Source organism: Malania oleifera, chromosome 5 (assembly GCF_029873635.1).
Source record: "Malania oleifera isolate guangnan ecotype guangnan chromosome 5, ASM2987363v1, whole genome shotgun sequence".
NCBI classification, from domain to species: Eukaryota; Viridiplantae; Streptophyta; class Magnoliopsida; order Santalales; family Ximeniaceae; genus Malania; species Malania oleifera.
Window position 1 is genome coordinate 30,973,701 of NC_080421.1, and position 144,179 is coordinate 31,117,879.

The window sequence follows — 144,179 nt, forward strand, 5'->3', positions numbered from 1 at the left end:
ATGTCGTACCTCATAGAGAAATTAGAGCCTATCTTTGGTGGACTGGCCAGAACGCATTTGTTCAGTCACCAAGTAGTTGACTATGTCAGAAAACCATGGAGTTTTTTGAACCACAAATAGCTGCTCATTTGGAAAACTATCATCAAGAGGAGGGCTGACGTTTGCAAAAAAGGGGTGGCAATCTAGAGAGGTGGTCAGCCACCACATTCTCAACTCCTTTCTTTTCCTTGATGGTGATGTTAAACACTTAAAGTAGTAAGATCCAATGGATAAGCGTGGTTTTGCATCTTTCTTAGCCAACAAATACTTCAAGGCAAAATGGTTAGTGAAAATAACAATAGGAGAACCAAGAATGTAAGCCCGAAATTTATCAAGTGCAAAAACCACAACAAGCCATTCTTTTTCAATAGTGGTGTAATTTTTTTGGGCATCATTTAAGGTCCTACTGGCATAGTAAATCACAGAAGGCACATTATTCACACACTAGACCAAAATAGCCCCTAAATCATGGTCTCTTGCATCAGTCATGATTTCAAAAGAAAGGTCCCACCGTGGGGGGTGCAAGATGGGGGCGGTGATAAGTGATTCCTTAAGGGTATCAAAGCTCTTTAGTCCAAACAAATTCAGCATTATTTTGTAAAAGAGTGCACAAAGGTTTTGCAATATAAATAAACCCCTTAATAAATCGCTTATAAAAGCCAGCATGGCAAAGAAAAGAACAAATATCTTTTAACTGTTCTAGGGCTAGAGAATTTAGATATTAGTTCAATTTTTTCCTTGTCGACCTTTATACCTTCAAAAGAAACTATATGGCCTAAAACAGTGTCATGAGTGACCATAAACTGGCATTTCTCCCAATTAAGCAAAAGATTTTCTTTTCTTCACATCTCTGCAAAACACAAGCCAGATTATGTAAATAATTCTCAAAAGATTTTCCAAAAATAGAGAAATCATCCATGAATATTTCACAAATATCCTCAATTATATAAGAAAAAAAATACTCATCATGCATCTATGAAAAGTAGTTGGAGCATTAAACAAACCAAAAGGCGTTCTGGTGAAAGCAAAGGTGCTAAAAGGACAAATGAAGGTGGTCTTCTCCTGATCCTTAGATGCTACACTGTAATGACTCCAAAAATAATATATGTAAGTGAAATCCTAAAAGAAATAATAATAATAATAATAATAATAATAATAATAATTAAGTAAATTAAAATTAATTAATAAGACAGGTAGGTGCACACACAAAAAATTTTCGATCCACGAGGAGGGTGAGAAGAATGAAGAATACAAAAGATCACAATGTAATAATAACTCAATATTCTTTAAAATTTTTTACCAATGTAGATGCATGCATATATCAGATCCTCTCAATGTCTAGCGTGTGATGTGAGAACTTTCATGATTTGTTAATTTTTTTTAAGACAGGTAGGTGCACACACAAAAAGTAACTTTATGAGATAATGGTTGATAAGATGTATACTTATAAGTATCAAAATATCATCATTACAATTTTGCTAGGTTGAGTTTGCCACATTATCTACAGATTATACCTATTCTATTACATCTTTATGTAATTAGAAAAATTATAGAAAATACGATAATATTTCAAAGGACTTTTTACTCTCTAATCAAGAGGTTTCTTAGCTTCAATTTTAAGAATTTTTGTGTGAGTGTGCATAATATTCATAAGCATTCAATTTTTTTTTTTTATACACAATCATATAGTTAATATTAATTTATAATCAAATTGAGCTTAATCAAGTTGGACTGAATTTTTAAGAACTTGTAGTCAAATCGAATTTGTGTTTCTAGATTTTAGACCTTTGTTTGCAGAGTGTCCAGATGGTGCACATTCACATATCAGATTAAAAGATTTGGTTATCAATAATGCGTGGGATGTAGAAAATTTGCAGAGGATTCTGGGGTATAATAAAGTGAAAGAAGTGATGGAAAATGTGGGAAATCTTAGAAACTCTTCGGACATACTGTTATGGCTCCCGAAAAAGTATGGTTGCTTTAATACAAAGTCTGCATGGGATGTTATCAGAGTTAGAACTCCAAAGTTTGAGTGAGCAAAGTGTGTTTGGAATAAATGGTTACCAAAGAAAATTGTTATCTGCATGTGGAAGACCGCTTTTGAGTACTTAAATGTTGAAAAGGTGAGAAGGGTGGGGGTTTTGCTTGCTTCGGCGTGTAATTGTTGTGAGATGAGACAGCCATAAGATATGGAGCATGTGTTAAATAAGGGAGACCTTGCTACTGAGGTTTGGAGGAAGGTTTCGGTGGAGGTTGGTATTCCTTTCCTTAGACAACAAAGTTGGAAAGAAAGAGTCCAAATATGGTTTAATAGGGCTTCCAGATTTTCTCAATTGGGATCATTGATGGGTTTGATTCCTTATTTAGTAGTTTGGAGGCTGTGGAGAATGAGATGTATGGCTAGAATGAAGGGGAAATTGGAGAGTAGTATAGATGTGTGGCTGTCCATTAAGTATTGGGTGAAGGTTTTGAGCAGGAACATGACAGGAATAACTCAGTTAAAGGATGCTGATTTTCGGATATTGCAGAATCTGGAAATGCAAATTGTGAATAAAAGAATTAAAATCTACGCAATGTGTGAGATGGCTAAAACCTGGGCAAGGGAAGTTGAAATTAAATTTGGACAGGAGCAGTTTGGGGAACCTAGGTCTGGCGGGTGGTGGTGGCATCCTTAGAGACCATACATGTTCTTTTATGTTTGGTTTTTCAAAATATTTTGATTCTTGTTCAAATAATAAAACTGAATTGAGAGCTATGTTGGAAGGAATAAAGATTTGCAAACATTTGGGTCATACTACTATTGATATTGAATGCGATTCGAATATTGTTGTAAATTGGATTAGATCAAGTAGGTGCTCCTTGTGGTATTTATAGGATTTTTGGGAGCAGCTGATCGGTTTATTGGAAGGAATAGACTTTTCGATAAAGCATTGGTATAGAGAAGGAAATAAAGTGACAGATGCCTTAACTCGTTAAGGTGCTAGGGGGAGGAATAATTTGTTTACAAATAGTAGTCAACTCCCTAGAGTTATCAATGGGTTGTATAAATTGGAGAAGATGGGTACTCCTTATATGAGATATGTTTAGTTGATTTCCTATTGGTTTTGGTCTATGATTTATGTTGTTTATCTTTTGTTTGTTTTGTTGTGTGATATTTGTGTTATAGGTCCTTGTTTTGTTTTGTTTTGAATGGATTTGTAATCCTGTTTTGAGTGGATGTTGGTGTTGGTATTTAGGAAGCCTTTAAAGTTTTGTCTTTTGTTTCCTCCTTTGATTATCTTGTAACTACGTTATTCCTCCACCAAAAGTGAGGGTTTATCAATAAATAAATGGAGGTGCCGCCCTTCTTTAAAAACAAAAAAAAAACAAGAAACAAAAATTAAATACTAGACAAACCATCAACGGTTTCAGCAGGGCACGATTTGGCAAGATCAAACCGTTGACGGTTTTGGGAATTTTAGGAAAACTATTGACGGTTTCAACTACCGAGAGGTGCTATGAAAGAAATAAGGAGAAAATGGTTTGGTTAAAGGTCAAACCTTAGACAATTTCAGGCTGAAACCATCGACGGTTTTGTACGAACCAGCTCATCTATAAATAGAACTTAAGTTGTTTTAAATTCATTTCATGATATTTCTCTCCTCTCCCAAATCTCTCTCTGCTAGGGTTTCATTCTCCCGTGCATCTCTCTCTTTTATAAGGTCTCCCGACCCTCCTTCTCACTCTCTGATCGTCTCTTTCTCCTTTCGGCTTGCAGCAGCTCTTCATCAGCCATGTTAAAAGGGGAGCTAGGATTTCGATTCAAGAACCTTTTAGGCATATTTTTTAGGAACAAGTGAGGAGAATAAATTATGTAAGTTTGTTTTCTAAATTGAACCGATTGAATTGAGAATATGGATACGGAATTACTAGTTATGATTTTCTGAATTATTCAGGCATATGGAAACAATGGGTTTTGGTTATCATATATATATATATATATATATATATATATATATATATATATATATATATATATATATATATTTGGGGAAAACCAAAGTGAGTACGGTTGATCGTCTCCTTTTTCTTATTAAACTGGTATTTTGAGTTGAATAAAAACTATGGAGATGGTCAGACCTAGTTTTCAACGAAAAGATATTTTTCACGGGCAGTTTAGTATATTTTGATTTATTAGTCAAAAATTGTGTGGCATGAGATTTATTTATATTTTACTGCACAATTGAATTTGAGTATTTTTATGATATTATACACCAGAAATGTGATTTGTATTGATTGATGGAAATACTGGAAATGTGGTGGAAATTGTGAAATTTGATATGAAGACTAAGTGTCGGGTTTGATATAACAGCTGAATGTCAGGTTTGATATGACGGCTGAATGCCCAGTTTTGACATGATGGCCGAATGCCAGGTTTTGATATGACATGTTTTATATTGAATTATGAAAATGAGATTATATTACAGTTGTTATTACTTAAATTGCATCATATGCTTTAAGAACTCTGAGGACCATATGTGATGAGAGCACGGTACAGTTGCTAGTGAATGAGTTAGTGTAGCCACATGGTAGTGAGACGTGTACACCTTCAAACAATCAATTTGGCCGCAAAGAGTTGTTGTACCCCTCTAGAGTCCGAACCAGACTAGGTAGGCAAATCGGACTGACAGATAGGATTCTCTGATTTTGCGGCCAATCATGACTAAGTTCAGTCTTCAGACCACACAAGCCGATCATGGGGGTTTATACATGATGATGTTGTTTGTCCAAGAGGGGGTTTCTTCTACGCATATACGTGAATTTATGCAAATGATATTATTTACTGAGCTAATTATATTGTGAAGAAAATGTATATTTTCAACTGTATAGGTGTGAGTTATAATATACAAATGTTATATTTGTCAACTAAAGTAAATTAAAGAATGTGTTTGATTTCACTGAAACTCATGTTAACCACACACTGATAATAATTTATTCCGTCTTATTGAAAAGTGTCTCACTCCAGTAAATATATCAACTTTTCAAGGCTTACAAAAAACTGAGTCTAGGACCTCTAGGGTGGGACCTAGACGAGCTAATTGAGAGTGAGTGTTGGTAGGACCTTATTTTGTTATATTTAGTTGCTTTTGGTCATTTTGGGTTGTAATATATTTTGAAAGAACTTGATGCAGAGGTTGAGGGCTAGTACTCTGGCGTGTATGATATTAGAAGAGCATTTTGCTTCCATTGTTTGTCTGTTTAAATTAATTATGGGATGGTATTATCCTGAACACCACTGGGTCCGTGAATGTTGCATTGTGGTATCAGAGGTATCATATGATGATATTATTTTATGTTTATTACGGAATATTTTTGGGGTCGTTACAACGCCCCTAGTCTTAGTTAATAATTTTACCATGTTTGAGTGTTAGCATTTTTACAAAATAGTATAATATTTGATTTTTTTTTCAATAAAAAATCTAATAGATTTAAAGATTGTATTTATTTCTTAAATCTTATTTTAGAAGGCATATCAATTTTACTTTTATAAGGTTAAACTAAAATTAAATTTGGAATGAGGTGAAATGGAATAATTAAGTTGTATTTAGATTTATTGGGTTAATGCTTTTACATAAATTTGTCTCATTTATAATCTAATTAGGTTTAAATTGATTCAAAATCATGTTATAATATATATATATATATATATATATATATATATATATGTATATATATTTATTTGCTAGACATGCTTAAGGATAGAATGGAACTTGACTTAATAAGGTCTTTCCTAATAGAAGAGAGGATTAGTCTTAGAGGAAAATTCAAATCCACCTATTCAACCAATAGGAATAGCAGAAAATCTATGTATAAGCAATTGAAAAATTAAATAGTGTAGCATACTCCATTAAACAATTTGAAAGTCAAACAAAGTCACCTGTAGAAATCAATTTTATATGCAAGTGAGTTTCAAAAAGAGAGAGTAAGGAATAAAGGGGAGAGGGTGGAAGGGAAGATACTTAGTGGTGTCGTAGTAGTGTGTTAAAGGTTGATATACATTGTCGTCCACAACCTAACAATTTAAGTTTTTAGGCAAAGTGATAATCTAACTTGGTATCAGAACTGACCCTATAATGAGTGTTATTTATCGTGTATTTATCTTTTCATATGCTATCGGAGAGAGAGAGAGAGGTTATAAGATCTCACTGGTTTTAAATTTCTTGCATAGTAGGAATCCAAAATCAATTTGAAAGCCTTATTTTGAAAAAAAAAAAAAAAAAATTAGTTTTCATTCACAGTTGGTGAAAGACCAGTTCTAACGTCCCACATAAACACATCTCTTTGAATATTTTTGTGCATTATATTAGATTAACAACATTTCTCATGAATCAAAATTGGGCAGCAAACTTCTTAAATTGAGCAAATCTCTTAGATATGAAATTAACTATGTCTAATGGTAATAGTAAAAAAAATAATAATAAGTCTACTAATAAAATTATATTAATTATTAAATTATAATGGAAATGTAGTTACATTAAAAAAGGAATTATTTTTGGTTCGCAATGTAGCTATTCTTTAAAATAAGATAAAATCTATTTTAAAAATTGTGAACGGAAGCAATAATTATTCTATATATATTCCTTATTATTTTATTCAACATCTAATAAGAAAAAAATAGATATTTGTATCATAAAATTTAGAAATATTTATTTCTTATCTATTTCTTGTTATCAGTTGATAAAATATTTCACATTGCTATTTCTATTATAGTAGCAAGATTTTTTTTTTTTTTTTGTGTAATCGATAGTAATTAACTTATTGTAACTAATATATTCCTAATAATAGATATTTGTGACCAAATGTAACCTTAATGCAAGAGCTCTTCGTTGAATATATATATATTTTTCAAAACACATGTAACAAAGAGTTGCCAATAAGATGCAGTAATAAAAATTTCAACTAATAAAAATTTAGCATAAGAATTTAAAATGTCTAAAATTTATGATTGGTAGTATGGAGTCTTCTCATGACTCAGTTGTACATATAGTACAAATATAGTATGAATCAAACTATTTACGTGTATAGTAGAATTTGTAGACAGCTATCATAACAAATGATGGAATATGCTCAGAGTATATTCAACACATGACCAATTTTGATCAAGAGAAGAGGAAAGAAAGAATTCTAAGATGCACAGTACAGTAATAATTTAGTTCTTTCGAGAAAAGTAAATCACAAAACTTGACAAATGCACTGACATGCATACAACATATAGAAGGATTCGATGCATAACGTAAAAACTTTAATATTGATTATGATCTTAACTTTTTTATATACAAAAAATGCATACGCAAAAAGTAACTATGTAAAAATGGTTTAAATTATTGTAAAAATAAAAATTCAATTTTAATAATTTTTTATTTGAAAAATGAACGCTTAATGAGAATATCCCACAATCAAACTCTTGTAAAAAGGGCAAAAAATTAATTAGTAATTTGAAAAATAGTATAATATAAATAAAATGTTCTAAGAATATTACACTACTGATTATCAATATTTTGTCCACAGGCTGTATGATTGTCGTTTTTCACGGCTAAGGCAAGAGAGAGAAGATGAATAAAGCACTATAAAACGGCCAAACGCTGTGCGTTTTCCAAACCCATTCTCTTTATCTGTTTGTTTTCATTTATTTATCTTCTCTACACTGACCACAGCACTGTTCCTACCACCACCGCCTCCGCCTCATCCTCTCTGTTCTAACATCACAAGAACAGGATCAGGAGGATATCAAATTTGAAGAAGAAGGAGAAAGGGGGCACCGATTTTGATACGGAAAAATCAGAAATGTTGCATCAGAAGCTGCTTCTTCTTCCTCTTTTTGGCTGCTGTCGGGGAGAATGAATAATTAATTGAGGAAAAAAGACCACGGCGGAAGAAGGAAAGAAGAAGTTTTGGTACATATATGCCGTGGAATCTGCAGCGTCAATCGAGCTTTGCGTGTTGGCCCATAAATATCATGGATCTTGGGAATTCCTGCTTCGTATCCTTTAGTATATATAACCCTTCTTCTTGTTCATCTCGTCATTCTTGCGCTTTTCTCACATCAGCTTCGGCATCTGCATCTGCATCTGCATCTTCATCTTCATCCTTGTCATTTACGCTGTCGCCGTCTTCCTTCTTCGTTGGAACTGGGTATTCCTCCGAGCCCAAGTCTATGGCACCTCGCGCGAAGCCCTCTTGCTGCAAAGTGACCAAACCCTGTTTTTTTTCTAATGAATGTGCCGAGGAAGACGCTTGATGGTCGATGTCGATCGTCCTCGGTTCTTTGAACTTACTATTTGTCAATTGAAGTAAAACTATTCTTGTTGTTGTACTTTCTCATTGCTGAGAGCTATTTCCGGTCATCGTTGTCCTTTTCTTTTTTCTTTTTCTTTCTTTTTTGAGTTTTCTCCGTCGATTTTTTACAAGAAAAGAAGAAATTGCAGTGGGAATTGTTGAAAGAGAAGAAAGAATTACAGAGAAGGAGATGTTGTGCGCTTTGTTGGCCACCTTCTGTCATCCTGCGATGACTATGACGTCAGCCGCCAAGGCTTCTTGGGCAATTCCAATCTGCGGCGATCGTCACGTCGGGTATACTCATCCTTGTTGTTCCAGTAAGAATTGGAGTGGGAAAGGGAGGAAGAAAAATGCAAGGACAAGGAGCCTTTCCCCTCTCGCTTGTGCAACAGCTGCATCGGCATCCGCTTCAGCTTCTCCTGTTTTTCGCAGTCTAAACACGAGGGATCCCTCCCGTCCCATCTCTTACCAGGAGGTCTCTATGCTCTCTGCTCTCTCTCTCTCTCTCTCTCTCTCTCTCTCTCCCTGAGTGCGTGCGTGTGTGTACTGTGTGCCCAATTGCTGTGCTCACTAAGAGACCTTGGGGTTTTTCCGATTGTCTTTCTTTTCGTTGGGTTTATTATTAATATAATGATGGTGATATTCCCATTTGCTTTTTTCTGGTCCTGATGCTCCCTATTGATGCCTGCGGGCAATTACAACTTGCAGGTTCTTAAGGCCGCCAGAGAAAAGTTTACTCAAGAGATCTCCTTTCAGTCCAAGGACAGGAACATCTCTCTCGCCAAGGTTAGTTCTTTCCTTCTCTTGTCTAGAATATGTTCTTTCAAGATAATCAATAAATCATGTTTTAATCATAAGATCATCAATTAGGCATTCATGAGGTAACTAAAATCGTTCTTTCTTTTCTTCTGCATGACAATGCATGTATCCCTGCTGCTCTCAGATTAGATTTTGTACCATTCGTGATGGTGCAGGCTTTGCTGTACATTGCAGCTGAAGATGAGGCATTTTTGGCTTTTCACCGAGAGATGGATGCTTTTTCACTTCTTAACGAAAGGAGGGATGTTTCAAATCCGTCTGGTGCGCAAGAATGGGAATGTTTGGAGGCAATGCCTTTGGCTGGAAAGAGCATATTTGAATGGCTGATTGAGTTGGATACCATAGCCAAAGAAGTGGAAGCAGAGCTTGTCCCAAGGGACATTGGTTGCCATTTGGTTGAAGTTTTGGAGGCAGTAAATTTAGTTCTTTTCGAGGCAAGAGGCTTCAAAAGGTCGTCTGTGCTTGTTGATTCGAAGCATTCATATTTGCACTCAGTACTAAACTCGGGATGCGGCAGTGGTAACACTTCTTTTTGCCTCTTTTGTACATCTGTCATGTCGCATATTTGTTTTTTCCCCTTCTGTTGGACACTTGTGTGAGCTGACTATTTTCCCCTTCTGTTGGACACTTGTGTGAGCTGACTATGTGATTCCTTTGTTTACAGCAATTTTGCTAAGCATAATTTATATTGAGGTTTGTCGACGACTTGGAGTGACAATTGTGGGATCTCGAGTGGGAGAAGATTTTTTAATTTGGCCTCAAACAGAAAGCTTAGAGGTGTGTTGGATCTTGCAAAGTTCTACTTCCCATGATCTTGCTCTTGGGATGTGTTAATTTTGCTTGACATAATTTTTTAATTTCTCCTTATATGGTTGTATCAGTATCACCAATGTGCATCTTAGATGGACATGTTTTCTGCAAATAATTCAAGAGTCAAATCCTCAAATTTCACTTGTCTTGTAGGAGCTGTTCAAGGTAACATCTGGACACAGCCTATTTGCCATAGTTAATGGAAGATGTGTAGAGGACCCTCGATCAAGGGCCTCAGACTTAAGCAGCAGTTCATTGTTAGGGCTTGACGTTGCCTCGAACCGAGACATTATTGGGATTGCTTTGGCCAACCTGATTGTATGTTCTTTTCCTACTAATAATTCCTTACTTTTGAATAAATATACAGGGGAGAGCTTATTGTATCTGGTTTTTGTAATCTTTCCATTATTCTTATTTTTCATGCTTGAACTTCGCTCGCTTAACTCCCTTCCCCTTGAAAAATGAAATAAATGTAAGAAAAGATAAAATATTGCAGAGACTTCATTGGAAACGTGCTTCAAGAATGAATCATGGATTGATGTTGACTTCTCCACTTAGGCCTGCTCGTGATGCATATGGAAAGCTTAGCAAGATGGATGGTTCAAAAGTTCCCTTGTTGAGGCCTCGAGATCTAAGGTGATGATCTTATGTTTTATTTTCCCAATTATTTCATAGAATGTGTGATATGGCTCACTAGTATAGTTAAGATGGGTGTGTTTGTTCTAAACTTCAGCCAGTTGATTTAGGACAACTTGCCGACTTAGTGAACTAAAATGTTTAATTTTTTTTTCAAAAAAAAAAAAAGGTAATGGAGTAAAGATGGTGCATTTACATCCTAAATTCATTGTTTTAGTTGTTACCCTTCAGCACTTTTGAACTGCGTGATTTGTTTCCTCTTTCTGGACATTTTAAGTCCACATCCTGTAAGAGTATATGATGGTTGCAAGAAGCAGCATTGAAGATGAGTCAATGACTGTTCCATGTGATTACTTTTTGTAGTCAATGATTTATAAGCCATCTTTGTGTGACGTATACAGGGAAAGGCACATACTTTGACTCCAATCTTTGCGGTTTTTCTCACTGTTCCTTTCTGAAACTTGATGACATTTTAGGAAGTCAACATGGAACAAAATAACAATGCCCCCCAATTATTGAACTGTGACTTGGCACTGATTTAAGGCGGCCCTTTTAATTTTCTATTCAACATTTCCTGGTTGAACAATTGATTATCCAGTCTTATAGTGGATCTCGAATTTTAAATGCTATTTCAGCTAGAATTAGCTGTTGTCCAACTGTCCATCAGTGTATTTGTTGCCCACTTGCCGTTGAAAATTGAAATAAGACCATTATGAGAATAAATCTCCTGATCCATATTTGGACAATAAATCTCGTAATCCACTATTTAGAAAATTATCTCCTATTTTGTTCATTATATTCTGCATAGTTTTGTTGGCAAGTGTCAATGAGGCTTTTCAATGTTGAGTGGAGTGGACTGTTCAGTACACTGTTACAGGCGGTGTATTGATTTCCTATTGGATTAGCAGCCATGTAAGCTTCTAGTGTTTGGTTAAGCTGGCCTACTGATTGTGTCTGCATTTTCAGTGCAGTTTGAGCTTGAGAGGAAAATTTTAGATAAGCAGTTTTGTTGGTTATTTTAGGTAATCGTGGGAGGAAAATTATCTCCCAACTAGAAGTTCAAAGGGCCAAAAGCTCCTTTTAATTGCAGGTGTATGCTTTGGAGAAGCTATCACCAAAGCAGTCTTCTTTATTATTGAGAACATACTCTTTGCTAACTGAGCTGTTCTTATATGTACAAATGCACAATGATGAACATTGAACAGCCATGTATGATTCATCCTACAAATGCACAATGATGAACATTGAACATCCATGTATGATTCATCCTCTAATTTCTATTTTCCTCTGCTGCCACTGCAAGGTCTGAAATTTCTTTGAAGGTAGTTCTAAGAGGTGTACGAGGAACGATTAGAAAAGCAGTTTCGCACAACCTATACTTAGCCCCTTGTACCATCAGAGTTATTGAGTCATGTCGATATGTGGTCCTAACTTTTCCCCTCCCCATCTTACCCTTGGCCGAGAACGAAGGTTCCACACTTTTGTCTCCTAACTCTCGTCCACTTGTTGCATTTTCCTTTTATGCTCTCTGAACTAGCTGTTTTTCTGTCTGTTCTTATTCTTTCTAATCTCTCATGCTCTCTTGATTGCCATTTGTTTAACCTCTAATCAAAATTCCCCTCCCACAAACAATTTGTCAAGCCTGAAATGTTGCGATTTAAAATAAATAATAAATCTTTGTTCTTTTTCCTGGCTTGGGGCAGCTGAGTGATACTTTTGGCTGTCTAACGTTTTCATGGAACGGCATATGCATGATTTTGCACCCTGGAGCATATAAAAAATGCTGTACTTACAAATACTATTGTTGACATGCTTCTTGTTTTGGCACTACTGATAAAATTTTGCTTACTGGCAATGAATTTTGTACATTTTGTTATCTTTCCATCAGAGCAACTTTTTTGTGTGTAGCACACTAACCCTTTTTGACTTTTCCTTAGGTTGGCTATCATGGCTTCAGAAAGATTGTTGATTCTGCAGCCACATAATTGGGCTCTGAGGAGAGACCATGGCATGATGTTGTATTACAATAGGTGAGATCTCTATCATGTCTGAAATGGTTTTGTGTTTTTCAAGTTGATGGATTGGATGATTCCTTTCTAATTCTTTCTGTTCAACCGACTGTTATTTTATTAATGCTAGGGAGTATGGTGAGGCAGTGCAAGAGCTCAGCATTTGCATGGCCTTCGCCCCAGAAGAAGAGGCTGAGATTTTAGAACCCTTTGTTGAGAAATTGCATTTGTTGCGGCTTGAATCATCATGGAATTGTATGGGGCAGACGGGTCGATTGGCAGTGTCTTAACTTGTTTGTAGATAACCCTTTTTTCTTTAAATGCTCATCCCCATTTTGTACTCTCTCTCTCTCTCTCTCTCTGGGGTAAAATGTATTGAAGAAAGTTTTGTTTTTGACCTTGCAATGCTTCCAGTCTACCATGCAATTTGCTGTGACATTGTTTGAGCTTCAAAAAGTAATGTATAATGAAACGGCTTCAAAAATGAGTCCTCATTTCCATCATTTTTTACATTCTACTGCCTTGGTGGTGGTGAGTGGTGTGATTAATTGATTTCTCTTCACGAGAGCATGAATGTTTGACATTAAATTTGAATTTGTGTATTTTGCAAAATGTAACCATTTCAATTGAAGCTCTAGAATTAAAAAGCTGTTACACACTAGGTTAGTTCATTTTTAATGATTTCTAGGGTTGCAAATTTGATCATTTGAGGGTTGTGTAGGTAAATAGAATAATTTTAAAAACGTATTTAACTAAAGCTCAACTACTCGATTTTACTTGAATTTGAGTTGAATTTAACCTACTAGAATATTTTTAAAAATCGAGTTCAAGTTTGGTAATAGTTCTCGAGTTGAATTTCAAGTCTTATCAAGCTTCTTAATTTTATTATTTTTATATTGTACAAGGAAAAAATTAAGGAAGCAGTTGAATTTCTATATTGTTTTTTTTTTTAATTTTTATTTTAATCACAATTTTTATTAATGACGAAAATTTATAAACATAATAGAAGATTTTTTTTAAAAGCAAAAGTTAATGATATGTAAAATAAAAACTTTTGTTCATGAATCTATTATATATTCTATGTTATTTCTTGTTTCTCTAATAATCGAAAGGAAAAAGTAGATTTCATTATGAGTTTGTTCAAAATTTAGAAAATATGATGAAAAAGAAAAATTTAAAGAAAATCAGTTTTTAACATTTGGTCATCAAGGAAAGTAAAAAGAAAAATAATATATACATATACATACATACATATATATATATATATATATATAGCAAATTAATGAATAAAAATTTGATTTACACATGAATAACATTTAATTTTTTTAAAATTTTTAATCGTATTAGAAAAAAAAATTATTTCTATTATTATTTGATGTAGAGAGCATATATAATGGAATAGTATTTCTTTTTTATTTTACTTTCATTTTTTTAAAGATTTTTGGGGGACTTCACTTTATTAATTTGATTTTAATAATTATAATAAATAATTACATTTCTACAAAATGGTGCCAAAAATAATAAATTCCTACAACTCGCATTTAAATTCTCTTCCCATTATCACCCGCATACAATTTAATTTCGCAACAAACTCAAGTAAAGTCAACACCAAATTCAAAAATCAAATTCAATTAAAGGCATTCAAATGTAACAAATCTATCCTAGATTTAAATAGCACTTAAAGCCATTAAAATCAAATTCAAAATGAAATTTAGTGTCTAGGTTCTATGAATTTCCATATGAATTAACAAGCTCAAACCTTTTTAGAATGAATCAAAATTCACCATAAAATTCAAATTATGATTCTCTCTTTCCTCTCTTTGAATTAACCCCTTCCCTTTATAGGAGGTTCCAATATATGTAAGTCAAGGAGACATCAATTTATGGGAGAAATTATTAGGTGCATTAAGTGTATACACCAAACTAATCCTCTGTCTACATGGAGGAAGCTTTCTTGGCTTGGTATTAACCTTCCTAATAATTGACCCGCCTCTCACACAAGTGTTCAATTTTTATTCGCTTGGTTTACCAGTTAGCTAGTACACCTGGTACATGTAGAAATAAGATAGGAAATTGCTACAAAACAAAAAAAATGCTTCAAGGCACATTATAATGTCATTTTCCTTAAAATGTTATTTACCCCCAACAAATTGGTGTGTATTGAGTCAGCAAATACGTTTCAAAGATACAATGAAATCCAGAATATGATCTGATATCAGTTTGCGTTATACACAAACAAAAACTGATCACAAACACCCTCTGAGAAATCTAAATAAATTTTCTGGAATTCTATTTCTGTAGAAAATCGAATGCAGATTTGAAAAATATATAATTTATGGAAGCTTTTTGTAAGAAAGAGAAGGAGAGAATGATGAACTTTCTATATTTTTCGTGGATTTAATTTTGTCTTTATATAAACAAAATTATGTCTTTTTCAAAAGGTTGCATTTGTTCAAATCGTGAAGTAGATTCGACCTAGTCACACCCGACGTAGACCTGGTCAAGCCCTGGTTGCACCCCTGATCTCAAGAATTCATGTTCAGTCGATGGTACTGTCGACCAGGTCGCACCTAGTCTCCAGGTTGCCCCACCTAATCTTAAAAAAATATAAGATTAATTTTAAGTCATCTAATCATGATCAACGATTACGATCTCGCAACGATGCCAGTGTGCTAAGTGCTAAGTTCTTGTGCGCCAACTAAATGCGCCACTAGCGCCCTACAACCCACACCATGCCACCTGCATGCGCTTGAGCGCGAGTGTGTGTGCGTGTGTGGACAGTGATGCACTAGAGTACACACTAACACTATCTCTTAACTAACTATAAGAGATTATTCCACCTTATCATTTATTAATGACCTTTCCTTTTCAACTTTTTCTAATGTGGGACATACCCACATAACATTAAATACTCTTCATGAATGCTTTAGAAAATTCATCAGAGGAACACTTTGAAAACCTATAAAATCATATATTTTAGAAAATATTTCAACATTCTCCCACCATTTTCAAAATATAGATGAAAAATAATTTATTCGGATAAGAGATGATTTATGCATGAATGAAGGTGTTTTTAGAACTTGAACCTTCACTTAGTGAATACATATCAAAGTTAATTAGGATTACATAGTAGACAAACTTTGAACTAGCAATCCTCTTTTGATTAACCGGATACATATCATACACAAATTATTAAATCTTAGGGTGTTACCAAAAGCTGACGCGTGGATTAGCCTTGTGTCTATATCCCAGTTTGATGAGTGCTTAGAGATAAATCCATTTCTCAAAGGAAGCGGCACCACTTTCGACACTCATATAGGTAGGATTATCAAAAGTACCCATGTAATTAAAGTACCTCATAGAACCTGTTATAATCCTCACCACAATAAATAAGGTTATTAGTGATGGTTTTATATGATCACTAATAATCACAAAACCATCACTAATAATATTAGTCAAGGTTCGATTAGTATTAGTGATGATTTAAAATTAGTCACCATATATGTGGCGACAAATACTTATTAGTAATGAATGATAAAAAAAAATGTCACTAATAGTGGAGTATTAGTGATGGAAAAAAACCATCACTAATAGCCTACGACTGTCACTATAAATTATGCATATTCTCGACTTAAATTCGTCAATAAAGCCCAAGTATTAGTGATGCTTTTAATAACCGCCACTAATATGGTGCTATTAGTGACGGTTAATAATCGTCACTAATGTTATGCTTTTAGTGACGGTTATTATAATTGTCACTTAATTTTGTTCAAATAACGAGAAATACAGGAAAGGTCAAAAGTTGCGCGCATCCAACCCAATTGTAGTGCCTGACATCGTCGTAGTGTTCTGATAGCCGCAAATTCTATAAAATAATAATTATACAAGAAATTAGATATGCATATACTATAATTAAAAATGATTTCATAGCAAGATGATCGGACATTCAGACATAGTGTAAAAAAATGATAATTGTAACTAACTAAATTTGATTAGTCGGAATTCACCCCACTCGGTTCGGACCTCGTATGCTTGAATTGAAAGCTAAGTGTTTAAAATGAACTAAGTTTACTAAGTTGATTGTATTCTAACTTTGCTTTTAAGTGGAGAAAAAACTCTCGGGAAGGAGTTTTTAGGAACCGTCAACTTTGGCATGTCCACATCAATGTGACGGATGTGTCGAGACTGACCCCATTTAGTTTGGACCTCGTATGCCCAAATTGGACACTTGGGTGCTTAAAATGAACTAAGTTTACGATGTTTGTATTCTAACTTTACTTCTAAGTGGGAAAAAACTCCTAGGGAGGATTTTTTGGGCACCATCAGCTCCGACACGTCCAGGTCAATGTGACGAACGTGTCGGGACTAATCCCACTCAATTTGGACTTCGTATGCCCGAATTAGACACCTGGGTGCTTAAAATGAACTAAGTTTACTAAGTTCGCATTTAATCACATAATTTTCAATCGAGAAGGAGTTTTTGGGCACCATCACCTTTGGCAGGTCCATCTCAATGTGGCGGACGTGTTGAGATAGACCCCACTCGATTTGGACCTTATATACCCGAATTAGATACATGAGTGCTTAAAATGAACTAAATTTACTATGTTTGTATTCTAACTTTTCTTCTAAGTGGGGAAAAAGCTTCCGCGGAGGATTTTTTGGGTACTGTCAACTCCGGCACATCCACGTCAATGTGACGGATGTGTTAGGACTGGACCCACTCATTTTGAACCTCTTATGCCCAAATTGGACACTTGGGTGCTTAAAATGAACTAAGTTTACTAAGTTCGCCTTTGAGCGCATAATTTTCAATCGGATAGAGTTTTTAGGCACCATCAGCTCTGACACATCCAACTCAATGTGTTGGACATGTCGGTACTAACCCCACTCTGTTTGGCCCTCGTATACTCAAATTGGACACTTGGGTGCATTAAATCAACTAAGTTTACTAAGTTTGCCTATAAGCGCATAATTTTCAATCTGGGAGGAATTTTTTGGCACTGTCAGCTTTGGCATATCGAGCTCAATGTCACAGACATGTCAAGACTAACCCCACTCGTTTTGGACGTTGTATGCCCAAATTGGACACCTAAGTGCTTAAAATAAACTAAGTTTACTATGTTTGTATTCTTACTTTGCTTCCAAGTGGGCTAAAAGCTCTCAGGGAGGAGTGTTTGGGCATCGTTAGCTCCGACATGTCCAAGTCAATGTGACAGAGGTGTCGAGACTGATCCCATCTAGTTTGGACCTCGTATGCCCGAATTGGACACTTGGGTGCTTCAAATCAATTAAGTTTACTATGTTTGTATTCTAACTTTACTTCTAAGTGGGAAAAAGCTCTCAAGGAGGAGTTTTGGGCACCATCAGCTCCAACATGTCCAAGTCAATGTGACGGACATGTCGGGACTGACTTCATTCAGTTTGGACCTCATATGCCCGAATTGGACTCTTGGATGCTTAAAATGAACTAAGTTTACTATGTTTGTATTCTAACTTTTCTTCTAAGTGGGGAAAAAGGGGAAAAAGCTCTCGGAGAGGAGTTTTTAGGCACCATCAGCTCTAGCACATCCAAGTCAATGTGACGGAAGTGTTGAGACTGACCCCATCCATTTTGGACCTCGTATGCCTGAATTGGACACTTGGGTGCTTCAAAACAACTAAGTTTACTATATTTGTATTCTAACTTTACTTCTAAGTGGGGAAAAAGGTCCCAAGGAGGAGTTTTTGGGCACCGTCAGCTCCAGCACGTCCAAGTCAATGTGACAGACGTGTCAGGACCGACTTCATTCAGTTTGGACCTCGTATGCCCGAATTGGACACTTAGATGCTTAAAATGAACTAAGTTTATTATTTTTGTATTCTAACTTTGCTTCTAAATGGGGAAAAAGCTCCCGCGGAGGAGTTTTTGGGCATCGTCAGCTCCGGCACATCCAGGTCAATGTGATGGACGTGTCAGGACTGAATCTACTAAGTTTGGACCTCATATGGCTGAATTGGATACCTGGGTGCAAAATCGTGAACTAAGGTTACTTTGTTTATATTCTAACTTTACTTCTAAGTGGGGGAAAAGCTTATGGGGAGGAATTTTTAGGCACCGTCAGATCCGGCACGTCCAAGTCAATGTGACAAACGTGTTGGGACTGACCACACTTGGTTTGCAAAAATGAGACACAAAGTTTGATAACCTATATAGGAATATTCAACTTCTTGAAGATCATTGTGCGTGTTATGAACCAAAAATCATGTACAACAAGTACAAAACTATAGACAAAAATTGGAACATTGATCATTACTATAATATAGGTATAGATAACACATCGACAAGAACTTAGGACAGTCAATCATTTGCTTGAAACGGCGAAACTGGGTGAGACAGGTGCAAGATTTTTCTCTCTTCCAATATAAGCTTCTTGTGCAGTCACTTCTAATGATCTGCCAACTCCACGAATAAATCCCTTAGCTGCTTAACTATCCTATATTCTTCAGTTCCTAACTGACAGCGCTTTAATTCTTTGCCAATTCTAGCATTTGTGCTCTATAATTCCTTCTGCAAGATGAGAATCATAAAATCAATTATACAATTCCATAATAGTGCTTCAACACCAGCACAAAATCTCACTTTCCTACTTGATGACATTTCCTCAAAAAATAATAAAAATAAAAACGAAATATTTATTTAATAGACCTTACGAAAAGTTGTTTCGAGAAACACTAGAGTAATGCAGAAAATCAACAAAAAAACATGTCTTTATTTATGTCATGTCACGCCTCGAACTCGGAAATAAGCCCTAGGGTGTGATATAGTAACTTAACCTGTCCCCGTATTATACAATATCCATGATACTACAAAATATAAGGGTCCAACCCCTTAGGGTTCACGTATACCCTATCCATCATCACATACACAATATATACGCAACGGAAAATTCAACCTAATACATTTATAAAACCATACCAGAGTTTATACAAAACAGGATCTAGTTCCCCAAAATACATAACATACCTCGGGTGTCTACATAACCCAAAATGACAACCCGGCAAAGGACCAGTACTTACACAAGTACCTCTACACAGCTAACCAACCACCACGCTCCTGAACCGCTAGGACGCTAGTGTCGGCTACTCAAAGAACCTGAAAAATATTTGTATGATAGGGGTGAGACACCTCTCAATAAGGGAGAAACAAGTTATATCAGCATGTGGATACATGTGTGTTATTTCAACAGAAAACATACGTTTCACAATACCAGTATTTTCACAAATATAGTTCCAGTATACACATGATACAAAGCAATACTATCTAATGTCATCACACCCTTCAGCCTAACCCAGACTGTCTAGTGGTATTTCACACCCTTTGGCAAAAACCAGACTATCTGGTGGTCTTTCACACTGTTGAAATAGGTGTAATCCCAAGAGGGGGGTGAATTAGGTATTTTAAAAATCTTTGAATCTATTTACCACTTAATCCTTAATCCTTACTTGTATATTTAGAAAACCAATCTTAGGGATTTATAACTGAAGCAAATTCAATTTACTAAAGAGTTATTATTACCCAATTAATTGTGTGCAAAGTTATTCAACCTACATATGCAATATGAACAATTTAAATGTAGTGCTGAAAGTAAAGAGTAAAGGGAAGAGAGAAGATAAACGCAGTTTTTATGAGGTTCAGCCAACTTGGCCTACATCCTCGCCTTGAGCAACCACTCAAGGATTTCACTAAAATCCCTGCTCCTTAAATTGGGACGGAGCTTCCCTTACAATCCGCTACTTACAAGAGATACAGCTCCCTCCTACTCCACTGCTTACAAGAGGTACAACGCCCTCCTAATCCGCTGCTTACAAGAGATACAACTCTCTCCTCAAACCTGATTCACAAACCGAACCTTGAATACAATTTAATCTGCAAAACACTCAATATTATTTCTAACAAAGCTAGTGAGTACAATTCAAAGTCCTAGTACATAATCATATGATGAAACTTGAAGCTCAGTATGAATGAAATGATACAATCGTTTATGAATGATTATGCTTCAACACACAATACTCTTTTTATCAAATCTCCCAAATAAAGATATATTTAAGCACTTTGGATAATTTTTGGGTTCTAGTTCACTTGGTAAAAATGCACAAATATATCTAATGTGAACTTGTTAAAAGCTTTATCTTGAATATTTTATCAATCTACATCAAAAAGTTTTCTTTCAAATATTTAATCACAACCCGATCTTTGTAATATGCAAGTATATATATATATATATATATATATATATATATATATATATATATATATATATATACGATATGTATTCCAAAGATAAAAAACTAATGTAATCTATTTCAGAAAATATCCTTCACCAATATATATATTCATGAATTTCAAGGATATCTAATCAAGTGGATTTGTAATATTAAAAATATCAAGTCTTTGAATGGAAAAACACACTTGAACCAAAAGTATTTAATCAACAACTAGAGCTCTTCTCAAGCGATAAATTTCTCAAAAATGATTTACTATATGCACACTCAAGATCAACTCCTTAACAAATATTCAAAAGTAGTTTTTGCAATGATACACTCTATGAAAAATGGATATACTCTTGAATCAAAAAAATATTCAACCAATAGCTAAAAACTTTCTCAAGTCATAATCTTGTCAAAAGCAATCTTTATATGTATATGCACACTCAAGATCAAACTTTCTAATGATACTCAATAACAAGTGATGAGATGAGAAGCACTTGAAAATAATAACTTGAATCACCAAACCTCAATACTGGAATGAAAAACAAGATGAGTAAACAAGTTCCCTTCAAAATTTTGAGTTGATTTGCCCAAGTTCGATGAGTAGAAGCTGAAGTGTAGGCAATCGTATAGCAATAAGAGCAAGTTTCTTAATATTCTTTCAATAATATGTATTCTTCTCTTTTACGTTGATCTTCTCTTTTGTCTTAGCTCACACCAGGGCTTAGATGATGTATATATAGGTGCTTTACCCTTAGAATTGACCTCAACCGTTGGATCAAAGAAAAAGCTCGCGAGTTCTATTAATAAAAATCTAAATTTTAAACTTTCCTGCGACTTCAGGCAACCGAAGTGAAGTTCGGGCTCCTAAAGTGGTGATTTCAGGCGACCAAAGTTCTAGTTCAAGCAACCGAAGTACCTCAACCAGATTCTGTTTTTCCCATTAATTCTTTAGGCTACCGAAGAAATTTTTCAGGTGACTGAAGTTGAGTTTAGGCTACCGAAGTGCCCTTTTTCTTAATTTTTATTTTCTAATTTAAAAATATGTTTTGCTCTCTTTCTTAGGTCTTTTATAAAACAAATTTTCCATGATTTTAAAAATATTTCTAAGTCCATAAAAGTCCCCTAATGATATACATGAAATGCGTGAATCCTAAAGTCATTTTAAGTTATGTTGAGCCTCACATTAAATTATATGAAAATGTAAGTACATGAGTTCTAAATACCCATTCCCAAGATATTCTTGAACTTTGTCGCTTGCATCTTGATTGTCGTACTCTTTGAGTTCCATGGATCTTGCCAAGATATGTTAGCTTTACTTTATGGCTTCCATGACTCGTTATCTTTCCGTGCATGCTTAATATAGGTCATGTTCACAAACTCAATGTACAAATCAAATACCAAGTGATTTGTCATTATCAAAACCGGATTGGAGTCGTAGAGTCAACACACACCCTTCGGCAAAAGTCATTGCCCCCGATAACTTGGCATAGCATAAGGCCCCATAGCGTTGAACCGGTGCAGACATAATACCAAGGTATTATTTCAATTAGAAAGACACAATCCTCAAGACTTGAACCCTAACCATTAAGCAACTAATGGTTAAGCATGCATTAATCTAATAATAATATTAAGAATAAAAAAATAAAAATAGAGGACATAATGTATGACACCTCGATTTTTCATACCATTTTTTTCTAATATAAATAAAACATATTAGTCACATATCGGCCACGTCAATACCTCTAATACCATTTATACACAACCCGGCCCGAAGTGGGTACTGGGTACACAATCATTCTCATATATACAAACCTAATAGCGAAAGTCATTATATATATACATACCACAGCGAATACACATAACAGAGTACTAATTCATCTATAAATACATGTTTGATACATTCCCAAATAGAAACACAAAATGCTCTAGGGGAATCCTCCATCTCTAGCTCAAAACACTCACCATGTCTGCGTAGGGTATCAGTTATCCTCTATATTGGAGCTCTATCGCCTAATCTATCTTGATTCCCTGAAATATTTAAATGATTGGGTGAGATACATTTCAGTAAGACGAAATAAATTATCTACAGTGTGTGGCAGTATGAGTTTCATTATATCATAACATATATTCATTTCAGTTATAATATCTTCTGAGAAAATATACCATTTCTACTCATAGTCATATAAATAGAAAACACAAGCTTTTTACAAGCTTTTTATTTCATTTCCAAATCTATTCACACGCAACCCATATTTACCAGTGAAGTTCCTGAGAATAGGGGAGATTACATGCTCATACATGTAGCTCCCCTCTACTCTGATATCGTTTGTATCCTTGTCCGATTAACTTGGGTTTGGCTACAACTAATACTTATCAGGGCACTCACCTTACTCAGTAAACCCTCAGGCGGAGTATTTTATTTTGCTTTCATTAGTTATATTATTAACTCACTCTATTTCATTTCTCATTTCCATTCTCATTTTCATTTTCATTTCCCTTTCCATTCCATTTCATTCCCATTTCATTTCCATTTCACATCTAGCTCATGAGTGTCCTCAGTAACCAATACATCCGTGTTTGTAACTCATGGCTGCCCTGAGGATATTTTTCACACCATGCTTCACCCCATGGTCGCGGTCACTCTCCATATTACACACCATGCTTCCCCCATGGTCGAGGTTGTGCGGTCTGAAGGCTGGATCTAACTGTGGTTGGCCTACTCAATTTGATCAAAATAAACACACCATATACTCATCTGTAGTACGAATGGCCTACCATATACCCTGATCCGGACTCATGGGGCAAAACAACCCTTCTTATTGGCTCATTCAAACTGTCACGCCACACGCTCCACGAGTCCGTGTGATTGCACTAATCACCACTAGCAACGGTACCGTGCTCAATTCAACAATACATCCATCCATCAGGGTTTTATTTTCACATTTCGATATTTCATAATTGCAGTATTTCACAATGCAATTTTTCACATTTCTAGTATTCTCATTTCACATTCATATTGCAGTATTCACGTTACAAGATTCACATTCCTCATATTCACATTTCAATATCCATATTGCAGTATTCATATTGCAATATTCATATTTTCATATTCACATTCTAGTATTCACATTTCATCATTCACATTGCAACATTAACATTTCAATGTTCAAATTTTCAATAATCACATCTCAAGATTTACATTGTAGATTTCACATTGCAGTATTTTCATTTCCTGCATTCACAACTCATTTCATCATTTCAATGATATTTCATCAATTCAATACTCATTTCATCTCATAATAACATATACATATCTCATTTCACATTATTCAACATTTCTCAATAAAATATTTCCACAATTCATATTTCATCATTTCTCAGAATGTACTTTTTAGTACATATCACTTTTCATCATCTTTCACATTGCAATCTCATATTTCAATATACATTTCATAGCCTCATTATTCTCAATGTAAACCATTTAACTCAATTTCAAATACATTTAAGTATAAATCATATGCCACACAATTTTTATCTGATACTTATATCATAATAATTTTAGGTAAAATATCATATTTTCATTTCTCATATTTATCAACCAATAATTTTCGGAAAAGACTGCTATAATTTATTCCCCTTACATGACTTACTAAGAGGTCCACTAACACCATAAATCATACGCTCCTCGACATTCGTAGCTCAAAAGCCTAAAATTCATTTTTCCTCAAATTATTCAACGCAACCTCCACAATATTAACATTTAATATTCCCTAAGCTCTATATACTCCAAATTAATTTAAAACTCTAAAATACCCCACTTACCCTGGTTTTGGGATGGTACCCCAACCCCAAACTGAAAATCTGCTCCGCCTAAGTTGTAGAGAATCTTCCCAAGAACCTTGTGGTGGTTCCTGATCGTCAATCTAGACTTTAACGGAGCCGAAATCAAAGAGAGAAGGAAGAGGGTTTGTAGGGTTTTGGGAAGAGAGAGAGAGAGAGAGAGAGTATTTTATTTTGATATTAGAAAAATGACTCGCGGGATCCCTTATCAAGCTCACTGCAGAGAAAACCGTTGAAAACCATCAACGGTTTTCTCCAGCTCTCAAAAACCGTCGTCGGTTTTCTATTTAACCAGCTTAGTTTTACTGTTTGCCTATTACCGCTCCGCGGTAAATCCCCATAACTGTCAACGGTGTTCTACCCACTCCAGAAAACCACTGCTGGTTTTCTCCTCTCCCAGCCAAAAACCTTTTTTTCCCAATTTCTTTCATTATTTTATTTTTAGGGTATTTACAAAATGCATTAATGTAATAATAATGATATGGCGAATAAACAAACAAAAATAATGGACATGATATCACATGTATGCAAGTATTAAACTTTGGATATAAAAAAATATGTATCTTTTGAACAAACCTTTAAGAAATTATTATATTAAATTAATAATCATGTCACATTTTATACACATAGTCAAATCTTTGAACAAATTTTTGATGTTATGAAAAGTTTGACCAAAACAAATAATCATCAAACCAACATCACTCAAAATATAAAAATTTAATAGATAGTTAAAATGTGATGCTTTCAAGTAGCTTTTGTTGTAAAACATATATATTTATGTGGATGACTATCTAAATAATAGGTTACAACCTTTGGTATGCTCACATAATGATTCATTATGTGGTTAACCTTTGGGATGCCAATGTATTTTCCTATATAAGGACATGCTTTACAACAAAATGAAATAATAAGATGATTAGCAGCATTTAGTTCCTGAAGAACTAGACTGTTAAATTTCTATAACTCCAAACTTTTTTGTATTCCACTTTATTTCATTTACAACACATTATCAGCTCGATCAAGTCTCTAATGGTATAGCAATTTCATTGGTATTATTCTAAGGTAAGAATCTTGCTCCTTTAACATTTGTTATCTATATAACTTTAGTTTTTCGTCAAACTATATTTACATGTTAACTATATCTCTTATCTTGAGTACGTGTCCTTAAATATTTTTATGTTGGGATATATGTGAGAATAACATTTCCATTTAATATTTACCTAACTTTGAGTTTTTATTTGTTTTCAAAGTGACTTTATGATGTCAAATCTCACAAAACTTAAATTCGTTGTCCTTAATATTTATGGAAGAAATTATCTGCTATGGGTACTTGATGCTGAGATTCACCTTAATGATATGAATCTTGGTAGTACAATTGAAGAAGGAAATTAAGCATCCCTGCCGGATGGCGCAAAAATAATGATTTTCCTTCGACACCATTTACACGAAGAATTTAAAATTGAGTACCTTACTATTAAGGATCCATTAGTCCTTTGGAACAACTTAAAGGAGACATATATATGAACACCAAAAAATGGTAATTTTTCCAAAAGCTCTATATGATTGGATACACTTATGACTGTAAGATTTTAAAATTGTAAGTGAATATAATTCAGCCTTGTTCAAAATTAGCTCTTAATTGAAGTTATGTGGAGAAAAAATTACCGATGATGATATGTTAGAAGAAACATATTCGACTTTTCATGCTTCGAATGTGCTCTTGCAGCAGCAATATCAAGAGCGTAGATTTACAAAATAATCTGAGCTAATTTCTTATTTACTTGTGGCTGAACAAAATAGTGAGCTTTTGTTGAAAAATCATTAATCTCGTCCAATTGGCTCAACACCATTCCCTGAAGTGAATGTGACTTTTTCTCAAGGTAGTGAACGAGGTCATGGTGGTAAAAGGGGTCGTGGTAGGAAAAATTGTTGGACCCGTTATGATCATCCTTCAAAGTTTGAAAGCAAAGGTGCTAAAAAGATACAAAGGAAATGGATAAAGAATAAAGAAAACTCTTAACAAAATAACAAAGTGCAAAATAATGACAATATTTTCTATAGGTATGGAACAAAAGATCATTAGTCTCAAATATGTCGCACTCCTAAACACCTAGTTGATCTTTACAAGGCATTATTAAAAGAAAAAGGGAAAAATACTGAAGTGAATTTGTTTGAACCCATTGATGCTAAGTATAAGTCTCCTTTGGATGTTGATTTTGATGTTTTTGATTTTTTTTTTTTTTAGGATCCTAGTGGCAAACTGATCATTTGATTGGGGATGGAAATGTCTGCTATTAAATTATCTTCATATTTACGTTATTTTGAAAAAAATTAACTCACGTAATTTTTTTTATTAAAAGTTTTACATATAATATGCTTGGTAATATTTTGTTATCTTTTCTAATTCTTAAATTTTACTTTTCATTTATTAGATCAAACAAAATAAACTTGATAAAATGGAGGATGACATGCATTTGGTGGATAGTGGCACAACTCACACAATTCTTCATGTTAAAAAATATTTCTTGCAATTAACATTAGTTGAAATTAATGTTAATATAATATCTGACTTTGCAAATGTAATAGAGGGCTCTGGAAGAGTTCACATTATGTTTCCAATGGGACAAAATTGTATATTGATGATGCGTTGTATTCTAGTAGATCTCGAAGAAATCTACTAAGTTTTAAAGATATAAGTCGCAATGTATATCATGTTGAAACAAAAAATGAAGGAGATATGAAATTTCTTTTTATTACATGTACAATTTCAAACCAAAAGATTATATTAGAAAATTTTTCAAGTTTTTCATCTGGCCTATATTTGACAAAAATAAAGATGGTTGAATCAAACTTTATGCATCGGAAGTGCTCCAAGCCTAGAAGTTTTATACTTTGGCATGATCGTCTTGGCCATCCTGGTTCAACTATGATGTGACGAATCATTGAAAATACACAAGGACATCTATTAAAGGATCAGAAAGTTCTTTTACCTGGTGATTATTTTTGTACTTCTTGTGCTAAAAAAAAACTACTTGTTAAACTTTTTCCATCTAAATTAGCTTTAGAGTCTCCATCTTTTATGTAAAGAATACAATGAGATATTTGTGGTCCAATCCATCCATCTTGCGGACCATTTCGATATTTCATGGTTTTAATTAATGCTTGAACTCAATGGTCACATGTTTGTCTACTTTCAACTCGTAATATTGCTTTTGCTAAATTTATTGCTCAAATAATAAAGTTAAGATCAAGTTTTCCTGATCATCCCATTTAGACTGTCCGTTTAGATAATGCAGGTAAATTTTCTTCAAAAGAATTTTATGACTATTGCATGTTAATAGGGATAAGTGTTGAACATTTTATTGCACATGTTCATACACAAAATGGTTTAGCAGAATTCTTCATTAAGTGTTTACAATTTATTGCTAGACCTATGCTTATGCGTTCAAAGCTTCCTGCATTTGCTTGGGGTCATGCTATAGTGCATGCTGCATCTTTGATTAGAATTAAACCAACTGCATATCACAAGTTTTCACCTTCACAACTTGTGTTTAATCACCAACCTAATATATCTCATCTTAGAATTTTTGGTTGTGCTGTATTTGTTCCTATTGCACCTGCACAACGAAGTAATATGGGACCACAAGGTCGACTTGGTATTTGTGCTGGTTTTGATTCTCCTTCTATCATTAATATCTTGAACCACTAACAGGTGATCTTTTTAGAGAAAGATTTCTAGATTGTCAATTTGATGAATCAATTTTCTCATTATTAGGAGAAGGAAAAGGTAGAGGATTAAAAACACAAGAAATTTATTGGAAGACACCAACTCTGTCTAATCCTGATACACGTACAAATCAATGTGAACTTGAAGTTCAAAGAATAATTCATTTGCAGAATGCTTGTAGAGACCCGAAGGAATTATAATAACTAAATAATAAGGGAGAAGATAAAGAAGGAAATTGAACTTGGGATTTAAATAGGGTCTCGTCGACGAACGCAGCACGTTCATCGACAAAATGGCCTCTTAGGATTGTCAACGGGGATATGAGTTCGTTGATGAGGAGATACCGAGATGCTATTTTTAGCTCTGAATTTCATCGACAAGGAATAAGCATTCATCGATGAACTTCCTTCCCGGCCTCGTCAACGAAATGACATAGCTCGTCGACGAGTGCAGGTATATAAATGGTCTAAACTCGAATTTTTTGCAGAATCATGCGAAGAACTCTCTCTCTCCTGTTCGTCCCTTCCCCCTTCTCTATAAGATTCTGGGTCGGATTCTTACCGAGTCAACAATCCGAGGCCACCACGACACTCTTAGGAAAGTTCATTTCAAGTCTGCTAGAGTAGATTATTGGTGGGGCTGACTTGAACTCCATCCCAAATTCAAGGTAATACTTTTTAATTAGTATTTGTCTTTTCCACCATTGTAGGAAATGTAGTACTTGAAGAAATATTGAAATTTTGTTTAGGGAGATATTGTTTTCAGGATGTTGAACGGAGAACCTTATGGGTGTAGGACTAGACACCGTAAGGACTTTTCAGTAGTCAGGTAAGGGAAATATGTTATGCTAGGAATTTTAAAAAGTTGACGAGAAAATTTTGTATGAATTAGTATTATTATTTAATTTTCCATAATTTTATTAATATATCAGGGGATGCAAATTTTTAAGCATGGGATTTAATTACTCTATAGTGTGGCATGAGTTGATTACAATTTAGTATAATATTTATACAGTTTTACAAATATCATGTTTTACAGCTTATTAGTAGGAAAATATTGATATCAATTTTCAGAAAATATGATTTAAAGTATTATTTAGTATGCCATGACTTCAAATCCATAACATTTAGTTAATTAGTTTATTCAATTATTCAGTCAGAAATTCAAATTATGCAAATTAGTTTAAAGATGTTATGATTATTTCTATATCATGATAAAAATAGTAAGATAATTGAATATATATCAATACTAATTAGTATCAGACCTTGTGGAAATATTTAGTTAGATTCAGACAGCAAAGCACGGTACCGTTGCTATTTCAGATTAGAGTGCAACCACATATCTCAGATAGTGTGTGGATTTCGTCTAACCGCGCCAGGAGAGATTACAGTCTCCCCAGAAAGTTGGGTTGAGGTGGCCGGTTAGACGAGATAGAGTGGTAGTATGTCTAGAGAGACTGCAGTTGACCAAATTGTTGATTGATAGAGATATGGATCGACTTGCCTGGTAGGCCAACCAGAGTAAGTCCTACCTACGGGCCGCACAACTCTGTCATAAGGGGTTAAGTCATGACATTTAGTTCCCAAGGTATTATCACATATGTTTATATATATATATACACAAATATACAGTGCAACAGCAGTTTTATTATAATAATAGAATTTTGTGTGATTAGAAAACTCAGATATCTAGTTGTATTTTAAGCTATAATAAATGTGATTTGTACGGTATATTGGACTAGCAGTTTTACATATTCAAGTACTATATTAGCAGATTTAAATGTGTAACTTAGTTGCCACACACTAGTAACAACATATTTCCTCTTACTGAGTGTTGTCTCATCCTAGTAACTTACCATTTTTCAAGTGATCCAACTAGGCGAGTAGATTAGGCTCACAGGTAGAGGAGTTCTTGCGCTGCCCTTTCTAGAAGGGTAAGTGTTTTTGAGGTGTTAGTGGTCTGGGGGTAGATCCCAGGATTTTTGATGACGTCACTAGGTATTTTGTGATGTATATTTTGAGATTTTTGGAGTTCTGGTATTGTAAATATTGTTTATAGTTTTATGTTTACCACTGTTTAGGAATGTATTGTGTACTGAGTTTTCCTCAGTGCATCCTTGGGCCTGAGATGTTTTCAGCAGGTTATACAGAGAGATTGGCTATACATATTATATGTATATATGTATTTTTAAGAGAAAAAAAATGGCTTTTAAAAGCAGGTCGTTACAGTTTGGTATAAGAGCTTAGGTTGCTAGGTTTTGTAGACCCTAGAGTGCAGCGGAAACAATACGAGAATATAGGAAAAGGATTTGAGGTTTTGTTCTGTAGTCTGGTACCATATTTTCGTGGTGGTTTATGTGTCTTTCCTAGGGCGACGATTTCAAAAAAGCCATAGTAAACTATTGACGAGTTGTGTGTCTGGGTTGTAGGATTGGATTTTGAGTTAAGAACAGGGGGAATAGTTAATAGTAAATTTGAGTTTTTAGTTGAATGGAATAAATTAGATTTGTACAGGAGATAGGATCCTTAAATAGTGTTCTTTGTATTTTCAGGATGGATCTAGGGAGCAGTGGTATGAATGCTGGAGGTGATAGACCAGGACCCTCCAGTATGGGAGGTGAAGATACGGATGCAGTGTTGCGCAATGTCACCCAGCAGGTAATGGCTGAGATGGCTAGAAGCGCAGGAGAGCGTGACTACACTATCGAGCAGTTTATGTAGATGAAGCCTCCATCTTTTTTTGGAGGAGCAGACCCAGTTGTGGCTGAAAATTGGGTTTAGGATATTAAGGAGATTTTGGCAGTGCTTTCAGGTACAAACGAGCAGAAGGTGTCATTTGTGTCATTTAAACTAACAGAAGAAGTAAATCGCTATTGGAGATCAGCGCTATTGATTAAGGAACAAAGGTCTGATCCCATGCCAGTGATGTGGAATCAGTTCAAGGAGCTGTTCTTTGAGCGATATTTCATTGCTATCACTCAGAGTGCAAAGGCAGCGGAATTCCTGCATTTAGCTCAGGGGCAGCTGACAGTTCATAGTATGTAGGACGATTTATTGAGTTGTCTCGTTTTGCCCCCCACACTTGGCACCCGACAAGGAGAAGAAAGTAAGGAAATTTGAAGAACGCCTGAGGCAGAATTTGTTTGAGCAAGTCATCAATTTTCGGGCTCAGACGTTCGCGGAGGTAGTGGATAGAGCTGTCGTTATCGAGAGTGGTATTCAGAGAGGTGCTGCAGCTCAGAGGAAAAGGAAGAGGCCTATGCCTCAAGATTTTTAAGCGAGTTCCAGTCGGGGCCTATGGAGAGGGGACTGATATGGAGGTAGTCAGGCACAGGTGATGGGGCACAGTGGTCCTCAAGGTGGACATACTATTCCTACTTGTCCTAGATGTGACCGGAGGCATCCAAGTGAATGTAGAATGGGAGAGGATGTTTGCTATTGTTATGGGAGACCCGAACACAGTTTTGTTCATGTCAAGGATTGCCAGCATAGGGACCAGCTTTCAAACCATTCAAGGTGGTTATCAGGGGCCCCGTACAGGCCAGCAAAGGAACACTACACCGGTGAGGGTCTATGCATTGACGTCGAGTGATGCCGAGGCAACTGGAGACGTAGTTACAGGTACCCTTATTGCTTTTTTATATAAAACTATTGTTTTATTTGATACAGGTGCCACCCATTCTTTTATTTCGTCGGTGTATGCTAAATTGACGGGGTATGAGGCAAAGTTGTTAGATGTTGAGTTGGCTGTAGCTACGCCGATTGGATCAGTGGTGAGATGTAAGAGGATACTCAGGGACTTTCCAGTGACCATTCAAGAAAAAGTACTGCCAGCTAATCTTGTGATATTAGACATGCAGGGGTTTGATATAATTCTGGGTATGGATTGGTTGGCAATTAATCATGCTAGTATTGATTGTCATTTGAAAGAAATGGTTTTCAGACCTCCTGGTGAGCAAGAATACAAATTTCTTGGTTTATGTGTGCGCTCTTCGCCACAGCTTGCATAAGCTATTTAGGTGAGGAAACTAATTTAAGATGGTTGTGAGGGATTTGTTGCCTATATAAAAGAATTGCCAAAAGAAGAACCAAAACAAGTAGATGTTCCTGTGGTCAAAGAATTTTTAGACGTTTTCCCAAAAGAATTACCTGGTTTACCACCAGACCGTGAAGTTGAATTTACCATAGATCTTTTACCGAGATCACCATCAATATCTAAAGCACCTTACCGAATGGCTCTAGTCGAGTTAAAGGAACAGAAAGATCAATTGCAAGAATTGCTAAATAAAGGATTTATCAGACCCAATGTGTCTCCTTGGGGAGCACTAGTTTTGTTCGTGAAAAAGAAAGATGGGACCATGATGATGTGTATAGAATATAGATAAATAAATAAACTGACAGTTAAGAATAAATATCCTCTTCTTAGGATCGACGACTTGTTTGGTCAGCTCCAGGGGACCCAATTCTATTCTAAAATTGACCTTCGGTTGGGTTACCATCAGGTGAATGTCACGCCCTGAACCCGCAGGTGGGTACCAGGTGTGAATTTGAGTAACCTAACTTGTCTCAGTATCAATTTAAACGTACATGATACAATACAAATAGAGGGTCCGACCCCGTGGGGTGAACGAATGCCCACATACATACACACGAACATCCATACTCATCCAAAATATGCAGCACAATGCAGTTTTTTATACATAATCAGTATCATACCAGAGTCTATGCAAGCTAGGATATACATTCCCATAATACAAAACATACCCCAGGTATCTACAAAAACCATCCCAACAGCCTGGATACCAAAACTCGTACCTAATAAGTACTAGCAGTAGCTACAACACCCTTGCTTCCAGACGCTATGATGCTACTTACGGCTACCTGAAGCACCTGAAACATTGTACGTACATTCGGGGTAAGAGACCTCTCAGTAAGGAAGAAAGCAGATTATATCAGTGTGTGGCATACCAGTGTTATTTTACATTCTTCATAACATTTCCATACAGTTACATACAATTCCAGTATTTTCACAAAACTCATTCCAGTACATACGATACCGAAAACATACGGTTAGTTTCGTCACACTAGTTCACAACTATACAAGGTCACCTCATCTCACAGCGATTACATTGCTACACACGCAACTATGCTGCGACGACCGAGGCCCATAGTGATTACATTGCTCCATACGCAACTACACAAGGTCACCTAGTCTCACATCGATTACGTTGCTACATACACAACTACAATGTGATGATCGAGGCCCATAGTGATTACATTGTTACATACACAACTACACAAGGTCACCTAGTCTCACAATGATCACATTGCTACATACGCAACTACGATGCGACGACCGAGGCCCATAGTGATTACATTACTACATACGGTGTAGTCACACCCTTCAGTGACCAGCCGGAACATACTCGTGATATTTCATACCCCGGATATAGAGTCGGCCACTCTCGCCCACGGTATTTAACCGATACATGGCTGTTTTACAAATCCCTGGAATCATTTTGGAACTCACGTTCCTATACATTTCAACGTACGATAATTAGCCGCCACATAGCTGTTTACAAATACCTGGAACAATTACATATAACCATTCATACCACACTTATTTGGTTTACAGAAAATCATATCGTTTACAAATTCAAGTATACAGTTTATGCAAATATGGATTACGGTCACCTCAATAATACAATTTTAACAAAACCAACAGTTTTCCAAACACAGTAGAGATGATACCCAAAATTCCCAATTTTCCCGAAAACTGTAACCCAAAAGTCTTGCATTTTACCCGATACATTTCCCTAAATAAGTTACTAAAACATACATACGATCGCAGCCTACAAGCTTACCGATCCTGATTTCGAAAATAAACTGATATAAACAGAATCCCCTTACCTTAACCCGAATTCCAACTATGAATTCTACAGTCCTCAAAACTATGAATCGAGACTCCAAAACCTACAAACCACAGTACAATACATGCTTACAATCCGCACTACTACACACATACTGAATCAGAAACGAAAACTAAGCCTTACCTCGATTTTAGCCCGAAACCCAAAAACGCTCGAAATGAGATTCCGATCTGCTAGAAATGTAGAGAATCCTTCACTGATCCTCGCAGTAATTTTGGATTTACGAATCAGGCGACAAACGGCAAAGAAATCGAAGAGAAAGAGAGAGAGAGAGAGAGAGAGAGAGAGAGAGAGAGAGAGAGTTCCTTCGAGTTCTAGAGAGAGAGAGAGAGTTTAAGGAAACTTTGTCCCAAAGCAACCAAAAATATCATTTATAGGACCTTTTACATGAGTGGCTTCGTCGACGAATTGGTGTCCTCGTCGACGAATTCTCCACTAGCTTTGTCGACGAGTTGGTGGCCTCATCGACGAGCTAGATATTTCAATTTTTCCTAAACCTCTCGGCATTCACTCATCGACGAGCTTCTGAATTTCATCAATAAGAAGCCTTCAACCTTCGTCGATGAATGTTGGCCTCGTCGACGAAGTCTGTACAATTACCTTTTTACCCTTCTTTTACACAATTAACCCATATATCACGGGTCGGGTTCTTACAGTGAAAGTTAGGGCAAAAGACATTTCGAAGATGACATTTCGAACTAGATATGGGCATTACGAGTTTCTGGTGATGCCATTTGGGTTGACTAATGCGCCGGTAGTATTTATGGATTTAATGAATTAGGTGTTTCTTCAGTACTTGGACCAGTTTGTTGTAGTATTCATTGATGATATACTGGTCTACTCGAGGAGTTTAGAGGAGCACGAACATCATTTGAGACTAGTGTTACAAACATTAAGAGAGAGGAAGTTGTACGCAAAATTCAAGAAATGTGAATTCTGGTTGAGGCAGATTTTTTTTTCTCAACCATGTGATCTCTGAGGCAGGTGTATTATTTGACCTGAGTAAGATAGAAACAGTGGTGAATTGGGTGAGACTAGAGAATGTCCAAGAAGTCAGAAGTTTTATGGGTTTGGTAGGCTACTGCCAACACTTTGTTGACAGTTTCTACATATTATTAGGTCCGCTGATGCGACTCACAAGGAAAAATGTGAGGTTCGAATGGATCGATGATTTTGAATAGAGCTTTAAGGAATTGAAAAGGAGGTTGGTCACTGCCCCAGTGTAAACTATTCCATTAGGAGAGGACGGGTTCATGATATATAGTGATGTGTTATTGAAGGGACTTAGGTGTGTATTGCTGTAGCACGATAGGGTTGTCGCTTATGCTTTTAGACAGCTTAAAGAATACGAGAAAATCTATCCTGTGCATGATTTGGAATTGGCTGCAGTAGTGTACGCTCTTAAGATTTGGAGGCATTATCTGTATGGAGGAAAATGTGAAATTTTTATGGACCACAAAAGTTTAAAATATTTCTTCACTTAGAAAGACCTAAAATGAGGCAAAGAAGGTGGCTAGAACTTGTTAAAGATTATGACTGCACTATTGCCTACCATCCAGGGAAAACAAATGTGGTAGCTGATGCATTGAGCCGAAATTCAGTGGGAGTAATAGTATCAGTAGCAGAGATTCAACACCCTATTCTGATGGATTTGGAGAGATTAGGGGTGGAGCTGATAGAGGATGATCACCAATCATTCATTGCTAACTTGGTGATTCAGCCTACATTGCAAGAAAGAATTAAAGCTGACCAGAATTTTTATCCAGAGTTAGCGGAATTGATAGAGAAATTGCAAAACGGTCAAAAGGAGGATTTCAGCATATCGGATGACGGAACCCTATGATTTCATACTAGACTATGCGTTCATACAGATGCCAAAATCAGGAGAACTATATTGGAGGAGGCTCACAGGTCCCTATACACGATACATCCAGGTAGTACTAAGATGTATTGGGATCTATAGGAATTATTTTGGTGGAGCGGTATGAAGAAGAATATTGCTGAATTTGTAAAGTAGTACTTGACGTGCCAGCATATAAAGGCTGAGCACCAGAGACCCACGGGGCAGTTGCAGCCACTCTTCATTCCAAAGTAGAAATGGGACCATGTCTCTATGGATTTTGTTACTAGGCTATCACTAGTGCGATAGGGATTGAATGCAATTTGGGTGATCATTGATTGTCTGATGAAGACCGCTCATTTCATCCCTATTAAAGTTGGCTATTCCATGGACATATTGGCAGAAATATATGTTCAGGAAATAGTTTGTGTCCATGGTGTACCAGTATCCATAGTCTCAGACCGAGATCTTCAATTTACTTAACGATTTTGGAAAAGCTTTCAGGAGGCTATGGGCATACAGTTAGCATTCAGCACTGCTTTTCACCCTCAGAAGGATGATCAGACTAAGAGGACGATCTAGACATTAGAAGATATGTTTCGGGCATGTGTGCTAGATTTTGGGGGTAGCTGGACCTAGTTTATGTCGTTGGTTGAGTTTGCTTACAATAACAGCTACCAGGCCAATATCGGCATGACACCTTACGAAGCACTGTGTGGTAGGAGGTGTAGCTCTTCTCTTTTCTGAGATGAAGTAGGCGAGAGGCGAGTTTTGAGTTCAAAGATAGTACAACAGGCATATGATAAAGTCTGACTAATCAAAGAAAGAATCAGTACAACTAAGAGTCAGCAGAAAAGTTACGTAGATACTCGCCGTCGGGAGTTAGAATTTGATGTGGGGGAGCGGATATTCTTGAAGGTAGCTTCTCTAAGAGGGGTTGTGAGGTTTGGGAAGAAGGGCAAGCTAAGCCCTAGGTATATTGGCCCTTTTGAGATACTAGAGAGAGTGGCGTCAATTGCCTACAGGCTAGCTTTGCCAACAGTTTTGTCTAAAATACACAAGCCATGCTGAGGAAATATATCCCAAACCCGTCCCACATAATTAGTTATGCAGAAATAGAGCTTAAAGATTCATTAGCCTATGAGGGAGCACCAGTATAGATCTTAGACCGAAAGACACAAGAATTGCACACCAAGGAAATTCAGTTGGTGAAAGTTTTGTGGAGAAACTATGCTATAGAAGAAGCTTAGTGGGAACTTGAGGAAGAAATTAAATAGAAATATCCACATTTATTTAATGAATTATAGTGGTAGTCAGTGTTGTTTATGTCACACCCCGAACCCCGAAATGGGACCCAAGGGTGAAAAATGTAATCTAACCTATCCCTGTATTCAATAAAACATCCAAAGATACAGTACAATGGATGAGGGTCCGACCCCGTGGGGTTCCAAGGCACCCTAAACACATATAAACACAATCATGTATGCAATGGAAAAGTCATTCTATATATACATATACAGTACCATACCAGAGTCTATACAAGAGCAGAACATGACTCTATCAAAAGCGTACAAACGGGTGCCCTAATACATCTCACAATGGCAACCCACCAAAATACAATCCTAGCACTTACCCAAGTGCTAACTGCAGTACACCGGCCACTATGCTCCCTACACCAGGATTCTAGTTCCGGTTACTCGAAGGACCTGTAAAAATGTACGTACAGCAGGGGTGAGACACCTCTCAGTAAGGAAGAACACAGGCTATATCGGTGTGTGACATTTGAGTGTTATCATGATGCAACATACACGCAATTGAATGCAATCCAATACTAGTTCACACAGTGCATACATGCACACATACACATACACATGATCGGCAATCCTGGTGTCGTCACACCCTTTGGCCCGAAGCCGGTCCGCGACAATTCAGGGTTAGCCCGTTGCCAACCCACGAAGCACGGTGCCACTGGCACATGGCTAGTCCCTGACTCCCATGGCATCGTACCGATGCTAACTGGTGGATCCACACCCTTCAGCCTGATCTGCCGGAATAGACTCACGCCCTCAGATATAGAGCCGGACACTCTTGCCTACGTGGAAGGCGATAAACACACGCCCTTAGATATAGAGCCGGACACTCTTTCTCACATGGTAGGCGGTAAAATACACGCCCTCGGATATAGAGCCGGACACTCTCAGTACCTGGAATCATTTCGGAATCGTGTTCCTACTAGCATTTCAACATATCACACACACATGCATGCTCATATAACCAAACAAACCACACCCATTTGGTAATCTAAATCATGGTTTTTCAAACAAATACAGTTTAAACAAGTCAAGGCACGACCATCCCAATATCACAGTATAAATCACACATATACTCGGTTTTCAACAAAACCAGAGATGCAGCCCGTCGCCCCCTTTTCCCAAAACTGTAACAATGAAAAACCTATAGTTTTCCTCGTTAGATTCCCCCAAATGAGTAGTCAAAACACACACAGGACCATGAACCACAGTTCCACTGAGTCTGATTTCAAAAATAACCAATATAAACATAGTTCCCCTTACCTTTTCCCCGAATAGCAATCCCGAACTCCAAGGCCCCTAAATAGTGAACCGAGTTCTAAAACCTACAAATCACAGTACAAAAAATACTCACGAGACTGTTTCCTACAAAACTACCAGATCAGAATTGAAAACCGAGCCTTACCTCAATTTTACGCTGAAACCTGAAAATTTTCGAAACGAGATTCCGATCCGTAGAACTTGTAGAGAATCCTTCCACAATCCTCGTGGTAACTTCAGATTCCCAATTCCAGCGACGATTGGCGAAGAAATCTAGAGAGAAAGAGTGTAGGGAGAGTTCTAGAGAGAGAGAGATAGAATTGAGTTTTCTTAATGAAGAAGTAATGAAATTTTCTATTTATAGCCCTTTGACTCGGCCTAATTCATCAACGAAAAGGTGCCTTCGTCGACGAATCGGTGACCTCGTCGACGAATCTGAGATCACCGATTTTTCTGAGGCTCTTCGACTTCTCCTCATCGACGAGTCTCTGAATTTCATCGATGAGAAGAACAAAGGCTTCGTTGACGAAATATGCCAAATTCCCAATTTGCCCCTCTCTTATTTTGTTTAAACTCAGCTATCACGATTCGGGTTCTTATAGTTTAGATAAAGATAAATTTTGTTTAATGTAGAATAATATATATATATATATATATATATGGTTGTATTTTAGATTATATGATAGGTAATGTTTTGGTTTTGGGAGAATTTTCTTTATTTTTTTGAGTTTATTTGTAATCTCCCAGGACTTTGTAACCACGGTATCCCTCCACCATAAGTGAGGGTAAGTAATAAAATAAGTAGACAATTTTCTTCAGAGAGTGGTGTATGGTATGGATAGTAAATTTCGAGGATGAAATTTTTATAAGAAGGGGAGAATGTAGAGTCCCAAAGGAATTATAATAACTAAATAATAAGGGAGAGGAGAAAGAAGGAAATTGAACTTGGGATTTAAATAGGGTCTCATTGACGAACACAGCATGTTCGTCGACGAAATGGCCTCTTAGGATTGTAGACGAGGATATGAGTCTCGTCGACGAGGAGATACCAAGAGACTATTTTCAGCTCTGAATTTCTTCAACGAGGAATAAGCGTTAGTCGATGAACTTCCTTCGTGGCCTCGTCGATGAAATGACGTGGCTCGTTGATGAGCGCATGTGTATAAATGGCTTAAACTCGAATTTTCTACATAATCATGCGAAGAACTCTCTCTCTCCTACTCGTCCCTTCCCCCCTTCTCTATAAGATTCTGGGCTGGATTCTTGCTGATTCAACGATCCGAGGCCACCATGACACTCTTAGGAAAGTTCATTTCAAGTCTGCTAGAGTGGATCGTTGGTGGGGCTGATTTGAACTCCATCCCAAATTCAAGGTAAGAATTTTTAATTAGTATTTGGTTTTTCCACAGTTATAGGAAATGTAGTACTTGAAGAAATACTGAAATTTTGTTCAGGGAGATATTGTTTTCAGGATATTGAAAGGTGAACCTTGCGGGTGTAGGACTAGACACTGTAGGGGCTTTTTAGTAGTTAGGTAAGGGAAATATGCTATGCTAGGAATTTTAAAAAGTTGACCAAAAAATTTTGTATGTATTATTATTTAATTTTCCATAATTTTATTAATATATCAGGGAATGCAAATTTTTAAGCATGGGATTTAATTACTCTATAGTGTGACATGAGTTTATTACAGTTTAATAATATTTATACAGTTTTACAAATATCATGTTTTACAGCTTATTAGTAGGAAAATATTTATATCAATTTTCAGAAAATATGATTTAAAGTATTATTTAGTATGACATGACTTCAAATCCATAACATTCAGTTAATTAGTTTATTTAGTTATTCAGTCAAAAATTCAAATTATGCAGATTAGTTTAAAGAGTTATGGTTATTTCTATTTCATGGTAAAAATAGTAAGATAATTGTATATATATCAGTACTAATTAGTATTAGACCCTGTGGAAATATTTAGTTAAATTCAGACAGAAAAGCGCGGTACCGTTGCTATTTCAAATTAGAGTGCAACCACATATCTCAGATAGTGTGTGGATTCCGTCTAACCGCACCAAGAAAGATTGCAGTCTCCCTAGAAAGCTAGATTGAGGTGACCAGTTAGACGAGATAGAGTAGTAGTATGCCTGGAGAGACTGTAGTGGGTGTTGATTGATAGAGATATGGATTGACTTTCCTGGTAGGCCAACCAGAGTAAGTCCTGCTTACGGGCCGCATAACCCTGTCATGAGGGGTTAAATCATGACATTCAGGTCTTAAGGTATTATCCCAAATGCTTATATATATCTATATATATATATACAGATATACAGTGCAGTGTCAATTTTATCATAATAATAGAATTTTGTGTGATTAGAAAACTCAAATATCCAATTGTATTTTAAGTTATAATAAATGTGATCTATACAGTATACTAGACTAGCAGTTTTACAGATTCAAGTACTATATTAGTAGATTTAAATGTGTAACTCAATTGCCTCACACTAGTAATAACATATTTCCTCTTACTGAGTGTTGTCTCATCCTAGTGACTTACCATTTTTCAGGTGATCCAGTTAGGCGAGTAGATCAGGCTCGTGGGTAGAGGAGTTCTTGCACTGCCCTTTCTGGAAGGTAAGTGTTTTTTAGGTGTTAGTGGTCTAGGAGTAGATCCTAGGATTTTTGATGATGTCACTGGGTATTTTGTTATGTGTATTTTGAGATTTTTGGAGTTCTGTTATTGTAAATATTTTTTATAGTTTTATGTTTACCACTGCTTAGGAATGTATTGTGTACATAGTTTTCCTTAGTGCTCCCTTGGGCCTGAGATGTTTTCAGCAGGTTATATAGAGAGATTTGCTATACATATTATATGTATATATGTATTTTTAAAAGGAAAAAAAATAGCTTTTAAAAGCAGGTCGTTACAATGCTACAAATCAATTGCCAGATGTTTTTACAGACACCAAAAAGGTCACTCAATCACATGTTCCGACTGCAAATATTCCTGCTAGATTTATTGTTCCTGAAGAACACCCAATGGGAATAGCAGCTAATGAATCTAAAGTGCACCAAAAGCATGGTAGACCAATTGGTGCAAAGGATACTGTTCCTTGAAAGAAAAAGAAAATGAATAAAAGTGACACTCCAAAAGAGTTCATTAACACTCAAGAAGAGGTTAAAAGAAATATAAATCAACAGTCTCATATTTCCACAGAAGCAACATCAGAAGTGATTCTGGTACCGGAAAATTATGTGATCTCATTAAAATTTGGAAATATGCGGAGAAGAAATGAAGTTGTTGTTGACAATGTGTTTGCATATGCGATTGCTTCAGAAATTATTAATGATAATGAGACCGAGCCTCAAACTGTAGAAGAATGTCGATATCAAAATGATTGGCCAAAATAGAAAGAAGCAATACAAGCTGAGCTAGACTTATTAGCCAAACATATGGTATTGTAGTCCAAACACCTAAGAATGTCAAACCTGTTGGGTATAAATGGGTTTTTGTACGTAAAAGAAATGAAATAAATGAAATTGTGAGATACAAGACACGTCTTATAGCACAAGATTTCTCCCAAAGGCCTGGTATAGATTACAATAAGACCTATTCCCCTATTATGGATGCAGTTACTTTCAGATTTTTGATGAGTTTAACGGTTTCTGAAGGACTTGACATTCGCCTCATGGACGTAGTAACAAGTTACTTGTATGGCTCATTGGATAATGACATATATATGAAAATCCCTGAAGGATTTAAAATGCCTGAAGCATATAATCGAAAACAACGGCAAATGTATTCTGTTAAATTACAAAGATCCTTGTATGGATTGAAGCAATTTGGACAAATGTGGTACAATCGTCTAAGCGAATATTTGTTAAAAATTGGATATGAAAATAATCTTATATGTCCTTGTGTTTTTATCAAGAAGATAAATTCAGGATTTGCTATAGTCGTAGTTTATTTTGATGGCATAAACATAGTAGGAATTCTGGAAGAGATCTTAATGACTGCTGACTACTTAATGAAAGAATTTGAAATGAAGGATCTTGTGAAGATAAAATTTTGCCTTGGTTTTCAAGTTGAACATTTAACAAGTGGAATTCTTATTCATAAATCATCGTATATAGAAAAAATCTTGAAACTATTTTATATGAATAAATCTTATCCATTAAGCTCCCCAATGGTAGTTCGTTCACTTGATGTGAAAAAGGATCTTTTTCGTCCTCAAGAAGATGATGAAGAAATCCTTGGTACTAAAGTACCCTATCTTAGTACAAGAGGAGCATTCTTGTATCTTGCAAATTGCACTAGACTTGATATAGCTTTTGCGGTAAATTTGCTAGCAAGGTTTAGTTCTACACCAACTCAGAGACATTGGAATGAAGTAAAACATATTCTTCGTTTTCTTTGCGGCACATTTGATATGGGTTTGTTTTACCCAAAAAGAGTAAAATCTGTGTTGAAAGGATATGCTGATATTGGATATCTTTTTGATTCTCATAAAGCTCGATCACAAACAAGCTATATTTTTACATGTGGTGATACTGCTATCTCATGACGATTTGTAAAGCAAATGATCACTACTACCTCTTCAAACCATTCACAAATATTGGTAGTTCACGAAACAAGTCGTGAATGTGTATGGTTAAGAACTATAATCCAACACATTAAAGGGACAAGTGGATTATCACTGGAACATGACAAGCCAACAATATTGTACGAAGACAATGCAACATGTATTGCACAAATCAAAGGTGGGTACATAAAAGGTGATAGAACTAAACATATTTTACAAAAATTCTTTTATACTCAAGAACTTCTGAAGAAAGGAGATGTTGACATTTGCAAAATTTGTTCAAGTGACAACTCAGGAGATCTATTCACAAAAGCATTACCAACTTCAAATTTCAAAAGGCATGTACATAACATTGGAATGCGACAACTTAAGGATATTTCTTAATTGATTGTATTTTTTAGGGGAAGTATGAATATTGTATTCTTTTTCCTTCGTTAAGGTTTTGTCCCACAGGGTTTTCCTTAGTGAAGGTTTTAACGAGGCATATTCATAGTGTATAGTCATTCAAGGGGAAGTGTTGTAAAACATATATATTTATGTGGATGACTATCCAGATAATAGGTTATGTGATGCCCTGAACCCGCCAAGTGGGACTCGAGTGCTACGCTGTTCAATCCTCCATCTCTGATACCATAATTAACATACACGCAGTGAAATATAAATAAATAATCTCAAATAAATATCAAAGTTCTATATAACATTCCAAAAATGAACACTACAACATCTAGATATTTGTATCTACAACCAGCATTCAAAACATAACCTTGCACAAATATATAAGTATATTTACCAGTATCTCATAATACCCCAAAAAGAAAACTACAAAAAATAATCCCACCTCAGACCTTCAATCTCGATCTCCAGAAGAACCTGAAAAGTTGATAATCTACTAGGGTGAGACATTTCTCAATAAGGGTGGGATAAATTATAACAGTGTGTGGCAGATGAGTTTACATATATATATATATATATATATATATATATAAATAAACTGTTTCTCATATAATATCAATAACAGCTGAGAAAATGCATCGTTATTAACATCACCGATATCTAATATCATACACACATCCAATATACACAAGTATATAATTTTTATGCAAGTGAAAGTCCTCGAGGATAGGGAAGATTACCCGCCCATACAAGTAACTTCTCTCTGCTCTGGTATCTAAAAGATATTTACTAGAGCACTCAACTTACTCAGTAAGCCCTTAGGCGAAGAAATACCTCGCCGCCACTATACACATTTTAGTTTTTTAAAGGCAAAGGTTTCTGAGGATCGAGATGATTACCCGCCCATACAAGTAGCATCCCTTTGCATTGATATCAAGAAACTACCTATCAAAGCACTTGCCTTTTTCAGAAAACCCTTGGCGGTATATTTACCTCGCCGTATGCACACACATGCATTCACAACATGCTATACCATTATTATTATGCCATAATTAAATTCACATGCGCACAACACATTCACACAGAAATCATACATCTCATACTTCGCCTTCCAATGTCCTCAGTATGTGGCCCACATAGAGTAGCTGCGTACATATCAATATGTGGCCCACACATGCATTTACATACTTTTTATCTACACGTGGCCCACACAAGCACCACTATCCACATAGGGTACATAACATGGCCCACATAGATGCCATCATCCACATATGATACATAACATGGCCCACACAGGCACCATCATCCACACAGGATATAACATGGTGGTATCAGAGCCTAGTTCGAATTAGGCGAACCCTCTAAGTCCCAACATCTACATTTTCCGTCTTCCAAATTGATGTGCGATTTTCACTATCAAAACCTTACCATCTTCAAAAACCTTAAACACAAGAGTTTTGAAAAATTTTCTTAGCTTTCTTTTGACACCAAGATCGCCTTATTTGAAGTTCTATAGCAAAATTTATGCCCAAAATACCAAAAGGTGTTCGCAATAGGAAATCCTTTAGCAGCTCTCAGGTTTCCAAAAAAACGAGAGACGGTTTTGCTAAGAACAACCAACCTATACTCTGAATTTTGGGTATTTGGACCTCAGTTATGTTACGTTTACATTGACCTTACCTTGTGTAACCAAACACCATTCCAAAAGGCTGCTGTAGTGCTCTCCGAATCCTTTCCCAACTCCTAGGATGTCTACTCAAGTCGGGAATCCTTACCGAGGTCGTAGGATTCATGTTGAGAGAGAGCCACTTATGACTCCTAGAGAAAGACCTTCCCTCCCTCCACAAAGGCAAGTGAGTTGCCAATATGACATTGCTAGGATACCCCCACGTCATGAGCCCTATGCCCAAAATTGGGATGATGAGGACTATAACGTTGATGACCTTCATATTAGGAGACCTTGCCGTAGGGACCGTCGTGATCCTTACGATGATGAAATGAGGATAGAAGCCCCCACCTTTGATGGACAAAAGGATCCTAAAGTCTTCCAAGATTGGTTGATTGGAATGGATGCCTATTTTGAGTGGTGTAAGATGCATGACTCACACCAAGTGAGGTTTGCAAAAAGGAGACTAACCGGGCAAGCCAAACTCCATTGGATAAACGTTGAGAGGCAAGAAGCGAGGTTAAACCATAGACCCATTGAGCATTGAGATCTAATGAAGGACAGATTAAGGGAGAAGACTTGCGTCAAGGTAGCATGACTGTTCTAGAATATATGAATCAATTTGATAAGCTAACTGTAAGATGTGGTGTCTATAAGACTGGTAGTCAACAGGCCTCCCGATTTTGCCTAGGATTAAAGCCTAAACTGAGGAGAAAACTGTTCCCATATCACATTGAGTCCCTTGAACATGCCTATAGTTTAGCTTATGAATTTGAGCAAATGACTAAAGGGCACATGGGAAAACGGTTTGATACCTTTTCCAATGAATCATACTCTCACCAGATTCAGAGTTATGAAAAGTCCCGACCAACGCAATTAGGTCAAGTCACTTCTCGAGGGAGCAATTCCACAATCCAAAAACCTATGGACAAAGGGAAAGCACCCATAACTGGATCCTCTCACCAGAGTTCTAGTAGTGCAGTGTACTTCAGGTGCCATAAACAAGGACACTTTCCTAAACAATGTCCCACTAGGAACTTGGCACTTGATAAGGAAGATGGTGAGAAAAAGAAGAAGGAAAAGAAAAAAAACTAGTGGAGAAACCTTGAATATCATAAGTGAAAAGCCGTTTGAGCAAGAAAGTCAAGATACACAAGAAGTGTTGGTGGTTGTTACTAAGGAGACTGAAATGGCCCTTTTTGAGAAAGAAACACTTGTAGAAGTATCATCCCTACCTTCTGAATTTAAGGATGTCATCTTTGAGTCGCCTAGTGAGTCATCTCCCACGAGAGACAATCAACATATCACTGAACTTATTCCTTATTCATCTCTGCCTCATTTACCACATCATAGAGTGAACCCGATAGAACATGAGGAGCTGAAACAAGTGAATGAATTGAATGAACATGACTTTGTCCCTAATCCCAAGGAAGATAACACTTTGAACACATGCATCAATGATAGAGCAACCAACAAGATTCTCATCGAGCATAGGTTTCTCAAAACCATTGTTTCAAATAAAGATATACAACTCATAGGTTACTTCTTGAAAACCTTAAAGACCATGTTAGACACCGAACTTAAATGTTCTAGTGCTTACTACCCCCAAACTAATTGTCAAGTTGAACTAGTAAATAGGAGCCTTAGGGACCTATTGAGATGTAAGGTAGTTGAAAACATCATATCTTGGGATTTATGCCTTCATGCGGCCAATTTTGCATTTAGTAGTTCAGTGGATAGGACCGCAATACTCAGCTCATTTCAGGTTATTACAAGATATAGTCCTAGAAAGCCTGTAGATCTTATTCCACTACCACTTAAGTCTAGAGTGAGAGAGCCGACTAATGCTTTTGCAAAGCATATACACAATCTACACTCTAAAATAAGAATGAAGGTTAATTTGAATCATGAACATTATAAATCTACCGCTGACATACATTGCATGTTGAAAGAATTTTCAAAGGGTGATATGGTTATAGTCCATAGTCGTCCTGAGTAGGTTCCTGTAGGAAAGGTGAGGAAGTTGAAGTTGAATTTTGAAGAAGCATCTCTTTGTTTGAGCTTGTAAAGCTTGTTCCTCTCCTTGTGAGTGAGTAGTGTGAGGCTACGGCGTTCTCTCCGGAGATCAAGTGGTGAGAGACCACTAAACTATCCAATGACTCCATCAACCCCTCCTCCATCTAATACTCTCATGGCCCCCATCAACACCACATGGCCAACATCTTTATACACCCACACGACGATCATCATCTACACTTCATTGTTGCGTTCATCTTGTGATTCAAAGCTTGTACGAAGGAACTACGGTGTGATCTAGCTACTTGTGGAACAACGTCAAGTCATCCAAACCAATCTGTACTTATTTTTTGAATCCTTTGTTATATTTTGTGAACCCTTGTTAGTAGATTAAAATCACATCTTTGAATAACTCATTTGATCCATAGATTGCAATATTGGTACTTGCTAGTTAAAATCAATTGTATGAATATTAATTTGCTAACATAGAACTTTTATTCTTGAATCTTTGAAATAACAACTTTTAGCATATAACTTGATTCCTTTGTGAAAGAACCAATTGGGACTTAATTGTTGGATAAGTCACACACCTTTTCAAAATCCTTGAACATGTGAAATAAAGCATGATTTGTTGTGTTTATGTTCGGATAATTAAATTCTTAAATTAAAGTGTTTAAGTGTATGTGCTTGTGTGAGGGTTGAATCATAGGACATAGGTCGACCATTCCCGTCCTACATCACGTGGCCTACACGAGCACTACTATTCACCAGTATTCAATCCCCATGACCTACTCGTAATACATAAGTAGAACAAGCTCTTTAGGCCTGGTAATGTCCTACCCCATATAAATGACAACAAGACGAACTCTTCTGCCTATTAGCATCGTATTATGATTTATATCTAGGCAATATAACAACCTTCTTATGCCAACGTTATATTGTGATGCGTAAGAATAACCACACCAGGTAATTCACACAGATGCATTGATGCGTTTCCACACAGGAATTAAACATAACAATTCATTTATCATGCCATAATTATTACATACATCCTCATATGCAAGCCCAAATACCACAATAATTCATATTTAATTTATTAGGAAAAATTGTTCTCATGCTACACGGATTTCATATCATATGCAATTATCCCAAATATAAACCATAAACAAAATAATCATTTTGCAGTACTAAGTTTGTTTTGAAAATCATGTAGATACATACTAGGTTTCATATGCTCATAAATAATCGGTTCACTTTAATAAAATACTGATATAATTTTATTTCCCCTTACCTAATTTCCTGAACCACGCCTATAGGGTTCCCAAAACTGTGCTTACGGTGCTCACCCAAACCCTGTATTCCAAAAACTCTACTTACACAATTTAACCTCAGAATGTCCAATATTCTAACAATTCCAAATTTACAATAATTAAATAACAATTAATCTCTAAATAACCCTCTTATTTTAGTTTTGGGGTTATACCTACAACGACCCTACGAGAAATTCGCTCTACTAGACTTGTAGAAAATCATTCTTAAATTCTCGTATTGGTGTTTGATCGTCAATTTGACTTAAGATTTAAGAAAAATTAAGGTAAGAGTGAGAATTTACCTAACCTAGGAGATATGCCTACGCTGCTCTTACGATAAATCCATTCCAATAGAAATGTCGGTGACAGAGAATGGAGCCTATTGGTATTTCCTGATTTTGAATCAGCCGAGAATTAGAGAAGAAATTAAGGAGAGAAGGAGAGGAGTGAAGGAGAGAGAGACGAGCAAGCTGGAGAGAGAGGGAGAGCACATGCCAATTCAATGTCTTAGGAAGGATGTCTCGGGATCCTTCCCAAGACATTCCTTATATTTTACATATATTAAAATAATATTATAATATTAATTATGTTATATACTATATATCACTTATCCATATATATATTTATGAATATATATAACCATCATATTAGTTAACTTAATTAATTTAATTTAATAATAATTAATTATTTAATTAATTAAAAATAATTATAAATTTTTTTTAGGATTATAACTTTTGATATGTCCACATAATGATTTATTATGTGATTAACCTTTGAGATGTCAATGTATTTGTAATATGTTTTACAACAAAATAAAATAATTCTAAACTTTTTTGTATTTTTCTTTATTTCATTTACATTTATGAGGTTACGGCTTATTAATTTTGAAAACTAAATCTACATTAAATTTAATATAATTTTATTAAAATACTCACAAACTTGAATTCATTCCGAATCCCCCACACTAGACTACTCTAGATTTATCGGCGAAGATCATACCAGCTAGCGGCGAGTAACTGCTAGTTGCCCTCGCTTATTGAAGACGGGCGTATCGGTGAGAGAGAAGGGGGGAGAGAGAGAGAAAGAGAGAGAGAAAGAGAGAGAGACATGGGGTGTGCCTGCAGGCCCGTTTTCCTTTGGGGAAATTGTGAATTTACCCCTGCTGCGGCCATCTCTACAGCTTCCTGTTCCAGTGGTAAAACCCCTGCGACTAAACCCCTGCTGCACAGCCTGCACCACACCCTACTGTTCTCCCTGCATCGTCTCCGGGCTTCGTTTCCGCGCGCTGCAGCCGCCGCGGCCACCGCCGGCGGAACATTCCCCTTTTCTGTTATCATCAGAAACCCTACTATTTCTCCGCTTCATTTCCGTCTCCTTCGGCAGTTGGAGCAGTTCGACGGCGGCGGTGGAAACTGCAACAATGGCAACAACAACAAGATCAACGGCGGCAGTGGCGGCGGTTGGAATTCCTCCGGGGATTCCGAGGATGGGTCCTGGCGGGAGGACGGTTCTTCCTGTGCTTGCCATCCCTTTGACTTTTTCGTCTTCTTTTTGAACTGCTCCCGCGCGCTTGCATGCGATGGTGATTTAACACCGTCTTCGCACAAGTGGCCTTTCTTCTTCCTTTTGTCTGCATTAGGATGCTTCCTCTGTTGCTTGCTTATAGTCCCGGCTGCTGCGCTTGCAAGAGTTAGTTCTCCATGCGACGATAAAGAGAACCGGAAGGAGGAGGAGGAGGTTGTTTGGGAAGTGAGGGGAGGCAAGTGGACCAGGCTTATCCGTGATCCTTCGAAGGATGATGCATTTGTAGCTTCTGGGTCATCATTATCATTGTCGTCGCCTTCCACTACTTCTGAATCATTCTCATCATCCCTTGGCATAGAACCCAAGAACTTGTTGTTGCAGTGCAGGGATATCTTGGTGCGTTTGATGCTCCCGGAGGGTTTTCCTCATAGCGTCACCAGCGATTACCTGGATTACTCTCTGTGGAGAGGGGTCCAGGGTGTCGCCAGCCAAATCAGCGGTGTTCTTGCTACCCAGGTTGGTATCTAAGCCCTTCTCGTCTACGGAAAATTTTCTGTAGAGCCCCGGTGAAGTGCTTGAGATGTGCAAAAATCTTACCTTTGTTTTAGTACTCTCTGAACTTTGTGCCTATTCACTGATATACTCCCATAGAAATGCAGGCTTTGCTATTCGCAGTTGGTCTGGGAAAGGGGGCGATTCCGACTGCTGCAGCCGTTAATTGGGTTCTCAAGGATGGCATTGGGTATCTTAGCAAAATTCTTTTGTCAAAATATGGGCGACATTTTGATGTCAATCCCAAGGGATGGAGATTGTTTGCAGATTTTTTGGAAAATGCTGCCTATGGAATGGAGATCTTGACTCCTGCATTTCCTCAGTTCTTTGTTTTGATTGGTGCTGCAGCTGGGGCAGGACGGTCAGCTGCTGCGCTGATACAGGTAACTAGGAATAAGTCACTAGTGTGTTGCATTTGAGGGAATGGTGTTAATTTTGAGCCACTTGCTCGATTTCCAATATTAACATTGGGAGGTGTATTCACTTCAGTAATGATAAATTTTAATGTTAATTCTGCCACTGGATGAAGAAAATTGAATGAATTTGTAACCACTTAGAAGTAATATAAGAAGTGTATTGCATGTATCTAGTGCTGCATATATTGTGATGCTTCAATTCTAGACATTCAATACTTTTGGGTACTGGGGTCAAGCGTTGGCACACTTTCCTTCTCATAGCATAAAGACCTCCAAACATGCAGCTAAGGTTTTATTAGAAGAATGACGTTTTAAATGGCCTATTTATAGATTAGTGAGAGTTTATAGATTCATGGTTTAATGTGGATGCTGTGAGTTTTCTTAGCTTACCTTAACCCTTATTTTTATGGCAAAATATCTCCCATGTCATAGAGATTTCCAAGCATGAGGTTAATTGTTGTTAGAAGAAAGATGTTTAAATGATTTTTTGATAGGTTAGTGAGATTTTATTGATTTTCCATTTAGTATGGATGTTTTGAATACACATGTTAAACTTGAGTCCTGTTTTTTTGGGAAATGACATGGTTGCAGCATGTATATAATTTTTTAAGATAGATATAACTTGTTTATAATTTTTATATGTGCCCTTCTATTTTAATTGTTGCTAACAATTTTTTCTCTCTACAACAAAACTGATTTAAGAAGAATAGATTGAATAAAGTTTCAGGTTGTTGTCCAATTAGCTTAGTATCTAGTGTGTATTAGATGATAGCTAAAGTGCTGCTAATAATGTTGACTTTTGTGCTTAGTGATACTATTTGTCTTGTGCAAAGTGCTTTTATAGGAGGTGGCAGATTGTGGATGCTATGTTGGTTGCTAATGAGGTAGTGGAAGACATTCATTTTAGGAAGAAGAGTGGTATTGTTTTAAATTAGACTTGGAGGAGTGGGATCAGGAGCTGTTTGTCTAATGCTTATTTTTCTGTTATTATTGATGGCAGCCTAAAGAATGGTTTTCTTCTTCTAGGGGATTTAGGCAAATGATGTAGGAAGGTTCTAAGTAGCCCTAGTCCTACGATTGACCCTCTTTGCAGTACACACACAATATCACAATCTATGGGAAGAATTGAATACCAAGCATGAACATCACAAACATATTCTAATGATCACAAGTTGTTGAGATTTTGAAAACATATATGATTTGGTTTAAAAACCTTTAGTTGATCATTTCATTCAAGTAATAAAGTTCACTTTAAAAGATGTTATATTAGAAGTCTTAGAACACAAGTCCTAGCGTACAAATCAAATATCCCTAAGCATGGTACTAGCAAGGATGTTCATGTTGAAAATCTAGGAAGATTTAAAGAGAATGAACAAGGTTTTTCAATCAAGGATTCAGGTAGAGTTTCAAGGCTCACAAGGTACCTTTTGGGGCTGTTTTAGATTGTCACAAACATGGAATTGAAATGAGCTTACCAAAAGGTTCGGAATGACAAACACCAAGACACATGAGTACTCGATCACATCACGAACAAGCTTGTTGATCCTTAGGAATCTTGAGACAAGAATGAATCTTGAGGAAGGTTGTGGTTGTGAGCTAAGGAGTGGGTGTGTAGTGTTGATGATGACGTTGATGTTGTCATGGTCTCTCACCACCCAATCTCTGGGGAGACGGAACGTAGCCTCACGCTACTCACTCACAAGGAGAGGAATAAGATTCACAAGTTTAAGCAAAGCTTCCTTTTTAATTGATAATGCAAAGATACTTTTTACAACACAAGTGATGATATATTTATAGCCTTACATGAGCATGCACATGACTTGCACATGGCTTCTTAAGAGATTAAATAAAATACAAAAGTAAAATAAAATATTTTAAACATAGGTAATGAGGTTCCTAGGAAATAGTTTGTCATAGGAAATAGGTGCCTAGGAAGTAAAATAATTATGATAGTAGAGTTTAGGAACTTAAAATGAAATAAATGCTTCTTGAAAAAATAAGAATCTTTGACTTGCAAGTTGTCATGCTTATTGAAAAACCAAGACTCTTTGATTTGTAAGTTGTTATCCTCTTTCCAATCTAGCTTCCAAGTGAGGCTTCAATTGCCCCAAATAAAGTTCACATCCAATGGTGGACTTCGGATGGTCGTCCACGTGTCACAATATCCGCGAAAGATACTCGAGGTGCATGTTGATCCCCATTAGCAAAGGATTTGTTAACCCCTATTCCTTTTGGCCTAGATATGGATGTGTTGATTAGAATGATAGAGAGGACCATTGGTTGAGGGCTTTGAGGGGCATTAAGGTGGGTAAGGGGGAGGTTGTTGTGCCTCATTTGCACTAGGCACATGCAACCATTAAGGTGCATAAGGAGGAGGTCGTTGTGTCTCATTTGGTGTTTGCACATGACACCATTTTCTTATCAGATGACCATGTTGACTCTTCTGTTAACATTCTCACTATTTTGTATACTTCTAATGTACTGCTGCAATAGGGAACTCACATTCAATTCAATTCAAATTCATCAACAACTCCTACATCATGGTTTTCACACACTATTTATAAGAAAGCCTCTAAACACATGAAATTACACATAAACCCCTAAAACTAAATTACGTTACAAACATGCCCCAACATTTATACAAATATTACAAACAAGCCTCCAAAATACACATAATACTATACTAATTAAACTAAACACATAATAAAATACTAATTAAACCCAACAATTCTCAATAAAATTCTACTTAAGTAGTCTCCAACATGGATCTTCCCAAAGTCTTGCTTCTTGTCCTATATCAACTCTCCCCCAGTTAAAAAAAAAATTGGCCTCAAACTTGGAACTGTTGAGGATCAAAAGGGAGAAGCAAACTTGAACTCTTTGAATGCTAGCTTGAATGAGACAAGAAACCACATTCCATTGGTAGTACCATAAGCTTGACTTGAGATTTAGCATTAATGAACTCGTTGAGGATAACAAACTCTACAATAGAATGTTTGAAGGTCCTTAGATGTCTTCAAACACATTCATTGCCTTGCTTGTAGTGTTTTCAGGTTGAGTAACTTTGACATGATCAATAGTCTCAAATTCTTTGTCTTGGTTGATTGGTAGAGCAGGCTTCAAAATGATTTTCTTTCCATTATAAGCAGTACCCAAATCATCCAACCAAGGAGAACCAAGGTGTACATGACCAATCGTCATAGGTATGGTATCACACCAAACATGATCAAAATAGTCTCCCATTTGGATAGGAACCAAACATCTTTCATAAACATATATGTTAGTTTTACCAATCCAAGATATGTCATAAGGCTTTGGATGGGGTTCCGAATGAAGTTGCATACGAATAACACTGTTTCTAGAAATCACATTCATAAGGCATCTTCCATCAAAAATGAATTTGCATCCCCATACTTAAGAAAGGTATGGAATGGCTCAATATTATGCTTAAGAGTATGACAAAAGCCATTCATTTTTCTAGTAAGCTGTCACAATATTGGTGGATTTATTCATATATACTGCAACTATATATCACCAAAAGCCTTAAGACAATTTGCCCACAACCCTTGCTCTTAATTTCTCAAAACTGTCTTCAATTCACGTTTGATATTGATTGTCGTGCTGAAATGAAACAAATTCACAAAGAGAACTCACAAACACTGCTATGCAAACTGATTTTTAACTGCTAGTGATGACAACTCCATGCTCCAAAGTACTGATGGTAAAATAATTCTTCAATTTCTAGTGTTCCATGCCAAATTACCGCGCCTGCTTGCATTATGTTGCGTCGGTGATCAAAATACTATGCTGCATGCGAAAATATCATGGACTGGAGAAAACACCAATTTCTTGTAGCTGGGAACCAATTTCTCGTGATTCTGGCAGCAGGAGGGGAGTCTGGCAGGATCCCACTCACAATTGCCGGCATGTTGGGTGCGTGAGTTGGCGGTGGTGACTTTCCGGCATTAATTTCTGGGGCAAAGGAAGATCAATGAATGGGGAGTACAATGGTGTTGGTGGTGTGATGAGAAAAGCACAGGAGGATAGGGCTTTTGAAGAGCCAAGCCAACTGCTGGAGATGTTTTTGCCGGCACATGCAGTGTCCTCTGGTGGTCGGACAGCGATCAAAATTGGAGGGGAAGGGTTTCAGGGAGTTCTGTTTTTGGTGATGTGGGTGGTGTTGTAGAATCTAGGTTGTAAATTAGGGTTTCGAAGAATGGGACACGAATGGAATTTCAGAAAATGTTCAGAAACTGCAGAACTGCTTTTCTATTTAAAAAAAAAAAATGAAATTCAGAGAGAGAGAGAGAGAATTAAGAAACTGAAAGAGAGAAAAGAAGAAGATGGGAGGTTGGTGGAGCTGCTGGACAGAAACTGCTAAGAGACAGCAACAGAATTCAGAAATGAGAAGGAGAGTTGAGAGAGTTATGAGTGAGAATTAAAGAGAAGAAGAAGATAAGGTGAAGGGAGACCAAGAAGAAGAAAGAGGGCAGAAGGCTGCTGGGCAGCAGAGGATTAGGGACAGAGCAGGAGATCAGAACGGAGGAGAGAGAAAAAGAGGAGAAGAAATCAGAAATAGAGAAAATTGAGAGAATTAGAAGAAGAGAAGGGGAGAAGAACAGGGCATAAGAGAAGAGAGAAGGGGATGGTGTGGGGATTGAAATGGAAGAATGGAGAATGAAGTTGGGCGTTGATACCAAATGATGCAGGGGTAGCATCAAGGTTTTGCAGCCATAGAGAAATTAGAAGAGAGGAAGGGAAAGGGAGGAGAAAGGAGATAACAGGGGGAACTCACGTTCAATTCAATTCAAATTCATCAACAGCTCCTACATCATAGCTTTCACACAGTATTTATAAGAAAGCCTCTAAACACATGAAATTATGCATAAACCCTTAATTATATTACAAACATGCCCCAACATTACACAAATATTACAAACAAGCCCCCAAAATACACATAATACTACACTAATTAAACTAAACACATAATAAACTACTAACTAACCCAACAATTCTCAATACAATTCTTCTTAAGTAGTCTTCAACATGGATCTTCCCAAAGTCTTGCCTATTGTCCTACATCAAATTGTTTCCTTTGTCTTCAATTAATCTATTCTACACGATGGAGGAATTTGTTGCTACCATGGGATTCTTTCTACTACAATGAAATTAGTTTGAGAGAGAGCTCAATGTGATAATTGAACCAGAAACCACTACTATTTATGGCAGATTGCTTATCTTCTTTTATTAATCTAATTGGAATGAACATTAGCAACACACCGTGAGAAGTGTGTGAAACAAGAAGAGCAATGTATGAGCAGTATGTGAATAGAGTGACGAGAAGTGTGTAGACAGTAGCATTTGATGGTAACGATGTTAGACTCCATTGCCTCGTCATATTTCATCAAAGCACATATAAGAATTTTCCATTTTGCAAAATAAGATGGGTTAAAGCTAATCAAGGAGAAATCTAGAGGATCGTTGTCTCCCTTGGTTCTAAGGGTGTGTGAGTATTTTTGGGTAAGAGATCAACTTCAGCAATTTTGGTCAGAAGAATCAGTATATCCATTGTTTAAAAAGCTAAGATTTTAGAACCTACTAAGCCTTTTGGAGAATGAATTTTGGAAATTGGTTTCTATAAAAAAATTGTTTGATTCAGGCAAAAGAGCTTCCTTGGGAATCCTAAATGGAGATGAAGCTGCTAGGTGGTGGAAATTTTTTTAGATTATTGGATCAAATTACAAAAGGTCAAGGTTTGTTGACTCAATATGAGGGGAGACAAATTAAGTGTAGAGATTTTGGGTCTTTATATATATCATGGAAGGTCAAGAAGTTGTTTATTTTTATAGATTAAAGGAAAAACTGAGCTTTGTAGATATGATTGAATCTAGCGTTCAACTGGTGATGGATGGGAGCACTCATCTGAAAGTTTGACCAGAATTTGTAGGTTGGGGAAGAGAAGGGGGCTAGAGATTGTAGTTGGAACAAGAGAGTGGCAAGACAAGAACATTTGAAGATGTTCAATTTGAATTTTGCCTAAGTTTTGTTAAGGATGGGATAACAATTTGAGAGGGATGATGGATTGGGGCGTGGAAGGAATTTTAATGCGCCTTTTAGAATTTGGGCCTAGAGTTTGTGGTGGTTGCCCCATTATTTGAGAAGGAGAGCAGTGATATGGGTTGGAAGAGTTTGGGGTAGAAGGAGGTACAAGTAAGTAAGGCTTAAGTAAGACAGGATTTAGTAAGTCAGGCCCCAAAATGGGTGCTTGGGTTGGAGTTTAGAATTCCTTTTGGATTGCTAAATTGAAGCACAATTTTGAAGTCCCTTTTGTTGGGAAGGAAAAATGTATAGTGGAAGTTGAAGGTGATGAAGCTAGGTGGCAGAGGATTAGAAGGACCTGCAGAAGACATTTGAAGAAGTGTGGATGACATCAATATGATAAAGAGGGATTTGACAGACAACAATAGTTGACATGAAAAATAGTTATAACTTAAATGATTGTGGCTTTATTGAACAGTATGAACTTCCTTATGGCAGGCCAAAAGTAAGATTGTGACTAGGAGATTGTACAGGGAGAATATTTTATAATGGTGGAGGTTTTAATTTTTTTTTCTAAATTATTGCAAGAAACAAGGAAGATGAGGTGAGCGATTTTATGGAGAAGGATGTAGCAAAGGTGAATGTAATGGGAAAGGAGGTGATGTTTGGGGATGATAATTCGCCATTGTCGCAAGTGTTTGTGAGAAGGAGGAAGATGAGTATGGCATTTTAAGTGAACCTGAAAGAGGACTTTTCTAGAATTATCAATTGAAACCCACGACTTCAAAGATGTAGTTGACAACATGAACTATTAAAAATTTCTGAGGCATCAAGCGGGGGCATTGTGGACTTGGGAGGATGTGACTTAGTTATAAAGCGAGAGGGGGAGTATTGAACTTTGGGAGGAACTCTGAGAATTGACAGGTTGGTGTTCACCATTTTTAGGAAGGTGCAGGCCTTCAAACAGTGTAGTTGAGGAAGGATATTTGGCTCTATATAACTCAGATTCTACTTATACTGGTTCTGAGGTTAGTTTTGAGAGTCTTAGATAAATATTAGGTGAGCTGTGCTAAGATTGCTCAAGGGGTTTCTAAGCCTTTCAAAGGGATTCTTCCCATGCTAGTTGTCACGAATCAAGTTTGTTCAAGTCTTGCTTGTGATTGCTTATCTTGTGTGCACAATATGGGAACATCATGTAAATAATACTGTAGGTTTTATTATTGGAGGAGGATGACGACTTAGTGAAAACAGTGAGTGTAATTCCTTATTCTTTGATATTTCCTAGTGGTAGAGTGAGAGTAGTAGAGTGAGCTTTTAAGGGGAGGGTGAGTGTTCGTCAATCATTATAAAAATCACTAGTTATTGCAATCATGTTTAGCCTACTTGTATCCTACTTAACACATGTTGCTTATGGAGGTGTGAACAATGAATCGTGTTGCTTTACATTTTATCTTATGATTCTTGTTTGCTTCTTGCTTTTGCTTCATTTGCATTCGATGTGAATTTGTTTATGTGGTGAAACTATAAAATACTTTTGGTTGAGTAGTTTGCCACACGACCCTTCACAAGATGTGAGGCATTTGACTCGTAATAGATGGTATCGAAGCTAGGTTAACTATTTTGTGATTTAGTTGCCTTTGGATTGTGGGTTTGTATGAAGTGTCAATGGGAGAACCTTGTTGCACGCTATAGTGAGAGAATTGATGCACTAGAGGCATAGGTTGAGACAACCAACAACGTGGCTGTAGAAATGGCCCCACTTATGGAATGTGTTGATGCATTAGTGGGATCTAAAAAATAGTGGGATGGTTCCATTGAGGAATTGTTGGAGGATTTTTATGTTACATTAGAAGTGCTACAAATCATAAGTGAGCTTACTACCAAGATGAACATGATGGTTTTTGCTATTGGGAATTCCAATTCTCCAGGGGTAAAGTATGTCAATGCAAGGGTGCTAGAACCAAAGCATATAGGGGTGCCCGTGGTGCTATGGTGTTAGAGAACAACCTGTTTGACATTGAGCATTACTTTTTTGTGGTTAGGACTGACTTGGAAAAGGCAAAAGCATTGAGTGGTGATGCTAAGTTGTGGTAGCATGCCAAGTATGATGAGATTTAGAATGGACGGTGTGTAATTGATAGTTGGACATACTTGAAGAGAGCTCAAGTCCCAATTATTAACTAAAATGTTGAGTATAATGCTCGATACAAACTGCAAGATCTTTAATGCATTGTATAGCAAGAGAGAGTGAAACAACTTTTTGTTTTAATGTCGGATATTTAGGGCATGTTAGATAGAGAAGACAAGCTATTCTATTTCTTTGAAGGATTGAAACTATAGGCAAGGGCTGAACTTCATTTTCAAAAAGTTCAAGACTTTATTTTTGAACAAGTTACTGCTGAACACTTGATTGATTACGTTGGAGAGAGTTCCATCATGTCCAAAGAGAGTGACATCTTAGGTGGAAACAATGAAAAGTCTTTCAAGAGAGCAAATCCAAAAGTGGAAGCACAAACACCAAGGCATCAAACTTCAAAGGAAGATTCGTCATCCCAGTCTTTCAACACATCTAGTGGTAAGAGAAAGTTGGTGAGCTTCTTATGTCTAGGACTTCACAGAGTTGTTAATTACCTTATAAGTCATTGCTTAATAATTTGTAAGCTTCCATTATGTAGGAGACACAAGGATTGGATGAGGATGAGGAGGAAATCCCGAGGATGGGTGCAATGTAGTTATTGAATGCATTGGAGAGGCTGATGAATGAACCAAAAGTTACCCAAGCCAAAGGGTTGATGCTTGTGGATTTGTGGAAGTGTGAATCAATTAGAGCACCCGTGCTATAGTGATACCAAGGCTACTCATAGCTCTGGCTTATAGGGGGAAATGTAGAAACTCTTCTTTAATATGGAGAATGATTTAGGATGCATGAAAGCGGTTAACTTTGTAGCTCAACCTATTCATGGGAGTAGCCAGATAAGTGAGTGTGAAGCTTGGACATTGAATAATGGGCAGATTATGCGAGTTTCATTGCCATTTTGGTGCATGATTTCCAAGTGATACTTGGAAATAAATTCTTAAGGGAGACTGGGTGGCATCAATGTCGTTAGTTGGTTCCCTATGTTTGATAGAAGACCACCCTTGGTGCAAACTGTGCGAAGAAAGGGGACAATGAAAAGTTCCTTTTAGCGATGCAATTGAATAAGGGATTAAGAAGGGGTGAGCAGACATATCTTGCCTCGTTGGTGGTGGATGATGTAAGACAAGAGCGGGTGCCTGTTGCCATCCAAGATGTGTTGGAGGAGTACAAAGTTGTAATGTTGAATAAGCTATTGCACAACTGGCTTTTGTGGCAAGTGTAGAGCAAGGGTCAAATTGTTTACTGGCTAAAGGCTTTTGCTAAAAGTCCATACTAGATGGTGCACTAGAGTTAGCAGAGATGAGGAAGCAACTTGATGAGTTATTGGAAGTGGGTTATATGCGTCTTTCCAAAGCAATGGTCGGAGCACCGATGTTATTTTTTAGAAGAAACATGATGAGAGCATGCGAACGTGAGTAGACTATTGTGTGCTAAACAAAGCGATTGTGCAAAACAACTATCCCATTCTACTGCTTTTTGATTTGTTTGATTAGCTAAGTCATGCCTAACTTCACCAAACTTGACTTGCGGTTAGGTTACTATCAAGTGAACATAGCAAATGGTAATGAGCCAAAGACCACTTGTTTGACATGGTATGAGGTGTGTAAAATCTTGGTGATGCCATTTGGGTTGACAAATGTGCCCGCAACTTTTTGCATATTGATGATTGATGAATTAGGTGTTTCAAGACTATTTTGACAAGTTTGTTGTGGTACCTTGATTGACATGGTTGTCTACAATTCCATTTTGGAGGAACATGAAGAGCATCTATGGAAGGTGTTTGACGACTGAAGGAGAACAACCTTTATGTGAAAAAGAGAAGTGCTCTTTTGCTCAGAGGAGTATCAAATTTCTTGGTAATGTTGTTAAACAAGGTCGTATCCAAATGGATTTGGAGAAGGTGAGAGATATTTAGAATTGGAAGATCCCAATGATAGTCAAGGAGTTGCATTCCTTTCTTGGGTTTGCCAAGTACTATCACAAGTTTGTGGAGGGTACTCAAGAAGGATTGCCTCCTTAACTAAATTGTTGAAAAAAAATGTCGTAGGTGGGTTTGGATGCAGGGGGTGCTATGGAGCCCTTTACAATTTATGGAAGCTATGACGTGAGATCTCGTACATGTTCTTTCAAACATCATAAAGCCCTTTGGAGCATAGACATATCCATCATACTATGCTCTTGGTGCAACGTTGTTATAGGATGAGAATCCTATTACGCATGAGATCCGTAAGTTTAGTGAAGCTAGGAGGAAGCATGCAACCCAAAGAAGAGGTTCTAGTGGTGATTTATTGTCTATGCATGTGACGACACTTCCTACCTAGGTTTAAGCTCATGGTAAAAATAAATAAATCAGTTCTTAGCCATTTCTTTACACAACCAACTTTTTCCCTCGAGTAGGTTCATTGGCAAGAGGAGCTTGATCTCTTTTTCGAGCACGATGCGGGGTGGATGAATCAAGTTGCAAATGCATTGGGTAGGAAGGTCGAGCTTGCGGCCTTACAATTGGTAACACACTTGATAGTAAGTACGGTTACCATGAGAATGCAGGAGTGCATTGAAGAGTGAATCAAGTCGCATATGCACCGAGTAGGAAGGTTGAGCTTGCAACTTTACAATTAATAACACATTTGACGATATATAAGGTTACCATGACAATGCAGGAATGGGAGTGCATTGAGGAGAACCTTGTTAAAGATCAATTGCTCAAAATCTTTTGAAGTTGGTGGAAGAGGGCAAAGTGCGCTAGCTCTGTGCATCGAGATGGTGACCCAAGGGAGACACCATTGCAAGTGGCATGATACCATGTGGGTGGGTTTCCTAGGATTGCATCAAACTTTGGCATTGTTGAAGCAGAGGTATTATAGGCCACACATGTGTGATGAGGTGGTTGAGTATGCTCAAACTCTTCTCATCTTGTTGGGAAGACAAGGTGAGCGGAAAGACATTGCAGGGCTGTTGGAGACCCTTTTAAGTACCAACAAGATCGTAGGAGAGTGTCTTAATTGACTTCATTGCCAAGCTATCCAGATTTAAGGAAACAAGGTATATACTTGTGGTTAGGGGTGTAATCGGTTTGGCTCGGTTCGGTTATGGGCCAAACCGTAAATTGAACTGAACCTTGCAGTTTTTGGAATTCCCAAACTGAAATTGAAATCAAAATCAAACCAAATTTATTATCCCATGGAGAACCAAACATTTGGCGGTTCAGTTACGGTTTTTTCAGTTTTTAACCGATTTTCTAAATATTCAACAATTATTTTGCACAAGGGTTGTTGAGAATCTATTGGCCATTTTGATTTTTTTTAATGTTTCATAATTTTAACAAAATTAAACCTGTTAAATAGTTTAGACAAATGAGAACGTGTTGGTCTTGTTGGACCTTTTCTTTTTGTTCCTAATTCCTACTAGCTTAGTTGCTCCTACAAACCATCATAATGCAAATTACATATCAATTAACCACAATGTTCCAATCCTTGGGCACTTTAATGATTAAATCTCTCTATCCCTAATTTCAAAATACAAGCAAGCAAATTCTTTGGCACTTTAATTATTAGGTTTATTTGTTTCTAATTACCCAAAATAAACAAACATTCACAGTGAACAAAGAAATATGAAATATCCCAAATTACAAATAAAAAATAGACATTCAAATTGTTCAGCGAAAGAGAAAATCAGTGGTTTTAAATTTTAATGAGTTGAAGTCATCCACATTCTTCAATCCATATTCTTCAATTCTCTAATCTCCATACAGGCATCATTCATGGTACCTAATAAAATGAAACAATATGAAAGTTATAACTAGATAAAATTAAATTGACAATCAATGTTCATAAAAAGAGATGAATACATAATCTTACCAATATATCATTGACGGTGTCAATATTAGAAGAATTTAGGCCAAATTTATCAAATTTTGAAATGAATGAAAAATTCATTAAATTAGAGAAAATAAATATGAAACAATAATTAGAATAAAACAACTAGGAAATGTGAAAAAGATGTCGTAAGAACTTATTTTTTACCTTTCTCAAGTTTATCAAGTTCTTCAAGGCTTTCTTCATAGTTTAGTGGTAATGGTGAATTTCATAACCAATCTTGAGAACATATAAGAGCCTCCACAATTTTAGGAGTCAATGATGTTCTGAAAGAATCAAGAACACGACCTTCCATACTAAATGCAAATTCAGAGGCTACAGTAGCTATAGGGGTAGCCAAAACATCACGTGCTACTTGTGAGAGATACCTATCAAGATCACTCTTGCCTTCCCCACCTTCTTTTTCTGACCTATGCCTCTTGAATTTATCTACCATAAGCATCCTTATCTTCAGTGATGGTTGCTCAGCATCCACCATACACCACTAAAAGAATTAGAGCCAATTTTTGAAGTTTTACCACCTGGTCCTTTGCATTGTCTACCCCCATTTTTGTACTCATCAAACATAGAAAAAATAACATCTTTCACCTTTTTACTCAAAATTGAAGATGTAGGAGAAGAAATAGTCGAGAAAGGCCCCACTCCACATACTCTAACTTGTATTGAGGATCAAGAAAGGTGGCAACAAAAATCATCATGTTCAATTTTTTTGGATTCCCCAATAATCGTCATATTTATGTTTCATTTTGAATGCCATTTCACTTAATTCAAAATCATCACTATTGCACCAGTCTTCCAACAAAGCATTAACCATGCAAATTTCATTGAAAAAAGTATTAGAAGTCACATAATTAGAGCCAGAAACACACAAAGTGAATTCATAGAAATATTCTAAGAATTGCACCATCCTCCTCACATTATCCCAATCATCTTCCATTAGCTTTCCTTTTCCACCATCTCTCGAAAGATCAAGTGCAAAATTTCGATCTTTTTCATCATATCTATCAAAAACTTCTTGAAATTTTTGAGCAGTGTCCAACATCATATATGTGGAATTCCATCTAGTAGGCACATCCAAACACAAATGTTTTTTACAATTAACCTTTTTCTCATTTGCACACTAATTTTGCAGTTCTACCAGGTGATTGCCTAATATATTTTACTGCTTGCCTAATTCGAAGTACCAAATCTCCTATAAGTTTCAATCCATCTCGCAGAACTAAATTAATGATATGTTCAACGCACCTCGTGTGCAAGAACTCACCATTGAGCACACTATCCTTCCAATTGTTCACCGTTCTCTTTAAGTAACTAATGGCTATACCATTAGAACTTGCATTGTCCACAGTAATAGTAAAAACTTTATTTATTCCCCAATTTTAACAAAGCTTTCTCAATAGCAAAACCTAACATTTCCCATCGGTGATTAGGAATTGGACCAAAACCTAAAATTCCTTTTTGTAACCTCCATTCAATGTCCACAAAATGCACAATTCAACACATGTAACTAACATTCTGTAAAGAAGTCCAGGTGTCTGTTGTAAGGCAAACTTGTTGACAATTATGTTAAATTTTTTTTTTCAATTTCTTTTTCTTTTCTCCACATAAAAAAATGATCCCTTGCCACTATCATTCGTGATGGAACCTTAAATCTAGGTTCCATGGGCTACAAAAATGTTTAAAACCTTGTCCCTCCACAAATCTAAAAGGTAATTCATCCACTACCACCATATATGCTAAAGCCTTTCTAAGAACACCTGCATCATCTTTTTGGCATGTTAATTATTTTTCTTCCATTTTTGTTTCTAGTTTGAAGTTAATTTGTGATTGATTACGATCACGAGGTCTCCTATAGGGATATTTAGCACATGTATTGAAGTGATTCCACCAAACTCTTGTTCCATTTCTTCTTGAATCAGCACAGAACACTTTCGGATGGTATTTACATTGAGCTTTTACCTCTTGAATGTCATCAACACATAATCTAGTAAAATGGTCCCATACCTTTGATCTTGATTTAAATTTCCTCTTCTCACCCAACTTTGTTCCTGAAGTAGCAACATTTTCTCCTGATTTTGTATTCATGCTCGGGCTTGGACTTGGGTTTGGGCTCAAACAAGGAGTTGTATTGAGACTTGCGTTGTCCCCAATTTCAAACATCTATAAAAATCATGTATAATTGCAAATTCATTAGATTTGAAATATAAACTAATATTGAACACTCACAATCTCATATTCTCTATAATATTTGAGAAGCTAGTGCATGATGAAAGAGATTAAAAAAATAAAAAACAGAGAAAACCTATATGTCCAACTATATTTATCAACGCAACTTTGTTATGAAGATCAGTGAAGCATAATAGTGACTACTATAGCTAATATATATAAATAGAGGTAAAAGCTAGTATTCGTTGTTATTTGTTTGAAAATTAAAATTAAGACAAAAAGGGTGAAATATAAAGAAATTCATAACAAGAAAAAAATTGAAAAGCAAAAAGTCTAGTACATAAAATTCAATTAATTTTGAAAAATTGGAAAAGCTAAGATAAGCCATAAAAAATTTAGGAAATTTTCAAACTGTATACACAACAACATAATCAATAAATTTTATCCACTATAATCAAGGAAAACATTAATCATATATCAAAACATTAAGTAAGAAACAAAAATTTAAGCATGCAAAATCAATAAACACACTTCAAGCAAATCAAGCCTATCAAAACACTACGAAACCAAGCTTCCTAAAACCAAGAAATAAACTTAAACTCATTTTGGCTCAAATTTAAACAAAAGAAAACAGTTCCATACCTTGCAGTCTCCACCGCTGCACTGATACGGAGAATGGAAGATTTGAAAACGGCGGGTCTCTAGTCCTCCCTTGACTCAACAAAGTCAAATTGGAAACCCGATTCTCCAGTCTGTGAGAATTCAAAGTAATGCCACTTATTACTAAAGCAGAAAGCATCAGAATGAAAAGCCATATGCAAATTTATACACACACAACATAGGTACTCAAAATTTCAAAAACTCTATCCCGAAAAATGATTATTGAACAAAACCCTAGTTGTTATCCTAAGAGCCAAGATCATTAGATTTATCACACACTCCCTCTCTCCCCACACACATTGACATCAATGATCAAACACAACAAAAATGCAAAAGAGAAAAAAAATCCACAAAATAAAAGAGAAATTACTGATAAAATCAGCGTGGGGATCGGTGACGACGGTGAGGCAAACTGTACTTCAGGTCCTCAGCTGCTTCTTCCTAGTGCTTGAGAGGGCAAGGGAGGGTGGCAGAGGTAGGGCCGCCTGCCGCAATGACATGTCAACGGCAACGACTTAGAGCAGTGCATTTGCGTAGAGGGCAGAGGTAGAGGGGAGTCGAGACTAAGAGTCTAAGAGTCTGAGGGAGTGAGGCAGTGAGAGTGATAAAATCGGCGACGACAGAGAGGCAAACTGTACTTTAGGTCCTCAGCTGCTTCTTGCTAGTGCTTGAGAGGACAGGGGAGGGAGGCAGAGGTAGGGCCGCCAACAGCAACGACGCGTCGACGACAGCATCTCAGTGTAGCGTAGCTGCGCAGAGGGCAGAGGTAGATTGGAGTTAGGACTGAGGGTTTGGAGTCTGAGAGAGTGTGACAGTGAGAGTGAAATGAAATCATGAGCGTGAATGATTTGTGAAGTGTGAAAGATACCCTCGTCTTAGTATCATATATATTGAGGAACCGAATCTAGTATGGTGCAACCTTGGATTAACTGATTAAATGGACCAATCATAATTAAGTAATCATATTAATTTATATATAAAATTTAAATTAAAATCGATTTTTTTGGTTTTTTGGTTCGATTATATTTTGGAAATTGAAATCGAAACCAAATTTAAAAGTTTATATTTTCTAAAACCGAAACTGACACTGAATACCGAAAAAACCAAATCTCTTGTGATTTCAGTCCCGTTTCGGTTTGGTTTTCAGTAATTTTTGTACACCCCTAATAGTTGTGGTTATGGTTAGGTTTTCAAAATATGGTTTACCAAAATTGAAGCACTGTTCGGTAGAGGAGACCACATTTTTTTTTTTTTCAAACATTTTGTGAAGTATAGGGTTTTCCCCAAGATATTATTAGTGTCTAGAAACAAAATTCACAAGAAACTTCTAGAAAAAACATTTTAGAATCCTCAGTTCTCAACTTGACATCTCTTTTAGCTCCCACCCTCAAACAGATGGGCATATAAGAGATTCAACAAGCTACTAAAGGAGTGCTTGTGCCATTTCCTCACCACTAACCTGAAAAGTTGGACAACTACTTGATGTGGCTTAGTTCTATTTCAATGCCCAAAAGAGCTCGGTAACCAACTAAAGTCCTTTTAAGCTTGTAACATGCCAGCAGTTGCTGTTACCTCATACAATGGATAAGCTGTACAAAAAAATGTTTGAGAGCATATATCTTCACCAAATAAAGGAGACAGAATGTGGAGATTACCTACGCGTACCTAGAGAAAGCTTCCAACAAATAAAGAAGTGGGCAGATCAAGGAAAAATACCATTGCACTTCAACATGGGTGACTTGGTGCTTGTTATGCTCCATCCATAAAAGATTAGGTCACCACGAGGTCGATGTAGGAGACTAGTTAGGACTAGTCCCTACCTTGGCCAATGTCAGGAAGGTGTTTTAACAAGATTGATCCTTCACTTGGATGAAGGACATCATGTGTTTTACATTAGCTACCTTAAGCCATTTATCACTGACATTGAAGAGTAGTCAACTAGAGTGTTGCTAAAGACATCACAACCTAACATACAAGAAGTTCAAGATATCCAATAGAGAGTTCACATTGTCAAGGAAGAAGCAACATGAGTTCTTAGTGAAGCGGGAGGGCCTCATAGATGAGAATAATGTTTCCTCAATCACATTGATGTTTCCTAGTGGTAGAGTGAGAATAACATAGAAAACTCTTTTGAGGAGGCGGGGGTGTTCATCAGTCATTGTAAGCCTCACTAGCTATTGTAATTGTGTTCAACCTACTTGCCTCCTTCACTAAACACACATTGCCTATGATGGCGTGTGAGTGTGAATATGAATTGCGTAGCTTTACGGTTTATTGTGTGACTCTTGTTTGCTTCATGTTTGCTTATTGCTTTTGCTTTATTTGCATTCAAAGGTTGTGAATTTGTTCATGTGGTGAAATTGCGGAATGTTAGACAACCACTTCACCTAAAAGCTTTAGCTGTTGGGTTGTGGGCCAACAATGTACATCAAGCTTTGACACTCCCCCACATGTGTAGCCCGACAGCTCGTGGAAAGATAAACAGGAAGTAACACCCATTATAGGGAATATAATAATTTTTAAACCCCACACAATAAATGTGGGCAATAAGACCTGAACCCAAGACCTTTTGGTAACCCGCTCTAATACCATGTTGTAAAGTTAGAGATGGAGGAAAGATGAGGAGAGACAAGAAGAAGAAAGTAAGAGAAAGGAGGAGGCATTAGTAAATTGAGAGTTATGTATGGCTCCTGGCCTACCTTTTTATATATTAATAATAAAATTCTTTTAAGGACAAAAATACCCCCACTCACACAACCTAATTGCTGAAATAACCCATTCTCTTATAACACATTATTCTTTTGTTGACCAGTTAAGCTAGTGTGCTACAACTAGTGCTGCATGATACTTCATATGGGGTGGAGTGTTTGGTTTGTGACACGAGGTGATTTGCTTGAGTTATTAAATATTTCTTTGTGTAGAGAGAAGGAACTAAGGTGGCGATGGAGGATATAACTATTTGTCTTTTAGGGGGTGAGAGAGATCAAAGAGATTTGTAAGCCCTTTTGGCATACATGGGGATTAAATTGGTGAGTTCTTTAGGCAAGGAGCTTAGCGTGGGTGTTTCACCTAAGACCTATAATAGAAAAAAAGGGTTCAGAAACTGTTGAAAAATTAGAATCTTCAATTAATTTTGAGGGTGGGAAAGGGTTGGGTGAAGGGTATATGATTGTTAAAATATGAGTTTAATGAGGTCCAATGTTAGTGGGTTAGGTGATTCTAAGAGGAGATTTAGTTTGAGAACTAGTGTTCTCTAGACATGTTGCTCTTACATGAAATTAAATTAGAATGTGTAGATGGGGTATTATTAGGGAGATCTAGCCTAGTAGCTGAAAATATTGAGCTACTCTATCTTTATAAGGGACATGTGGAGGAATAGAGGAATATTAATGGTTTGGGTCACTTGAGTGGCAACTATAGTTGACTTTATTTTAAAAGATTTTAAATTATTATTTTTTCTTTCTTTTTTTGTGCTTAGGTGTAGGGGAGAGGGGAGACACTTGGTTAATTGGGAGGTGGTATGTTGGTTGAAGGAAGATGGAGGGCTGGGATCTTGGTAATGTGATGTCTAAAAGACACTCTTTTGGCTAAATGGTTATGGTGGTTTCCCTTGAAATAAATTCTCTTTGGTGCAAAGTAATAAAAAGTAAATATGGCATACAACTATGCAAGATAATGGTTTGGATGCCAATTTGGGCTGTAGGAGTTCTTTAGGAAGTCCATGGAGGTTCATTTCGCAGGTTTACCCCGTGTTTCTTCCTCTAACAAAGTTTCAATGGGGCATAGGTAATCACATTAGGCTTTGGGAAGATATTTGGGTGGAGGAGTTGCATTATCCTGTTCCTTGCTTGCCTTTATCATCTTTCTTCTTGCCACAAATATTTGATTTCCTCATTTCTCATTTTTGGGAGAGATTCCTTTTCTTGAAACTTACACTTTAGAAGGGTCTTAAATGATAGAGAGGTGGAGCAATTGTATTTTTTGCTCTTTGTGTTGGAGGGTTGTCATATCTCCTGTATGAGTGATGGTAGGCTTTGATCTTTGGATTCATTGGGAGATTATTCTTGTAAATCTTTCTTTTCTTACCATATTAAGGCTGATTTGCTATTTCCTCTCTATTGGGGTATATGGGAGGCTAAAGTTCCTTCTAAGATAAAGGCTTTTGTTTGGCTGGTAGCATTAATAGAGTTAATACCAACACTTTGTTGCAGAGCAGGAGGCCTTCAAGAATCTTTGTGTCTTATGTGTGGGAATTGTTCTGAGGATGCATCTCATAGTGTCTTCATGGTTCATTTGCTTGGGGCCTGTGGAATACATTTTTTGGAGTTCTTAGTGTAGAGTGGGTTTGTACAAAGTTGTTGGAGAAGTTCTTGTTTAATTCTTTTACTGGTTTTGGTAAGTTAAGGATGTTAGAGGCTGTTGAGGTGTGTTATATGCGCTGTGTTATGGGCACTTTGACTGGAAAGAAATGCAAGATTTTTTTTTTTTTTTGGGGGGGGGGGGTAAGAGATTATCAATGGGGCTTCTTTGGGACAGGTTGCGGTATTTGGGCTTTATACTGCAGGCTGTTTTAAGTGCTGCTGCTTTCAGGATGTTATCTGAGATTGGGTGGCTAAGTTGATGTATTTTTTCTTTTCCCTGTGTTCACGAGTGAGAACTTGTTTTCTGCATTCCCATCTGTTTCTTGCTACTTTCAATAAAACTTATTTTTCTATAAAAGATGTGTGTGTGTGTGTGTATTTATGTCATATTTTCCTTAGCATTCCGCCTGTCTTTTCATTTACTTTGTTTCACACGGCCTGATCCTTTTGTTATTCTTATCATATCTGTGCATAACAATATGCATATTCTAAGAGTAGAAACTCATCACTTGACAGGCTGCTACAAGGAGCTGTTTCTATGCAGGCTTTGCTGCTCAAAGGAATTTTGCTGAGGTAAAGTACAGTTTCCTTCTAGCTATTTCAATTTAGAAATTTGAATGTAAATGCTTTTCAGGATCTCCGCTTCATTACCATGATATGTTTGATAACAAATGACATGTCTTTGAAAATAAATTTCTTTGAAAATTATTCACCATGATCTATGGTTTATGCTTCTTGTTTTCTTATTTAAATTGTGGCATTTAATATTCTTATAGAAATAATAAATGGCAGGTTATAGCTAAGGGTGAAGCACAAGGAATGGTGAGCAAGTCTATTGGCATCATGCTTGGCATTGTGTTGGCCAGTTCTGTTGGATCCTCCACGACTCTTACCCTTCTTTCATTTGGTTTGGTGACTTGGGTCCATATGTTCTGCAATCTGAAATCCTATCAATCCATTCAATTGAGGACTTTGAATCCATATCGTGCGAGTAATTTCTTTTTCCTTCTTTTATACCTAATGCAATGGAACTCTTACTGTGTGTGAAATATGAAGCTAATGCTGATGTGATCGGCCCCATGGTTATCAAAATTCTGATCTGGATTGTGTGATCCTATGATCCTATGACCAAGACTTGCCCAATAGATCTGGATTGTATGTAGAATCAGAGTCAAGTAGGATCCCAGTAGGATTGTAGGATCCTAATAGGAGTGTAGGAGTGATCCTATTTGGGATCCTACTAATCCCATGGTATTAAAAATCGGTGTGTAGCGCCCATAACCAATGTTATGTAATGGTATTAGTGGTTTCCAAGACTGTTATGGGGTGATATCTCGGAGGTATGCCGTTGCACAACCGTAATGGGTGTTACGAAAGATTACGAGCCATTATAAGCTGTTATGGACCGTTACAGTGACAGATTGGCTGTGAATAACTAAAATGGGTTTTTTAGTCCTGTTTTTGCATTTCCCCTCTCTTTTCCCTTTATTGAAGCTTAGAAACACAATTTTAAGTTGGTTTATTAAGTTACTGATTTTTTTATCATTTTTTGGGTTTATTTTCCTTGACATTTAGTTTGCATTTTTCAAATAACAACCATTAAAATATACCCAAATTTTTTTATCATTAAATTACATATGTTCATTTTCTATCTTCTCTTTAATTTTTTTTCCTGTTTTCTTATAGTAGTTTAGAGACAATTGATTCTATTGTTTTTCTTGTTTAGCATATGAAATTCTATATTTTATTTTTTGGATGACAAAACTTCCATATTTTATATATTTTTTTATATTTATGATTTCTTGGTTTGAATTTCCCTTATAATCAATAAAGTAGTGAAAAGTAGCAAATGCATGCTTCTTCTTGTCAATAGCAACTAAACAACCAAGATGACATCCAAGACTTGTAGTATATGCTACATTTAAATTAATTAAATTTACTAAAAATCATTTAAAGCATTAGCATATAGGATTTTAGGATCAAAGCATCTGAATCTGTATGTTTTTAAGAAGTTTGCTAATGGGAAAAATGAATTCACGGACATGGTGACCATTACCTCTTATATAACATCTGTGACTATTACAGCGCGACCGTTACCATTATGCAGACCGTTACCGTTATCTAAAATCGAGTTTGATCCTACTTGTGCTACAGAGTATGGATTTTTTTCTGTTTAGAAAATTTTAAAGAAAAACACCCAGTTTATATTTTTATTGGCCCAAACACTTCACTTTTGCAACAAACACAAAATTTGGTCCAATTAGCTCAAATACATGAAAATTAGGGCAAAATAACGAGCATCTCCTGGGGATTTGCTTGTTCCAAGTCAAGAGAACAGCTCAGCGTCTCCTGAAAGTTCTCTTCAAAACTGAAAGCGCTCCAAGAGCTTATATCTCTTGATAGGCAGATTCTGAGTTACTTATGAGCATGCTGGGACTGTGCCTACTACCAGCAGCAGCAGAGGCCAGCTGAGAGCTTTGTGATCAGCAGAGAGCTTCAACAACCAGGGAGTTGAACAATCAGGCTTTCTTGTTGTAATTATGCATTATCTTGTAGTTTTTTACTTTCGTCCTCTTCTTTTCTCTTACCATTGACAAGCCAGAGACCTTCCCCACCCACCCCCCCCCCCCCCCCCCCCCCCCCCCGGGCGGGCAGGTAGCGGGGAATGGACAGCTTTCTTTTTCTTCCTTTTGTTTCGGCTAACAGAAATTTCTTATTCCTTTAACAAAAAGCTTTTCTTTTTATTCTTTTCTTCCTCTTCCTCCTTTATTTCCCTTTTCTTCACATGTTCTGATGACAAAGTCACAGAAACAAAGAAATTTACAGCAGTTTGAATTGAGATTAGCAGTTTCTTCTTCCTTTTCTCTTCATTCTTTTTGCTTTTCTTTTTAATTGCAGCTATTAAATTAACAAGCTAGCAACAGTTTGCCCTTTTCGAAGCACTTTGCAATTGAGACTGTTCATATTCTTTTGGGGTCAAAATTGTTGAAGCAAAAACCTGCTAGGGCTAGCTGGCAAGCTAGCTACATTCCTGAAATTGTTTTAATTTCTTATATATACTACCAAGATTTTAAATTTACTTTCTTGAGAGTTATAAAATTCCAGATACATAAATTTTTAATTTATTTTACATTGTAAGTAGAATCTTATGATCTACAATCTTAATTCCTACAATCCAATCCTGTGGACCCACAATAATCCTATGTAGAATCTCGATTCTAACAACCTTGATTGGTCCTCAATAGAAATTGGAATAAATTTGACTTTTTATGTAGGTGGTCAAAAAATTTCCTGATTTTGAAACAGAAAGCACAAAAGTACGCGTAGGCACTTTTTCTAGAAGTGGAGCATGTGGAATGCTAACTCTACAATAGTGTGTGCAGCTTCTATGACAAATATTTAACCACAAGATTGTGTTATCTGATGAAAGACTTGTGTGAATATAATAAATGCCTGTTTCTTTAATAATTTTCATGATGTATCCCTATTGTATTGTATCCTACCTTTTCGAGGATTCCATTCTACTTATATCCTGTATCAATATTCTTGATACATTGGGCCGTAGTTGTGAAGCAAACTTATTCTTCTTAGAAGTTGAAAAGTTGTGTAAGATGTTTGGGGTTTTGTGGTACATGGACCCTTTTCAACTGTTTTGCAATCATTGCAAAACAATCATTGCAAAATGGCATGACATGGGTATAGCTTTGGATTATGCATATAAAACTCAAAATCCTCGTCCATTTCTTAGGTGGAATCTTTCTTGTTATATTCGGTTAACATGCTGGTTCTGCAAAAGCAGTGTTAAGGTTTTAGTAGAATTGATGGAGTAGAACGAACAATTTTTTTGGCAGCATTTGAAAATCTGATTCTCTACATTGTTTTGTTTTAATTTCAATATTTTGTTTTCTCCATTCATTTATGTACATAAATGCACAAATAGTTGGTGTCCTTAAGTATTTCCCTTATAGATGAATAATGTCCACCTATCATGTATGCCTGCCTAAAACGATCATTATTATATAACCCAAATCTAACATATTATTGGGAAAGAGACTTGGTATCACAGCAATATATCAAAGATGCATTTACCTGTGTGACTAAAGTGGGCACAGAACCAATAATGTAAAAAATCAGGAATGAATTTAATATACAGTGCACAAGGTTCCTACATCATTGGGTGTCTGGGAAGGGCATGATTTTTGCAATCTTACCTCCATTATTGGAGTGACCGTTTCATGTTTTGAACCCTTGACATAATAAAAATTCAGCACATTTCTCTCTTTGCTTTAGTTGAATTTGGTAAAAAAAAACTCCTTTCCGCACTCTCTCCCTTGCTTTGTATTGTTCCCTGATGGGAATGATTATGGTGGAGGATCTCTCTTGGATGCCTCCAGATCGGAGGTAAGTCTTTTGATTTGTGACTAGCAGAAGGGGGGGGGGGGGACGTTGGATTTTGGTTTTTGTTTTAGAGAAAAATATTATGTAAACCGATTGATTGGGTTCTGTTAATGGTTGCTCATAGGTTCTTGGAGTGTTTTCAACTGATTTTGCCTGTTTGATTTTATTTTCATAAGAGCTTGGAGAATCCTTGTTATTGTTCAATGACGAGTAGAAGTTTCTTTAAACTAAGGTTGAGCTCAAAGGGGAAAGGCATTTGGTTTTATGTGCCTGGTGTTTGAATGGTTTTCAATGGAAACAAAAATCTGCTTAGTTGTTGCAGTGGTTGGTGGATGAAGAGGTATCAAATGTTCCTGTGCAGAAGGGTGCATCTATTGTCAGGAAAGTAATCAATGACGCAGGGAGTCAATCACATCATCCAAAAAATACAGTGGCTGATGCTTCAATTGTTGGTGTTTGATGCCAAATCAGCATGAGAAGCAGGAGATGTGATAAGAGGGTTGGTGGCTAGGATTTCCTCCTGTCACAGTAACTGAAGGAGACAATTCTTACGGTTTTAGGCTGGAAGCTAGGGATTGATGGAGTGGGCTGGGTGTCATTTCATTTATTTTTAATTTAGGCCTGTTATTAAGTGTGTCAGAAGTTCAGTTTTGTAATAGAACCCGGTTGGATATTTCAAATTTCCATCAGGAGGTTTGTGGCCCAATATGAACTATTAAAACCAGAATGGTGGATTAAAGGGAGTGGAAGCCCAGAAATCTCAGGGTTTAAAAATTCAGGCCCAAAATCTGGGTTTTAAGGATATAGCAATATAGGTCTTTGACAAATGGATCTGCTCCACTAATAGGTCTGCAACACAAATTGGAAAGGCAACTGATCATGTGCCACCCTCAAATGAATTTCATTGAATGAATAGTGTTGCAGGTACTGGGGTACAAACATTGGGAGTTTGTCTAAGGGCTGGGGAGTTCAGAGTCGAGGGTCTTGGCAGCAGAGTTCCAATGTTAATGTTGTAAATCTGAAAGAAACTGAAGACTCAATGAAGAAAATACAACACTTAGGGTATGTTACTAGTTCCTGTAGTTATTTAGTGTTGATGCTGTGCTGTTGCTGGTTTGTTACTGTTAAAGCTTGATATACATTGTTGGCCCACAACCTAATAGCTTAAGCTTTTAGGTAAAGTGGTAATCTAACATGATATCAGAGCTAGTTACCAGGAGGTCCTGGGTTCGAGTCTTGTTGCCTGCATTTATTGTGTGTGTAAAAATTATTGTGTTCCCTATCACGGGTGTTATTTATCATGTGTTTATCTCTCCACGTGCTATTGGGTTACACGTGTGGCGTAGTGTTAAAGCTTGATATACATTGTTGGCCCACAACCTAATAGCTTAAGCTCTTAGGTAAAGTGGTAATGTAACAGTTACTAGTTCCTGTAGTTATTTAGTGTTGATGCCGTGCTATTACTGTGTTAATAAGTCTGAGTTAGTGCTTGAGCTACTAAGGGTCTTACATTTTACCCAATCTTTAACATGGTATCAGAGCTGCTATAGTTGCCAAGAGGTCAAACACTCTAGAACTGTTGACCATGTTCAATGTAAGTTTGTTAAAAAAATGATTGTGTTCCCAATATGGGTGTTATTCATTGTTTGCTTCCTTCTCCATGTGCAGTTGGGCTGCTCGTGCAGGGGAGTTTTAATGCTTGATACAAATTGTTGGCCCACAATACAACAGTTTAATCTTTTTGGTAAAGTGATAAAATAACAGGGTCCAAATTGCTGAGCCTGAAATAAATGGACCTGCTGTGAATTAGCATTTTTGGCCTGAGTTGAAGGCCCATTTCTATGTGCTGGATCTGATATAAAACTGCCCAAAGCTGGCCCAAGGCAATAGACACTTAAAAGTGCTAGGTTGCACAGAGGGAGGGAGGGAAGAGATGTACAGCATCATTTCGGGAAATATTTAATTAAAATAATGTTATTTTGGGAATAAACTCATGTACTGCTGCAGTGCTGTTAAATGTCCACTATCACTAAATAATCGTGTGACAAAGGTTGTCTATAGTCAAGGCTAGAGGCGCACAACATCAAAATAACAATCTTTGCTTAACAAGGTGACAAACAGTTAATTTAAATAGATGGTTACTAAGTAATACGAAAAATCTCACCAAGAAAGTGGTTCTTACAAACCCAAGATAGAAAGGACAAACGGTGTAGCATTCCACTAGCAACTTTCAAAGTCCATCTCAATTAAGATAGAAATCACCATCTGATTGGAACTCACAATAGCAGACCTAAAACAACTGTGAATGGATGGAACCCTGTTTTTCTCTACCAGGAACTCCGCGCATTTCCAACAAAAAAAATGCTCCCCCTCTTTCCTTTTTGTTACAGGGGCTTTCTGAACAAGCCACTCCAAAGCTGGACTCGTTGATCAATTTTTTTTGTTGTTGTGGATTTTCATAATTAATTATTGGGGTGCTACTTAAGGGACCGCAGTGTAAACACAGTCCAGAATCCAACTGCTGCATGGCTGCATCTAGGTTCACACCCACTTTTGGCATTTCTGGTCATTTAAGCCCTTTTCTTCTGGCTGCCTTGATCATTTATTTGTAAGCAAAGAAGTGAAAGAGGAGGAAAAAAAAATTGCAAGGAAAATTGATTAGAGGAATGGATGGCACATTTGTGTTCTCTGTGTGAAACATTATTGCTTGTGATATCTCAAATTGTTAGGGTGAACTTAAACATTAAGCCACAGTGACTTTTAAGTTTTTTCTTTTTGTCTTTTTATAGTTATTTCTTTCCTTGCTGGACAGCGTGCTTGATGATATCTAGCATGGTACTGGATTCCTATTGTTCTAAGGCTCGACTCTTGGCTGATTTGAAGTGCTTATAAAACCCAGGGTGGATTGGATGGCAAATATTTTTAGAATCATTGGATATCATCATTCAGCTACGTCATTGATCATATCCAATTGTGCGCTGGTTATTGGTTGCCATTATTTTTTTTAAAAGGCTTATTATATAATGGAAGACATTTCTTGATTTCTCCGAACAGGTTTGGTCTTTAGTGAATATCTGCTTAGCGGCCAAGTTCCTCCATTTAAAGAGGCCAATGACGAGGAACCACTTTTTCCAGCTCTACCAATTCTTAATGTGAACCCAGTTTTTAAAGTGAGCAGCATTCTGTTTCTCCCTCATTTCTCTTCCAATATAGTCCATTTCTTTTCCTCTTGGTAGAGTTGAATAGAAGAAATCTGCTTATAAAGTGAGCTTTTTTCTTCCCTCGTTTTTCTGAGTGCCACTGTTCATGCTTGGGTAGAGTAGAATAGTGGAAGACAAATCTAACTTGTAATCCTTAAAAATGGCGATGTAAAATATGGGGTTTGTTTGCTGTCATCTTCAGGAACTATTTTCTGTTTCCCAATCCATGAGAATGATGTAGATTGTAGAAATAAAGTTTTGGTGTTAAGCCTCTTAAAATAATTTTCTGAGGACTCCATGAAAACAAGCCATCTTCAAGAAGAAAGCAAAGAAAATATTATTGCGTATGATATCTCAAGTTGTTCAGATGAACTTAAATGTTAAATCACTGTGAATTAAATTTTTTTTTTATTTATAAATTTCTTTCCTTGCTGGGCAGTGCACTTGATGATATCTAGCTTAATCACTAGACTCCTATTGTTTTAAGACTGGAATTTTTGGTTGAAGTGCTTATAGAACCCAGGGTGGTGACAAATCTTTTTAGAGTCATTGAATATTACCATTCAGCTTCTTCATTGATCATTCCCATTTCTGTGTTGGTTATTGGATGACATTATTTTCTTAAATTCTTATTATATGATGGAAGACTTTTTTTTATTGTTCCTAACAGGTTTGGTCTTTAGTGAATATCTGCTTACCGGCCAAGTTCCTTCAATTAAAGAGGTCAATGACGAGGAACCACTTTTTCCAGTTCTACCAATTCTTAATGCGAACCATGTTTCTAAAGTAAGAAGCATTCTGTTTTTCCCTCATTTCTTTTTTAATATAGTCCATTTCTTTTTTTCTCAGTATAAAAGAAGTCTGCTTATAAAGTGAGCTTTTTTCTCTCCGCACTTTGTCTTTTTGAGTACAATTCACTGTTCTAGCCTGCCTATAATGTTAATAGTTGAAGGCTATTTAATTTGTAATTCCTAAAAAATGGTAATGAGAAATATGGGGCTTGTTTGCTGTACTTCAGGAACTATTTTTTGTTTTCCAATCCGTGTGAATGATGTATATTTTAGAAAATAAATTTGGTACTGAGCATCTTAAAATAATTGTCCAAGGATTCCAGTGGAAACAAGCCATCTTCAAGATATGATGATTTTTTTTTTTCTTATTTGGGGTTTCAAGAGGTGAATCTGCTAGGTTTTAATGTCACTAAATCATGAAAATTTTCTGCCTTTCAATCTCTCTCTCTCTCTCTCTCTCTCTCTCTCTCTCTCTCTCTCTCCATGTTAAATGATAAAAATGATATCCAAAAAGTAAGTTTTGAAAAATGATAGTTGCCTCGTAGTTGGTTTTTTGCGTTCATTGGTTCTTTCTAAAGCAATGGTGGATTATTGGATGAAAGAAGGTTGATCTGTTTGCTAAGTTGCTCTGTTGGATCAAATTTGATTTGTTAAGTGTGGCATTTTGTTCTACATTACACATTGTGAAGCTCATGCATGCTGTAGGCCCACATTAGTCGCTATTATTGGAGGGAGACCAATAATTTCTGTTATTCAGCATGCTTTTCTTTTTCATTTAATGAATGACTTCTTATTAGTTAGAAGCAAGGAAAGTAGTGGTTTCTAATAGCAGGAATTGTGGGCAGGGAAGCAGGGACGTGGGTGAGTGCAGGGAGCTACCTGGTTGTAGGAGATTCGAAAATTTGATCATGCATGAAGCATCCATACTCATAAGCATATAAAAAAAGAAAGTAAAAAAAATTTTTGTTTTATTTATTTTTATGAAATTTGTCAAGGTAAAACTTAGACATTTCGTTTGGTTGGTCTTTAACCCAAATTCTACTTATTAAATATATTTTTGAATTTATCATTATGATTTAGATTTATGATACAACTAGAATGGTTTTCTTTGGGTTAGAATTCTTTACTTTTTCATGGATTGTTGTGTTGAAAAAAAAATCACATTGTGTCTTAAGGGAGACCATTGTCTTTTGCCTTGTGTGTTATTCTGATTTGTTTAAAAGTGTATTTGAGTCGAGTTGAGTTGAGTCAACACAATAAAATACTCAAACTTGACTTGACTCAAAAATGTTAAGTTTGAAACCAAACTTGAATTTGATCGATCTTAAAATTGTTACTTGAACTCGACTTGGTTATAATTTCTTGAAACTTGAGCTCAGCTCCATTAAACTTGGCTCGGTTATAAATTAATATTAAATGCATGTATAAATATATATAGTGTACATATAATGTTAAATATATTTATGAAATATATATTATATGACTTATATATTATAAAACTAATAAAATTAAGAAGCTTAATTAAGCTTGAAACTCGACTTGAGTACTATTGTCAAAATCGAACTTGACTTGTTAAAATACTTGAGTAGTTCGAACTTGACTCACTTAAGTAAAAGCAAGTTGAGCTGAGTTAGGGGATGAGTCGAGTCCAAGTAGCTCGCAAGTATATTTGAATCACTTATACCCGTAGTTTACACTAACAGGTCGACCAATTTTTTATTTCAATTTTATTAAAAATTTGAGTAGAAAATTCATTTGATATATTTTTCCTTAGAAATTTCTTTTGTAATTGTCTTGTAGTGGTAAATTTCATTCAATTTAAACTCTTTCTAGAAACACTTAATGTAAATTTTTTGCATGGTAATTTTCCCTTTTCTACAAAATAATTTATGAATAGAAATTAGGATTGAAGTTATCTTAAATTATTTTAAGGTTTACCATGATGGGATTGAGGTATTATAGCAGGAGATTGTCATAATAGGAGCAAGGCTCTATCAAGCTAACTGTGGCCAAATATAGGAGGTTCTTCTTCTATGAGCAGTTCCCACTTTTAGCACTATGCTTGGCAGCAAGCACCCTTTCAGGACAATCTAAGGAGTTTTTAAACCTTTGAGCTGTGTTGCAAAGTAAGGGTGGTGTCCTTGGGTTTTGTGGCGTTGTCAATTGTTGGAGTTTGAGGTTTATAGGGTAGTTAGCATAGCAGTCAAAAGGGGCACTGAGGTGCAAAGTTTACTTGGAGTCTAAGCACAAGGCAAAGGAGAAAAAATAACACTGTTAGAGGTTATTTGTGTCTTTTAGTATTATTATTGTGTTAGTTTTAGTAAGGATATTATTGTCATTACAATGTATTTAAATTTTTATTATAAGTAGAGGGAGAGGCCTATCTTCAAGTTAGGTCATTCAGTTTTAATCAAATCTTAACATGGTATCAGAGCTAGTTACCAAAAGGTCTTGAGTTCTAGTCTTGTTGCCCACGTTTATTGTGTGCGTCTTAAAAAATATTAGTGTTCCCTATCATGGGTGTTATTTATCGTGTGTTTATCTCTCCACGTGCTGCCGAGCTGCACATGCGAGAGAGTGTTAAAGCTTGATAGACATTGTTGGCCCACAACCTAATAGCTTAAGTTTTTAGGTAAAGTGGTAATCTAACATGGTATTTGAGCATGATCCTATCTAAACCCTCTTTACCTCAGCTGTCACCAGAAAACACTATTCCTGCGGCTGTTCTTCTCTAATCCACCTCCATCCTGTACTAAATCACAAAACCAACCATATATCCATAATCAGACCCCCCTGATGACCCACCCCACAAAACCCCATTGCCGGAGGGCCCCCCACGCACTGTCCAAATGCCAGCAAGGCTGACCCCACACATCGGCGTGTGAGAGAAGTTTTAGCCACTTTTTTTTCCCCCCTTCTGCCACGCTCTGATTCCTTCTTCAGACTATATTATCAAGCTGTTAGGCCAGTTTTTTGCTTAAAAATTCAACCTTTTTCGACCATGCACTCGTGGTATTTTGTTAATTTCTTTAAGAGTTTGTGAAGGCTTCCTTGTGAGTTTTTTGGAGCTGTGGCAGCATTCGTATGTTCAGTTATGAGGCTGTGACAGTGCTATATCTGTCGGTCAGTTGTTCACCTTGTTCATGGTTGTGTCGGTGCTTCACTTTGATTGTGATTGTTACGATTATTGATTGTTCTTCTTGTTTTTGGTGTGGTTGTTGTTTGTGAGTGCTTTGGTAGTGCTATATCCATCGGTGAGTTGTTCACCTCGTTCATCATTGTGTCGGTGCTTGACCTAGTTTGTGATTGCCCCCATTAGTTTTGATTGTTGTTCTTGTTTTTGATGTGATTGCTGTTTTGTGAGTGTTGGAATGGAATCAATGAATCCCAAAAATTTGTTTCCTACATCGCTGCTGCAAATAACAACTCAAAAGTTGGATGGAAAGAACTATGTTCAATGGTCTAAAGTTGTTCGGATTTATGTAGCAGGATTAGAGAAATCTGATCACTTGTTCCGACCTGAGTCTTTTGATGAGAAGAGAAAAGATGTGTAGGTTTAGAAAGATGCCTTGATTTTTTTTTTTTTTTAATGAAATTCGATGAAGCTGTTAGAATTGGTGATATCCTAAAAGGGGGGGGGGGGGTGAATTGGGTATTTAAAATTTTAGCCAAATATTTAACCCATTAACAACCTAGACCGAACTTGAGTTTAGCGTATGTAAAACAATCACAAACAATACATAAATATAAACATACGAGTGCGGAAATTAAAGAGTGTAGGGATAGAGAAAACAACACCACAATTTTACAAGGTTCGGCTATACCCGCCTACGTCTTTGCCTCGAGACAACCACTTGAGGATTTCCACTATTCACTCCTTCAACAAGGCAAAGCTGCCTCTACAATCCCTCCTTGTAGGCGGAGATACCTCTCCAAGTAATATGCCCTTGCTTGGCACAATTCAAACCCGAACCGTGAATGTAGAATGAAAATACAATGGTTTGTGTACAAAGAATGCTGCTTAAAGAGCTGATGAGTACAATGGAAAACAAATCTAATACACTCTTAATAAATAAGATTTGAAGCTTAGTAGAGTAGAATGATGTTCTCTAAGGTATTTTTGGAAAAAATGAATGGGAGAACTTGAAAATGAAGTAAATGATATTTGTGAAGGTAAAACAATTTGCTCAAGAGTTCAAAGATTGTTCAAAAGTGTTCTCTAACTCTCCAAGCCTTGTATTTATAGGCAAACTTGAAATATAGCAGTTTTATGACCGTTGGAGGTTTTAATATATATTTTATTATGAAAAATATGACCATTTTATAGCCGTTCTGGGCTTTTCCCGAGAGGTTTGGTCGCCCAGACTTTAGATCCGGTCACCCGACTGCCTTGCAATCTTGGGTTTTTGGGTTTTTTCATATTCAAACTCATTTTAGACCTTTTGAAAAAGTTTATTGCTTCGATAAAATAATTTTTCATAAAAAGTTTCAAGTCCCTAAGGTCCATCTAAGGTCAAGTATGAGCTTCACTTCAAATTCATTCAGATGTGTACTTACATTCAATCCTAAATGCAATACATATAAAAATTCTTTAAGTCTTCAATCTTGCTCTTAATATTCCATGGAATTTGCCAAGTGATGTGTCATCTTGAATGCTTCATGGCTTTCATTTTGCATCGTTCATTGTGTTTTCTCAAGGTCATTCCTATGAACATACTTAAAGCACAAATGAGATGCTTTGGTTTGTCATTATCAAAACGGGATAAGACTAAAAAAGCCAACAAAAGCTACTGATTGCAATTTCATGGCTTCCATTTTGCATCAGTCATTGTGTTTTCTCAAGGCATTCCTGTGAACATACTTAAAGCACAAATGAGATACTTTGGTTTGTCATTATCAAAACGGGATAAGGCTCAAAAAGCCAACAGAAACCACAGATTACATGAATGTGTATGCATCTAGATATGTGCAAGGAGATTTGGGATTATGTCGAACTTCTCTACTCTAGCAACATTACACGCATGTATGATTTATCCTAGGAGTGCTTTCAGTTGCAACAAGGAGATAGGAGCATTGCAAATTATTTTGGAGAGATGAAGCTTATTCATGAGGAGCTTAACGTCGTGCAACCTATAACTGCTGACTTTTGTGAGATGCAGAAGCAGAGGGAGCAGATGTCAGTTTTTTGTGTTCTGTCCCTACTTTGTCTGCAGCATCCATTTCCCCCGCTCCTCTCTTTTCATGTTCTCTTATCTCTGTTTCTCTCCTATAATTCTCTCAATTGTCCCTCATTTCTATGGTTATGTTGCTATTTCTACCTCATAGTGGTGTAGTTTTATAAAAAATTTTAAGTAATGAAGAAGAAGACTCATGCAGCGCTCCTAAAAAATCCTCTATTGCTTTGACTTCCTAATCATGAAAGGCTCTTTTGAAATGAGGTTCTCAAAAAATTACTTCTTCTGTCAGCTTCGATTAATCAGAAACTCTTGCATCCTTGTCCCCAAGCAATTATAAATAAACGAGGGAAGCTCTTACTAATGAGATCCTAGCTCTCTAAGGATTGCGCCAAATACTAAGCTTGATCATCATCGATGGAGAATAAACACAAAACGTGAAACTATCCAGTGCTTCCTGATGTTTCTTAGCTTTTTGTTCTTCCTTGCCCCCTTTGGGAGTGCTCTCGTCCTTTCTTGTTTTTATTTTCTGTGAGGAATGGTGTGATCCTAAGAGGGGTGAATTGGAATTTAAAAAAAAAAAATTTTGCGGATTAATTTAAACTGATTCACCAACCAATATCCCAATCATAATCTAAGTATGTATGTAAATCAATTATGACAAAAAATAAATTAACATACATGTGCAGAAATATAAATAAGATAAGGGAGAGGGAGAGGGAGAGAGAGAGAGAGAGAGAGAGAGAGAGAGAGAGAGAGAGAGACACCAAGATTTTTACGAGGTTCGACTATACTCGCCTATGTCCTCGTCTTGAGCAGACCACTCAAGGATTTCACTAAACACTCCTCCAAGAGGGTGGAGTCCCCTTTTTACACACTCCTTCAATAGGGCGGAGCCACCCTATACACACTCCTTCAAATAGGGTGGAGCCCCCCTCCCCAAGCGATACCTCATGCTTGGTACACTCCTTCAAATAGGGTGGAGCCCCTCTCTCCAAGTGATACCCCACACTTGGTCCACTCCTAGCCGGAGCCACCTCTCCAAGTGATGTATCCTAACTTGGCCACGATTCACAACCCGAACCGCGAAGGGCTGTTTCGGAAAATAATTTTTGCGTACAATAAAATGCTTCTACAAAAGTTGATTTATACAATTGAAAATCTAAATGCACTCTCAAATGATTTTTAAATTGAAGTTCAGTAGAGTTAGGACTTTTCTCTCAAAAAGTATTTGCAATAAATGTGAGAGTATGGAAAATGATTTTGCTTAATATGACCTTTGAAATGTCAAATGTGAGAAATCTTTGAAGCAAAAATATATGAGTGAATATGTTGCTCAAGGTTCTCTTGAATAACCCAAAGGATTTTCTCCAAAAATATTTTTCAAGAAAAGAATAGGAGAATGCTAGGGTTTTGCTCTTAAAAAATAATTTTTTCTAATAAGTATAGAAAATGATTTTCTTCAAGATTGACCTTTCGTAAATCAAATGCAAGAAGCTTTTCATGCAAGATATATATCAATGAATATATGCTCAAAGCTTTCTTGAATGACTCAAAGATTTTCTCCAAAAATAATTTTCAAATGAAGAGTATAGGAGAATTTGATCTTTGAAAATATCACACGAATGAAAAGGCTATCAAACTATATATGTGAAAGTGGATATAAGCTCAAGCCTTTTCAAGAAACCTAAAAGAAAATTTCTCCAAAAAATATTTTCAAAAGAAAGTAGGAGAAGTAAGAATTTGATGCTCATATAAAAATAAGAGGGAGAATCAAAAGGATGTTCAAATAAATTTCAAAGTGATTCTCCAACTTTCTCCAAGTGTTTAGGGTTGATATTTATAGGCAAAAACACAATATAGCTGTTAACTGACCGTTGGACATTAAAATAATATTTTATTTCAAATTGTTTTGACCGTTGGAGGCTCAAAATGCCTTGAACCCGAGGTCCGGTTGACCGACTTAAGGTGATTTTCCAGTTTCGAGAGGTTCGGTCTGCTGGCCCTATGATTTGATCTGCTGGATCATCTTTCCTTTGAAGGCCGGTTGATTGGGCTTAGAAGGTCGGTCGACTGGGCCCTTTGTAAAATTGAGTTTTGACCTGTTTGTTCTATTTGGTTTGCCGAGCTTAAGAACCGGTTTGTCGGGCCTTTATAAAATTGGCCATTTATACTATCCGGTCGATTGAGCTTTTACAGCCGGTCGACTGGGCCTTTTTAAAATATATTTCTGGCCATTTGAACTATTCGGTCAACTGGGCTTATCAACTAGTTGATTGCCCTTATGAAAAAACTTAGTTTTTGCCTTATTTTAATTTCAAAACCACTTTAAACCTTTTGTGTAAGTTTAACTTTGTAAATGAAAGGTTTTTCATGAAACTTGGAGTTTCCTAAGGTCAATCTAAGGTTATGATAGAACTTCAATTTAAATCATATGATATGCATGCACAAATTAAATCTACAATTATTACAACTGAAAAATTACAAGGTTTTCAAGCTTTTGCTCTTCATATCTCCATGGAATATGCTAGAAGATGTGCTCTTTTAAGTGCCTCATGGCTTCCATTTTACCTTTACCATTTGTGCTTTTTGAATGATAAACCTATTCAAGTACTAAATGCACAAATGAGATTCTTACAATTTGCCATTATCAAAATGGAATCGAACTCAAAAAGTTCACAATCTCCCCTTTTTGATGATAACAAATACGTGAGCAAAATGAGGTATGCCTGACAAGGCTTCCCCTAATAATATGCATAGTTTCAAAAAAATATTCAATACAGTTCAAACATATACAAACATGAAGACTTTAGAATTTTTCAAGTTGAGAAATTTAGTACAGTTTGGTTTAATGTGCACTTTGTATTGAAGCTGTCTTTAAAAGATATTCAATTAAAAACAATTTTACATGATACAAAAATGATTACAATTTTATAATGAGTATCATGTCTTATCATTTTCCAATTTTGTGAATAACAAAAAAACAGGGAGATACCAAATGTGAAGGAAGAGAATTTAGAATTTTACTTATAAACCTTCTCCCCCAAATAAGAGATTTTGCTCATAATCCTTTTCCCCCTTTTGTCATCATCAAAAAGGCTAAAAAAATGTCTCCCCTTTGTTAAGAGAATTATTTAAACAACAGAGCCCTAAAATTTTAAATCGTCATGATAGAAATTGATTTTTTAGAAAGCATATGATAGGATACCTAGGGAAGTTCTATGGTGGGTTTTAGAAAAAAAAGGTGTATGTAGTAGGTATACCGATGTCATTAAGGATATGTATGATAGAGTAATGACTAGTGTAAGGACTATAGATGCAGAAACTGGGGAATTTCCAATCACCATAGGTGTACATTAAGGATTTGCTTTGAGTCCTTATCCTTTTGCTTTAGTGGTAGACCAATTGACTAAGAGTATTCGAAAGGAGGTTCCATGGTGTATGTTGTTTGCAGATGATATTGTATTAATTGACAAAATTAGGGACGGAGTAGAGGTTGAGTTAGAATTATGGAGAGAAGCTTTGGAATCTAGAGGTTTCAGGATAAGTAGAAATAAGACAGAATATATGAAATGTAGTTTTAGTAATGATAGGAGGAATATTGGAGATAAAGTTAAACTTGATAATGAAGAAATAAATAACACTTGTAGATTTCGATACCTTGGATTTATTATGCAAGCTGAAGAAGAAATTGAAGATGATGTAATGCATAGAGTTAAAGCAGGTTGGGTAAATGGAGAAGTGCTTTAAGTGTACTCTGTGATCGTAGAATACCCTTAAAATTGAAAGGGAAGTTTTATAGGACTGCTATAAGACCAGCTATGCTATATGGATCGGAATGTCGGGCGACGAAGAAATATAATATCCATAAAGTAAAAGTTTTCGAAATGAGAATGCTTAGATGAATGAGTGGTATAACTTTGAAAGATAAATTAAGGAATGAACATATTCTTAGTAAGTTAGGTGTAGCTCCTGTAGAAGATAAGATAAGGGAGGGATGACTCAGATAGTATGGACATTTGCAACGTAGGCTACATAGTGCACCTGTGAGGAAGAGTGACTTAGTTACTGTGGAGGGCAGTAAAAAGGGTAGTGGTAGACCTAAAATAACTTGGGAAGAGATAGTGAGTAAGGATTTAATATCTTTGAATCTATCAAAAGAAATCGTCCATGATCGCATAAATTAGCGGAAAAGGATTCATATAGTTGACCCCACCTAATGGGACTAAGGCTTGGTTTTGTTGTTGTTGTTGTTAACATTTGACTTTCTTAGATTAAATTTAATCAATAATTTATAACATGGGGATGAGCTTCAAATGTATTTGAATATGATTAAACATTTAAGCTCCATGATGAGTTTAGGGTTATATGATACATAATATAAGATTAATTCCCTAAAGGTCAATTTTGTGTGATTTACAAAATATGCTATATTTAAGATATTCATACTTAAGCATATATATAATCTTTTAACAAATAAATACACATTTGTCTGGATTTACTTAAGCATGCTATAGCCAATATATTCATCCTATAACCAATGATTATGATATATACGTTAAGTTATTAGATTGGATATATTACTTGAATTTTCATATTGGCTTGATTCTCTAATGTTCTTAGTATAGTGAATGCATATACTATGATTTGACACTATTAAGCATAGACCACTTCCCAAATTTTTAGTCATCATTACCCCTTTTTACAACAAATCCTAAAATCTAAGGAAGAATTGTTTTAAAACAAATATGTAATTCCTTTTTGAGCCCATTCTTCCTTGGGTCCTAAGGGGTTGATTTTTTTAATTACCCATATCATTTTCCTATGATGCATAAAAAAATTTGTGACTATGGGATTTATAGGATAAGCCCAAGTCCTTTTTGAAAATACTATTTCTTTTAATTTTTAAGGATTTAACGGACTTTTTAGACATTCTAACTAAAATCTTATGAGCATTAATAAATTTCTTTTGGAGCTTCTTATAAGATGGCATGCTGATATGTCCGGATTCATCATATGATTCACTATCAAATTTAGCACAGTATATATATTATGAATCATTACATAAATCATCAATAAAGTAGAAGGCGAGAGATATACCTTTTCATGATTTAGTGCTTCTTGGTCTTTTAAGCTCGAAGCATTTGGAGTGGTGTCTCTCTCTCTCTCTCTCTCTCTCTCTCTCGGTCTCTCCATACCCCTTATCGAGTGTTTCCTAGATTTCTTTTGCACTAGTACAAGACATGATCTTTTTAAAAGCATTAGTAACTTAGGCACAATATAAAATATGCATGACATTGAAATATGTTTGCATTAATTCCATTTCGTGCTCATTCATTTCATTTTCATGTTTGGGAAACAATGCACAATTTTCATTGGGATATGATTTCCTTTAACAATCATTTTCCAAATCCTCCAATCAATTGATTTTATAAAAATACTCATTTTCAATTTCCAAACGGTAAAATCTACACCATAACACAATGGAGGGTTTGTAAAGGATTCTCCCTCACAAAACGGGGATACACTAATATGAGCCATTGCAATCTTTATTCAAAAATGGTTAAGTTTATTGCAACCGAGCTCTGATACCAAATGTGAGGAATGGTGTGATCCCAAGAGGAGGGGGTGAATTGGAATTTAAAAAAAAAACTTTTGTTGATTAATTTAAACTAATTCACCAACCAATATCCCAATCATAATCTAAGCATGTATGTAAATCAATCATGACAATAAATAAACTAACATACATGTGCGGAAATATAAATAAGATAAGGGAGAGAGAGAGAGAGACACCAAGATTTTTACGAGGTTCGGCTATGCCCGCCTACGTCTTACCTTGAGTAAACCACTCAAGGATTTCACTAAACACTCCTTCAATAGGGTGGAGCCCCACTTTTACACATTTCTTTAATAGGGTGGAGTCACCCTATTACACACTCCTTTAATAGGGCGGAGCTACCCTCTACACACTCCTTCAAATAGGGTGGAGTCCCCCTCTCCAAGCGATACCCTACGCTTGGTGCACTCCTTCAAATAGGGTGCAGTCCTCCTCTCCAAGAGATACCCCATGCTTGGTTCACTCCTTCTAGAAAGAGCTACCTCTCCAAGTGATGTACCCTCACTTGGCCACGGTTCACAACCCAAACCTCGAAGATCTATTTCAAAAAACAAGTTTTGCGTGCAATAAAATGCTTCTACAAAAGCTGATTTGTACAATTGAAAATCTAAATGCACTCTCAAATGATTTGTAAATTGAAGCTCAGTAGAGTTAGGGCTTTTCTATCAAAAAGTATTTGCAATAAATGTAAGAGTATGGAAAATGATTTTTCTTAATATGACCTTTGAAATATCAAATGTGAGAAATCTTTCAAGCAAGATATATGAGTGAATATGTTGCTCAAGGTTCTCTTGAATAACCCAAGGGATTTTTTCCAAAAATATTTTTCAAGAAAAGAATAGGAGAATGCAAGGGTTTTGCTCTTAAAAAATAATTTTTGCTAATAAGTATTGAAAATGATTTTCTTCAAGATTGACCTTTCGTAAATCAAAATGCAAGAAGCTTTTCAATCAAAATATATATCAATGAATATATGCTCAAAGCTTTCTTGAATGATTCAAAGATTTTTTCCAAAAATAATTTTCAAATGAAGAGTGATCTTTGAAAATATCACACGAATGAAAAAGCTATCAAGCAATATATATGAAAGTGGTAATGAGCTCAATCCTTTTCAAGAAACCCAAAAGAAAATTTCTCCAAAAAATATTTTCAAAAGAAAGTAAGAGAAGTAAGAATTTGATGCTCAAAAGGGTATAAAAATAAGAGGGAGAATCAAAGGATGTTCAAATAAATTTCAAAGTGATTCTTCAACCTTCTCCAAGTGTTTAGAATTGATATTTATAGGCAAAAACACAATATAGCCGTTAACTGACCGTTGGGCATTAAAATAATATTTTATTTCAAATTTTTCTGACCATTGGAGGCTCAAAATGCCCTGAACCCGAGAGGTCCAGTCGACTATCCCAAGGTCTGGTTGACCAACCTAAGGCGATTTTCCAATTTCGTGAGTCTTTCCTTTGAAGGCAGATCGATTGGGCTCTTTTTAAAATGGAGTTTTGGCCAGTTTGTTCTATTTGGTCTGTCGGGCTTAAGAATCGGTCTGTCGGGCCTTTATAAAATTGGCCATTTACACTAGTTGGTCGGCTGAGCTTTAACAGCCGGTTGATTGGGCCTTTGTTAAAACACATTTCTGGCCATTTGAATTGTTTGGTTGACTGGACTTATTAGCCGGTCGACTGCCCCTTATGAAAAACTTAGTTTTTGCCTTCTTTTAAGTTCAAAACCACTTTAAACCTTTTGTGTAAGTTTAACTTTGTAAATGAAAGGTTTTCTATGATACTTGGAGTTTCCTAAGGTCAATCTAAGGTTATTATAGAGCTTCAATTTAAATCATATGATATGCATGCACAGATTGAATCTGCAATTATTACAACTGAAAAATTACAAGGTCTTCAAGCCTTTGCTCTTCATATCTCCATGGAATACGCTAGAAGATGTGCTCTTTAACTGCCTCACGGCTTCCATTTTACCTTTACCATTTGTGCTTTTTGAATGATAAACCTATTCAAGTATTAAACACACAAATGAGATTCTTATAATTTGTCATTATCAAAACAGGATCGGACTCAAAAAGTCAACATTTTCTCCTTTTTCTGTGAAAATGTTTCATTTTTTTCAACACAGAGTGCATCCTGTTGAAATGTGATTTGGGGCTTTAACCTGGCCAATCTAATTAATTTGAGTTTCCAAGTTATTGTACAGAAGACATTGCTGTGCAGGAATCTGAAATACGTAAAATATTATCTATTCTTCTGCTTTGTGGTTTCCATTGCAGGTAAAATCAGCAGTACTATCCGCAGAAGCCAAAGATGCAGCAGTTGAAATTGACCATCGACTGCAGCTGGGTTCCAAGCTTAGTGATGTTATTAGTAACAGGGAAGAAACAGCTGCATTGTTTGATCTATACAGAAATGAAGGCTACATATTAGCTGAGCGTCAGGGAAGATTTTGTGTAAGTAAATCACTAACTCTATTATCATTTTCTGATTTTTAAGGTTTTTTTTTTTTAATTTTCTTCAAGTATGGCCTCCTAACTAAGAGAATTTAAAAAGCAACAAAACTAAGTTATCTTATTAAGCCCTTTTGAAGCCCATCCATAATTTAAGGAGCTCTTAAGGTTGTTCAATGTCCTTTGTCAATCCCTTTTACTAGCGCTCGTCTCTTCTAGGTTATTGAATCTTAATTTTTAACAACAGGGAGAGACCATAGAGTTGTAAACAAACTGTAAAGCAGTGCAGTACGACAGTCAAAGTAGAGAATAAAAATATTCTGTATAGCACTAGAAGCAGAGAATAAACATGCTTTTTTATTGTTAATATCATTTTTTGATTGCTGAAGAAGACTTACTAGTAGATGGAAATGTGAAAAGTGCGACACAAGATGGCCTCAAAAACAAGAAAATGAAAAAACAACAAAGCTATTATCTAATTAAGAAAGCCCCTTTGAAACCCGTCCATAATACATGGAGCTCTTAAGGTTGTTCGACTTCTATGTAAATCCCTTTTATTGGTGGTTGTCTCCTCCAGGTTATTGAATCTTAATTTTTAACCACAGGGAGAGACCACAGAGTTGTAAATAAATTGCAAAGCGGTACAGCTGTGAAAGTAGAGCATAAAAATATGCTGTATAGCACTAGAAGCAGAGGATAAATAGGCTTTGTTTTTGTTTGTATTGTTTTTTGATTGCAAAGACTTGAAGTAAATGGGAATGTGAATAGAGTGACAACAAGATGGCCTCAAAAACAAGAATAAAAAACAACAATTCTAAGATCTCTTATTAAGAAAGTCCCTTTTGAAGCCTGTCCATAATTTATGGAGCTCTTAAGGTTGTTCAACTTCCTTTGTCAATCCCTTTTCTTAATGCATGTCTTCTTCAGGTTGTTGAGTCTAAATTTTTAACCACAGGAAGGGACTATTTTCCGGTTGATGTTGTCCCGGAGATTCTGCAGATCCACAATATTGGTTTGATTTCTGTCTTTGTTTGATCACCTGCAGAATGGAAATGGTCTTCTATAGAACAAAAAGAGATACGACCACATGAAGAAGACCGCCACCTTTGCTAATCTGAGCATTTAACATGCCTCTAAGGCCTTGCCAATTGTCTCAACACCTCTACCCTGGGTTTTTCATCATAGAAATTTTGAATCCTTCCCAAAAAAGTGCTGATTTCCTGCTCTTCACGATTTCATTTTATTCTACATAATGTTTTTCATTGAAAGGTTTCTTTAATGCTAAACAAACTTCGTAGTTAGGTGGGGAACTTACAGTTTTGCCTTTTGGCTTGGGATGTCAATTTACTGCCTAAATGCAGGTGATACTCAAAGAGAGTTCCTCCCTGCAAGACATGCTCAAGTCTCTGTTCCATGTCAACTATTTGTACTGGTTGGAGAAAAATGCAGGAATTAAATCAAGGAGCACACTTGAGGACTGCAGACCAGGGGGTAGGCTGCAAATTTCTCTGGAGTACGTGCAAAGGGAATTCAACCATGTAAAGAGTGATGGGGGATCGGCAGGTTGGGTCACTGATGGGCTTATTGCAAGACCTTTGCCCAATAGGGTCTGCCCAGGTTATGTTGCTTCTGGACTTGCAAGCTGATATATCCTGTGGAAGATGATTCCTCACGTGATATCGGATGGCATGCTTCTCTCTCCATGGGCGAAGACATGGGGAGGTGCCTTCTGGTCCTGGTTGGAGTGCCTGTCTTCACTTGCCTTTGTTGAGTTCATCATCCCTTGCTTTTAAAGATCACAAGGATGGTTCCGCAAAAGAATGTTAAAAGAGCAAGTTCTCAAGACGAGGAAAATGATGGAACTGTCACTTCCCCTTGATAAGACACTCGTGGAGATTCCTGGCCATTGAAGGCTACAGACAACAGAGCTGATTGGCACTTGAAGCTGTTCATTGTCGCAGAATTATCCTGCTCAAGTTTAGTTCTTATGCAATGAAACTGCATCACTAACACATGATCTATGAAAAGAAAAGCGGAACTGAACAAAATCAATTTTTTGATGAGATATATATGCTTTCAATAGATCTCTCAATGTTTGCTTTTTTGAGATTTGAGGCAGACGATTTAATGAATGAGTTTGAGTAGATCTCTCTCTCTCTCTCTCTCTCTCTCTCTCTCTCTCTCTCTCTCTATATATATATATATATATATATATATATATATTATCTTAAGCTTCTGTTTACCTTTACAAAGAGGAATATCTTCCTCTACATTTTAGAAAGCATTACATTTTAGGCACTAAATAATATTCAGAGGCCAATGAAAAAATGGATAGTGCTGCGAAATATGACATTAATGGATAGTGCTGCGAAATATGACTTCTCTTGTTCAAAATTGGCATGTCTCGTGATTAAAATATAATAGGGGAAAAGACACTGACGTTTGGAAGAAAGACATAGACTTGCCTTGAGTTTTTGAAGTTCCATAGACTTTTGGGACCTGTTTTGAAGTTTTAGAAATTTTTAAAACTTCCCTTGACATTTAATATTTTTAACAGTCACTCTCTTTTAACTTTATTTTTTTGGCTAAATGTAAGGAAAAAATTGTATATTTTTACTGTCTTTAAGGGATGTTTCTAAGATTTTTAAATCCCAATGTTGGTGTACACTATTTTTTTGTCAAAGAACTCTTAAAGCTTTACAGGAGGTTTGTGTCCTTTTGTAAAATTTCAATAGTCAGTATTTTATGCTCAATAAAATGTAGATGATAAAATTAGCATGTGAAAATATGGATGGATCAAAGTGTGTTGTAACAATTTTTTTGCATCACACAATTTTCTAATTCTCATGAATCATTAAAACACTTGGAGAACCTTCATAAATAGATGAAGCTCATCAATGCAAAGGGTATCAAATGTTAGAAGCATTGCCACTTAGTTAAATTGGGGTCTCAAGTCCTTAAAAATTTTGAAGCACGTTCACTATCAAAATTTGCACAACACTTAAAGAGGTAAGGTTGAAGATTTGTTTGTTTAAAGAATTTTTTTATTTTGATAACAAAGTTACAAAGTCATCATATTGAAGAAATTTGCAAGAAGATTCAATTAGAATAATTTTTTTTTTTGTCTAATAGTAAATTGAAGCATGGCATTGCAAAAAGAAAGACGAGTGTCCACAAGCTAGTAGCTAGCATATTGGGCATGTGTAAACTTGTTGCAAGTAATTTATTAAAATATGCAATTCAATGGCTACAAAGAATGAAAAAAGAAGAGAGAAATTTATCAATTACAAAGAGTTTTAGACAATCTGAAATTCCTTGACAAGAATATTTCTAAGTTCTTCAATGCATCTTGACCACCAAAATAGGTGATTAAGAATGAGACTTATTATTGTTGCTTGCTTCTGTCAAACATGCACTTCAATTTCTTCCTCTATAGATTTTTGATCAGGAGATGCCAGAAAAGTGTGCCAAATGATATTTTGCTTTGTGTTAAGACCTTTTTTCCTCTAGCTATGTAGAAAACCCAAGATAGAACAAGAACCATTGCAAACAACATCACCTATTGAAGAAGAATGACAAAATATTAGTAGCAAAATTACAATGAGAAAAGAGGTAGTTTTTCCTTGTCAACCATATCCCAATGAGGATGGTCAAGTGACACACGGCAATTGAGTCAACACAATTCATTTGATTTAGGCAAGAAACAACACAACCTAAAGCAAGAATCATGAAGTGTGAAGGTAGGAGGATAACTGGACACCAACATGTATATGACCAACATGTATATGTTCCTTTTTACAATTGTAAAGGAGAATTTGCATTCAAATAAGTGGAGTCAAATAAATTATTAGTAAAATTTGGCATATGTTAAACTTAACTTTAAAGCAAAGAAACTTGATGTTGTATAAAAAGAGGCTTTGAAAACCCCATAGTAAATTATATGGTTGGGATTCACCCCATCCACATGAGGTGCTTTAAAGGAAAATTTGTAAAGCCCCTAAACCAAAGCAGATAAAAATAAATACCTTGGATAAGTCATGAGAAAACTTTCAACATCAATAGCTGAAGTCATTAATATAGCCTCTTTGATAAAGGGCTTGAACCAAATTGAACATAGACACAAAGTCTCCCATGATTGAGGGCTTGATAGAGGACTTGAGAGTCCCAAATTGGTTGAGACAATTTAGGAGAAATGTTGGCTTATAAGTTAGGGGCTCACCCTACTTATACAAGACACCTTCATGAAGCCCACAAGGCAATGTAGATAATACCTTGCAGAAGCCATGAGAAAACTTTCAACATGAATAGAATAGACGATAGTTTGTGAACAACTGGTTTACATAAGAGTAAAAGTTACCTATAGTTTATAGTCTTTAGTCATGTTATGCTTTGGTAGCATTTAGGTCCAATTCAACTTCTAACTTGAGTGTATTTTTACCATAATACAAGTATTCTATGGGTTAGCATACTTATAGTGCATTAATTATTTCTTTAGTCACTTATTTTTGGCTAATAATTGAAGTTGTCTTCAATTGGGCACTACAAAAACCACCATCTCGTGTTTGAATTAAAGTATTCACTTGAAAAAAGAAAAAAAAAAAAAAAAGCAAAGCTTTATATCATTTATTCAGTTGATTGAGCAAGAATTGTGTAAAATATGCACAAGAATTTAAAAGCCCAGGACCATGAGTAACTAGTAATGCTACAAGAAGCTCAGGATATGTTTTTCAAACATCTTAAAATTTTTCTCACTTTTAATATTTTCAAGATGAGTTTTTTCTTCCAAGACATTTTGGAACAATCTATGTCAAAGACTATTTTTTGATAGTTTTTGAATGGATAGATATTCACCAAAGTTTGGTCTTGATTCTAAGGGTGCATATGTAATTAAACTCTCCATTATAAGTGAGGAATCTTAACTTTGCCACAATTAAGGCTAGTAATTTGCTAGGAAGCTTGATTACACAAGGAAATATCTGGCTAGTAATGCACTAGGGAACTCAAGATGTGGTTTTTCAAACATTCCACCTTTAATATTTGTTGAGTTACTTGATCTTCATTAGCTTTTTTTTTTTTTTTTTTTATAATAGGCTTGTAGGGTTGATCTCCATTGTTGGGGGTGAATAGATTTTTGTAAGAATGGAAATTAATCCTTTATATTTTTGAAGTAGTCTCCTATTTTGGCCTCAAAGATACTTAAGTTTTTTTTTTTTTGGAAGGAGCTTGACGAACATCAAGTTTCACACGTAGAAGTGCAACGGTCTTATACCCTGATTTGCACTTTTTATTTTTATTCACTTGGTGATTTTCTCAAAGTTGGCTTGAGCATTCTCAACCTTGTACCTTAATTCCTTTGTGAAGATGCAAGGTTTGGGATTCTTTTGTCTATAAAGGCTTATCTACTATGTAACGTAGTAGTGGTTGTTGACATGTAAAAATATCAAAAGGACTTTTGTTGGTGATGAAACTTTTTTAGGCATTGGAATGGAACTAAACCACTTTATTTGAGTAGCTCCACTTGGTTGACATTTGACAAAATAACATAGATGCTCCTTAAGTAGCCTATTGAATCTCTTTATTTAGCCATTAGGTAACACCTTGAGGTTAAAATATGTCTAGCTATGATGTAGGAATTCTATATAGTTTAGACCAAAATTTTCAAGTGAATCTAGTGTCTCAATCATTGTTTATGACTTGAGAAGCCCTAATATTTCACGAGACATTCAAAGAATAGTCATGTAGTCTTCTCCTATGTTGATCATACTTTAAGGTTAGTACGAAAAGTAGTATGTTTACAAACTTGACCATACTCACAAATATAGAACCAATAAATCTAATTCTAAGAAGGTTAGTATGTGATGAAATTATGTGAGATATTCTCCCATGGTTTTGTTGGCACTAAAATGAGCTTTAGCAACCTCACAATCTTCCTTTGACAAAATGGCATAGGTGCTCCTCAAGCAGCCCATTGCTCTTTATTTGGCCATTAGGTAACGCCTTGAGGTCAAGAGATGTCTAGCTATGATATAGGGATTCTAAATAGTTCAAACCAAAATTTTCAAGTGAATCTAGTGTCCCAATCATTTTTTATGTCTTGGGAAGAACCCTAATATTTCATAAGATGTTCAAAGAATAGTCGTGTGGTCTCCTCTGTCGAGTCATACTTTGATGTTGGTATAAAAAGTACTACATTAAAAACTTGACATATTTACAAGTGTAGAACCAATAAATCTAATTCTAAGAAAGTTAAGACATGATGAAATTAGGCGAAATATTCTCCTGTGATTTTGTTGGCACTAAAAGAAGCTCTAGAAACCTTATAATCTTCATGTTCTTGTTGACAATTGAGACAAGTTCAACTATATTCAACCAAATCTTTGTCCATTTCTAACCAACAATACCCCTAGTTAGACACTATCAAAGTTGGGTGCCATCCTGGGCAGCTTAGCCTAAGCGAATTTTTGTGTGCCCATAGTCTCCATAAATAACTAGCAAGCTTTTCCCTCTTCACTAGCTTTATAAATGGTTAGGATGTTGGATGTTGGACAAGGCTCTCCTTGATGCACTCCTGCACTATCCTAGCAATCATAATTGTTGTCATATGAACAAGTTGGACTTTCCAATTCAAAGATTTTGTAACTAATTTATTTACTTCACCTTCTACTTAAAGATGAAATCAAACTTAGCTATAAATTCTTGTTAGCGAGCTTTTAGGAAAGACTTAGATTGTATTAAAAAGGCTAACAATAGATTTATTTTTCTTTTCTACTGACTTTGATCCAAATAAGTAGTGCCATTACATTTATAGGGAATGGATAATTGCTAGTGATCATTTAAAGCCTTTCAAGGCTGCACAATGATAGGAATAGGAAGGATATAATCCTTCATCTTAGTTCCTTTTAAGTTGTCAAAATCTCCTTAGCACATCTTTATCCAATACCACCAGTTATCCTTCTTTAATAATTCCATTAATAAGGTGACTCTCCTTGAGCACCCTCCATGAATTTCTAGTAATAGTTGGCAAGACCAAGAAAGGAACATGGTTCTTTCATAGTCATTGAAACCTTTGAGTGTTGGAAGGCCCTCACCTTCTCAATGTATATTTGAATTTAACGTTGCTCACACATAACTATACAAATTTGACCTTGCTCAATTACATGGCTAAGGAAATTGATATGCTTATTAGCAAAGGAGCATTCCTCTTTCTTTATGGAACACTTCCTTTAGATGCTCGAGGTGCTCTTTTAGAGCAAATATGTAGACAACAATAACGTTGAGATATATCACCACTAACTTGTTGAAGTATATATGACACTTGGATGATTGAAGTACATTAAGATATTGGCACATTGTCTAACTCAAAGGACATCACCAAGAGCTCAAAAGCTTAGGAGCAAGTTATGCAAGTATTCTTTTTCTTATCACCTTTTGCTATCTACACTTGATCGTAGCTCGACCATGAGTCAAGCTTGGATACTTAGCAAAACTAACCCAACTAAACAAATATGGAATAAGAAAAGATACTCTTGTTGGTAGAATGACTTTGTTGAACACACAGTGCCCCATACATAGGCACAAGATGACATCATGCTTCTTCTAAATAACACTAGTGCCCCAATTGGTGCTATGAAAGGCAAAAGAGAACCCACTTTTAACATTTAATCAGGTTGATTTTGAAACTCATTCAATTCAAATGGCTCCATTAGATATGGCCCCTTAATGGGGGGTTTTGGGCCAACTTAATTTCATGATCAACATCTCATCATGAAGGAAGGCATTTAGCAAAGACTAGATTCTTGGTAGAGGCAAAACATGTTTGTTAATTAACCCCTTCTTAACGCCTCTTTGAGTTGTAGAAGGGACTTTTCATCATCTCCTTTCTTTGACACAACTTGAATCGTAAAAGGGTGACCATCCATTAACCAAAGACATAGGAGAAATCCTACTCTCTCACACACAAATTCCATTTATAGTATCATTTGAAAGTTATTTATTGGAATGACAACTAGATTGACATGTCTAGCTTACCAACCAAGCTTTATAAAAACATGTTTGGTTGTATCTAGTGTTAAGTCTTTGCGTTTCACTTTACAAAATGAAGTTGTATGTAGATGGCTTAGCTATTAATTATTGTACAAAAGTTCTTCCTACAATTTATGGAGCTTAGTCCTTGCCTATTGTTTCAATCTTTGAAGCAAATAGAATAATTTGTATTTCTCTAACATGTCTTGAATGTTCAACATCAAAACTAAGAATTGTTTCACATACTCTACATTGGCCCAATGATGTGCTAATGCCTCATAGGTCACATTTTGACATCATCCTCAATATTTTCAAAAACAAATTAAGCCTTGTATTCCTTTTCAAATCTATCTCTTAAGTATCAATCATGCATAGGCCATTCTAAATCTCGTCATACTTGGTTTATTTCATGTTTGTCATTCTTTGATATGTACACTATAACTATGGATGCTTTAGATTCATTAGAGTCCATTCTAATTGCATGAAAGTATGATCCCTATCAAGGAGGAATTTTTTCTATTTCTTTGAATCACAAGCGTGATCTCAAGAGGTTCAAACATCTTACCCTATGATCTTCCATCGCAATAGAATTGATGTTTTCTGATAATGTGAACCAAAAGGTTCACGTTGGTACTTGGTAGTTAGGTCCACTATCTCATGTTGCTAGACTTCCACCACAATAACCTTTTGTTGCTTTTAAGTCCCTCGTGGGCGTTAGTGCGCTTAGCAAGTTGAGTTATCTCTATGACCATCTCACTAACATGGGTAACATATGACTTAAATTCGTTAATTGCTGCTTATTCGTATGTTAATCATTTAGAGGCATTATTTTTCACTAATACTTAAATCAAACATATAATTGGAAAGCAATTTTATAAAGAAATCAACCGAACTTTGATACCAAATGTTACAAAAACCAAGTACTTCCCATAGTATCATGATTGTACCGCACTAGTTATAACACCTAGTTTTGAGCTAATTGGCCAAAAATTAACTGCAAATCAATCACATAAAATTCAAGTGCAAATATTAATATAAATAAGTAGCTACCAATAAGCATGAAAAAAAACATGATTTATTTCCTTGCACATTTTTTAGATAACCAATATTTGGTGAAAGAGACAAATTAAGTTATTCACAAATGCAATGTTTTTAAATTGGGTAAAATCTAGTAATAACCCATGAGTTTTCTAAATATGACACTCCACCTTCTGCATTTTTATGAACCTTTTAAAAAAATCTTGAAATTTAATTTTGTTGATAAAGTGAACATTCCATTAGTTGGTTAGTCAATTGATAAGCTTAGTGAAAAAAATAAAAATTTACCTATACTAAAATGACAATTTTACCTTTTCATTCAATTTTCATATGATAAATGATATTGATTTAATAAATTAAGTTAGAAGAGTTAGTTAAGTATAATATATTTTAAAAATTGAACTTGTAAATGAATCGAACACCCAATGACTAGTTTGAGTCAACTTATTTACATAAGCACAACAACATAATTAAATTATTAAATGTGTAAAAAATAATAAATGTTAATAATTTTCAAAAAAAAAAATACTTAGATAATTATATTGTTCCAAAATATGTGCTATATACATTCCATGCAAATTAAATGATATAATTTAAAATTAGTTCAAATTGGCCAATTAGTCAAATTGTGACTTGTTTTTTCGGGTTTAATTGAATATCTTATTTAATAACATAACAACTTGAATAAAATTAAGAAAAATATTAAATTGCCTTGAAAAAAGGTCAACCAATTAATATAAATTTAAGTTTTATTTATCTATTTAGCATTCATATTTTATGCATAAAAGAACTAATATTCAATTTTATAGTTTTAATTTATAAAATATAAAGTTTGAAATTTTAGTTTTTACTTTATCTAACACTATGTTTGAAATGTTACTTGAATTTAAAAATATTAAATTACGTTTTATTTGTTTTATAATTTGTTTAGTCATTAATTTTTATTAAAATTACATCTAACAAATATTTCATTGCATTATAATTATTAAGTTTTGATAATTTATTAGTAATTTTTACTTCTATATATATATATATATATATATATATTTAAAAATTAAAATAATAATAGATTTTTTTGTTGCACTAATATTAATTATAATTGGTTCAAACCAACTCGACTAATTGGACTAGTAAATTTAATAATCATTTAAGTTTTTGATTCATTGAATTAATTTTTAAGATATTATATCGATTAATCTTCTTAATTTATTTTATATAATTAATATTATTTCAGAATATTATTTTACAATAAATGAAATTTATTTTTTACATATATTAAGAGTTAATTAATTAACGATAAATTTATTTTGTTAATAATTTTTTTAAAGTTTTTTGAAAACTGACGTCATGTTCGAAAAATTACTCTAATTTTGAAACGAGATGACGCGACTCTCCTTGGAGAAGGAGGGTAGGATTACTAAGCTGCCATGATAGGTTATGGCGGCGGCGGCGGAAACGCTGTGGGAAGAAGTAAGGGAGCTAAGCCTGGGGTGTAGCGGCCGGGTAGAGCGGCTGGACTCTCCCCCAACGCCCCTCCGCTTCCTGAGGGAGTTCGTCTCCCCCAACAAGCCCTGCATCATCTCTGGCGCTACCCTCCACTGGCCCGCCTTGGCCGCTTGGTCCGACGACGCCTACCTCTCTCGAACCCTCGCCATCTCCGACCACCTCGTCTCCGTTCATCTAACTCCGACGGGCCGTGCCGATGCCCTCGCCCCGCGCCCCTGCGATCCATCGTCCCTGTGTTTCGCCTCGGCAGACGTGCGTCGCATGCCCTTCGCCGACGCGCTCCGCCTCATCGACGAGTCCGATGGCTCCTGTGTGGCCTATGCGCAGCAGCAGAACGACTGCTTCCGCTCCGAGTACTCTGCCTTGGCCGGTGACTGCGAGCCCCACATACCCTGGGCTACCGAAGCCCTAGGGTGCCTCCCCGATGCCGTGAACCTCTGGATCGGCAACGGTCTCTCCGAGACCTCCTTCCACAAAGACCATTACGAGAATCTCTACGCCGTCGTTTCGGGCCAGAAACACTTCCTCCTCCTCCCTCCCACCGATGTTCACCGGATGTACATTCGCGATTACCCTACTGCTCGCTACGTCTACTCCCAGGTCTGCTCCATTTCTGTTTGTGTATGTGTGTGTGAGCTTTCTGTTCTCAGTGGCTTTAATTTGTAGGATACGGGAGAGTTCACGCTGGAATTGGAGAACCCGGTGAGATATGTGCCCTGGTGCAGTGTGGATCCTTACCCTTCATCAGAAACCAAAGATCAAGAAATGTCCAAATTCCCTCTGTATTTCAATGGCCCAAAGCCATTTGAATGTACAGTGAAGGCGGGTGAAATTCTTTACTTGTAAGTCTACTCCTTCTGATCCTTGCATATAACCATTATGTTAAAACGCCTATTTTCTTTTAAAGAAAATTTCAAATATCATTACATAGCATTTAGTTCTGTTTTCAGCCGATGTCTGTTGGAAGTAAGGACTGCTGGGCTCGAATTTGAATTTGTATGGATTTAGGTGAAACTCAATTTAATTTTGTATTATATTTATTTGAAAATTTACATAAATCTCAATCTTAGGTCCCAATTCCAACTCCAAACATAGGGTGAGCAAGTTTCACTCTTCACTCTGCAAGTAATAGCAGAGAATTCCAAAGAATTTTTTTAAAAAATACCCAATCTCAGGTCGCAATTCCAAACCCTTTGCTCCATATTGATTATATAACAGGGTTCATGCATTTATTGTATAACCTGTGAGACTATAACAACTCACCACTGGACAATGTCATATTCTTGATGTATCTTTTAGCTAAGATACATTAGTCAAGTGCAAATATTATCCAAAATTCTTTGAAAAAAAAAGTTTCTGCTCTATGTCCTGAATTTTACGGGTGATGCTAGACATCAGCTTTTAATTTGAATTCAAATCATAACTTTGAAGTTGAGATATAACAAATGTATCTTTATAATTTTAAATTGCTTTATTGCATGTTCAATTTATTTTAGAGAAGGGCCAATCAAAATTGCTACTGATGTCAATTGATCCTGACATATTAAGAACTAATTAAGCCACTGGGATCCTTTATTTATTTATTTTTTTTAATTTTTAAAGTTTATGGGAAGAGTCTTGACTACTTTTGAGAGGTTAATACCCATCCATGGTCTGTGCTTTTCCAATTAAAGCATTGCCTCTTATCCAAAAAAAAAAACGAGAGATTCATTCTTGATTTCTTGGTCCACTTAGCTCTTGCACTCTCCCTTTTTCAATGCCATTAACTTGGAAGCTGTAGGATTCCAACTTTTTGCCTATAGAAATTTTCATTTTTGAGTTCTTGTGATGCCTATGGAGAAGTGTTTTCTCATCCAATTTTTATCATGGTCATGACTCCACATTCATTTTGTTTTATGCTATTACGTACTGCCCATAAGAGTCCTTAATTTGCTAGGAGTTCACATCTTACTTTGGCTAGACTTGCCGACATTAAATGAGAACCCAGATGAGAGATATTACCCTTTTTTTTTTCTGTTGTCATCACTGCCCAAAAAGAACTCTTTACGCTATATTATAATTGTTCTAAAGGTCAACTTGTGTTAGGGTAGGGCAGATTAACTGCTTAATTAATCATAACTTATAAATTCATTTATATTTTGATCATCAATTCTTCTGTGTGTCTTTTCTCCATCTAAAATGGCAAACAGTTGAGGAGTGGTGGAGTACTCTAGCCAACTTAAACTTGCTCTTGTTTTAAGAGATGGGAACTATCCAGCTTTGTTCTCTTTTTTGCTGAGTCTGGCAGGGAAGGGGTAAACTCACACCCACACTGCACATTGGTGCGGCTAAATGGGAGCGAAGAGGGCTGCAACGCGAAGAGGGCTGCAACAAGCACATCACGTCCCAAAAGCTGGCCATCTAGCTTACTGTTTTGTGAAAGATGATGCCACCATTTTTTAGAGACTTATAACCATGAAAGATGATGCCACCATTTTTTAGAGACTTATAACCATGTAAAACCTATTTTATTAAAGCTTATTGTTTTGCAAAAGGTGCTACCATTTTTGAGAGATTATAACCATGTAAAAGCATATTTTGCCAAAGGCACCTAGTGCAGCGAGGCCCAAAGCTTATTTAGGGCCTAGGCACGAGTATGGTTGTTAAAATCGAGACTTGAATTGTAGAATCATATGATTCTACTATTCAAAATCACCCTGACAATCCAGCTCCCATGGAAAATCGCATTTCAGTAGAATCGTTGCAGAATCGTACCTGAATCCATGGAATCGTGGAATTGGAATTGTGAGTGGAATCGTAATGATTCTATAATTCTGCCTGGAATGGTTCTTTTCCCTCTTTGTGCTTGAATTGTAAGGCCCAATATGTGTTTTTATTGCAAAATAGGGCCCAAAGCTTTTACATTAAGCCCAAAATTTTGAAATCTAGGGCAAAATGGCTCCTAGAAGCTCTGTTCGACAGCTTCGGTGTTTGATTCTTTGATCAGCAGCAAGGCAGCAACCAGCAAACCCATCAAGCACTCTCGTCTCCCTCTGACTCTCCTATACTCTAGTCGACTACTCCTGTAAGGCTGTAACAGCCCTGTTCGTGCTCGATGTGCAATTCAGCACTCGCCAGCAGCTCTGTTCAATAGCTGAGGTGTTCGATACTTCGATCAGAAGCAAGGCAGCAACCAGAAACCCTTCGAACACTCTTGTCTCTCTCTGATTCTCCTCTACTCCAGTCGATTACTCCTGTAAGGCTTCGACGTGCAGTTCAGAACTCGACAGTCGACTCTTCTGTTGGCACTAAGTTCTGATTGTTCTTTGGTGGTCAACTCCTTTCTTGAGTCCTCTTTTCACTATCGAACACCTCAGCAGCCAGCAGAGTCGGCACTCTTCTCTCCATTGACTCTTTTCTTCCTCTTCTTTTTGCAGCTGTGCTTATTATGCTAATAGTCTTAAGAATTGTCATAAAATTCCATATACATTTATTTTAAATATTTTTTAATTAGGCTTAATAATTGACTTATTAATTAAGCTTATACTTTTAAGAATTGTCATAAAATTTCAAATACATTTATTTTAAATATTTTTTTTACACTGAAAGTAGAATCATACGATTCTCGATTTGATTCTACGATCCGATCATGCAGACCCCTCCAACGATCCTACGCCGATTCTGACAACCTTGAGCACAGGGTGTAGGTGTGCTCATCATGAAGATTCGGTGCACATTTATTGAAATTGTAAACAAAATGTGTTATGCAATTGATATTTATTTTGTAAACAAACCTGCATTTAGGGGTGGCAAAACAAGTCGAAATCCGATGGGTGACCCGTGACCCATCGTTTAAATCGTGTTTGGGTTTAAGACAAGTTGACCCATTTATAAACGGGTCAACCTGGACTTGACCCTTTTCTTAAACGGGTTCCGCTCGGGTCACCCCGTTGGGTGATCTGTTTAACTTTATATATCTACAATAAAACCTAAGTACCTAACCAGCACCCATCTCCCTCACGGCCTCACCCTTCGCCATTCGCCCCTTCGGTTGTTGCTCCCTAGCCCCTGCACTTCTTGCCTCTTTCAGTTTAAGTGAATGTCTTCAATTCTTCGTCCTCTTCTTCCTCTTCCTGGATCTGGCGGCGCTCCAAGACCCCCTTCCCCTTCCAATGGCTCTTCTGCTTCCCCCTCGGTACTCGCCCCACTGGCCACGAAGAACGCCTTCTACCTCTCCTGCGAAGTTGGCACTCCTCCTCTTCCGCACCTTCTGCAGCATCCTCAGCCATCGCCACCTCCCCGTCGTCTAGATCTAAATCTTCAACCAGTCAAATCTTCTTCTTCTTAATTACTTTTCTTTTAAATCTTTTGGGTTTTTAATCTTTTTCCTCTGATTTCAATTTTGGGGAAGAAACAGAGCAAAGACTATCTTTTTTTTGTGTAGTGTTGGTTTGGGCCTTTGGGGACGGTGATGGAGAATGGTGGAAGGGTTAAAGCCTGGGTTTGGTGGTCAAGGATGGAGGAATGTTGAAGACGGCAGTCGGCTAGAAGATTGGCTCACGACCCTCACCCCCTATGAAATTTTTAAAAAAATTTAAAATAAATAAATTATGTTTTTAAACGGGTAACCTGTGACCCCCCTGTTTATTAAACGGGAGGGTTAGGGTTTACGTGGTTATGACCTGGTCGTATAAACGGGCGGGTTAGGGTTTACGTGGTTATGACCTGTTTACGACCTGACTTGTTTACGACTTGCTCGGACCCGACCCGTGAACCTGTTTTGCCACCCCTACCTGCAATGATACTTCAATGCAAAAATACCAAAATATTCAATGATAGAGCTTTTGAGTGTAGAGAAAATGCCCACTGCCAAGTACCAAGAATGGTTAAAATTTTTTTTCACCCGCTTAATTTCTGATTTTGTTTTTTTCGCAACTCCCTCATTAAATTTTTGTGACTTTCTTATTAAATAAGGATACAGCTGCAAAGGACCCCCAAAAAAGTACAACAGAAGAGAAGGGGAAGGGGGGGGACAGAGGTAAGCAGGGAGAAAACCCGAGTTCCAAAAGAGAAGAAGGGAGAGATCAAGGGAAAATAAAAAAGGAGAAAAGAGGACTAGATTAAGAACCTTGTTGTGAAGAGAAAAGGGGCAGGGGCTTGCGGAGGGGACAGTATCCTGGTCTTGAGAGTAGAAGGGTTGAGAGAAAATGCACTAATCATGAGAGGTGGAATGGAAAGCAACCTGTTTGTGACAGGAAGGACTTATCATAAAACTGAGAAGAGGAGGAAGGTAGAGAAGGATTTTGCAGGGGATTTTGGGGAGGGGGGGGGGACGAGATTACTGACCCGATTGTGAGGAAGATAGGCACCAACATTGTGAGTCAAAGATAACATTGGTGTGCATGTGCACAAACAAATAGAGTGAGAGGGGGGAGTGAGAGAGGCTTGCATGGGGGGTCTTAGAGAGATCAACCTGTGTATTGTTGGACCAAATAATGAAAAGGAAAGTGCAATATAATGTCCGTACTTTTTGTTGGCACAGAAATCAAGGGGAAGGAATGAAGCACAAATAAATTTAATAAGAAAATAAAAGCATTAGCTGAGCCTATTAGAGTCTTGCACCTAGCAATTTAGATGCTTCCTTCACTATGCCTCTTCGTTAGATATTAAACCATTCTTGGGGCCTGACCTAGCAAGCTTAACATTTTAGGTGAATTGAATCTTTAACATGATATTAGAGTCTCCTTGCCCAAAAGATCTAGGGTTCAAACCTATTGTCTCCAATCCATTCACCTAATTAAAATTACAGCACAAGGTAGGTGGACCTGTGCTTTATTCACTCTTTAAGTGGGCCTTTGCGTGTAGGGAATATTAGATAGATATTAACCAATTTTTGGGCCTCATCTAACAAACTTGAGCTCTGCACAAATGCAGGGTTGGCTGCATACACTGTATGACCCTCCCACTACCTTCGCAAAGCAGGGAGCCTTATGGCTCGAGGATGCCCTTTTTCTTATATATGTTACAAACCTAAGCTTTTAAGTGGATTAGTTCTTTGACACTCCCTCGCCTAGCCCTGTAGGTCACTTATTGCTTCTGGCATGCTTTAAACAACTATATATTTATTTGCAAACTGTGAATGGGTGATATTGATTCAAATACTTGTTACAAGAAATTGGTGGATTCTTGTCCAACAAATGCCAACCCAGATTTTCCCAATTGATGTTTTTAGCAAATTAATTAAAAATAAAAGAAAAGAAAATAAATTTTGATTTGAAGGAAAGAAAACACTCCTGCTTTTGAATTTATTTGCCCATGTAAAAAATTCATTGAAGTTCACTCCTCATATATGTTTTACTAGGTTTGTGTTTTTCAATTGGTGCTATGCCTAAATTATTCCATATATGTTCATTTCTCATTTTATCTTTTAATGTTAAACCGTTGATCCACCTTAACATATGCATCTCAACAACTTTCATTTTTTGTACATTTTGTTTCTTAGTTGTCCAGCATTCTAAACCATAAAGCATAATTGACCTTATAGCCGTCTTATAAAACTTTCCTTTTATCATTAGTTAACATGATATCTTCAAACAACATACACTAGGGGATCTCATTCTGGATATTTCTAATAATTTCATCAATTACTAAAATAAAAAGATGAGGACTCAAAGTAGAACTTTGATGTACACCTATTTTGATTGGAAACTCTCTAGAATTTCCTCCTACAGTCCTAATACTAGTTACTACTCTATCATTCATATCTTTAATAACCTCCACGTATCTATTGCAAACTCCCTTCTTTTTTAATGCCCCGCAAAGCACTTAGGGACTTTATCATAAGTTTTCTTTAGATCAATAAAAACCATATGCAAGTTCTTCTTCTCCCTAAACATTTCCATTAAACTTCTTTAAAGATAAATAACTTTTGTTGTAGATCTCCCATGCATAAAACCAAATTGATTTTATGAAATTTTCGTTTCTAATCTTATTCTATGTTCAATTACTCTTTTCAATAATTTCATTGTATGACTCATAATTTTAATTTTACGATAGTTATTACGATTTTTAATATCGCCTTTGTTTTTATACAAAGGTACTAATGTACTTTTCCTCCATTCTTTTAGCATTTTCTTAGTTTTTATAATATTATTGAATATATTAGTTAATAAAATAAGTCCTTTGCCCTTAAACATTTCTATACTTCAATTGATATTTTATCTGGTACTATAGATTTCTTACTTTTTATCTTTTTTTAATGTCATCTTAACTTCAAGGACTCTAATATTACGAATAAATCTCCTATTTTCAATCGTCTCTTCATTTGTCACTTCTAAGTTCAATCTTTTATTTTGATTTTCATTAAACAAGTTATCAAAGTATCTTTGCCACTTTTGTCATTTATACATTTTACATTACCTAAATCTTTGCATTTTCTTTCTCTAACTCTAACAAGTCTATAAATGTCTTTTTCTCCTTTTGTATCTAATTTAGTATATAAAGTGTCTTAAGCTGTATGTTTAGCTTCATTGATAGTCTTTTTTGCATTTTTTCTCGCTTCTTTATATTTTTCAAGATTTTCTATATTTCTATAACTTTTTCATATTTATATCAATTTCTTTTTTGGACATTTTCATCCCACCACAAACTTTCTTTACTAAAGTATCTTCATTTGGACTCACCTAAAACCTTTGTTTTTATCCTTGATGATAAAATTTGTCATTTTATTCCAAATAGTATTTGCATCAACCTTATCCCCTACAGTCCAATCACATTCTTTTTTCATTTTATCTTTTCCACTGCATGCTTCCATCTAAAAAAAATGGAACAATTTAGCATGTTTAAATGACAATGAGATGATATCTCTTTGGGGACACCAAATGAATATAATAATAATAATAATAATAATAATAATAATAATAATAATAATAATAAAGAATGAAGTTTGTTCAAAAACTAAATTAAAATTACTGCATTTAAATGCTTATGAGTCAAAATCTTTAAGTTGAAGTTTTTATTTTTGAAATTATTTATGCTTGGCGGATTTATTTAGGCGATTAGTTAATTAAGTGTCTAATTTTCTGGTGTTAATGCAGGCCAAGTATGTGGTTTCATCATGTCGGGCAGAGCCCAGACAGCGGAGGCCGTACTATAGCTATAAATTACTGTAATGTGTCCTCCGGAGACTTCCTTTTTGTGTTTCTTTTTTAGTCCCCAAGTAGGTTTTGGTTCTACTTTGAATGCTGAAAGTACAACTGTATCTTGCAGGGTATGATATGCAGTATGATCTCAAATATGCCTACTTTAATTTCTTGCAATCAATTCAATACCCAGTATTCCATCATCCAGCACTGCAGGCAATGGAAAATGAGGGTTCATGTTTTGACGCATCTGTGTGCAGTTCAAAAGACACCTTGCCTGCTGATGAATCTGGTTCAAATAGTAATACGGCAGGGTGATAAAGATGATATGAAATTCAAATGAGTAGTTGTCTTCTGGTCTGGCTTATAAGTTTTGTAAATGTGTGGATTATTAGGTAGGAAAAGCAGCTGCAGGGAATTCAAGAGTTTCCCGTTGGTTTTGTCCGTATAGGTTTTTCTTAGTTTTTAAAATTATAAATTCCCGTTTTTCAATGTTTGGAAAGAAAGAAATCTAAATATGTCATGCCGTATCCTGGAGAATGTCTACCGACTATTATGATTGGCATTTTGAAATATGCGCCCACTTTCTAACAGAAACACAGCAGTCTTGATCCTCGTTTTTCTTCCATGTTTGATTTCTGGGAAACCATTTTACTGTGAATAGGCAGGACAGAAAACAGCCTTAATTTCATTTATGCAGTGATTCAGGTTGCAAATGCTTGGTAAATTTTGTGCGTCAACTGCACCTTATAACATGAGATTTTACCAAATCATGCTCCTTAATTTGTGCCCATCTCATCTCCCAACCCTGCATAGGCAGGACTTTTATGCACTGGACTGCCTTTTATAATCTGTAGGTCCTCCATTAAGAGTAACTTTTTGATTCCACTTGTCTTACGTTTTAAAGCAAGACCAGATATTTTCCAAATGTCTACCTAAAGCAGTCTAAAAAAACTTCCTGTCATCATGAATACTAGCTGATCAATCCACAGCATCAGAACAATGAGCATTGGTGTGTGACAGAAATCTCAACCATGCGTTCCCAAGCTCTTACTAAACGGTCTTTGAGTAATTGAATGCTCAATAAATTCAAACAAAATTGTTGCAAAGCAGTTTGCTTTGCAAGTAGTGATTTCGCAACTCAAAAATTGTGTTACAATCTCTGAGAAGTTCAAGCAACCAGATGGGTCTCGAGGGATGGGACTCCCAAAATTCTTTTTTTTTTGTTTCCATAGATTTTTTGTTTTTTTTTCTTCTTTTTTTTCGTTTCTATTTTTGTTATGTTTGTGTTTGTATGTTTACTTTCATCTTTAGTTTATTTTATTTTCCATTTTTTACACTATGGATGGTTTGTTAACTAAAGATATTGTTGGCACTTGTGTATACTTTCAATTCTGTTTTAAAATATAATAGACCACGACAAGATTTACCAACTTTAGGAAAGAAACCATGTCATTCTCATATTTAGAGTTCCTTAAAGAGATATCTTAACAGTTAAGTTTGGGACTTCCATGTTTAGGTGGGATCGGAAGGGTTATTTGATATGATATGAGCTAACTTTAAAATAGAAAAAGTTAGAAACCAAGCTTATGACCATCAAGAGCCCTTGTAATAGAAGAATGAGCACCCCCAGGGCTAAGCTCAGGTGGTGAGAGCAACTGACAGGATGCCGCTTGACGGTAATCCTCCCGGTTCGATTCTCGCCCTTGGGTTCCTGACTTACCAACCTATGGTGATGTGGGGCTGGATCCACAGGCGAGGGACTAGTTGGTGCACCCTGAGCCGCCGCCACGGAGCGTAAAACGCACCTGAGTGCCAGGGATCAATGCCCAGACACCAACGTAATTGAAAAAAAAAAGAAAGGAGAAGAATGAGGGTTATTAAGATATGAGATGAATTAACTTTTTTGTTGTGTTGCACAATCCCGAGACCAAAAGAAAAAACGCAAAAAACCAAGCTCCTATTTTTTTCTGTTCTCAGGTCCAACGTAGAGCCCCCTCACGGCAGCCTCGTCTTCCTCTCCTCTTCTCTTATTCTTCCATGTCTTCCTCCCTGCTCTGTCTCCCTCGGTTTCCAATTTCTCTGCCTCTGCAACTCCCAGAACCCTTCAATTCCAGCAGCTCTTCCCCTGCTCCAGCCTCCATCCGAAGCAGCACCACGGCCAGCATTGCCGTGAGCAGTCCACAATCCAGCACCTGCTCCGGCCCAGACACTCCAGCAGCAGTTCTGCCTCCCCAGAAACTCCTCTGCCTTCCCTGCAACTCCACACAGAGCACCAGGCAGTCCCCGGAGATTCCCGAGCCGAGCACAGCAACTCCCAGACTCCCAGCTGCTGCAACCTCACCCTCTGCTCCGGCCATCCACCGTGAAGCCAGCCTCTGTTCCATTCACTGCCCAGTCCCCACGACGCCCCCTGCTTAGCCTCCAACCACCGTCGTCATCTCCGTCTGCCGCTGGACCTCCGGCGATCCATACTCAGTCCCTGCAGCGCCCCACTTTTGTTGTTCCGGAAATTTTGAAATGGGGTCTCAAAATTTTCTATGGAACTTGGCTAAGAGGTATTTCACTGTTGGGCTCGTGACCTTGACCATTTCAGATCGGTATGCGAGTATGGGCCATGTTCGGGGTCTTTCTATGTCACCCACATTTAATCCAAGAAGCACTAGTTCTATGGGATCTTTTTCTGATGACTATGTTCTGGTGGAGAAATTTTGCCTTGAAAAGTATAAGTTTTCACATGGTGATGTGGTAGTTTCCTGCTCCCCAACTAATTACAAGGAGAAACACACAAAAAGAATAATTGCCCTGCCTGGTGACTGGATCAAAATCCCTAATTCATATGATGCACTGAAGATTCCAGAGGGGCACTGTTGGGTAGAGGGAGATAATTCAGCTTCTAGCATGGATTCAAGATCTTTTGGTCCAATTCCTTTGGGTTTAATTCGTGGAAAGGTCACTCGTATTCTGTGGCCTCCTGGGAGAGTAGGTGTTGTTGAGAGAAGAATATCTCAAGACGGGCTCTCTTCCTACTGATTTACAGACTGCAGGTTCTTCTTTCAGAGAACAAATAATTTTTTGGTTCATTTCTTTGTGGGCATTAGCCAAGCCAGCATTGTTTTCTTGAATGGGTGGTCCTGAGTCATGAAATGTTTTCACCATCCGAGAGCTGCTGTATTTGACAGAAACAGAGTTGTTTTTCCAACTGTTCTACTGCACTGAGGGTTCCTCTTGGCAGGGCTTTTGTTTTATTATAGGGCATTTGTCCCACGGCTACACTTTTTGGTTGGGTCAGTGATTTGAGGCTGAAATGTTTTTTCAACTGTTCTGGAGATGATACTAATTGTAGTAAACACAGGAGTATGTAGTAATTAATGTATTGTCTATTGAGTGGATGTGACAAAAAAAATTGACTATTTGTCATTGTTTGATGACATTTCAACAGTTTTTGTTCTAATATTTGTGAGGATGGTCAAATGATGTAAGAACTAGATGTTGAATGGAACTATTTGTGATTAAAAAAAAAGTGTTGCACAATCCTCTGATGCATCCCTCCCCCTCTAAAAAAAAAAAAGGGGATTTCAAAATGAAGAAAGCTAAAATTTACATGCTTGTGACATCACAAACTCATATGAGAGGAAGAGGATAGCTAAAGCAGGTGGGACCTTCCTCCACCATTCTTGTCACGACTCAAAAATTCTGTTATTATATTTTTTTTCCATGCTGCTAAAAATATAAAATTATTCTGATACCAATTATAACATTCACAATGTCATCTCGAACCCAAAGTGGGTACTGGGGATACCTGTTCATAAATACATACTATCTATGTAACGGAAAACATAATATACCTGAACCTTATATACAATACCAGAATTCTACTACCTCCATAAATGTACATGTGCATCTCCAAAAGCCATAAAATGTCCTAGGAATTATACAAAACACATCTCTCTGCTCAACACTTACCCTGAATCAAGGACTGTACCAACACCTCCTCTACCTCGGAGCTCGCTCCGCTCACATGTTTGGATCTCAGGAAATGTTGAATTCTGGGGTGAGACACCTCTCAGTAAGTGGGATAGATTATCATCAGTGTGTGGCAACAAGAGTTCTATTGTGTATCATAAGTATATGCTATACATAATTTACTGTAATATAATTATCCGTATATGATAAATCAAGTAAAACGGTACTCATATTTATGTTAGTTTGGAGAAATTATATTTTCGACATAAACATACTATGTTATAATAAATTATTAAAAACATGTAAATCATCTGCTATAATTGTATAATACTAAAATTTTTCACTGGATAGATAATTAGCTGATATCATGTATTACCTCCATATGATTGGGTTGTGCAGCTCGTAGGCAGGACCTAACAATGGTTGGCTTACCATGCTAAACCAAAATTGACTCATCTATAAGTACGATTGACCTGCCCAGCTTGGTCTAGACTACCAAGGTGGGCACACTATTTTTCTTTGGGCTCAATCAACTATCCAATCACCAACACTTTATTTGAGACGTGTGGTGACATTAATATGAACTGATAGTTACGATACCGTGCTCTGAAACTAAACTAAGCTATCAGGGTTCTGCTATCATATAGTACTTTTCATAAATAACTATAACATAACTCGTTTCATGTTTCTGTGTAAAATCTATCATATTAAAATTTCTAAACAAACTATTATATATATATATCTAATCACAACACTGAGTCGGCTGAGCTGTCACGGCACTAGGTCGGCTGAAATATCACAGCACTAGGTCGGCTAATCTGTAATAGTATACTATATAATATCATATTTTCTATGATGTCTGTGTCATTCTGAAAATCATTATCAAACTGCATTTGTTCTATATAAGCATAAAATATTCTAGTATGTTTATACATACTGTAAAATAATCACATTCATGCCACACGAGTGAGTGTTGCCCTATAATATACTAACTGTCTGGGAAAACATATTTTTGATGAAAAATGATATTAATTCTGTTTCTAGAGTTTACTCAGTTCAAATATCAGATTTCCGAAATCATACAACAATTCATAAATTTCACTCTCATATTCCTGAATGTCCAGAAATAAAATCATATAAATATTTTCTATAATCAAACACTGTATTTCAAATCTGTAAATTTCCTAAAATACCTGACATAATCTATCCCCTTATCTGTTTCTTGGAGAAAATGTCTGCAGGGATCCTAAAATCGTGCCTGCGACGTACACACAAGGCCCTGTATCCATAAACCTTAATTTAATTAATTCAACCCTAGAATAACAGCCATTTAACATTCCTAGGCTCACATACTTCCAACAACTAACTAAACTTTAAAAACAATTCCTAGGCCCACATACTTCCAACAACTAACTAAACTTTAAAAACAATTTTCTTACCCTAGTTTTGAAGTGATGCCCAAAATGCCTGTTTCATAAATCCGCTTCGATTAAATTGTAGAAAATCATCGTCGGGATCCCGAAAACACTTTTGTCCTTCGATTTGGGCTAAAATCGGGCCAAAAATCAAAGAGAGAGAGAGAGAGAGAATTTAATTTTTAACAAATAAAATGATCTTAAACCCTTTATATAGGTATGCTAGTGCAGGGGAAACCGTTGACGGTTTCCTTGAAATCGTTGACGACGATTTGACCTTTTTAACTAAACCATTTCTACTGTTTTACCCTTACCTGGCTGTGGCAACTCAAAATCGTCGACGGTTTGGCCTTGCACCAAACCAAGTCTTTACAATTCTTCTATTACATGAGCCCATAAGAAAAAATACTAGGTGTTAGGAATATAGTACAAATATAAGAAAAAAAAACTCATGAACTAATTAAGTACAAACACGAGTTACAATAATGCTGAGACATAGATATCTCGCTCACTTTAAGGAGATACAAATTCTCCGTAATTTTCTTGGCTTAGCTCATGAACTGGTGCAGTAGAGTTTCTCTTTAACTTGTTTCCCTTATACAATAACTTGATTTGAATTGTATGTCTCTCTCTAATTTTGCATAAGTAGAAGAGTCCAAAGCTCTACAAACGAACACTTTTTTTTTTTTTTAAGTTATTAAACTCTCTATACTCGAATGATAGAATAGTAAGATGAGAGTGTTGTGAAGAGAACTGTGTGCAGAGACTATGTTTAGAGCCAATACTTAGGGTCTGTTTATAGGCACACAAGACCTAAAATCAAGGTACACTTAATATCTTGAATTTAAGAAACACAAAAAAAAAATAAAAACTCAATAAATAGATATCTAATTTTAAGGTATATATCACTTTCAAAGACTTAATTAAATAGATGTATGACTCCAAGGTACATGCCTATCCCAAAGACTCAATAAAATAGATGTCTATCATCAGGGTTCATGCCCTTTCTAAAATGATGAATCAACTTTGATAGTGTAATTTTAAAGTAAACTAACAATTTCCCCTTATTTTAATATTATGTATGAAACATGTATATTATGTATGTAACATGTATGTAGACAGTTTAACCGCCAAAGAGGGATAATCATGCATAATGAGGGTGTACTCTACATTAAACCTTCACTTAGTGAACAATAATTTTTACTCCAAAGTCAGTAGTAATCTCAGACTTGACTATGACTACTTAAAAGAAATAGAGTGTTACTGCTCATATATAATAATCCGGATGTTGACTTGAGCTTTAATAGTCAGCACATTTTGTCCTTGTGCTAATCCCAATTTCATGAGCATATTTGAGAATAACCTTGATTTTCATTGAGAGCGACCACACATTTTATGCTCACATTGGTGAAATCTGTCAAGGGTGATTTTGTAACTCTAAAACCCCACTTATAAGAGATGTAAATTATCAATAAAAGTTTTTAAACTCAATCTTCCCCATTACAAAATAAATGCACTTACACCTTAAGGATGAGTTTAAGATAATTATGCATTTCCTACAACTACCATATCATTTGTTCTTCCCATTGAACCTAATTATAGGATCTTTGGTCCTTAGGTTGGGTATCCTCATATGTGGTTAATGATTTTATGGGTTTCCACCCCATCCCCCTCGATGTTTTCCAGACCTTTTCTCTTGCTAAGGTCTTAGTTAATGGATCTGCAAGATCTCAGTAGATCTTATATAATTCACATTAGTGATGTCATTACTTAATATGGTCTCATAGTACTATGTTTCCTTCTTATAGGTATATATTTATTGCTATAATATTGGTTATTCACTTTACCACCAATTGCATCAGCGCTATAATAACTAATTAGGATAGGTGGTATTGGCTTTTCTCAAAATGAAATTTCATATAACACATCTCTCAACCAACTTGCTTCCTCACTAGCTGATGCTAAAACAATTAGCTCAACGTCCATAATTGAGTTAGTAATTATTGTTTTGTTATTTAAATTTATAACAAATAGCACTACCACCTAAAGTAAAAATATAATCAATGGTAGAGAGGGAATCACCTGACAAACTATTCCAATTGACGTCACAAAAACCTTCAAGTACTGTTAGGATACTTAGTAAAAAAAAAAAAGTTCGTAACTTTTGGTACTAACTAAATATTTCATTATATGCTTAAGAGCATTCCAATGTTCTATACCTAGCTTGTTAGAAAATCTACTAAGTACTCCTATTGCATATGTAATGTTAGGTCTAGTTAAATCGGATGCATATCTTAGGCTACCAATAACGCTATTCTATTCCTATTGATTAATCACTTCATTTTCACTCTTAATTGGAAATAAGTGATTACCTGAATCGAAAAGGAGTAGAAACATGCTTACATTTATCGCAGTTATAGTTATTCAAAATATTCTCAATATAATGTGATTGATAAAGAAATATACCGTCACATGATCTTATTGTTGTGTCGGGCACCCCACTTGTGTCAAACACCAATACTACAACTAATGTTCTTGAAAATATAAAGAACTAAAGCAAATGCAAAAAAATAATAATAAAAGACAGTAAAAAGAACAAGACAAGAATTAAACGAGGTTCGGTATAGAATTACCTACATCCTCGGGCACCGACAATCAATCCACTACTTCTTGACAAAGTACAACTTTGAGGTGTGTTTTACAAATGGAGAGTTGAACTCTTTATATAGTTTCAACCTCAAGTCCAAAAAACACGTCTCACCAATGTGGGACAAACAAAAAAAAATTCAAAACAAATTTTCTACCAATGTGGGACAAAAAACAAAAAATCTCCACCTTGACAATAAATTCAACAAATTTTTCAATCACCAATATTTTCTGGAGTTCCACATTATTGGCGCCTTCCAAAAATATTTAAACTTATAGGATATTGATCAAGTCCAAATAATGTTTGAACTTGATTGTTGTCACAATCTTAGTTAACATATCTGCCAGATTTTCAACTGTAGCAATCTTTAGAAGAAGTATCTTGCCTCCATCAATAATATTCCATATAAAATGAAACCGAACATCGATGTGCTTTGTTCGTGCGTGATAGACTTGGTTCTTTGCTAAATGAATAACACTTTGGCTATCACAGAACACAACAATGTGCTTCTAAATAACTCCCAAATTTTTAAGTAAACCCTGCAACCAAATAGCTTCCTTAACAGCCTTAGAAGCTTCCATGTACTCTACTTCTATTGTAGACAAGGCAATGGTAGAATGTAAGGTAGACCTCCAGTTCACTAGACCATTAGCAAATGTAAAAAATATCCACTAGTTGATCGACGTTTATCCAGATCACCTGCAAAATCAGAATCCACATATCCAACAACCCATTGATCAATAGTATTATTTTTCTCAAATACTATACCAACATCAATCGTATTCTTAATATATCTCAAAATCCATTTCATAGCTTGCCAATGTCCTTTACCCGGATCATGTATATACCTGCTCACCATACTAACAACTTGTGAAATATCAGGTCTAGTACAAACCATTGCATACATCAGACTACCAACAACACTTGCATAAGGAACTTGTGACATATACTTACGTTCCTCGTCTCATTTAGAAGATAATGCTGCACTAAGTTTGAAATGAGGAGCAAGAGGAGTGCTTACTAGTTTTAATTGCTCAGACATGCCAAAACTCTGTACTACCTTATTCAAATACTGTTTCTGAGACAAACTAACTCTTCCTCTCATTCTGTCTCTATGAATCTCCATGCCAAGTATCTTTTTTGCTTCACCAAGATCTTTCATCTCAAACTCTTGATTTAACTAACTTTTCAACTTGTTGATTTCTTCCCTGTTCCTTGAAGCTATCAACATATCATCAATATACAAGACTAAATATATAAAAGATCCATTTTGTAGTCTGTGAAAATAAACACAATAATCATGTTTATATCTGATGTACTTGTAGCCCATCATAAACTGATGAAATCGTTTGCACCATTATCTTGGAGACTGTTTTAAACCATACAATGATTTCCCAAGTTTACATACCCAATTTTTTTTTCCAGCAACCTGAAATCTATCTAGTAGAGTCATATAGATTTCCTCTTCCAAATCACCACGTAAAAATGCAGTTTTTACATCGAACCAAACTAGTTCAAGATCAAATTGTGCTACCAAAGCCAACAAAATTCGATTGGAGAATGTTTAACAATTGGAAAAAATACCTCATTATAATCAATGCATTCCTTTTGTGCATAGCCCTTAGCTACCAATCTAACTTTCAAGCGAATATTATTTACATCTGGAAATTCTTCTTTCTTTACATAAACCCATTTGCAACCAATTACTTTCTTACCCTTGGGCAGTTGGGCTAGCTCCCAAGTCTGATTCTGATGAAGAGACTGCATTTCTTCCTTCATCACACTTCTCCACTTGTCTTCCACAATTTCTTTGTAGATGTCCCTCATAACACAATATTTCTTATTTTTAACGAGACACACACAAATTGTACCACATGCCTGATGATTGATCTTTTCCCAATCTTTGTCACCCATATCCAATGATTTATCATCCAAAGCAATATATAATTCTTACTAATATAGGATGTCCCTCACCTCACATTGTCGTATACCAAAATTATTGGTACTATCAAATTTCTCCACCTTAAACCGAGCATTAGCTATTGTCTTTGACGATGTTGTCAAAGCCGTTGGGGTTGGAGTTCGTGTGGACAGAGTTTCTTCTACTGCTGCACTAGTTTCAGCCATCTTCTATATTTTCAATAGCAACCAACAAATCAAAAGGCCTAGGATGAATAGTACGTACCAACTGTGTAGCGCCCCAGAAATTTATATGCATGGAAGTGTAAATATAAATATATATATATATATATATATATATATATATATATATATATAAGTAAATAAGGAAATGATATAAGAAAGCTTAAGAAGTAAGCTTGCCCACTTTCCCGATAATCCAATTTCAAATGAAATTGGAAGGCACCCCAGAACAGAGAGCTCACGCTCCTCTATACCAACTCTCTCTCTCTCGCTCTCTCTTCATTGCTCTTGTCTCTCTCTTCTCATTTTTTTCAATGAATACTTGGTTGATCAGAGAACGGAAAATACCCCTGGGTTCCATTCTCCGCCACTGACATTCCTACCGGAGTGAATTTGTCGTAGGAGCGACGTACGTACCACTCCTAGTGTAAGGCAAATCCTTTTCCTTTCCTCAATTTTTCCTTAAATCTTTAGTCAAATTGACGATTGAACACCACCATGGGGTCCTAACCTCGATCGTTGTCATTTTAATCGGAGTGAATTTTCAATTTGGGTTTCTTAAGTACCACTCTAAAACTAAGGTAAGGTTTAGGGAATTAAACAAATTTGTAGTTTTTGAGAATTTAATTATTTATTTGTAGTTTATAGGCTTAAGAAATGTTAAAATAGTTATTGGGAATTTTGCGAGCCTAGGAATATTAAAGAAATTATAATTTTGGGGTTGACCTGATGGAATTGGGAAAATGTGGTTTTAAGGTTTTTGAGCTCCATAGCACCGTGGGTTTGGTGTTAGCTCGGTAAACATGTAAGGGAATTAAATTAAGTCGGGTTTTTATTACAGTTGAACCGATTAAACTACTTTATATATATGTATACTTGATTTCCAGGATTATTTCGAAAATCGACCGTTCAAAATGGATTTTTGCAAATATAGGATATATGGTATGGTATTTTGAATAATACGAACGGTGGAAAGCTTGTTTTCTCATATGTATTTAAAATATTGTGTTTCTTAATTGTTTATCGGGTTATGTTCAAATATAGAAATTGTGTGGTAGGTGAATAATTGGTATGGTTTATTGTAGTAACCAGATATGGAAATAGTTGTGAAATACTGAAACTGTTTGTGAATCATACTGAAACTGCTTGTGTAAAATACTGGGTTTTTATATGACGACTAAGAGCTCAGTTCTTTATTGGCGGCTAAGAGTCATAATTGATATGACGGATTTATACTGGATTTTGAAACATATATTTATACTACTATTTTATTATTTAAAAATGCATGATATGGTTTTGAAAACCTTGAGGACCTATTGTATTGTGAGCACGATATCGTAGCTAGGGGAATATTTGGCCATGTGTGCCCACACTGTAGTGAAAGTGTAGGGTGGTCTCAGTAGCCGATTGACGTACATAAGGGTGGATTTATATAAGGCAATCGGACTTGCAACAGGGTTGCAGATGCCTGTAGACACACTTGTAGATGGGTACTTTGAGTTAGTTTTGGGCTGATCACCCAGGCTAATTCTAGCCTCTGGGTCGCACAACCCGTCATGGGGGTTAAGCATGTCGTTGGACCCAGGGAGTATTTTTACATATATATATATATATATATATATATATATATATATGTTAATTTATTTGAATGGTGATATTTATTAAACTGATTTATAGGTGGTATCGTGGAAGTGTATTTTTAACTATGTAGGTGTGAGTATGATATACAAATGCTATGTTTATCAGATTTAATAATTTGGGTAATATATATATATATATATATATATATATATATATATATATATATATATGTTTATTTAAATTAATGTTGGCCACACCCTGATATTAATTTGATCCATCTTACTGAGAGGTGTCTCACCCCAATATACAATTTATCATTTTTTGGGACCATATTGAGATCGAGCTTAACCAGCTCCGGGGCGGGGTGATAGCTAGTTCTTTTTGTGTGAATGTCTATAAGAACCCTAATGTATTTAAAGTTTTGTTTGGAACCCTGAATATGTAATATGGTCATATGGATTAAGTCAGCTTTCTTTCTTTTGGTTGGAATGTAATATGGATATCGGGAGACTTTTATATATGTTAGCAGTTTAGAACTCTGGTAATGGATTTTGGAGAATGTTTTATTTATTTCCGCTGCATTTATATAATGAATATGGTATCAGGTATGTTACGCCCCAATTTTCATACAATTTTTTTCTCCAATAAATATATATATATTAATCAAACATCGACCACGTAAAAAACTCTGATACCATATAAACATAACCCGACCCAAAGTGGGTGTCAGGTAAATAGTCATACAAACAGCCTTAACAACGGAAGTCAATATTCACATTCCAGTATTCACATTTCAACATTTACATTTCAGTATTCACATTGAAATATTCTCATTTTCATATTCACATTTTCAGTATTCATATCTCATCTCATAATGGTATATATCACATTTCAATATTCTCATCATTTCCTGTTTCTTTCTCATCTTTTCAATACACATTCCATTTTCATAATAGTATATATCTCATTTCGCGTATTTCAACATTTCTCAATAAAACATATCATCATTTCATATTTCCCCATTTATTATAGAAAACATTTCTATATTCATATTTCATATTCCATCACTTCCCAGTAAATTACATGTTGGTATAACATAATTCATCATTTCATATATTTCAAATCCCAAAAAATTACAATTCAGTATGACTCATATGCCACACAATTTTATCTGATATTCGTATCATAATAATTTCAGGAAAAATATTATATTCTTATTTTCACGTATTAATTTAACCAATAGTTTTCAAAATAACTGTTATAATTTATTCCCTTTACCCGACTTACTGAGAGGCCTGTTAAAACCCAAATCTTATGCCTGCGGCATTCGAAACTCAAAATCCTGAAATTCACATTTTCCCCAAATTATTCAACTTAACACCCAAGAATATTTCTCATTTAGCACTTCTTAGGCCCTATATACTCCAAATAAACACTTAATCCCTAAAATACCTTACTTACCCTGATTTTGAAGTGGTGCCCAAGGACTCCAAATCAACAATCTGCTCCGGCTAAATTGTAAAGAATCTCCTCACGAGCCCCGTGGTAGCTTCTAATCGTTAAAATGAGTTTAAACAGAGCGAGAAATGAAGAGAGAAGGTGGGCTAGTCGAACCTATAGAGAGAGAGAAGAGAAAAATCACGCTGAAAATGACGGTTTGCCTATTTGTAGGCTAGGCTTCGTCAACAAGTTAAAGTGATTCTTCAATGAGCCAATGAAGATACTTCGTCGACAAGGAGGTTGGTTTGTCAATGAACCTTAATTTCTTTGAAATTCCCTGACTTTCAGTATCTTCTCGTCGACGAGACACGTGTACTTCGTCGACGAGACCTAGAAGGACATTCATCGATGAAGACTCTGGGTTCGTCGAAGAATCCCTGTTGATGCCCCTTTTTAAATTTCCTTCCCCTTTCTTATTCTTTTCCTTTCTCTTTCCTTTATTATTTTTCATAAATAAATTTTGTAGGTCTCTACAAGGTACGTAGATGTCACTAAAGTAGCACCCCAGGCCCCATATGGTGGGTCGGGGCGTTATAGGTGGTATCAGAGCCTAGGATTGCTAGGTTCTGCAGACTTTGACAGTTGATAATTACCAGAGTATAGGTTTAGATAAGTTAAGGATAGGAATGAGTAGATTAAGCGAGTCTTGATCTGGAAGCTTAGAAGCAGAGATACGCTGATGGTCTTCTATGTTTTTCCTGGAATGACGATTTCAGGAAAACCATGGTAAATCCATGGATGGTTTCATTTCTGGGTGGAGAGATTGGAACTTGGAAACTTAAGTAGGAATGTTAGGTCGGGTGAGTAAGTGTTTAGTCCCGGAGTTGTGATTAGAGGCTGATACCTTGACGGTTTTATAACAGGATTGTGTAAATGATTCCTTTAACTGCAAACTCAAATATTATATTATTTTGTCGTTCCATACTTGCATCAACCATGATAAATGTGGAATTTCTAAGTTGGTTTCTATCCTATCTTTAGGATGGATTCCAAGGGGAAGGACATCGTAGCTGGAGGGGATAATCACGTGGATACTTCTAGTGAGGATGATGTGGATGCCTCAACAGTGCTGTGATGTATAGTGCAGCATGCTAGAAAGGAAAACTGAAGGGGCTCTAGAGAGCAGGATCAGTCGTCGGTTGATCGGGGTTGCACTTTTTAGCAGTTTACTTGAGCGAGTCCGCATGCATTTGCTAGAGGGGCGAACACGATCGTAGCTAAAGGTTGGGTTCAGGAGATAGAGGAATTACTAGATGTGCTGCAGTGCATAGAGGAATAGAAGGTGTGGTACGCTACTTATATATTGATAGGGGAAGCAAAGAGGTGGTGGAGATCGGCAAAGTTGGTGGAAGAACAGCAGCCAGGACCTGCGACTATTACCTGGAGCCGTTTTAGGGAGGTTTTCTTTGAAAAATACTTCCCTACTGCCACCCGAGAGGCTAAGGCGGAGGAGTTCCTAAATCTGAGGCAAGGACACTTGACCATACAGTAGTACGTGGTTAAGTTTCTGGAGCTATCCCGCTTCGCTCCATACATGATCCCGAACAAGGCGAAGAAGGCTCGAAAGTTTGAAAAGGGTTTGAGGCAGGGAATATGCGCATAGGTGGTGGTGTTGATGGTTCTAAATTTTTTTAAGTTGGTGGACAAGGCCATGTCAGTTGAGGCTAGTATTTAGGAGGGCGAGAGGGTAGCAAACCTGAAAAAGAGGCCTATGCTTTCCAGTTTACATACAAATGTGCGGCAAGGTCCTTGGAGGAGGTATGGAAACAGTGGAGGCCAGAGACAGGAGACGAGTCGTGGGGCATTTCAGGGTACCCCATTACACCCTATTTTCCCTACTTGTGACAAAAGGCATTTGGGGAGTGCTGGAGGAAGAGGAATGTCTTATGTAGGTGTGGCAAATCTGGTCACACTGCTCGTGATTTTCGGGGAATAGCATCCAATGCAGCTACACCTCATTAGCCTCAAAGAGGTAACCAAGCACTGCGTGGGAACTACTAGAGAGGCACGACCTAGGCGCAGGTGTATTCTATGACTCCAAGTGGCACCGAGCACGCAGGAGATATGGTTACATGTAACATTTATGTGCTTTCAAATAAAGCTGTTATGCTCTTTGATTTAGGTGTGACACACTCTTTTGTGTCTCGAGAATTTATTAAGCTGTGCAGTGTAGAAACACAACTGTTAGATGCTGAGTTAGAAGTGGTCACATCGACAGGGTCGGCAGTAGTGTGTAACAATGTGATCAAGGATCACCCAGTGGAGATTCAGGGAAGAAGGTTGCCTGCTAGTGTAATTATTTTTTACATGCATGAGTTGGACATTATTTTGGAGATGGATTGGCTAGCATCCATCTACGAGAGTATTGACTGCCACAAAAAGGAGGTAGTGTTTAGACCTCTAGAGAAGTAGGAGTTTAAATTCGTCGGGAAGTGTATGCACTCTGCACCACGGATCCTTTCATAAATTCAGGCAAAGAGGTTACTTTTGGAAGGCGGCCAGAGGTACCTTGCATTTGTAAAAGAAGCACTGAAGGAGGGACTTAAATTGGAGGATATCCCAATAATAAAAGAGTTCTCAGATGTTTTTCCTGAGGACTTATCGAGATTGCCTCATGATCGTGAGGTTGAATTTTCCATTGAATTAAATCTAGGGTCAGCACCCATTTCTAAGACTCCATACAGAATGGCTCCAATGGAATTAAAGGAGCTAAAGGAGCAGTTGCAGGAACTACTTGGCAAGGGATTTATTAGATTGAGCGTATCAACCTGGGGAGCACCAGTGTTGTTTGTAAAGAAGAAGGATGGGTCAATGAGAGTGTGCATCGACTACAAAGAAATTAATAAGGTAACAGTGAAGAACAAGTACCAGTTACCTCGTATAGACGATTTGTTTGACTAGCTAAAAGGCACACATGTTTTCTTCAAGATCGATCTGCAATCTAGGTATCATCAGGTGAAGGTTAAATCAAAGGATGTACCAAAGACAGCTTTTCAGACCAGGTATAGCCATTACGAGTTTTTGGTTATGCCGTTCGGTTTGATAAATGCTCCTGCGGTGTTTATGGATCTGATGAACTGGGTCTTCCACCAGTATTTGGACCAGTTTGTGGTAGTATTTATTGATGATATACTGGTGTACCAGAGGACCATGAGGAACATCTGAGGATAGTGTTTTAGGTGCGGAGAGAAGGAAAGTTGTTTGCTAAATTTAAGAAATGCAAGTTCTGGTTGAAACAAGTTGCATTTTTGGGACATGTAGTGTCTAGGGAGGGAATTTCAGTGGACCCGAGCAAAGAAGAGGTGGTAGTTGATTGGGCGAGACTAAAGAATGTGCACGAGGTTAGAAGTTTCTTGGGTCTGGCAAGATAATATCACCGGTTCATTGAGGGGTTTTCGAGGTTATCAGGTCCTCTAACACAGCTTACGAGGAAGAATAGAAAGTTTAAGTGGACTGGTGAATGCGAGCAGAGTTTTTAGGAATTGAAGCAATGACTATTCACTGCTCCAGTGTTGAATATTCCGTCAGCAGAGGGTAGATTTTTTATCTATAGCGATGCATCTTAGAAAGGACTCGGGTGTGTCTTGATGCAACAAGGGAAGGTGCATCATGCTGAGGGTGATGAGTGGCCCTCAGAAGACCATTTACAAAGGGAGAGATGGCAGGAGATTGTAGGAGAGGACAACAGTAGATTGTAGGTGACTGTTCGAAGATTGTAGGTGACCGTTCGGGCGCAGGTGACTGTTCGAAGGCAAGGAAAGCTATTTAAAGGAGAAAATGGGGTAGGTATTTTTTATTTAGAAAAAAATGTGAATCATTGAGTTTCATTGGTTTTACTTACTGAGTTTGAATTTGTTGCATTGAGTTCAATTTGTTTCATAGCTTGGTTTGGATTTTTTCGGTTCATAGCTGCTTCTGGACAACGGTTAGTTTTAATTTATTTGGTTTTTTTTTTTCATGTTCTGTGCTTGTGCAATTTACTACTCACATAGATAATACTAAGAAAATATTTTCTAATAATTAGTAGGTGTAAATGTATATCTAATATTTGTAAAGTTAAAATTACTGTATATTGGCATGACATACAATTCCAAATAAACCGAATAAGATTCATAATATTGATGAGAAAATGTGAGATAGACAATCACTCAAATAATAATTTATGTTATTTATAATATTGTAAAGAAAAGTTCTGTTTCACATCACATAAATTTACATTACATTAAATTAAATTGGAAAGTGTTGTATTCGCTTAAATCACACTAGGTCGTATTTACAAGTTCACTTTCACAGTGTACATCATAATGACTTTTATTTACAAATTATAAATAGTTGTATGAAATTGCCACATTGCACCGGTTCACATTTAAAATTCATTATAAGATTTTTATTTTCTTTTCTTGGTTGGCAAAATTTGCATTAATCAATGGTCTCATGACATGGTAAGTGTTATTTGAAATCGATAAATCATTATTCCAATTAGTTAAGTTTTCAAATAGAGGATGATCCCACAATTAGAAACAATTCATTAGACATTACCACATTTTGAGAAATAAATGTAAATTGCTAGCAGTTGTTTGCGTCAGTAGTAAATTGAAATCATATGTCCCTTGAGTTTATATTTCTATCGTCGGTCATCTCGATGGTGTTGTATTAGCAATGTCGACTTCTTTATTCATCTTCACAGCATAAATAATTACCGCTATTTTATATATTAATTTAATTAAATATATATAACAATGAGCAAGTATTTTGTTTTATGAAAAAACATTTACAACTACTCTCATGCTTATTCCTAATAATAAAAAAATAATAAAATTTGCTTTATGATTCCAAATTTTGGGTGGGTGTGTTGGCAACAACAACATGATCTAGTATTGCTTCTCTACAGGAAAAAACGAAGTTTCCTTATTAATTATTATATGGATTCCATATATTTTGTCTTTGTTGGTGTGAGTTGTTGTTAATTTAAGAGATTTTAGGAAAAAACTTTGATTGTAAATCTCTTGTATGAAGGTCTTGATCGTAAATCCCTTGATATGAGGGACAACCCTAATTCTAACCTTAAAATTAGTGTAGTCCCAAATTAGAATTTTTTTTTTCTTGTATATAATTACCTACTATTCCATGTAATTAGTATTGTGAAATAAACACAATATTCTTCCCTTGATTTGAACATGGTATCCAAAATTCTTCCCTTGATTTAAATGGAGAATTTTTTTTTTCAAAATGGGAAAAGAAAAAATTAATGCTCATGCAAACCTAAGTATAGGTCTAGTTTTTATTTAGTCCAATTTATATATATTTTTCCTTATTCAATATTGCTTTTATTTCTTAACTTATGAAAATTAAATATCATAGTTATACCTTTCCTCAATCACAAGCAAACCCCTATAAAGCCAAATTTAGATCTTATCATTTTAAGGTTATTGTTATCTTAGCAAACTCATAATCAACTAATCCATTTATTTAGAAAAATATGTTGTAAAAGAAATATTACCATTGTTGTCATTCTTATTTACATAATTAACAAAACTCTTTCAAATTAACATTTGTATTTATAATTTGTAAAATTTTATATTTAAAAACTAGTAAATGATTATGTTAACATTTTAATTGACATTATAAATTATAAAAGTAATGCCTAGGCAATTAACACATATCACTTATACATATAATTTTATTTTGCATAGGTCTTTTTTCTTTCCCAAGTGCAAATTTAATTGGCAGGAAGCTCAAGCAGCACTCCGGTGACTGTATTATTGTACATAGAGGGGAACATTATAACGGGAGACGTTGGTGTTAGTTATAGTAGCCCGCCAGTTCGACTTATTCGAATTGGCCATAGTTGTAAATTACATAAATTGTGTACGAAGATATACAAATATTTGCATATTGATCTAGATCAATATGCATTGCGGGTGACCGCAAGATATCCTATGCGAAGGTATAATGATACAGTCATCCATGATGCTGTTCCCATAACGGACTATTATGGTCTATGCATTGTGTTGGACGCACACTGCGTAGGTACGACATATTTAACTATGCAGTTATATGTCGAAATCATTCCTCATATGGGTGTCGCCGCGGATAGGCAGACAGGAACGTATGCCGAGCATGTGGTGGAAGCGGAAGAAGACACCCAATAGACACGTCCTTATGATATGACTGCGGATGAAGGTATTGAACCATACACGAGTGCAGATGTTGGTGGCATGCCTGTTGTGGATTTGAATGAATGTCCAGAATCGTCGTTCGAGCCACAAAGGTACGAAAGACCTATTCTTGGCATAGATGATCATGGTGCTTGCGAAGAAGTTCCAGCAGAGCGTCCAGGATCATAATGCGTTAGACGAGGGGATGAACATCACGAATGATGTTCATTTACAAGATGACACATACGAGCAGGAAATTGGTAAAGGGACGAACAAGTTCCCCTATGATGTTGACCCAACCCCCGTGAAACGAATGATGCCACGTACAACACCGAGTTCATGGACGACCCTCCTATGTATGGTGTAATTAATGTAGATGCTGCAGATTTGTCATGTGATAAGGAACTTCCTATACGACCAATTGGGATGAATCATCTGAGTTGAGTAAGGGGATGCTATTTGAGTCGAAAGATCAGTTGATAGCGGTAGTTCGTGTAACGTCCCTCAATTTCTTAACATAAAATGTCACATAATAGATCAAATGGTCAACCCGAACCCGTGGGTAGCGGGGATACTTGTCGAACACAGCGGAATTCTACGCAGCAATAAACATAAAATCCAAACATCCATCCATAAAGCATAATACCAGAGCATTCTATACATCAATATACTGTTTGTATGTACAATCTCCAAAAATTCAAAATAATACTAGGACTATACAACAAAAATCTCCTGGTCCTAGTTCAACGCTTATCTTTCTAGTAGGGAAGCTCCACTCACTCAACAACAGCCTTGACCCGCCGAATTCTCTAGGTTTCCTGAAAAATGTATTAATGTTGGGGGTGAGACACTTCTCAGTAAGGGAAAATAAACTAAATACAGCTGTGTGGCAACATGAATATTTAATGTATTTATATGTATACAGTACATTTCATAATTCTATAAACATCATTATCTTGTACTGGGTAAACATATATTTTCACATTTGTTAATAAATCATAACATACATAAAATCATCTGTTATAACTATAGTATTGAAAACAAACCCAGGATGAATAGCTAGCTGGTGTCATGTATTACCCCCCATGACGGGTTGTGCAGCCCGAAGATGGGACCCGACAATGGCTGGCCGACTACTGCCGAATCAAATATGTCTGTAAGTACGATAAGCCCGCCACACCCTGGTCCGGACGGCCAGGTGGACGTCCACACTCTATTGAAAGTCACATCGACTATCCATCTCCCATCCCCTCGTGGGATGGTTAGCACTAATCTGACGTAGGTATCTGATCTACACATATAGCTACGGTATCGAGCCCCTGAACTGAACTAAACTAACATCCTAATGGTGATAACATATAATACATGATCATATATATAACATCATTACGGCTTCGTTCCGAAAATATAGTAATTACGGCCTCGTGCTGAAAACATAAATACATGGCCTCACGCCAATAACATAAATACGGCCTCGTGCCGATAACATAAATACGGCCTCATGCCGATAACATAAATACAGGGCCTTGCGCCAATAACATAAATATATGGCCTTGCGCCAAAATTGTTTCAGTTATATATATTCTGAAAATACATCATTTATCATATAATCGTCAAAACCATCACAACATAACTCATTTTTTCATAATACCTGAAAACATGTTTTGTTCGTAAAATTTTTCAAATCATAATACATTCCACGTAAAACAATATTCATGCCACACATGTGCTATAAAAAAAACCATACTTCATATTCCAAAATTGTGAATTCCTTACATCTCATACATACATATACATTTTAATCATCATAGTAGTATTTTCCCAATCGTATATTTCATTCGAAATACACAATATAACATATGCTTTTCTGAAAATAAATTTACTCATAATCAATAATAATTTGTATGGGAAATTACTGCTTTAGTTTATTCCCTTACCTGGCTACTGAGAAATTCCTTAGGACCCAAATCCTACGCCCTTAGCGCCCGAAATTCAACTCCTGAAATTTACATTTTTCCTAGATTAATTAATCTATTTCTCCAAAATAATACTCATCTACGCCCTTAGCGCCCGAAATTCAACTCCTGAAATTTACATTTTTCCTAGATTAATTAATCTATTTCTCCAAAATAATACTCATCTAGCCTTCCCTAAGCTCTATATACCTCAAATTAATATTTAAACTATTATTTAACATCCCCACTTAATTTTCCAAATTTTGCCTACGGGTCTCAAAATTACATCCGCGGCGCTCACCCGAACCCTAAATTTTAGAAATCCTACTTCAGTCCTAGATGCTTAATATTTTAACATTTCTAAATTAATACTAATTAATTAAAAATAAGCCTCTTAATAATCGCCGCACCCCAAATTTAGGGTTTTGGCCCGACACCCCCATGAGAATTCCATCCCACTAGACTTGTAGAGAATCATCCCTAGATTCTCGTGGTGGTGTCCGTTTGTCAATTGGACTTATATTTTGCAAGAAATTAAAGAAAAAGGAAAAAATGGCTTACCCTAGGGAATATGCCTATGCCATTCCTACCACCGATCCACTTCGATAGAAATGACGACAGTAGCGAATGGAGTCCAATGGTATCTTCGGATTTTCGATCGGGCGAAAATCCATCACAAAATCGAGGAGAGAGGGAGAGAGAACATGAGGAGAAAGAGAGAGAGTTCAGAGAGTTGCAGAGAAAAGAAAAGAAAAGAAAAGAAAAGAAGAAGAAGAAGAAGAATAATAATAATAATAATAATAATAATAATAATAATAATAATAATAATAGTTTGAATCTCCTGAAGCTTGTTGAAGCTTCAGGAGGATAATAATAATAATAATAATAATAATATTTAATTAATATTAATAATAATATTTTTTTATAAAAAATTAATTTTAATTAATTAATTTTTTTTCTTTTTCTTTTTAAATTCGTTTAATTAATTAATTAATTAATATATTTTTTTAATTAATTTTTATTTTATTTTATTTTATTTTTATTTTTGGAATCATTCTATTAATCTTTTATATCACTTTTTGGGGTTTTTACAGTTCGAATATACCACGCTCAAATGCACCATGACTTCCATGTCGTACAGTCTACCCCACTGTTATGGGTTGTTAGGTGTAAGAACTCTGATTGCGGTTGGAGAGTGTGTGCAATGTATCGTCAAAAACATCGATTATTCAAAATCACTCAATATGGTAGTTCGCACATGTGTTTGAACGAATTTCTCTTGCAGGACCATAACCAAATCACGTCGTTCCTCATTGCTAGGGAGATCGTGAATATGATTAGGGGTGATGCGTCGACATCAATAGCTATATTGAAAGAGTTCATATATTGTCGTTTCGGTTATTCAATCTCGTATAAGAAGGTTTGGTTGGGCAAACATAAAGCAATTGCCCAAGTATTCGATGATTGGGAGATGTCTTATCAGACTTTGCCTAAGTGGATAGAAGCGATGTGCGCGTACAATCCTGGTACTGTTGTCAAGTGGAGGTTGACTCCTATACCAGGTAGCGATCACACCGCGCATTTGTATCAGTATTTTGGACGTTTGCAGCATCTATTCAGGGTTTTCCCCACCATCTTCCTGTTATATGTGTGGATGGGACACACTTGTACGGTAAGTACAAGGGTAAACTCCTAATTGCGACATGCCCGGATGCAAATAGACAAATATTTCCCCTTGCATTTGCTATTGTTCAAGAGGAAAGTCTAGACACATGGAATTGGTTTCTGTGTTGTCTTCGTACTATTACTGATAGGGACGACATTTGCCTCATATCATATCGGCATGAAGAAATTCTCGCTGTAGTGCAGCGCAATCCTGATTGGCAACCACCACTTGCCCACCACCGATTTTGCCTTCGACACGTGGTCAGCAATTTTAGCACGAAAGTGCACAATGTCAATCTTAAGCATATGGTTGAGCGAATGGGAAGGGAGCATCAGGTAAGAAAATTTAACATGTGAATGAAGAGGATATTCGATGAGGGTGGGGAACCCGCGAAGAAGTTTTTTGATCAGATGCCTCCTCATATGTGGACTCAGTGCCACAACGGTGGCAGAAGGTATGGGAACATGACGACTAACCTCGTGGAATGTTTCAATGCCGTCTTGAAAGGCGCTCGTAGCCTCCCAATCATGGCCTTTGTGCAACTGACATTTTATCGCATTGCACATTATTTCAACAGCCGACGGGAGGCTGCTCGTAATGCAATATCGGGAGGAAATGCATTCACTCCTCATATATTGCTAGCAATGGAAAGAAGGAAGTTGAAGGTAACCGGACATCGCGTCACGACGTTCAATTGGTCTAGGGGTACTTTTAGCGTCACGATCGCGCAGTTGGGACACCATAAAGGAAACAATGTCAAAAATTTGTGCATTCAGGATAGGCGCGAATGCTCATGTGGGAAGTGGCAAACATTACACTTTCCATGCTCCCACCTTCTCACTGCATGTGCAGAGACACGACTGAATGCTATGCAGTACGTTGAGTCATGTTGGAGCACTGCCGAACACTATGCGACATATGCAGCGGATTTTCATCCGATTATGCACGAGGCATATTGGCTAGCATCCTCATTACCGACTATACAGGAAAATCCAGCATATGCTCGGCATAAAGGTCGTCCTAGGAGCTCCTGTGTACACAATGAGATGGATGCAAGGGAAGGTAGGAAGAGGAGCACGTGCAGTATATGTCATCAAGAAGGACATAATCGCACAAGGTGTCCGAGAAGGACCCAACCCGGGGATGCAGCTGGACCATCGCATTGAGATCGTCGGCAGTTTGGGACTCATTCAAACACTTCTTTTGTTGTATATATTTATTGTAATGCGATGGTGCATTTTGCAGGATTGATTCAGGGCTATCTGATCCGAGCGTCTTGATGATGGGCGATGATCACCGAGCCAGCCGAGCGTGGGCTGATGGGTATGCCAATCCCTTATTTTGCCGAGGGGGCACACAGTTTGCGGTGCGCTTGTTGGAGGCAAACGACAACATCGTCCGCCTGATACACGATGCAAGGTTTTATGGTATTTATCGGATTGCCTATATCCAGCTAGATTGGCATCGCGTCACAGCTTTGGTGGAGCGATGGATATCCAAGATGCACACGTTCCACCTACCTCATGGGGATGTGAACGTCACACTCTAGGACGTCGCCGTTTTGTTTGGGCTGCATATTGATGGGCGGCCCGTCACTAGTCGTATTGCCGTGCCAGTAGAGGGACCTACAGACCTCTGGGGATGAATTGCCCTGCGTACTATGTGCGAGCGTTTGTTAGGAGTCGTGCCCCCTGATAGTGAGTTGGTTGGTGCACGTATCCGTATGCGGTTCCTTGAGGGGGATGTGTTTTGTCAGCTCCCGGCAGATGCAGATGCACAGACTATAGCATGCCACGCATGAGCCCACTTGTTGCGTTTGATCTATGGGGTCATATTTTGTGACGTTTCAGGTAGCTATGCGCATCTGATGTTCCTTCCACTTCTTGCGGACTTAGGAGTGTGTCGCTCGTACGGTTGGGGGTTCGCTACTTTGGCATGGCTATACAGGGAGATGTGTCGCGCCGCTCACCACTCTAAGACATAGATTGCTGGCCCACTTCGCCTACTACAGGTTTGGGTCTGGGAGAGATTTCCGTCCTTGGCTCCTATGTGATGAGGTTTCCTGCAGATTTAGAGGGGTCAGGACAGTTATCCAGTTGACCTAGTCCTACTTGCATACCGGTTAGTACCAACATCATTTGTCCCTCCTTATTCACTCTATAGGTATTATGAATACTAATTCGTAGTACTTACTTGTCGTTACATTCAGAAACTTTCGTTTCATCTTATACAGATGGAGGGACGACTTGAGGGCACCAACGATTGTACTACACACATTACCCTGGTACAAGTTTGAGTTGGACATGCATCGGGAGCATGAGGTATAATCCAATTAAAGTATATCACATAGTATTCTCTTTCTTTCTTTCATTTATGTATAGTTTGCTTAACTTTTGTTTATGTTTAAGTGCAGTTCCTATGGAGGCCCTACATGGCTGAGATTCTAGCTGACCTGCCTCCTGACTATGCAGTCGGGAGTGACCTGTGGGTAGCTCGAGTGTCACTCATATGCTTTCATATTATCGAGTGGTATGTCCCCTGACCAAGTCATGCGGCAGTTAGGGTATCAACAGGGCATTCTCGATCGTTTTCTAACGTCGAGGGTAGATATAGTTGGGGATGACCTCCACGGCATGGATGGGCACGGTCGAGGGGTCACGGATTGGGCGACTATATACACGATATTCGTTACTACGTGGGAGCATTGGTGAGACTACATCGTACCAGGAGTGGCGGAGGACGGTCCGATGCGTCCGGATGATCCATACTTCACTTGGTATAGGTCCATCACATGCCGCTTCGTCGACAGGATCACTGCTGTATATTTGAGTCCCGTAAGAAGACTTTAACCCACAATTCCTTTTGTTATGTATACATTACGATTTGTATGGGTTAACCAAATATTTTCATATCCTGCAGGCTGACATAGTATATGAGACAAATTAGATCTCGTCAGATCCTGCTATCCATCGATTGATGAGTGCTGCATTGGACCTTGTCCACGAGGATGGTCGACGGATCCCAGCTACTCGACGTGATGTACCAGCACAAGGAGGTAGACCAACTCCAGTACGAGGAGGACGACATGCCTCCTTTAGTCATCCAGTGAGTCCCATCTCCTCGCCACCAATTGTACAGGCGGAGTGTGTGTTCGGTCTGTTAGCACCATATGCACCTTCCACTACAGCTAATATTGTGGGACCATCTAGTAGACCGGCTGATGCCCCATCTGACTCTGCTGCCACCCCATTGATGTCATTGTTATTGGACGACCTTTTTGATGGGGAGGAGGTCGATGCACCCGCTATGCCGCCTTGTTCTCGTCCAGAGACATCATATCAGTTCTCACCGCGTGCGCTTTGTATGGATGATGATTACGCGGTACCTCTTGGTAGAGATGATCCACATCCAAGACGACAGGATATGACACCTGATGCAGATGACCAGCAGGGAGAGAGCAAACGTAGACAGCAGCCACCACGACCCTGGAGACGACCTCGCTGCGGCACCGAGTAGTTTAACATTATTTTCATTGCATTTCATTTGTATGTATATCATTGATTATTTTTATTTCATTTGTATAGTATTGATTATTTTTATTTCATTTGTATATCATTGATTATTTTCATTTCACTTGTATAACATTTGATTATTTTCATTTCATTTGTATAGTCATGTGTCTTGTGCACACTTCATACTCTTGAACTTGGCCTTTGAGTTTATTTATTTATTTAATCTGTATGCTTAGTTGTTTTTTTCTTTTTGTGTGACTAGTTTTTATTTTGGTCTAATAAAAAAATTCGCAGGATATTTGACTTACCAACTATTGTACAAATTAATGGATTTCAATATAAAAATCAAATTAAATTGAGATGACTAAAATAACTTTTATTTAACTAAATAGTGAAAGATTAGACATTTGCTCCAAAGAATTAAATTTTGCCAAATGTAAAGAATGACACATAACAGTTATATGTTGTAACATGCAAAGTGTGGAAGCTTTAACCCAAAATGACAATGGATAAAATTTTTTTGTTATTTTAATTTTGAATGGTATTGCAACATCTAGAAGTGTCTGAAATTGTTGGAGGTCATAATAATAACTTTGATATCATAGAGTCGGTACCAACCTATTATTTTCCTAAGTGTATTTAGTTCACTTAATTACTACTTGTTGATTGGTTTGTAGACTAATTATAAATTCAGCCTTAATTTATCTTGACAATATAAAACAAATAATAATGTGAGCTTTTAATGTCACTTCTGTATCTATATATATATATATATATATATATATATATATATTAGATTGAGTGAAGTATGGTTTTTAAGGATTTTACTCACTCAGATAAGTCAAAATAATTTTTTTTCATTTTTATTTAACTAGGTGTCAATTTTTAAGTATATAAAATTAGATTCGTAAATATCTATCAATATCTTCTAATTTTTTTTTAAAAATGTTTGTAAATATCAAGTTCTTTTGATTAATACTCCAATTTTACGATAATAGTTTGTAATTATGAATAAATAATTCTAAAAATTCAAATTTTATAAATTAAATAGGAATATTTTAAAAAATTAACTCCTTGAGATTTAAATAATTTATGCTCCAACGAAAAGAACGTTTTACAAAAAATACTTATCTACAAAAATATTTATCTAAAACTAATTTTATCTATTATAACTATTGTTAATATATTTATTTGTAAAGAATACTTATTTTTTTGAATTTTTTTTTCAAATAATTACTAATTCAATTGTCGAAAAAATTGAGTACATTCAAAAGCCTTCCTTGGAAAATATTTTATAATTTTTTTACAATTATAAATTAAAACACATTTTGCATTATTAACGTTGAATTAAAATATTTTGTTTTTTTAATTGATTATAAAACATTTTTTATTTTACATATATATATATATATATATATATCTCTCTCTCTCTCTCTCTCTCTCTCTCTCTCTCTCTCTCTCTTGCAGGAGGAATTAATTGGAGTTGTGGGGTTCGGGAGTGTCTTTCACGAGATCAGGTGTTCAAACCCTTCCGAGCTCGTTTCCGCTCCTGGACTCCTGAATTTACCCTCCCTTTGGAGTTGTGGGGTCAACTTTAAGGGGCGCAGGATTAGTCACGTGGACCGTAAAACAGACGCGTGGATACCCGGTGCGTATTCCAAATTAATTGGATAAAGTAAGTCTCGTAATTTGGTCCCGTGAGATTTACTCTATCACGCGTCACCAACTGAAGCGTTAGACCTTTAAATCTCGCAGTTTAGTGTTGCGAGATTACGTGAGCATTAGTTTGAGAAATTTTTTCCCAATTAGAGTTTTATTTAATATTTTATTTTATTTTAATAATAAAACGAAAAAAAACCCTATAAATAGATGCCTAACTCCAAGGTATATGTTCTAAAAAACTCAATTAAATAAATGTCTATCACTAAAATACATGCATTAATTAACTTTGATAATATAATATTAAAATAAACTAATACAAGATATATTGGATATATGTGTCAAAACTAATATAATTTCATTATATGTATGAAAAAACAATTAAAATTTATTTTATTTAATTAAAATACACGCAGATGGTGAAATTATGTTGCTTCTTATGTGTACGTATCTTACATTTTCACGTTAACTTGCCTCCCGAGGTTGCGGGCCAGCTCTTTGGACTCTGTAGCTCTTCTCCTTTGAAAAATGATGAAAATCACATCACCACCTTCTCATGATTATTACAAACATGTGCTCTACATCGACCATGCACACGGTTCTTCCAACAAGAGTACCGCATATCAATTTTAAGCGCACTCCCTCAACCCCAAACGCTTCCTCTGAAATCCGGCTGCTGCTGCAGAGGCCCAAACGAGTAGAACCAATCAAGCCTCCCATCAGTAATCGGAAAAAGAAGAACGAGAATTTCATTGCCCCCACCACCACCATCAGCAGCAGCATCGGCAGCGCAACCGCCACCCGTGGTAGAAGCACCACTTCTGACGTCTTGCGCTTGATGGATGGCCTTCGCCTTCCCATACCCCCAGATATGTACGCCTCTCTCATTAAAGAGTGCATGGACACGCGCGACGCCGCCGGAGCTGCTGAGTTGCATGCCCACATCGTCCAGAGCGGCGTTGTCCCTTGTTTGCCACTGCTCAACCGGCTTTTGCTAATGCACGTCGGTTGCGGTCGTTCGGAGGCTGCCCGCCAGCTGTTTGATCAAATGTCTCAAAGGAGTTCTATTTCTTGGACTATCGTGATTGCGGATTCTGCGCACGAGGGCCGCTTCGAAGAGGCTATTGGTTTGTTCCAGGAAATGCTGCAGCACCACGGCAACATGCTGGTGATCCCACCTTGGATCCTAGTCTGCCTTCTGAAGGCTTGCGTCCACACCGTGAACGTGGCACTGGGAAAGCAGGTTCATGGATGGTTGTTGAAGGCTGGCTATACTAGAAATTTGTTCTTGAGCACCTCTTTGATGAACTTCTATGGAAAATGCAGATGCTTACCAAGTGCCAACTTCGTCTTTGACCATATGAATTGTCATGATACTGTGGTTTGGACGACCTCAATTGTCAACAACTGCAGGGAGGAGCATTTTGAGGAGGTTCTTAATGCCTTTAATGACATGGGGAGAGCAGGGGTAAGGAAGAATGGCTATACATTCTCCAGTGTTCTCAAGGCTTGTGGCCGGATGAAGGATGATGGAAGGTGCGGTAGGCAGGTCCATGCTGATGCTATCAAACATGGAGTGGACTTTGGTAGCTTTGTGCAATGTGGGTTGATTGATATGTATGGAAAATGCGGGCTCGTGGGAGATGCTGAAAGGTTGTTTGAGATGATATGTGACAAGAAAAACACTGCATGTTGGAATGCCATGCTCACTGCTTACATATGGAACGGTTTCTGCATTGAGGCCCTAAAATTCTTGTATCACATGAAGGCTGTGGGTGTGCAACCCCAAGAGTCACTGATCAATGAAGTGAGGATTGCTTGTGGGAGCAGATCCTTTGAGAAAAAAGAATTGATGGAATAAGTGGTTAATATATATATATATATATATATATATATATATGTATGCTCTTGGATTCGAATGCTGATGAATCTTCAGCTCCCTGCTTATTACATGCTTAGAATCTTGTTACCTAACAGCATTCAGCAAAAGCCTTTGTATTTGAAGGCTGTGATTTATTCCTTGTCTCAGTTTCAGGCCTTCATTTCAGTATTCTGAGTCAATATCTTAGAATCAGCATGCAACTGTAGCAACTAGAAGATTAAGGTTGAAGTTTTGAGCTGCAGCTCCAAAGTGCAGGGCTGGCCAATGTTACAGCTAATATTTGATCCAGGTTATTTTATGAGCCAGTTCCTCTCAGCTATCTTTGACTTCCTTTTACACTGATGCTGCTAATGTTGAAGGAGTGGGGACATGCCTATTGCTGACAAATGGTTGCTTTTGCTTGTTTGTCACTGCAGTTGGTCATTGCCATGGTCTTTATGATGCAAACTTAGTATGATTTGAACTTCTTGTTCATATCAATTCTCTAATGACATCTTTTGTTCGAATCAAGCAGCAATTATTGGAAATTTCTTGTTCGAGGAGAACTTCTTGATGTTTGGGCAGGGGTAAACCTGGAAGGAGCTGCTAAATGGATGTTTCTGCTGGTAATGTATATGGCTGTTCAAGTATTGTGGAGGTTGGTTGTACATTTTCATTACTGTTTGCTTCTACTGCATAGCTAAACTGAATGAATGCTCATTGATGATGTAACTGACAAAGACTAAAATCTGTTCTTCGGTCCCCACCTTAAGGCTTTAGATTGAGTGTTTTCTTAGTACAGTGGACAGGGGATAATCTATCCTAATTATTGCTACTGTGAATTAAATTTGATTTCTTGCAATTATTATTTAGAAATTACTGCAAGGGGCTTTATTTGCCCTTAACATTTAATTCACCAAATTTTCAGATGGCATGTAATTTTGACTGACTGGTTATTATTAATATTTCTGTTATTGTTGCCATCAATTACCACTCGTGGAACTTCTAAAGATGATAGCTCTCTCCTACTACTAGTTCATTTACTTCACTATATTCTAGTTCCTCTATTTGACCTTCACTAATCAACCTCCTTTGCACACTTCTTGACAAATTTACTCAGGCAACCTTGTTTAATCAGCACCTCAATCTTGTTCTTCAGATTCCATGAATGTTGTGCCTGTGATATCAATGGAGTCATTTCTTAGTGCGTTAGTGGAGGTTTTCAAGGGGTCAAGCCATCTTATAAATTCCTTCCCTTTGACTTGTGTCAGAAAATGACCATAGGAGGTATTAAGGAGTGTGTAATGCTGATACCTCTCAGGGGGCTGAAACTGCACTGTGTCTAGTTGTCTTCGCTTTTTGAGTGTCCCTTTGCTTACCTCCAAGTGGACTTCTTCCACTTTTGCTTGTTCTTTTCTCTTCTACTCATGATTTTAATTAGTGGTAGTGGGTAGCCTAGCATAAAGGTAATAGGTGCAGTGGGAAGGAAGCAGGACTAACCCTAAGCATATTCATACATTTGCATTAATCATGTGTGATAAATTAAGTAAGTTGATGAAACAAATACATTATATACTCAAATAAGTTGATGAAACAAAATTCATTATATAATCCATTAATCTATTAGGCACATAGGACATATAGCAAATTAAACAAGTTATATTATTTTATAAGTTAAAGTAACAGAAGATCTAATAAATTTGGACCAACAAGTTACTTGTATAACCTAAACTAAGCTTCAGAGTTCTACAATTATAATAGTAAAATTTATTGTTAAAAGTAAGATGTTGTAAAGTTAAAGATGAAGGAGAGAAGAAGAGAAGGAGAGGAGAGAAGGGGAGAAGAAGAGAAAAAGAGAGGAAAGAACTGAGTGGCAGTTTCCCGCGTATGCACTATGCAGGGTCTGGGGAAGGGGCGGACCACAATGGGTCTATAGTACTCTTGTATATTATTAATAATAATAAATTCTTAAGAACAAAAATACCTTATCAAAACAACCTAATTATTAAAATAACATATTCTCTTCTAACAAACCCCCCCTACCCCCCTCTCAAGCTGGAGGTGTATAAATATCACCTAATGCCAGCTTGTAAAGAACATTAGACAAGGCGGGCTTAAATAAAGGCTTCATAAAAACATGGCCTAACTGATCGACAGATTTCACAAAGGGAGTCCTCACAACCTTCTTCAACACAAAATGATAATCAACTTCTATGTGCTTTTTCCTCTCATGAAACACTGGTTTGCTAGCAATATACATGGCAACTTGATTATCAAAAAATACATCTACTGGCTTCGTTACCAAGAATTTTGTCTGTGACATAAGAGACTTCAGCCACATAAGCTTACTCATAGTTTGAGCCATAGCTCAATACTCCGCTTCAACACTAGATCTTGCTACAGTAGTTTGCTTCTTGCTATGCCAAGTAATAGGATTACCTCCCACAAACATACAATATGCAGTAGCAGTCCTTCGGTCATCAACAGATCTAGCTCAATTTGCATCAGTGTATCCCACAATCTCAAAATTTCTATAAAATTTAGATATCAAACCTTTAACAAGAGAGCCTTTAAGGTACGACAGAATCCTACAAATAGCATCCCAATATGGTTGTTTGGAATTTTCCATAAACTTACTCACCACACCCACTGCAAAAGATATGTCTGATAGTCAAGTAGATCAGCTTGCCAACCAACTGCCTATATCGACGTTTGTCTTCAAAGTTTGGTCCAACATTGCTAGAAAGCTTCACATTGGGATCCATATGAGTATCAATTGGTTTAGCTCCCAACAAACCGGTCTCAGTTAGCAAGTCCAACATATATTTTCGTTGAGATAGATTCAACCTTTTCCTATACCGTACAATCTTAATACCAAGAAAGTAATGTAGAAGACCCAAGTTCTTGATTTGAAATTTTTCTTCAAGCCACTGCTTAACACTTGCAATTCAACTATGGTCATTGGTAGTGATGATGATATCATCAAAATAAATTACTAAAAGTACCACATTTCTCTTCGTTTTGCTGACAAAAACCGAATGATTATAGTAGCACTAGGTAAAATCAAATGCAGAAACTATAACACTAAATTCTTCAAACCAAGATTGAGGAGACTATTTAAGACCATAAATGGCCTTGTGCAACCTACAATACTTTACCATCCTCCCCTTGAGCAACATACCCAGGAAGCTGCTCCATGTATACCTCCTTTTGCAAATCTCTGTACAATAAAACATTCTTCACATCCAACTAATGTAAGGGCCTATCAAAATGAACTGCCAATGAGATCAATACACGGACATAATTTAATTGGACA

The 144,179-nt window shown here is 36.5% G+C and overlaps 5 protein-coding genes across 7 annotated transcripts; all 5 read left to right on the plus strand.

The window, feature by feature from the left end:
* Window positions 1–7,665: 7,665 nt before the first annotated feature.
* LOC131155774 (uncharacterized) lies at window positions 7,666–13,113 on the plus strand. Of its 2 annotated transcripts, XM_058109166.1 has the most exons (8): window positions 7,666–8,830; window positions 9,064–9,141; window positions 9,330–9,693; window positions 9,839–9,951; window positions 10,138–10,302; window positions 10,481–10,620; window positions 12,558–12,650; window positions 12,760–13,113. In XM_058109166.1, the coding sequence occupies exons 1-8, from the start codon at window positions 8,546–8,548 to the stop codon at window positions 12,917–12,919; spliced, it is 1,398 nt and encodes a 465-aa protein (XP_057965149.1). In that variant the 5' UTR covers window positions 7,666–8,545; the 3' UTR covers window positions 12,920–13,113. The 2 variants fall into 2 exon arrangements, with proteins under 2 accessions (XP_057965149.1, XP_057965150.1); XM_058109167.1 differs by lacking the exon at window positions 7,666–8,830 and having other exon boundaries at window positions 9,078–9,141; window positions 9,349–9,693.
* Window positions 13,114–49,705: 36,592 nt separating this feature from the next.
* LOC131155775 (protein root UVB sensitive 1, chloroplastic) lies at window positions 49,706–94,259 on the plus strand. Of its 2 annotated transcripts, none has more exons than XM_058109168.1 (7): window positions 49,706–50,793; window positions 50,937–51,212; window positions 71,000–71,056; window positions 71,276–71,474; window positions 78,752–78,867; window positions 91,942–92,118; window positions 93,477–94,259. In XM_058109168.1, exons 1-7 carry the CDS (start codon window positions 49,861–49,863, stop codon window positions 93,759–93,761), a joined length of 2,043 nt encoding a protein of 680 aa, XP_057965151.1. In that variant the 5' UTR covers window positions 49,706–49,860; the 3' UTR covers window positions 93,762–94,259. The 2 variants fall into 2 exon arrangements, with proteins under 2 accessions (XP_057965151.1, XP_057965152.1); XM_058109169.1 differs by lacking the exon at window positions 93,477–94,259 and adding an exon at window positions 77,936–78,051 and having other exon boundaries at window positions 49,718–50,793; window positions 91,942–92,078.
* An 8,263-nt stretch (window positions 94,260–102,522) lies between these two features.
* LOC131155776 (lysine-specific demethylase JMJ32) lies at window positions 102,523–111,398 on the plus strand. The gene is made up of 4 exons (XM_058109171.1): window positions 102,523–103,281; window positions 103,348–103,523; window positions 110,757–110,827; window positions 110,929–111,398. Exons 1-4 carry the CDS (start codon window positions 102,613–102,615, stop codon window positions 111,117–111,119), a joined length of 1,107 nt encoding a protein of 368 aa, XP_057965154.1. The 5' UTR covers window positions 102,523–102,612; the 3' UTR covers window positions 111,120–111,398.
* A 1,923-nt stretch (window positions 111,399–113,321) lies between these two features.
* Window positions 113,322–113,834, plus strand: LOC131155777 (uncharacterized). The gene has a single exon (XM_058109172.1). The coding sequence runs from the start codon at window positions 113,322–113,324 to the stop codon at window positions 113,832–113,834; it is 513 nt and encodes a 170-aa protein (XP_057965155.1).
* Window positions 113,835–139,484: 25,650 nt separating this feature from the next.
* On the plus strand, window positions 139,485–141,803 carry LOC131155778 (pentatricopeptide repeat-containing protein At1g31790). The gene is made up of 2 exons (XM_058109173.1): window positions 139,485–141,173; window positions 141,301–141,803. Exon 1 carries the CDS (start codon window positions 139,559–139,561, stop codon window positions 140,861–140,863), a length of 1,305 nt encoding a protein of 434 aa, XP_057965156.1. The 5' UTR covers window positions 139,485–139,558; the 3' UTR covers window positions 140,864–141,173; window positions 141,301–141,803.
* The last annotated feature ends 2,376 nt before the right edge of the window (window positions 141,804–144,179 follow it).

What these genes read in the sequence shown, in the direction of transcription:
- LOC131155775 (XM_058109168.1), top strand. Translation starts at nt 49,861, where the DNA reads ATGGGGTGTGCCTGCAGGCCCGTTTTCCTTTGGGGAAATTGTGAATTT. An exon ending in TTTGAATCCATATCGTGCGA is followed by an intron (nt 71,475 to 78,751) that starts GTAATTTCTTTT and finishes TGTTCCTAACAG; the next exon opens with GTTTGGTCTTTAGTGAATAT. An exon ending in AGCGTCAGGGAAGATTTTGT is followed by an intron (nt 92,119 to 93,476) that starts GTAAGTAAATCA and finishes GCCTAAATGCAG; the next exon opens with GTGATACTCAAAGAGAGTTC.
- LOC131155776 (XM_058109171.1), top strand. Translation starts at nt 102,613, where the DNA reads ATGGCGGCGGCGGCGGAAACGCTGTGGGAAGAAGTAAGGGAGCTAAGC. An exon ending in CTCGCTACGTCTACTCCCAG is followed by an intron (nt 103,282 to 103,347) that starts GTCTGCTCCATT and finishes TTTAATTTGTAG; the next exon opens with GATACGGGAGAGTTCACGCT. An exon ending in GCGGGTGAAATTCTTTACTT is followed by an intron (nt 103,524 to 110,756) that starts GTAAGTCTACTC and finishes GTGTTAATGCAG; the next exon opens with GCCAAGTATGTGGTTTCATC.
- LOC131155777 (XM_058109172.1), top strand. Translation starts at nt 113,322, where the DNA reads ATGGGGTCTCAAAATTTTCTATGGAACTTGGCTAAGAGGTATTTCACT.
- LOC131155774 (XM_058109166.1), top strand. Translation starts at nt 8,546, where the DNA reads ATGTTGTGCGCTTTGTTGGCCACCTTCTGTCATCCTGCGATGACTATG. An exon ending in GGAACATCTCTCTCGCCAAG is followed by an intron (nt 9,142 to 9,329) that starts GTTAGTTCTTTC and finishes GTGATGGTGCAG; the next exon opens with GCTTTGCTGTACATTGCAGC. An exon ending in TTGAGGCCTCGAGATCTAAG is followed by an intron (nt 10,621 to 12,557) that starts GTGATGATCTTA and finishes ACTTTTCCTTAG; the next exon opens with GTTGGCTATCATGGCTTCAG.
- LOC131155778 (XM_058109173.1), top strand. Translation starts at nt 139,559, where the DNA reads ATGATTATTACAAACATGTGCTCTACATCGACCATGCACACGGTTCTT.